We start from the raw sequence: 144179 nt of genomic DNA on the forward strand, positions 1-144179 counted from the left end.
CAGCTCCTTGGCTTTCCATCTGGCAAACTATCTCCATCGCCCAGATAGTTAACATCCGCCTCAAAACCGTATCTTTTGGGCAGCACACCCTTATTTTCTCTTGCAGATACTCTGACCGGCTCCCTTTTTACACCCTCAGAAGTCTCCTGCTGTTTACTGCTGCCTGCTGAACTGCTCATACTGTCTTCCTCCTGCTTCAGTGAGCTTTCTGGCTTTTGCCCCTCCTCACTTTCTAGAGACAGTTGCAGTTTTGTTTCTCTAGGCATGTCATTAGCATGAATCTTAGACCAATTATCATCCTCGCAAAACGCGGCAGACCTACTAAGTTTAATCAAGTCATTACTGTCCACAAACCTCCAGGACTTCATGCCGTTTTGGTACCCCACAAACACAAGCTTTCTGGCTTTGGCACCTCCCTTTCTCCTCTTATCAAGAGGGATGTTCACCCAAGCCTTTGAACCAAATATTCTTAGGTGATCTAGGGATGGCTTTCTCCCATACAGAACCCTGTAGGGTATATCGTTTATAGCCTCTGTCCACGACCGATTGGAAATATAACAGGACACTTTTAAGGCTTCACCCCAGTATGCCTGCTTTAGTCCACTATCTTCTAACAAAGCATGGCAAATACCCTGGAGTACTCCCGCTCTCTGTTCCACAATCCGGTTTTCCCACGGAGAGGAAACATTGGCAACTCTATGCTCTATGCCCTCTTCCCTCAAATAGTTAGCAAACTCTTTGTTCAGGAACTCACCCCCCTGGTCAGTCTGAATTGAGGCAATTTTGGCATTCAACTGTTTTTGCACTCTCCTAGCCCAGTACTTGAAGGTGGCACAGGCATCACTTTTGTGCTTAATAGCATACACCCACGCAAACCTGCTGTGGTCATCGACCAAAATTAACCCAAACCTGTTTTTAGAAACACTGGGTGCATACGGACCCACCAGGTCTGCATGTATTAATTGGAGCGGTCTCTCAGACACTCATTCACTCTGTTTGGTCGATGGAACTGCCCTTGATTTGGCTTCTTTACAAACATTGCAATCTAGAAAGGCATTGCATTTGTCAACCTTCACTCCCTCTAATATCTCCAGAGTTTTATTTATTGTGTGGTAGCTGGCGTGACCCAGCCTTCTATGCAGCCTATGAATGCACCTGCTGTGTGGTTGTCTATTCCACACAGTCTGTGCCTTCCCCACATTTTGCATAAGCTCATACACATTTGCTCTCAGAGTGCCTTTAGCCAGCTGTTTACCCTGTTTAAAAATTGCACAGCCCTGCTTATCAAATATGACGGTAAACCTAGCTCTTGCCAGGACGGAGACACTTAACAAGTTAGTTTCTAACTCTGGCACACATAATACATTCTCAAACCTGTGATTAAGTCCAGGAAAATAGACCGTGCCTTGGCAAAGCACGCTAGCTTGTCTCCCATCAGCTAAGCTCACAGTTTTTTGCTCAGCTGGCCTGCAGTCCTGCAGCTCCTCTTCACAGCAGCAAAACATCTGAGTAGCCCCAGAATCTACAACCCAGGGCAGACTCTGCAGTCCCGGACCAGTTCTTACCAGAGTTACCTGGGGTGTCCTTGAAGACTGCTGCCGGCTCTTTCTCTGCTGCTGCTGAGGACAAAATCTTTTCAAATGTCCGAGTTGATTACACAGATAACAACGCCTCCTCCGCACCTGCAAGGCTTTTTCTTCCTCCCCGGCTTGCCAGCTGGAACCAGCCCCAACAGACCTCGGCTTATCTTCTTCCTTGGGTCGAGTCTGCTCTCTCTTGCTTTCCAGCTGCCTCTGCTCTTCAGCCAGGAGTTTGCCGGTCACATAAGGCAAAGTTAGCTTGTCGGCATCCTGCCCTTCAAATGCTATCACCAGCATGTCATATCTCTCGTCCAGAGAGCTTAATATGATGTACACCTTATCATCGTCAGCCACCGCTTTCCCTCTTGCTTCTAGGTCTTGGAAACAATTAGACATACCGTCGAGGTGGTCCCTCATCGACTCCCCGGCCAGCATACGTTTCCTGTAGAGCCTCCTCCATAGGGATATCAGCGAGCCTGCTGACTTCTGTACATATACAGCCTTGAGAGCTTCCCAAGCCTCCTTTGCTGTCTGGTACCCACGGACATGCACCAGCTGGTCGTCTGCAACACTTAGAATGATTGTGGCTAGAGCTTTTTGATCCTGAATGGCCTCTGCCGGCGTGGGATTAGCTGGAGGAGCTGACACACAGTCCCAAAGCCCCTCTCTCTACAGGAAATGCTCTAACCTCAGCGACCAGGTGTTGTAGTTGGTAGTGGTGAGCTTCTCCACCAGCACAGTAGCCATCCTGCTCAGACTCCTTTCAGCCACTGCTGGTCTCACCTCCTAGGCAGCCTCTGGAGCAAGTCAGCGTCCTTTCTTCACCACCTCTCTCAGGTCTTCTAGGCGCAGCGGAAGCGTGCTGGGCCCATAACCCTGTCGATGCGCTTAGAGACCAAGAGGGTGGTTCTTAGCAACGCAAGAATGAAGGCTGTACACAGTAGCTGTAAAACCACTATATACATTTATTTACAATACCACTCACTCTCCTGACTGACAATATGCTCCGCTGCACTCCAACTCCTTTAACCCACACTCACCACAGTTACTCTGTACATTTATACATGGGACAGCCAATCAGCAACTTGCTGTGTCATGCTGACTCGGCTGGCTGATGCAAGACTTCTGGCAGCCAGCCACCTGCTGTCATGTAGATCATCTAAGCCTCTAGATCTACTTTCTGTTCTGCAGCACATGCTATAAGCTGTCTCTTTACATATAATAGTGACATAGCATACCTTAATTTAATCTCCACCTCTTCCATAAGAATTAAATTCATTTTGTGTTGCATTTCTTTCACCTTTTCTTGAAATTCATATTTCGTTGGTTGCTTTTTAAGATTCTTCTCAGCTTCTCCCGCTTGTGACATTAAGTTTTGAAAATTTTCAGCTATTTCTTTCTTTTTTTTAATGCTGTATCTAATTGCAAGACCCCTGTAAAAAGCTCTGATAGCTTGATCACACATCTTTGAAATCTAATCTAATCTCTAACACTGTCACTGCCTCTCCCTCTTCTTGAAAAATGAAATAGATTATTGCCCACTTGATGCAAGTCTAGTTTTATCCACAATGAGTGATTTAACACTTTCCCAAATGACAAGTGTTAATAGCAGCATAACAACAATCTTATATATTTATAATTGCAGAAGCAGGTATTTTTTGTCTTTGCAGCATTAGAATTCCAATTTCACTAGAAATTACCTGATGAAATATTTATCACTAAATAAGACACAACACAACACTAAATAAGACACAACATTCAGTCATTCAGTTTGCAATGCATTAAAAGTCTCTCAAGGGTTATTTCTTCATATTTTCAAAATGTTGGAGCAATTATAACAAAGTCTCTTCTGTACATCTATCCTAAGACATTTAAGTTGTTTTTCCACAAACTTAAAACTCTTTTCAAATATAGTTTGTTTATTTCTATTTTTTTTAAATAGCCAATGTCAAGAAAACATTTTTTTTACAGATTTTATTTTTAACTTTTTATGGGAATACAGAATAATGAAAGAGATTGGGGGGAATAATACTATAAAAACACAACACAGAGGGCAATTTGCATACACACACACACAAGACATGGTAACTTAGGAAATCACAAGGTGGATTACATAAAATAAACCAGTACAGTCAACAAATGGGACACCCAAAAACCAATGTATTTGGATTTTAGAAGTCTGGAACTACCAGACAGAACTGAAGCATAGCATAAGTATTAATGGCCATGGTCAGATGTGCATTTATAGCCAACATGGCATGGATGCCTGTCAGATTTTAAGTGCACATCCAGAGAGCAACATCTGGGAATAGTCGGCGAGTCACAGGCAACCCATCTTGCCCTGACTTCCAGACTAATTTGACAGTGTACAGAATCCAGTCCAAAAATGGTTGATGACAGGGCATGAATAGACTTTCCATGTCTGATTGTGTCGTGGGTGATGGTGACAGCAACAACCATGCCAGGCCCCCGCTCGAGTTGACAGCAGAGCCAGCATTCAGTTCCTTTGATGGTCCAGGAGCTGATAGCTTGTTGCTGCTGCCTGACCCAGCAGCAGTGGAAGAGGCACAGCTGCAAGCATTATGCCCACCAGACTCACCCCTGTGGGTAGCTCAGCTGAGGGAGCAACTCTGCTGAGACTTAGCGACCCATTGGAGGGACACGTACCTGCAAGGAAGACAGTTGCAGAGTCCTGAGTTCTGTTAGAAGCATCACTGTGCACTAATGGAAACATTGCCAGAGGCCCATATAGCCCCCTGCTTGGGGCTGGGCTCCTCGTGGAAACAAGAAGTTGCCTCCGGGACAACTCATGTCCACAACAGCTCTCACTCTCCTGATCAAACTCCTTGGCTTCCTGACTCTTGACTCCAGATGCCCTTGCTCTCTGACCCCCAACTTGGCTACCTGACTTGGCTTCAGTTAGAACTCCCTGGCTCAACCCCAGATCAGATTTCGACTTTGCTCTTGATTGCACCCAACCTGTGACAGATTGACCCTGCGTTATTATGCCACCACAACTGGTGTTCTGTTCATGGTTTTGTTGGTGCCATTTTTTTAAAAAAAAGATTAGCGATGCGCACATGAACACATATTTGGCAAAATGCAACAGATGCATGCTGTTGCCTTGAACAGCACTAGAAAAGCATTTCAAACAACCACAAAAGCTTTGATTTATTTGGGGGGGGGGGGTTGAAATTATGGAGTTTCCAAGTCATTGACTAGTCCTCACAAAAAGACAATAGTCCCTACGTGGGTGAGCCAATCAGTGTCGATGCTGCTCCACATGGTCCTTAGATCCATTATTTGTACGCTTGAACAAAGGAATTTAGAAAAAAACATGTTGCTGGGCAGGGCCATTTGATCTTTCAATGATGGGACAAGCGCATGGCAAGACAGATGACTGTCAGGATGTGTGACTGAACAACTGCATTTAGAATAAGGGCAGACTAAATCAGCAGCCCCATGGTGCAGAGTGGTAAAGCTGCAGTACTGCAGTCGAGCCCTCTGCTCACAACCTGAGTTCGATCCCGGCAGAAGCTGGGTTCAGGTAGCCAGCTCAAGGTTGACACAGCCTTCCATCCTTCCGAGGTAAGTAAAATGAGTACCCAGCTTGCTGGGGGGGAAGTGTAGATGACTGGGGAAGGCAATGGCAAACCACCCCGCAAAAAGTCTGCCATGCAAATGTTGTAATGCAACATCACCCCAGAGTCAGAAACAACTGGTGCTTGCACAGGGGACTACCTTAGCTTTTAAAATCAGGAGTGCTTCACTGACAGATTTAATGGTGCATCTGACCACAGCCAACATGATGCTTTAAGTTGTACAAAAATTACATAAGACAATCTTATTTACAATAAACTATACAGAGCAGTAGGGGTGAATATTCAAGTGTAAACCAAGCTGAATAAATACCTGAAAAATCCCTTATTGGTATTTTGGGATATTTATTAAGCTGAATTCAGCCACCAATATGGCTCAACCTAAAACTGCTACCCCAGCTGATCCTTCCTTGCCCCCAAGCTTTGCTGGGCAGCCCAGTTTAAACCAGATTGCCCAACAAAGCCTGTAAAGGAGCCAATTCTGTGAGGAGAACTGACCCCATTGCAGGGAGAACTCCATTGATACTTCAGGGAGAACTCTCCTCAAGGCCAGCAGAAAGAAATGGGGGCAAAACCAAAAACACCCAATGGGTGTTTAAATGGGGGGAGCAATGGGGCTGCCTTTGCCACCTTTCCCTAAAGCAGAGAGGCAGCAAAGGCTGGCAAACTGACTTCCTGCCCATATAACAACCCCACCGCCTGTGAGATCTTTAAATGGAAGGAGCCACAGGGCTGCTTTTGCTGCCTCTCTGCAAAGCGGAGAGGCGGCAAAAGTAGCTGTTCTTTCCCATCCCATCCTGGGGGGCACCCAATTCAGTGCCCCCCAGTGGGGCCCAGAGCAAGCACCCCTCTGCCCCCCTAGATCTGGCCCTGAAGATCTGAGATCTTCCTTCCCTCTTTTCTGCTGTCCATGGTTCACAAGGCCAGCAGAATGGAAGGGAGGTCTGCTTTCTGGAGGCCTGCATAATGAAAAAGGGGGCAAAGTTCTATGGGCAGAGTATAGGGAGAAAGAGAGCCTAGGTAACAATTGAAGAGTTCATGCTCTGTCTAGCTCCTGCTAATAGCTAGGCCACAGTATTCTGGATCAATTGACCTCTGTGAGGTGATTTCTAGCTTCGCATATAAACCATAGTCAAAATAAAGCATGGTTCCATTTGATGTCTGAATTGAGGCAGGGATTTGCAAATTCTGCCTTAAATCCTCATTAACTACCCAGGAGCCACTATATCAATAAACAAGGAACAGTAGTGCCAGTCACAACATATGGTGCCAAGCCGCTGTGTGAACTGAACCTAGAACAAAAAGATAGGGCAGATGGCACTAAACTGTCTATTTCCTCATCACAGAAACAGCATTTTACCACAGGAAGTGTGCAATGGAGTTAGAGAGGGGGCCCTATCAGGCCTGCAGCTTCACAAGCTGATTAGAATTTGGAATCATGGGGGGGGGGGTAAAAGCATGGTGGTGTTACAGCTTCTTTCTTGGCATGCTATTATATGATGGATAAGATAGCCTGACAGTTTTATCTGCCTCACTCTTGGAGCCTGACATGCATCTGACAGCTCAATAGGTTAGGTGCCCTCTCTGAAATTAGGCTCATATGTGTCATTAATAACTAAAAACTAAGTATGACATATTTATTATGTGCCTGGGGAAATCATTTGTAGTGTATCAAGGTAACGATACAACGTCATAACGCAAGGACATAAACTAGCCAGCGCGGCCCTGCACGGAGCGACCGGGCTGTCCCCAGGCGGCTCAGCGCAGGGCGCGAACACCCCGCCAATCACCAGCTGTGGCGGGAAGTTCAACAGGCCAGGATTGGACTGGCCTGTCTGGAAGGAGGTTCCGGGAGTTGTATATAAGCGGGACCCGGCCTGCGTGTTCCCTCTCTTGTAACGTGCCTCCATTAAAGCATGTTGCCCTACCAACGTCTCCTGTCTCAGTACGTTACAGTGGCGACGAGGATGGGATTCTAGCCATGTTGGCTACATCGGAGACAGGGCAACCCACAAGCCACGATCGCCGCCGCCATCAGCATGGCTCAACAGGGCGGTACCACCGGCCACATCGAGACATTCAACCCCGCGAATCCCGAGGCCTGGGAATCCTACTCGAAACGGGTTGAGTGCTACCTGAGGGCCAACCGAATCACAGAGGACAGCATGAAGAGGGACGTTCTCCTGAGCGTCTGCGGGGCGGCCACATTTGAGATCGCCAAAGGTCTCTCGGCCCCCGCCCGACTCACGGAGAAGTCCTACGAGGAGGTCGTCCGGCTCCTCATGGGCCACTTCTTGCCCCAACCCTCTCAGGTGGCCCGCCGGTTCCTCTTCCACAGGAGGGACCAAGCCCCCGGAGAAACGGCCGCCGACTACCTGGCAGCCCTACGCCAGATCGCAGGCAACTGCAACTTCCCTTACCTGGAGGAAACCCTGGCCGATCGGTTCACATGGGGCCTTCGCGATGAGAGGCTCCAGCAGAAGCTATTTGCGAAGGAAGAGCTCACCCTCCAGAGTGCCTTCAGCAAAGCCGTGGCATTCGAGAGAACCTCGAGGACCTTCCCCAAGGCAAGGACCGATGCAGTCCACTACGAGGAGCTGGACCCCGACCGTCAAGAGGAGGGAGAAGTGTTCCAGCTGTGCCACCCGGCAGGGGCAATGAACCGCGTGCCACAGCGACCCCGAGCGACTGAACGACCTCCAGCGACGGAGAGACCACCAGCCACCAAGTGCGCCAGCTGCGGCATCCCCCACGACAGAAGGGACTGCCAGTACCGGACCTGGGACTGCCGAAGCTGTGGGAAGACCGGCCACATTGCGAGGGCTTGCCGTGCCAAGTCCAACCACCGGAGGCCGACCACTCACCACAAGTCGGCGGAATTCCACTCCACGGCCTCCACAACCCTACAGGTACTGAACTTGCCCCTCAACGCCCCCAACAAGATCAAAATGGCGGTACTCATTGAAGGAGCCCCATGCCAAATGGAGGTGGACTCAGGCTCCTCCATTTCAATAATAGCGGAGGAGACCCTGAAGAAACTGTGTCCCCGCCAGCGGGTTCCACTGAGGCCGGCGGACTTTATTTTAAGGGACTTTCAGAAGAACCCAGTTCAAATCGTGGGGTGGGCCCGGGTGCAAGTTGAGAGGGGGTCCTTTTGTGGCCCGCTGGACATCCTGGTGGTAAAGCGCCAGCTTACCACCCTGCTAGGACTGGCGTGGTTCAAACCCTTGGGGATCCGCTTGGAGGGGGTGGGGCAAACCCTAACACCGAGGGGGTTCGGGGAGGTATGCAAAGAGTTCCCCGATGTGTTTGACGGGTCCCTGGGGAGCTACAAAGGGCCGGCCATCTCCCTACCGCTCGACCTGACGGTCAGGCCGATCCGGCTCAGGGCTAGGCGGGTCCCGTTCGCCTTGAAACCAAAAATAGAGGCCGAACTAGACTGCCTCACTGCCCAAGGGGTCCTGGAACCGGTGGACTACGCCACCTGGGAGACCCCCATCGTAACCCCGATCAAGCCAAACGGGGAGGTGCGGATTTGTGCCGACTATAAGTGCACAATAAATAAGGCACTGCAAGACAACCCCTACGCCGTGCCGGTGGTGAGCCACGTCTTGGCAGCCCTAGCGGGGTCTAAGATCTTTGGGAAGCTGGATCTGGCACAGGCCTACCAACAGCTCCCGGTAGATGCTAAAACGGTGGAGGCCCAAACTATTGTGATACACAGGGGGGCCTTCCGAGTGCGGAGGCTACAGTTCAGGGTCAGCGTCGCTCCGGGGATTTTCCAAAGCATAATGGACGCTCTCCTTAAAGGGATCCCCGGAGTCCAACCGTTCTTCGATGACGTTTTAATTGCCACCCCGGACCCCGAAGAATTCGGCAACTGCCTAAGAGAAGTGCTCCGCCGGTTCCAGGCAGCGGGGCTCAAGGTCAAGAGGGAGAAATGCTGGCTGGGGGTACCACGGGTGGAGTTCCTGGGATTCGCCATAGGCGCAGCGGGGATCCACCCAACGGAGGAAAAGACCCGAGCCATTGTGCAAGCCCCGGCCCCCACCTGCAAAGCGGAGCTACAAAGCTTCTTGGGGGTGCTCAATTTTTACCATTCATTCCTCCCCCACAAGGCAGCCCTTGCAGAACCCCTACACCGGCTGCTGGACAAACAAGCCCCTTGGGTTTGGGGCAAACAACAAGCCGCCGCGTTCCAGGCAGTCAAGGACATCCTGGTGTCCAATGAGGTGCTCCACCATTTTGTCGAGGGCCTCCCAGTCATCCTGGCTTGCAATGCGTCGCCTTATGGGGTGGGCGCAGTCTTGGGGCACCAACTCCCGGACGGGAGGGAGGTACCGGTGGCGTACTACTCCCATACACTCACACCGGCCGAGCGCAATTAAGCGCAGATAGATAAGGAGGCTCTGGCAATCATGGCGGGGGTCCGCAAGTTCCATGACTATCTGTATGGGCGGAGGTTCACAATAGCCACTGACCACAAGCCACTCTTAGGTCTGCTGGCCCCAGACCGCCAAACCCTCCAAATACTTTCACAGTGCGTGTTGAGGTGGAACCAATTCCTCAACTCTTACATGTACACACTAGTCCACCGGGCCGGCAAGGCTATGGGCCACGCGGACGCACTCAGCCGTTTGCCACTACCCGACACAGAACCAGAACCAGCCCCCGCACACCTGGTCATGTTGGTCGAATCCCTCCCAGAGCAGCCCCTCCATGCTGCGGAGGTTGCTAAGGCTACAGGGAGGAACAAAACACTGGCAAGGGTTCTAGACTGGGTGGTGAGGGGGTGGCCGGAAGGGAACATGGGGGAAGAATTTAGGCCCTACAAAATGAGGAGAGAGGAGCTAGCAGCCCACAAAGGGTGCATCTTATGGGGAAGCAGGGTGGTGGTTCTCCCCCCCGCTATAGAAGCGAGTTCTGGAGTCACTTCACAAGACCCACCCCGGCATAGTCCGGATGAAGGCTTTAGCCAGGAGCTACGTCTGGTGGCCGGGGATGGATGAGGAGATCGAGAACTGGGTGCGGAGGTGCAGCGTGTGTCAGGAGTCGCGCCCCAAGCCACCCAGTGCCCCGGTTACACGATGGGAAACCACTAGGAAGCCTTGGTCCAGGCTCCACCTAGACTTTGCAGGGCCCTTCCAGGGACTGATCTTCCTGATCATGGTGGATGCCTACACCAAATGGCTGGAGGTCATTCCAGTAGCGTCCACTTCATCAGCAGCTGCAATCCAGGCACTGCGCCAGGCCCTTAGCACCCACGGTATTCCAGACACTATTGTCTCGGACAATGGGGCGGCTTTCACCTCTGGAGAATTTCAGGCATTCCTGCAGAGGTACCTGATTAAGCACATAAGGTCTGCCCCATTCCACCCGGCCACCAACGGACAGGCAGAGCGAATGGTCCGAACGACAAAGGAAGCCCTGGGCCGGATAGTGCAGGGCGACTGGGACCACAGACTAGCCGCCTTCCTGTTTGACAACAGGGTAACCCCCAACCCGGTCACAGGGGTAAGCCCGGCAGAGCTCCTCATGGGGCGCAAACTCATTACAAGGCTCGACAGGTTACACCTCGACCGAGCCTCTGACATCAGAGGGTCCCCCGAGATCAGGGACGCAGCCAGGGGTTTCTTCACTGGGGATCCAGTGTTCGCCTGAAACTACGCTCAGGGACCGCAGTGGCTGGCAGGTCAGGTGCTGCATGTAATAGGGTCCCGCCACTATGAGGTATCCACAGAGGGGGGCCAGATCCTTCGGCGGCACATCGACCAACTCCGCCGCCTCACCTTACCGGAAGTGCCCACAGACGTGGAAGAGGCATCACTCAGAGAAGAGCCAGCTAGGGGTCTGCCGGAGACCACAGCGCCAGCACCGACCCTGCCCACTAGCGAACACCCAGGACCAGCAGAGGCCGAGCGACCCACAGAGATCGACCAACAACCCACAGCAGCCTTGCCCCCCGGAGAGACTCCCACCACCGTAGCAGCGCCTGCACCACAAGCAGCCCCTAGACGATCCACCCGAGAGCGCCGACCTCCCGCTTACCTAAGGGACTATGTACAACAGCTAAGGGGGGAGGGGTGTAGTGTATCGAGATAACGATACAACGTCATAACGCAAGGACATAAACTAGCCAGCGCGGCCCTGCGCGGAGTGACCGGGCTGTCCCCAGGCAGCTCAGTGCAGGGCGCGAACACCCCGCCAATCACCAGCTGTGGCGGGAAGTTCAACAGGCCAGGATTGGACTGGCCTGTCTGGAAGGAGGTTCCGGGAGTTGTATATAAGCGGGACCCGGCCCGCGTGTTCCCTCTCTTGTAACGTGCCTCCATTAAAGCATGTTGCCCTACCAACGTCTCCTGTCTCAGTACGTTACATCATTACCTACAATAATTGAGCATAGAAGAAAGCCTACAGGATGTCCTCAGGAAAGCATTTCTGGTTTTCAAGGTAAAAATAAATAAACTATGATGGGTTGACTGGATCTTTTGTGAGGAAGCAACTAATCCCAGGTCAATCCATTTGTAAGTTGACCCAAGAAAAGCAATAGTCACATAACTGGACGCTCTAACAACAAGCTCTCTCAATTACTACTGATAGCGCAGAACAAACAGTTCCTGGTGTTCTAAATATGAAAGTTTAGGGACTAATTTATGAAAGACCTTTCTGTCTTTAATATACTCAGGAGTATTAGTATTAAAAAAACCCCAGAGATACAGCAAGCTACCAATGTTTTGCCCAGTAGCTACATGTGCTAAATGTTTTTCAAACTTTAATCAGCGGGGAGAAAACCTTTTGACCAAAAGATTGAAACAAAGCCTTTCCTGGAATCAGTATAAGGGGGAAACGAGCGTGAAAAAGAGAAACCCTGCCCAGGAAGTCTATCAGAATTCATGTCCATTATCACAAAAGATGGCCAGTTCTCAAAGATCATTCCCTCAAAGGGACAGCAGTCAGTTTACAGAGTGAAAATGGCTTTGAAACAAGAGAAAGACCTACGTTCTCCCCGCCCCCCAAAGAAGTCTAGCAGAAAGCACTTTACTTAGAAGTGAATTTATATCTGAGCCAGATGTACAAAATATAAGCAAAGATAATTTTTCAAAGTCCCTCCCAAAATAAAACACTATATTCAGTAAGCTTGGAACATAGTGACAGAATACAATGAAATTACATTAGACGCCTGACATTTTCCCTATATCACACTACAAGAGTGTTCAATAAGACTTTTCACCAGAAACTTCCTGCTGCTTTGAATAATGAGCTGTTTCCTAATTCTAAGTACTTGCAGTCAGGTAATGACATTTTCCTCAGATGAATATTTACAATCATAATGTGACTTTTATTTAAACTTGTTGAATTGTTAGTTTTCATATTGATACACTATGTTCATGGCTTTATGATTTGATTATTGTACATATTCAACCTTGTGAGCTTCATTGGGCAGGTCTCTGATGCTGCGGTTTAGCAGACAAATAGCGACAGAATGACAAAGAAATTGACTGACTTGCCTTTCTCTTCAGTCAGAGACCAAGTTAGGATTATTGATAATTTATCACCCAAAATATTTGCTTGGGATTAAAACCAGTTGATTAAACAGAGGTAAGTTTAGTAATGGTCAAAAGTGCCCTTGGCTGAAATCAGAAATGCTCTCCAATCACCCCTGGAATTTGTAAATGTTATGGAAATAATGTTCACTTTTTATTTTATTTATTTTATTTGCAAACTTTATATTCCACCTTTCTGCCCTCAGGACAGCCAACAAATTAAAAATATACAAAATAATATTACATCTTAAAATATTAAAACCACCAAAACCACATCATTAAGACAATTAAAAATACACATACAGAAATATTAAAATAGTAATTACAACATTGGGCAGGAATGCAGGATCACTGTTGGTATGCCAAAGTCTTCACCCACTGGCATAAGATGGCAATTAAAGAGGACAAAAGAGTCTCTCAAGAGACAGTTCTAGAATTCTGGTGCCAGAATCAAGAAGGCCTTCTCCCGGATTGCCACTTGTGTAACCTCAGAAGACAGGGATATCTGAGGGAGGCCCTCAGAAGATGACCACAATGGTTGGATAGGTTCATAAGAATGCAGGCAGGTATGTTGGTCCCTAACCATGTAGATTTTTACAGGTCAACACCAGTACCATGTATTGTGCCTGGAAACAGATTGGAATCACGATATATAGGCTAAGACTGGAGTAATATAGTCGCTACATCCCACTCCAGTCAGCAGCCTGTCTGCAGCATTTTGCACCAACTAAAGTTTTCAAACATTTTTCAAGGGCAGTTCCACATAGAGTGAATAGCAGTAATCTAATCTAGACATTACCAGGGCATGTACCAGAATAAGCAGATCTTTTCTGCCCAGAAAAGGCCACTTCTGGGTATCAATCAATGCTGGTTGAAAAGTGTTCCTGGCCACAGCTGTCATTTGAAAAAGAAGAAATTGGATTTATATCCCGCCCTCCACTCCAAAGAGTCTCAGAGCGGCTCACAATCTCCTTTACCTTCCTCCCCCACAACAGACACCCTATGAGGTGGGTGGGGCTGGAGAGGGCTCTCACAGCAGCTGCCCTTTCAAGGACAACCTCTGCCAGAGCTATGGCTGACCCAAGGCCATGCCAGCAGGTGCAAGTGGAGGAGTGGGGAATCAAACCCGGTTCTCCCAGATAAGAGTCCATGCACTTAACCACTACACCAAACTGGTTGGTTGGATCTTCTTTGTTTGTTTATTGTTTGTGAGAGAGGTTTTTCACCTAGGTGGCTGGGTTGTTGTTAGTTGTTTAATCACAGTTAGATGATGTATGCCCTGCCCTTAGAGTATATATGAATTGGGAAAGATCCCTCAGGGCCCTTATGGCCACTGGGAGGACGTTTCAAACATTGGCTCTGCCACCAAGAACGCCCTGAGCCTTGTAGAGCTCAGTCTGGCTTCCCTTGGTCCAGGGACAGAGAGCAGATTTTGTGCTCCTGAACACAGTGCTCTCTGGGGAACATATGGGGAAAGATAGATAGACAGGCCCTCGACCCAATAGTTAACTGATACTCCTTTATATGTCCAGCAATCAGAGCATAAACTTTAGGGAGTGCCTCTGCTCATTATCTACTTCTATCCCACAAAGTTCCATGCACTATATATACTTTATAACACTAAACTGGATCCTGATACTGGTCAAACTGTTCAATCAAATAAATAACTCGGGCCTATTTCTAAACAGGATAGAAAACCAGCATAGTAGTTCCTATTTATAAAAGGGGGACAAAATAAACCTCCCAAACTATCACCCCATACATCTCTTCAGGAGTGGAATTTTAGCAGGAGCTCCTTTGCATATTAGATCACACACCCCTAATGTAGCCAATCCTCCAAGAGCTTACAAAAAAGAGCCTTTTGTAGGGTTGCCTACATCAGGGGTGTGTGGCCTAATATGCACACTCCTGATGTAGCCAATCCTCCAAGAGCTTACAAAAAAGAGCCTTTTGCAGGGTTGCCTACATCAGGGGTGTGTGACCTAATATGCAAAGGAGCTCCTGCTAGAATTCCACCCCTGCATCTCCTTGACATAACTTCTAAACTATATAGGAAATACCTCTTACAAAAGTTAGAAGAATGGATTCTTGACAATAATATAATATACCCTCAGCAAGCAGGATTCAGAAAAGGCCAGGGAACAACTAACCATTGTTGCATGCTATATCAACTGGCCAAATCAGCAATGTCTGGTCCTACCAAAACCTTGTATGCAGTGTTTGTAGATTTAGCAGCAGCATTTGATTCGATTGATAAGAATCGACTCTGGGGTAAATTGATGAGGACAAACATAGATAAGAGATTGTTATTCTTAATCCATGAGCTACATACAGATACATGTACAAGAATCAAAGTGGGCACCTCAACAACTTCCTGAATTCCTATCTGATTGACTGATATAATACATCCTTTTTGCTTCTTCACATTTGTTGTTGTGGAGTTGGGTAGTACAAATAGATCCCTGCCAGATCTATGTAGATTAGAGAGCAAGAGATAAAACAGGACCATGATCAGCCTGTGAACTTCATAGCTGAATGAGGATTTAATCTGAGCCACCCACATTCCACATCAAAACTCTCTACTACATTACACTGACTTTCACCTTTTATTGGAGGTTTTTCACATCAGTCTGAAAACATCTCTAATGAATTAACTATTGTTGTTAATCAAAGAGGTCTGAGCATTAAAAGATGAAGTGACAAGTGAATACTATTGCTTTTGTTCAATTTTGTAATAGAATCATAGAATTGGAAGAGACATCCAGAGTCATCTAGTGCAACCCCCTGCACAATGCTACCTTCCCCCCAAGTGATCCCTGTTCCATGCCCAGAAAATGGCAAAAAACCCTCCAGGATCCCTGGCCAAACTGGCCTGAAGAAAATTGCTTCCTGACCCTGAAGTGGTTATCAGCACCTTCTTGGCCATGTAAGAAGGGGCCATAAGAACTAAGCACTGATGCAACCCTCCCTCCCCTCCTTCTCATGATCTGCTGTCAAATGGCCATCTAACCTCTGTTTGAAAACCTCCAAAGAAGGGAGCCCATCACCTCCTGAGGAAGCCTGTTCCACTAAGGAGTATTGTAGTGCCTATTCACAAAAAAGGCAATAAACTAGATCCACAAAATTACAGACCTATATGCTTACTTGATATTGCAGCAAAGCTTTATAGCAAACATCTGCTATCAAAACTGGAGGACTGGGTGACCAAGGAGCAAATCCTTCATCCCACCCAAGCAGGATTAAGAAAAGGCCTCGGAACTATCGCCCACTGTGAAACTCCCTCCCAGCTGGCCTATTCAGGCATAAATGGGCCCACAACAACACTATTTGTAGCATCTGTGGACCTAGCTGTTGCGTTTGATTCCACTGATAGATCCCCCTTATGGTCTAAGTTCGCTAAATTGAACATTGATAAGCATCTATTATTCCTGCTCTGTGAGCTTCACAGTAACACCTCTGCACAAATTAGGGTGGGCATTTCAGGCTCCCTGACTAACAATTATCCTATATATAAGGGAGTCAATCAGGGATGTGTGGTTCCCCCCTTACTATTAAATGACATCACAGAGAGCCTGTCAGGTCCCCAGTTTACTCCTCCAACTTTAGGACAGCAGAAAGTTTCAATCTTGCTTTATGCAGATGATCTGTCCATAATATCCTAAACCGAAATAGGTCTGAGAAGGCTATTACAATGTCTAGGGACATACTGTAACGATGAAGCCCTTAAGACCAACCATGCAAAAACTAAAGTCATGGTTTTCAGAAAAAAACCCAAAATCTTCTGCTGGCGTATAGCAGGCAATCCAATCAACCAATGTAGCTCCTTTAAATACCTGGGGGTAACCTTTAAGACCCTGAATTAGAATGCCCACCTGGCATCGGTAAAGTCCTCAGCACTGAGGATTGAAAAAGAAGAAGAATTGCAGATTTATACCCTGCCCTTTTCCCTGAATCAGAGACTCAGAGTGGCTTACAACCTCCTATGTCTTCTCCCCCCCGCAACAGACACCCTCTGAGGTGGGTGGGGCTAAGAGGGCTCTCACAGCAGCTGCCCTTTCAAGGACAAGTCTGCGATAGCTATGGCTAACCCAAGGCCATTCCGGCAGGTGCAAGTACAATAAAACTTTCTTCAAATATATTAGAAGTAGGAAACCAGCCAGGGAGGCAGTGGGGCCCTTGGATGACCATGGGGTAAAAGGATTACTGAAGGAGCATAGGGAAATGGCTGAGAAGCTAAATGAATTTTTTGTCTCCGTCTTCACTGTGGAAGATGAGAACTTTTTGCCCGCCCCAGAACCACTAATTTTGGAAGGGGTATTGAAAGACCTGAGTCAGTCTGAGGTGACAAAAGAGGAGGTCCTACAACTGATAGACAAATTAAAAACTAATAAGTCACCGGGTCTGGATGGCATACATCCGAGAGTTCTGAAAGAACTCAAAGTTGAACTTGTGGATCTTCTAACAAAAATCTGTAATCTTTCATTGAAATCTGCCTCCATTCCTGAGGACTGGAAGGTAGCAAATGTCACCCCATCTTTAAAAAAGGTTCCAGAGGAGACCCGGGAAATTACAGGCCAGTCAGTCTGACTTCAATACCGGGAAAGTTGGTAGAAACCATTATCAAGGACAGAATGAGTAGGCACATTGATGAACACGGGTTATTGAGGAAGATTCAGCATGGGTTCTGCAAGGGAAGATCTTGCCTCACTAACCTGTTACATTTCTTTGAGGGGGTGAACAAACATGTGGACAAAGGAGACCCAATAGATGTTGTTTACCTTGACTTCCAGAAAGCTTTTGATAAAGTTCCTCATCAAAGGCTCCTTAGAAAGCTCGAGAGTCATGGAGTAAAAGGACAGGTCCTCTTGTGGATCAAAAACTGGCTGAGTAATAGGAAGCAGAGAGTGAGTATAAATGGGCAGTCTTCGCAGTGGAGGACGGTAAGCAGTGGGGTGCCGCATGGTTCGGTACTGGGTCCCATGCTCTTTAACTTGTTCATAAATGATTTAGAGTTGGGAGTGAGCACTGAAGTGGCCAAGTTTGCGGATGACACTAAATTGTTCAGGGTGGTGAGAACCAGAGAGTATTGTGAGGAACTCCAAAGGGATCTGTTGAGGCTGGGTGAGTGGGCGTCAACGTGGCAGATGCAGCTCAATGTGGCCAAGTGCAAAGTAATGCACATTGGGGCCAAGAATCCCAGCTACAAATACAAGTTGATGGGGTGTGAACTGGCAGAGACTGACCAAGAGAGAGATCTTGGGGTTGTGGTAGATAACTCACTGAAAATGTCAAGACAATGTGCGTTTGCAATAAAAAAGGCCAACGCAATGCTGGGAATTATTAGGAAGGGAATTTTTTTTTATATATGAATATATTTATTGTTTTAGTCATTTACATTGAGCTTATCCTTTTCCTCATACAGAGTATACATCTGAATCTCTATCTCCCTTTACAAAGTATTCTTGCTCGGTCCTTTTAGTTTAAATGTTCTTATATCAGTCCATATTGAGGTCTTCTTGCTTCCAAGTAGTGCCGTCGTTCTTTAGTCTTCTCCTTCTAGGCCTTATTAAGTCCATTTTCTCTTTCACCTTCATATTCTTGTCACTTCCGAGCTTTTCCTGCCCTGACGATAGGGATGAGAATGTTTTAGTACATAGGATTTGATTTCCTATCACATTCATCAATCTACTTTTCTTCCCTAATCCCTCCCTCCCTCCCTTGCGTGCTCAGCTTTCTAGCCAGGGGCACAAGTTAAGAAGCTTCCACCGAATGTCCCGCCGTTGACCTTCTAGTGACCACTTTAAATATGGATACCATTTCTCCTTTATCCTTTTTGTTTTTGACCCCCATTGTTCATCACGATTAAGCATAGCTATAATGTCCGACTGAACATATTCAAATAAATAATTATGCCAGTTTTGCTCCGTCCATTTGGTTTTACCCTTCCAGCCAAAGGCTATTACAGCCTTGCCAGCTAGCACCATTGCTTTGAATAGATCCAGCCCTTCTTTATTGATTCCGTATTTATTTAATATGCTCCCGAACATTAAATCTAGATCTATCGTTGGTCTTATAGCAAAAAAGTTATGGATATGCTCTATTACCTTTTCCCAAAAGGGTTTAACTTCTGAGCATTCCCACCATTAGGAAGGGAATTGAGAACAAATCAGCCAGTATCATAATGCCCCTGTATAAATCGATGGTGTGGTCTCATTTGGAGTACTGTGTGCAGTTCTGGTCGCCGCAACATGGCTTCTCTTATGTTCTTCTTAAGTGGAGGAGTGGGGAATCAAACCTACTCAGTCAGGAACCACTAAATTGAGCAGGTTGTGGCAGCATGCCCTAGTGGCAGGAGAACATAAGAACATAAGAGAAGCCATGTTGGATCAGGCCAACGGCCCATCAAGTCCAACACTCTGTGTCACACAGTGGCAAAAAATTTTATATACACACATACACTGTGGCTAGTGTATGGACCACCACTGATGGACCTGTGCTCCATATTTTTATCTAAACCCTTCTTGAAGGTGGCTATACTTGTGGCCGCCACCACCTCCTGTGGCAGTGAATTCCACACGTTAATCACCCTTTGGGTGAAGAAGTACTTCCTTTTATCCGTTTTAACCTGTCTGCTCAGCAATTTCATCGAATGCCCACGAGTTCTTGTATTGTGAGAAAGGGAGAAAAGTACTTCTTTCTCTACTTTCTCCATCCCATGCATTATCTTGTAAACCTCTATCATGTCACCCCGCAGTCGACGTTTCTCCAAGCTAAAGAGTCCCAAGCGTTTCAACCTTTCTTCATAGGGAAAGTGCTCCAGCCCTTTAATCATTCTAGTTGCCCTTCTCTGGACTTTCTCCAATGCTATAATATCCTTTTTTGAGGTGCAGCGACCAGAACTGCACACAGTACTCCAAATGAGACCGCACCATCGATTTATACAGAGGCATTATGATACTGGCTGATTTGTTTTCAATTCCCTTCCTAATAATTCCCAGCATTGCATTGGCCTTTTTTATTGCAAATGCACACTGTCTTGACATTTTCAGTGAGTTATCTACCACGACCCCAAGATCTCTCTCTTAGTCAGTCTCTGCCAGTTCACACCCCATCAACTTGTATTTGTAGCTGGGATTCTTGGCCCCAATGTGCATTACTTTGCACCTGGCCACATTGAACCGCATCTGCCACGTTGACGCCCACTCACCCAGCCTCAACACATCCCTTTGGAGTGCCTCACAATCCTCTCTGGTTCTCACCACCCTGAACAATTTAGTGTCATCCGCAAACTTGGCCACTTCACCGCTCACTCCCAACTCTAAATCATTTATGAACAAGTTAAAGAGCATGGGACCCAGTACCGAGCCCTGCGGCACCCCAGTGCTTACCGTCCTCCACTGCGAAGACTGAGGAAGAATAGGTCCTTCCAGGAGTTGGCAACTCAAGAGGGAGCTGATGGGACCGGGTCTGAAGGTCGAATCGGGCAGGTTCCGTCACAAAAACAATGAAACAAAACCAGTTGTGGCAGAATTTGTGTTAGCCTGGGTCTTTCAGTAGAAGACAGCTTCATATGTTCATATGTTCACTAGAAACCCCCCTAAAAGGAACACTCCTTGTCTTTTCACAAAAACCTTGCCAAGAAGTATTGGCAAAACAATACTGGACAGTGTAAAAGACAGACAACTTATGCCCATCTGGTCACCTAAAGGATTCAGTGCAAGATGTCATTCAAGAATGAGGTGGTCTTTGATAGAAACCAGATCCTGTCTCCTTATGGATGGTATGAACTCCTTGCTCAGCTATGAACTCTTATCTATACCGAGATAGTATGGTGCCTCTCAAGTGTTTAGGGTAGGAACCTGGTACACGGAGGCCCTACAAAGCATGTGAACTGGGGCAAAGGTACATTTGAAGGGCAAGGCTTTAGTTTTCCAGCTTAGGCACTTATAGGGCAGATAATGTCGTTATTTATGTAGTTATATGCTAGTCCTGGTACCGCCGGTACTCTTAGGTGAGTCAGTATAGTAAGCAACAGTATAACGACACTCTGTGAGCTTAACTATATACAGGTTTATTTACAATATATACATTCTTCCAGCAAAGTGCTCCGCCAAACAACCATATAGAGTAGAAGGAAAAAACTGTACAGCACAGCACTGCTTATATACAATTTACATAGTCTTTGTAGCAATGGGCTATAAGTGCTGAGTCATTTTGCACTGGTCACTAATTTCATTTGGTTGAGCCTTGCTGGAACACTGATGTCATCTGTTTTGACACTGACTGTCAGATCAGCATGCATGCTTGCCTCATGCCTTACTGAGCATTTTTATATGCTGACACTCCCCCTAAGGCATAGGCAGTGAGACCTAGTTTGGATATCAAATTTGTATGCTTCTCCACATTTAGAATTTTGGTAAACATATCTGCCATGTTCATTACCGATGTACTATCTTGTAATATTATTAACTTTCTGTTTACAACATCTTCTAATTTTGATACCGTATATTGATATGTCTACTTCTTGGTTTTATCCCTTATGCATCTGCTAGTTGCAGAGCTGCAGTGTTATCACAGAATAAATGTACTGGCAGTTTACATTGCATTTCCAGGTCAATCAGTAATTGATACAGCCATTCAATTTGTATCACACAGTCATTAATTGCAGCATATTCAGCTTCACATGTACTGGTAGCCACATATGTTTGTTTTAAAGATTTCCATAATATCAATGCACCATTTATATACACGACATACCCGGTTGTGGATCTACCATCCTGCCTTTATTTGCATTTTACCATCTGGTAGTATTGTCATTTTGCAAAGCCACCAGCACCCAATAGCCTTTTTCTCAACTGGCAGACAAGTTAAAGAAAACACATTATTTTCAGTTAACGAGTTGTACTCCCTCTGCATGGCCTGCTGCCAAGCAACTCTTTCCGGTTCTGTGATAGCTTTGTGGCCCCTTAACATAAATATGATTTACTGAGGTATTTTCAAATCCATATCTCTCAGGTGTTACACCTTTCGTACTTCTAGTTGACCTCCTAGGTACTACTGCACTTCGTTCATCCTCAGAGACACTAGGTGAAGGAGAACTTATTTCTTGTTTTATAGTAGAGGTTTGTTCTTCAACTGTTATGGGTAGTGCAACCTGCTCAGACAAATCATTAGTATGGATTCTTTGCCACCCTTGGTGTTCACAAAAATTAGCTGATCTGCTAAAGCTAATGTTTTGGTGATCGTTAGCAAACCGGTAGGCTTTCATGCCTGTTTGATAACCCAGAAACAAAAGTTTTTTAGAACTTTCACTTCCCTTTCTCCTCTGGTTTACTGGAATGTTTACACATGCTTTGGTACCAAACACTCTGAGATTATCTAGATTAGGATTTGGTTATATAACATCTTGTACAGAATGTTATCAATGGGTTTTGCCCAGAGTCTTACATAGCAAGCAGCTTTTAAAGCTTCTGTCCAGAAACTGATAGGCAACCCTGCATCTTTTAGCATAGGATGCATCATTGTCTGCAACACTCCACCTTTGCATTCAGCAACCCCATTCTCCTGAGGTGTTGCTATATTCACCACTCTATGTGCTATTCCTTGGATGTGCATCCACTTTTTAAATGCAGAAGACATAAACTGTCCTCCCATATCTGTTTGAATAGCACACAGATTACCCAGTTGTTTTTGTACCTTCTTGTACCAATATTTTACAGTAGTGAATACATCAAATTTCTGTTTTAATACATACACTCAGAAAAACCTGGAGTAGTCATCAGTTAAAATTAATACATATCTGTTACTGGAATGGCTTTTAGGAAATGGACCTATCAGGTCTGCATGTATTAAAGCTACTGGCCTTGCTATCACTCTATTGCTCTCGCGAGCTACAGGGAACACTTGAGATTTAGTACATTTACATATCTCACAGTCAAGGTATTTACTACAATCTTTTACACCTTTCTTCCCCACAATAGAGAGTGTTTTATTGATAGTATGAAAACTAGCATGCCCCAATCTCTGGTGCATTAAATGTACACAGTTATCATGTGGGTTAGCATTCATTACAGCTTTAGCTGTTTTTCGTGTGTTCTCAAGAACATAAACATTATTTTGTAGTCTTTTAACTCCCAGAACTTGCCCTCCTTTTATTACTTTACAAGTCTTCTCAGCAAACATAACCGTAAATCCAGCCTTATCTAGGACAGGCACACTTAGTAAATTGTTCTCTAATGATGGAACACACAGCACTTCAGAGAAAGTGTGCTGTAATGCTGGAAAATTTACACGCTCCTGACATAGTACCTCAAAGTTACGTCCATTAGCCAAACTGACATGCTGAAGATCAGAAGGCTTTTTATCTTGGAGCAAATGTTTATCTTTGCAGAAATTCTGCCATGCCCCCGAGTCTAAAATCCACACTCCTGGAGTAGCAGTAGTTTTAGTCACCACCAGCAAAGCCATGGAGCAATCTTTGGAACCTGTAAACTCCGCCTGTTCTTCCACTCTGGACAAGCATGTTTAAGATGTGTTGTCGAGGCACAACAAAAACATTTCCACACCTTTAGGGCAACCTCCAACACCTCTCCAAGCCGATTCCTGGTGTTGCCAAGCAAACTGCTTCTGCTTGCTTTCTCCCTCAGTCTGGATCTCTACCAAGCTGGAGTGTAACTTGACTCCTGCAGCCGTTTCTCCTCCTCAAGAAGTCAACTGGTCACTTATGCTTGCTTCAGCTGTCTCAAGCGACATAACAAGAATGTTAAATTCAGCCGACAGCGATCTAAGAATTATGTAGACTTTATCTTCGTCTGGCACTGTCTTCCCCCTCTGCTGTAGTTGTTGGCAACATTCCGCCAGGGCATTTAAGTGTGCCCTTACAGACTCCCCCAGCTTCAGTACTCTCCTGTATAGTCGATGAGTAATAGCAATCAGGGAGCCGGCACTTTGCACATAAACTGCTTTTAAACTGTCCCAGGCAGTTTTGGCCGTGTTCTTACCCAACAAATGGATCAGCTGGTCATCTCCCACACACAGGACGATGTTAGCCAGTGCCTTCTCATCCTTTACCATGTCCTCCTCATCGTGCTGGGCTGGAGGTGCCTCGACCATTGACCACAGACCCTCTCGCTTGAGGAAATGCTCCATGAGAAGAACCCACACACTATAAGTGGAAGTGAGCTTCTCAACAAGCTGAGCTGTTGAAATATGAGCCATGCTGACATCCTCTCAGCACTGATGTTCAAAGCCTTTCCGAGGTTGTCCTCGCTCCCGTTCTCAGACAATAGCAGACATCCACTCTGGTTTGATCCACCACAGCAGACTGGCCTCACCTAAAGCCTCCAGAGCTTAACAGACGGGACAGACTGGGACCAACGTGGTGGGCTGGGCCCATAACCCTGTCGCTATTTAATAATAATAAATAATAATAATAAATTTTATTTCTACCCTGCCCTCCCCGCAAAGCGGCTCAGGGCGGCTAACAGTAAGTAATATATTAACATAAATAGTAAAACATTAGATTAGCAATTAAAATTACACATATAAAAACCCGTTAATTCAGTTAAAATACTTAATTTTACATTACATTATATATATATCTGGCAGTAATAGCTGTTCTGGCGCTGAATCTGCCAGTTTAAATGGTGCTAGAGATGGCGGTTCTTCGTTCATTGCAACTCAGCAGTCCGTATCATTATAGGCTTGTCTAAAAAGGGCAGTCTTGCAGGCCCTGCGGAACTGGTCGAGGTTCCGCAGGGCCCGCACCTCCTCCGGGAGCTGGTTCCACAGTGCAGGTGCCGCAACTGAAAAGGCTCGTACTCTGGTGTTTTGGAGTTTGGCCTCTCTCGGCCCAGGGATGGTCATTTTGTTTTTTACTTGCTGACCTCAGTGCCCTCTGGGGTTCATACGGGGAGAGACGGTCCCTTAGGTAGGCAGGTCCTCGGCCATATAGGGCTTTAAAGGTAATAACCAACACTTTGTACTGGACTCGGTAGATAACTGGCAGCCAGTGCAGTCCGCGCAGCCCCGGCTGTATGTGCTCCCATTTCGGGAGCCCCAGTAACAGCCTGGCCGCCGCATTCTGCACTAGCTGCAGCTTCCGAGTCCGGCACAGAGGTAGCCCCAAGTAGAGGGCATTACAGTAGTCCAATCTTGAGGTGACCGTTGCATGGATCACTGTTGCGAGGTCGCGGCGTTCCAGGAAGGGGGCCAACTGCCTTGCCCGCTTCAGATGAAAGAATGCTGACTTGGCAGTGGCTGCTATCTGGGCCTCCATTGATAATGAAGGCTCCAGTAAAACACCCAAACTCTTTACCTGGCGCACTGGTTCCAATGGTGCGCCGTCGAAGGTTGGGAGAGCTATTTCCCCTCCCTGGGCGCCGTGACCCACGCAAAGGACCTCTGTCTTCGCTGGGTTCAACTTCAACCCACTCAATCTAAGCCACGCCGCTACAGCCTGCAAGGCCCGATCCAGGTTCCCTGGGGCGGAGCCAGGCCGGCCGTCCATTAGTAGATAGAGCTGGGTGTCATCTGCATATTGATGGCAACCCAGCCCAAACCTCCGGACAATCTGGGCAAGGGGGCGCATATAAATGTTAAACAGCATTGGGGAGAGAATTTATGTAGTTATACGCTAGTCCTGGTACCGCCGGTCCTCTTAGGTGAGTCAATATAGTAAGCAACAGTATAACGACACTCTGTGAGCTTAACTATATACAGGTTTATTTACAATATATACATTCTTCCAGCAAAGTGCTCCGCCAAACAACCATATAGTGTAGAAGGAAAAAACTGTACAGCACAGCACTGCTTATATACAGTTTACATAGTCTTTGTACCAATGGGATATAAGTGCTGAGTCATTTTGCACTGGTCACACAGTCTCTGCACTCATTACCATATTCTGGTTAGAACTAGTTTCACTTGGTTGAGCCTTGCTGGAACAGTACTGATGTCATCTGTTTTGACACTGACTGTCAGATCAGCATGCTCCCATGCTAGTCACTTGCCTCATGCCTTACTGAGCATTTTTATATTCTGACAGATCAGGCAAACCGGAAACCGCACTGTAATGATTAGTAGCAACTAGAGTAAACCACTGCATAATTACACTTTTGCAAACATTTGCTTAACAAATTTCCTGTTGTATTCAGTAACACACATATAATTTTGTTACAAACCAAAAGTCTTTTCAAATCAAAGTACAGTCATTTTTCATAAGTATTGTAGTTGGTTCTATAGTCCACTGTCATAATCCTCCTTATGTTGAGAGACGTAGACAATACCACTATGAAAGGCACTTTTTTGTTTAGGTGGCAGACAGAAATCTGGCAGGTGTGGCGGCTACACAGGTCCCAGGTTTAGTCTGTGTTTCGTTCACCTTCCACTGGCTGCTTTCTTTATAATCCAGACCTTAAACATAAATAAAGTCACCATTTAACATATAAATCATAATAGAAATTTTACACTTTTTACTTATAATGTAAATTGGGGTGAGCAGTGAAGGCACTGAAGGCTTTACATTATAAGTAAAAAGTGTAAAATTTTTATTATGGGCTTTAGCATATGTGCCATTCCCTGCATCTTTAGTGTTCTTATTTGCAGTTACTAGCATCATACTAGGCTTTTAATTTTTAAAATTAAAAAAAAATTATTTTAAAGCCTTCCTTATTAGGTTTGCAAGACTTTTAATCAACACATTTTTCCTCCCCTTGTCAGGTGCAAACCATCTCCAGATAGAAGAGCTTCATCTTGAAAGCATAAGCCATGGTTAAAAAAAACTAAAAACCCAAACCTTTCCTGATGACACCACTAGATAGCCAGTCATTTCTTTGCAGTATTTGTCTTTCCCTTCCTAATCTATGGTCTTTGACAGTAAGAACAGACAAAAACTCAACCTGTGCTCCCATTACTGCTTAATGCTTAATTTTAATATCTGCTGAACAAACAAACCCTTCTCGTGAACATAGGAGGAACATTAACATGTGCCTGAATTTAGGTGGGCTCCACATGTCATTGGATAATTCACTACTGGATTTTTCTGCAAGGACAGTAATACAGTATTCAATGTTCCTCTCAAATCCAGGGACCCTGAGACATGTTATTTGACCAATGTCTGGGACTTTCTATGTCCTGTGATCACCCCTGAACCTTGGAAATGATTACAGTGATTAACCTGGATAGAAACTAGTTTTAGACAATAGAGCATGATGCCTTCCATCCCCAAGCTGAACAGTAGAAGATGGGATACTTATTCAAGTACCTACAGGCTGCCCAACTGCTTCAGAACTCCTTAGCTGTTGACAGTTCTCATGGCATTCAGCAAGTTTGGCACCAAGCCTAGCTGAAGAAAACCACTCACTGCTGGACAGCTCCCAGGTCTTGTTCATTCACCCTATGCTGTTGCAGTTATGAGAGCAGATGCCTGCAGCACTAACATGCCTGTGCCTTTTCACTTTCCTTGCTAGTATAAATCTGTCTCTTCTGAAGTAAATGTAGGGGCAGTGGCACTCACAGGAGAGAATCAGCAAGAAGGAGCTAATATTTACTGGAGAATGTGTTTGAGGCAAGGTTTGATACTCTATTATTGTTACAATGATTAATACTCTACCAATATCCAGGTTAAGTTACTGAAACAATTTGCCTTGCAAGAGTTTTTGCAACTTGCAGTTAGTTCAAAATGTGCCAGACAAGATATTGACTAGAGAATCCCAGATTTGAACCTATTTGGCTGGAATGCTTTCCATGGGTTTCTATGTGCAATCCTAAGCATTAGCATTGAAGCTGAAATGGGTTTGGACCATGGCTGAAAGACCTCTTTCCTTAATACAAACATGTCCATTCCCTTCTGAGGACCAGCTGTTGGTGTTACTACTTACTGAGGTTAGGCAGATGGTGGCTGTGGAGAAGTGCCCAGTTTAAAAATTCCCTCCACAGAAATATTCAGATGACATCAACTTTACTAGAGTGAAAATAGCCAGGTCAAAAAGCTTGGTTAGGTCTGAAGCAGGGCTATCAGCATATGTCACATATCAACAAGATTTAAGAAAATGTGATCCTTGAAGAAAGAATGTAACCAAGTAAGTAAGGACAATTTAAGACAGGACCATACAGAAGTAGTGGAGATACATTTGGGAATGAAAAATTCTGGTCTTTCCTACTACAAAATATTGAGGTACTAAGCAATTTGCCATATTGACAGATGGAAGAAAAACATCTCTGTGTCAGTTTGCTAATTGTGTAAGTCTGTCAACAACTTCATCTGGATTAATCTCTTCAGTTTTTCAGTCCTCTGTAGCCAATGTGGCAAGACCACTCCATCTGTCCTCTTCTAAACAATTTTGTAAATATATTTTTATTCCTTTCAGGACACCAAAGAACTTATCAGATAAACAAGTGAGCTGAAAAATGCAACAGTATCTAAATCAATACCAGGGAACAAAGAGCAATTTTCCGGTGGTTTGATTGTTGATGAGGAGGAGGAAAAGGAGATTGACTTTATACCCACCCTTCACTATCCAAAGGAGTCTCAGAGCAGTTACAATCTTCTTTCCCTTCTCCTCCCCACAATGACACCCTGTGATCAGTGTTCCCTCTAAGCTGAGTTAGTGAGTGCTTGCTCACAGCTTTTTAGCCTCTGGCTCACTCATTTTTGGCTTAACGCAAAAAAAAAAATGGCCCCAGAGCAAACTAATTTCTGCAGCAGCTCACAACTTTAATACCAGTAGCTCATAAAGTAGAATTTTTACTCACTCCAAAGCTTACAGGGAGTATTGCCTGTGAGGTAGATGGAGCTGAGAGAGCTCTGATAGAAACTGCTCTTGAGAGGCACAGCTCTGTGAAAACTTGTAACTGACTCAAGGTCACATCAGCAGGTGCATGTGGAGGAATGAGGAATCAAAGCCAGTTCTTCCAGATAAAAGTCCATGCACTTAACCACTACACCCAGCTGGCTCAACAATTTCAAAACTATTTTGTTCTTTTCAAAAACAATCTGAAAGACAGCACATATATTGATTTTTGGTGGCAAACAATTGCGCATATCTGAGCATAGTACATTTTCAGTGGAACAAGATAATTGGGGAATGGCACTATGCAGTGGCAGGGAGCACAACTGCTGCAACCTCCAGGTCTAGAAACAGGTGACAAAGAAAGGATAGGCAATATGCACAAGAGGGACTTCCAGAAAAGTTTGAAACATAAAATTTGAAAACTTAGATTATTATATAAAGAGGTTTGAACAAGTTTCCTCATTTCTGATTACTGATGAAGTTCAAGCCACATAAAGCCAGAAAGTAAATTTTTCCACTTCCTTTCAAATTTTTCATGCAGGCTTCATCTGTAAGAATTCATTTTCTAGCACAGAGCATATTTCAGACCTGGCTTCTACAGTAATGACAGACAGAAAAACTTAGATTGACACCTGCAGTTGCTTATGAAGTGTCTTGGCAAAACCCAGTCTGAAATTCAGATGGAATAAGGTAAAGTCAACCTGAAACCTCACCAGAAGCTTAGTGTTTTCATCATGTGATGGAAACAAAAGGTTTAATACTGATCAACATACACAAAACTTAAATGTCAAATTCCAAGCTTCAGGATGTCTTGCATCTGGAGGGGCCCCTGCTGTTCTCTTCAATGGTGCTCCTATTGGCCAAAGGTGTTTTGAGAATCAAAGACTGTTGCCTACAGCTTTACCCTCAGTGAAAGGTTTGTCTGACTATTCTCTCTATAGAAATCCAAGAGATATCTGAGCACATACTTGCTGATGATGGCTGAAAAAATCTTTGTTCTTGCTGCTCCAAAACTGTGCTAAAATATGCAGATAAAACTTTGTGAACTCTCATAATGATGATAAAGAATATGGCATGGATTTTATTTTATTAAATGATCTAACTATAGAGGACATTTTCTTTTCATTTATTATTTTATTATTTCAACCAGTTCCTTTTGTATCATTTCAACAAACTCCCAAAGCTTAAACATTTTCTCAATCAAAAATGGTCCCAAGGACCCTTGGAAAGTGATATACAGTCTGAAGATGGAACTGTCTTTTTTAAAACAACAACAATAAAATACAATCCAGCATAGGCAGTGACTGAGCTTCTGTGCCACTATAAGCACATGAACTGGGAAGCCAATTTGGTATGGGGGCACATGAGGTAGGTGGGGCTCAGTGAAGGCATAGTTGGTCTGTTGTTTGAAAACAGACAGAGGAATCAGGGGATCTTGGAAAGGAATGATGGAGGAATCAGGCAGGAAGGAGAAAGAGGAAACAGAGAAAATAATGGAAATAGGGCTGCAATCTGGAGATGTTCACGTAGCTTTGATTCATCCCATGCAGTGAAAAATGGCAGCTGAGACATTTTCCTTTTTCCTATTGTATCCCTGGTTTTATCCTCTGTCCTGTCCCCTCATAGGGATATGGCATACAGGTCTGTGTGAAAGAGAGGAGGAAAGAAAGGGGGGCAGGGAGAATAGAGCTTCAGATGCATTATTTGGCACTTCATTGGGGAATGTAGAATTATAGAGGAACAATCTCTGGATTGCAGACTGTCTGACAACTCCTGTGACTGACAGTGCAAACCTAGTCAGAGTTATTCCAAAAGGCTGACATAACTGCCGCCCTGAGCCTGCCTTGGCGGGGAGGGCGGGATATAAATAAAAATTATTATTATTAATTATTATTATAACTGTGAAGGACTAAAATATAAATCATGCTACCACTCAGAAGGATCACCTTCTGCACAAACACCAATTTCATTGAACATATGAAGCTGCTTTATACTGTATCAGACCCTCGGTCCATCAAAGTCAGTATTGTCTACTCAGACTGGCAGCAGCTCTCCAGGGTCTCAAGCTGAGGTTTTTCACACCAATTTGCCTGAACCCTTTTCAGTTGGAGATGCCGGGGATTGAACCTGGGACCTTCTGCTTCCCAAGCAGATGCTTTACCACTGAGCCACCATCCCTCCCCATTGTTAGATATTCCTTTATCTTGCCTGGAGACTAAAAAAGTATGGGTTGGGCTGTGAGTTGAAATGATTAAAACTTTAACATTGAATTTGTCAATGTTTTGAAATAACTGTATTGGGCACACAATTTCCAATATTGTTGCTCATTTGTTTCTGGCAAGCAATAACTTGACTCATCTATTAAAACTGGCATACAATTTGTCTGACTGGCTTCTTGCATCATTTTGTCTCTGCACTACCTGCTACTACCGACTAACCAGAAACAGTTATGATTCAGCAGATGCATAACAACATAATGGCTTCACATCTACCCTACATGGAAGATGCCATCTACAATTTCTTACCTAAAATCAGAGCTCTACTATCTTCATACTCCTTTTGTTCAAGAGATCTTTCTCCAAACACTGAACAGAGTTTACTGGTACATTACGTCCAGAGTATTTGAGTCTCAGAGGCAACCTACCCATTGCATCAGGGCTGTCAAACACCTGGCCCGCGAGCAACATCCAGCCTGCCCAGAGTTTTAATCAGGCCCATGGGGCTCTTTTCTCCTGCTCCTCCGCCTCCTGTCCTCACTCTTTGAAGCCCCAATGCGGTGGATGGCATTTCCAGCTCCTTCTGCCTTGTGTTTGCTGGCTTCTGGGCTTGCAAAGCTGAAAGGAAAACACTGAATGTATTTCACTTTGAGATCTCTGCACCCACTGATCTTAACAGAAAATCCATTTTGTGTTTTCCTTGCAACTTTGTGCAGCAATATTTCAATGGACTGGAGCTAAGGCTGTGTTTTGCAGCTTTTTGCAGCATTTATGACCACTTGAAGCACCTTAAAAATAAAGGGTTGCTCCTTTGAGCAAGCTTGTCTCTGAGGAATGAACTGGTGCTTAGTGAGTCCTCTAACCTGGGAGCCCACATCTGAAGGGGGATATTATAGTGGAGAGTGCCATTGCCAATCTGAGTAGACTTGTGAGGGGGGAGATAAGTTTGCAATAGCTAATCATTTCATGCTTTCCCAGGTTCAGAGCATTTTATATTTTTAGTTTATATTTTTAATTTCTGCTGTGATCTTTGTGCTTTTTCTTCATGTTTTATTTTAAAAATTGCATTGCCAAATCCCAGTATTCCCCCATTTTTCCATTTTAAACAAAATATCAGAAGAGTTTTAAGCATGTTTTAAGTTTAAAATAATATATTTAATTGTGTTTAGCTGTATCTTTTATAAAGTTTATATTTCTACTACCTGGTAATACATTTTATGACATGCATGGCTCGGTCCCACAAAGTCCCATATGTGTCAAACCTGGCCCTTGTAACAAATGAGTTTGACACCCCTGCATTACATGGTAGTTCATACAATAGCATCCTGACTATAAAGAAGCAAAGTAGCTCCTGGAGAGGAGAATTTAGAATACAGATGTATTGGGGAGGAACAGGTACCTTAACGTTTTCCCTGTTCACATTGATATTTCTCTTCAAATCATGGGTCAAAGGATACCTTCCCCCACCAGTTCCACTACTCCTACTCCACTCAAATACCAATTCCTCACTAGCAGTTGTTCTGCTTCCAGGCTTCTGCTTTCCCTGACTCAAGCAATTGATTCCCCACTAGTTGCTGCATGGGCACATTTTGACCTGTGGCTCCCTCTAATTTCCCCCATGGCTTCCTGGTCTTGTTTTTTAGATATCTGGAAGACATGAGGGGAATTTAAGAGAGCCACAGGTCAAAATGCACCCCCACAGCAACTAGTGGGCAACTGATTGCTTGAGCCAGGAAAAGCAGAAGCCCAGGGGTGAAGCAACTGCTAATAAGGAATTGGTCAAGATCTTCTTTCTCTCTGGTTGCTTTGCTTTTTACAAATGAATTATATGGGATTTCACATCAGATTGCATCTGATTTGTTCACTTAATCTCTCAGCCAATGACAGAGATTGTATTGGGCAAGGCTATTTGAAAATAGTGTGTGAGGGTGAATTGTAAGTGAATGGCCTTCTTTCTCAAAGTAAAATTCTCTTTACCAACTCCACTGGAGTTTAACCCAAAACACTAAGGTATTTCCTTTTTGCTAGCATCGGTCCAGGTGATTTCTATTTTTCTGCTGCTCCTTCTCCCCTCATACCCTTATAAGTGCAGCTATTCACAAAGAAGGACTGTTTAGAAGCAGTATGGTCCAAATGATAGGAAGTTGGATTTGGACCTCAGCTCAGGGCCACTTCCAATGCTAAGTTTATACCCCAGCAAACAGAGAACTACACAGCCTCTGCTGCATGGGGGAATCTCCCCTACCAAAGAGACAAAAGACTCCCAGCACAGATCATCTACTGAGAAGGGAAGTGGATAAATTGATATAGCACTATGGGAGCTCAATACAGTTCCCCCTACTTCCATGGCGCCTTTAAGATCAGACTCAAATAGATAATCTGTAAGCAGAAAGCAGTTTTGTGCACTCTTGTCCTATGGGGCTATAGAGGTATGTGACTCAGAGCAAATTGCTTTTTCAGCCTCAGATCCCCATTTACAACATGAAACAAAGGTTAGCTATAATAGGAATAATGAGCATTAGGCTTTACAGTCAGCAAAATGCTATGAAGGTCAGCAGTAGCAGCAAATTGGTGAACATTGTCAAGGTCATGGAACAAGTCAAGGGCTTGCTGTAGCAGACTATTAAAGAGGTAGGCTTCTGCTTCTGCTCCCTCTTTTTCCCAGTATGAATTGCAGGTTAAGCTTTGTTTTTATGTGCAGTTAAATTTGTTGTTTAATTATTCTACTCTTTTTAACTAGTGGCTAATTATTTAAATTGTTTTCATATTTATTAATAATCTGATATTTATTATTTATTTCTAAACAAATAATACTTCCTTCATTATTGATTTCCTGCCTGTCATACACAAATCACTTTTTCTCTACTTGATATCTCAATTTTTTTATCACACTTTCCCCCTAAAGGGTTCATTTCCTCCATTTTATCCCCAGAACAACCCTGTGAATCTGAACATGGTGACTACCCAAGAATCAAGCACCAAGCTTTATATTTGAACAGGGATTTGAACCTCTAGTGGCACTTCACCATTCTAGTCATTGCACCAAAATCACTACTGCTAAGTGACAGCACAATGCAGAAAGGACATGTCACACAGCAACAATGCACTCCCATGTGTGTTTACTTGGAAGTATGCCCTATAGAATTCTGTGGTGCTTACATCTCAGTAGGTGTGCATGGGATTGCTGTCTCAGATTGTTATTATTATGGGGATTTGGATGGTGGAGTATAAAAATAAAACTCAGAATACAAATTTGTAAACTGGCTGATTGCACTGAGTTAAAAACCAGCCAGCAGGTGGCATTTAAAATTAACCTTCCAATTGATACTCATTCAGAAGCCTGTGCTAACTAGAAAAGACAAGGCAGCTTCCAAAATACTCTTCCCAAATTACATGCAATCTACCATCTGGATGGCTCTGTATTAGTATTCTAGGGCAGGGGTGGCCAAAGGTAGCTCTCCAGATGTTTTTTGCCTACAACTCCCATCAGCCCCAGCCATTGCCCATGCTGGCTGGGGCTGATAGGAGTTGTAGGCAAAAAACATCTGGAGAACTATCGTTGGCCACCCCTGTTCTAGGGTGTTAGCAAGTCAGAATTACTCCTGCACATTGTCTTGCTTCTGTTTTGTTTGCCAGACGCTGTCTTCTCAGCATTATATATGTAAAACTGCAGTACTGCAGTCTGAGCTTCCTGCTCATGACCTGAATTCAATCCCAGCAGAAGCTGGGTTCAGGTAGTTGGCTCCAGGTTGACTCAGCCTTCCATCCTTTCGAGGTTGGTAAAATGAGTACCCAGATTGCTGGTGGGAAAGTGTAGATGACTGGGGAAGGCAATGGGAAACCACCCCGTAAAAAGTCTGCCATAAAAATGTTGTGAAAGCAACGTCACCCCAGAGTCAGAAATGACTGGTGCTTGCATAGAGGACTACCTTTTACCTTTTAATCTCTTGGTATCCTGATTCAGATATTTGTCAGAAGAATCTGCTTTCCTAATTCTCTTCTTTATCTTGAGAATGCAAAAAATTAGTCTGTTCTATGTTTCTAAAAGAGAAAAAGACTTTTCAATTTCTTACCCTTATAGGGTTGCCCCTTTTTTAAAGTGAGAGCCTCCAAGCCTCTAATAGTTGCTTAATATGCCAAAAATTCACATGTAGTCAAAATAATAAGAGCATGCACTATAATTCTCCATACCAGAAAGCCAATTTAAAAGAGCATAAACATAAAAAGTAAGCAAATGCACCACTTAAGAGAAGAGTCAGGAGGCCAACAGTATAGAGTGAGAGAGAAAGCAGTCTAACCTCTGAAGATCTGAGCAAGGGTCCTAATTTGGTTTGTCAGCTTTGGGTTGGGAATTCCCTGGAGATTTGGGGATAGAGCCTGGGAAGGACAGTGGTGGGTCACTAGGGTATAGAATCCACCCTTCAAAGCAGCCATTTTCTCCAAGGAAACTAATAACTTTTTTATGGAGAAGAGCTTAAATTGTGGAGGTCTCCAGTCTTCACCTGGATGTTGGTAACCATAGCCCTAATACCATAGTAGCAGTTCAAAAATCTTGGCCAATAAACAATCTAAAAAGTAAAAGAACAAGGACAGGGACATGAAATGTGTCATTAAGTGTTCCACAGCTACACAAACATGAGAGTGTGTACGGAGGGGAGGTACTTTTGAATTTCCTGTATTGTGCATGGGGTTGGACTAGATGACCCTGGAGGTTCCACCCAACTCTATGATTCTATGATCTAATATTAGATATTGGGTCGGCCTTTTCCCTGATACAGTCTATATGCACTACTTAAACTGATAAAATCAGAAGTAGACCAACAGTTCCTCTTTTCTTATGGTAGTAGCCAGAAGCTCTGACTTGGATGACTAGCTCAATCTTGTGAGATCTTCGAAGCCAAGCAGGGTCAGCCATGGTCAGTATTTAGACAGGAGGCCACTAAGGAAGTCCAGGGTTGCTAGGCAGAGGCAGGAAATGGCAAACCACCTCTGAATGACTCTTACCTTGAAAACCCTGCCAGGTTGCCATAAATCAGTGACTTGACAGCGCTGTCTTCTACTACCACCAATAGCCAGAAATTGCTTACAGATTTCATTCATACACCAAGAAGAAGAGGTACTAATGGAAGAATACAGAATAACAAGGAGATTTGTTGGCATTAGCTTTCAAGGTTTGCGTAGGAATGCAAACACACAATCAGAACAAGATGGCGGTGAGCAAGGAGCAAGATGTTGAAGCTCCTGGTGTAACATCATTTTAATGCCTATATTATCAGAATACACTCCCTCCAGCTACCTATGCTGAATAATTAGCTGTTGGGGAAGGCAAGGACGATTTTAGAGCTTTGCTCAGACCTTCACTCGAAAGAGAAATTGAGGAGAAGTGCTTACCAGCTGAGCTGGGACGGCGCTGAGAACGGTGAGGGACGGCGCCGTGTGTGGGCCAAGTTGGAAGTCCGGGCCGGCCGGGGTCGTGGGCTGGATGCTGAGACGGTCGGGGCCGGGGTGCGGCGGACGAAACCAGGCGAGAGTGGAGTTGGGCGTGGAGTGTGAAGTGGGCGAAGCTGGGGCGAGAGCAGAGCCCAGAGGAGCTGAGTAAAAACGGAGCTGGGCGAGGGCGTGGAGTGCGCGAAGCTGGGGCCGAGAAGCCGGAGGATGCCAGCGGGAAGCTGGAGGTAGCAGTGGAGGCATTTGGCGAGCTGCGGGAGAGGCAACGGGGCGAAGTACCGAGGTAGCTTGGCTACCGGCAGGACGATGGCCCTATCTTCCCCTCTCCCCCCCACCCCTGGTCATTGTGATCGGGGGCTGTGGACGAAGAATAGGGGGGGCCAGAACAGGCCGGGAAGATCTACTCTGGAGGAGTGCCTGGTGGGGGCTATGATATCAGCAGGCTACTGTATGATGTCTGGGTCCCTGAGAGCAACGGCCGCGCGACTGGAGGGACACGGGGGGGCTGGTACCTCCCTGGATCCTCTGAGTTGTGTGGCGGGTTGCTCTAGGTTTGCCAGGCAGTATGATGGCATGCTGTACCCCTGAGTTGGACTATGCCCTGGAATAAGAATACGCGCACTGCATGGTTAACGCCCAAGAGTAGAAGTTTGCACTCTGTGTAGAGAGTAGAACATTTGCACTCTACAGACACTGACGCACTTTAATATCAAGAACGTTTGCACTTTATGGTCATCGTCACTTTAAAAATAACAGCACTTTTATTTAGTCTAAGCTCCTTTAACCCTTTAACTCTACAGGACCTTAACTGCCAATACTATTAGAACTGGATGATTATTTATTGGTTATTTAAATTGATTGCTTACTGATTAGCTATTTGGAGAACATATATTTGTGGCAAATTAATTAGAGGAGAGATATTGATTGGGGAAGGTTTTTATACTTAAGGAGCCAATGGATTTAATAAATTAATTTTTGTTAGCTAATGAATTAGGGGTTGATCTGGGGAGGGATTTAAATTAAATATTAGAAATATTGGCAGGTAATTTATCGATAGGTCGGCTGGAGACGGGAGGGCTGAAGAGGGAATAGGTTTAGCTATTCTGCCGGTTGGAAGGGCTGGTGGACACTAGTAGGAGATGACTGGCCTGGGGATTCCGGTACTCCTGGGGAGGGGAAGGTATGGTGGTGGAAACAGGCAGAATTATAAGGGAAGGAGGCTGAGACATGATAGTGCTCGACCACCTTCCAGACTGTGTCCCATCCCGACAGTGACAGGTAGTGGGGCCAGGCGAAATTACTCACCTCCGTCACTGGTGTTATGTAATGCTAGGTCCATTAATAATAAGACCTCCACCCTTCGGGAATTCCTGCTTGAGCAGGACATGGACCTGGCATGCGTGACCGAGACCTGGGTGCGTGACGGGGAGACCGTAGCTCTCTCCCAGATGGCCCCCCCAGGATACTCAGTCTTTCACCAGTCACGGACTAGCGGGCGGTGGGGAGGGGTGGCACTATTCATACGAGAGGCTTACTCCTTCCGGGCTCTCCTGCCCTCGGAGATCAAGGGCATGGAATGTGCCGGTCGGGCGTGGGACGTTAGGGAGGGGTTGGCGATATGGCTGGTGTACCGACCGCCTAACGCACTGGCTAGCCATCCCTGATGGAGGCCGCAACAGGCTGGGCATTGGAGCACCCAAGGCTTCTGATCCTGGGTGACTTCAATGTTCATGCTGATGACGCAACCTCCAATCAGGCGATGGACCTGGTGTCATCCATGGCGACACTAGGACTTTCCCAAATTGTTACAATGCCCACTCACCAGGTGGGGCACATGTTAGACTTGGTCTTCATGGCAGGAGTTTCAGTGAATGATTTTACTGCTATAGCAGTGCCATGGTCGGATCACTATGCCCTCAAGGCTCGTGTGGATGTCCCACCCCAAGCCTGTTTAGGCAGCGAGCGCATTTTAGCTCGCCCGTGGAGCCTGATGGACCCAGAACGGTTCCTGACAGGGCTGCAGGATCCCTGGCCTCCTGGCGATTCCTTAGATGACCTGGTGGAGTCCTGGAATGATAGGCTCTCCAGAGCCATCGATGAGATCGCACCTAGGCGTCCTCTGTGCCCTCGCTTAAAGCCAACACCTTGGTATAACCAAGAGTTGTGGCAATTAAAACAGGGACTCAGACAACTAGAGATGCAATGGCGGCGTTCTCGAGAAAAAGCGACTAAAACATCTTATAGAGAGTTTATGAAGTCCTATGAGATGGCAGTCAAAGCCGCAAAGAAAACATACTTTGTGGCTAAGATTGCGTCTGCAATTTCACGCCCGGCACAACTGTTCAATACAATTCGGACCCTTACAACGCTGCCACAAGGTAGACCAAATTCTAATGAATCGGAGATTGGCCGTGAGGCTTTTGCGAATTTTTTTGCGGATAAAATCACGTCGCTCCGCCGTGACTTCCTTGCCATATTAGAGACAGTTTGCGAACCCGAGGCTCCGTGCCTGTCTTCAGATTGCATTCTGGAGGGTTTCGGTGCTCTCAGCCTGGAGGAAGTTGACAGGATCCTCTTATCTGCACGCCCAACAACTTGTAATCTGGACTCCTGCCCCTCCTGGCTTATTAAAACCTGCCAGAGGGAGCTTAGATATCCTGTACGGGATATCATAAATAGATCCCTAATGGAAGGGCATTTTTCATCATCACTTAAAGAGGCGTTGGTCCATCCCCTCTTGAAAAAAACAACGTTCGACCCGGCCGAATTGGCGCATTACTGGCCGGTTTCGAATTTGACCTTTTTGGACAAACTTATTGAGAGGGCAGCAGTGTTGCAGCTACAGAGTTTCCTGGAGGATGCTTCCGTTCTTGATCCCCATCAGTCTGGCTTTCGCCCGGGCCATGGGACGGAGACAGTGCTGGTTGCCCTGGTGGATGACCTTCAACAGCATCTGGATCGAGGCGGCTCGGCGGTACTGATGTTGTTGGACCTATCGGCAGCGTTTGATACGGTTGACCATCAGTTGCTGGCTTGCCACCTCGCCGATGCAGGGATTCAGGGGTTGGCCCTACAATGGCTTTCCTCTTTCCTTGATGGTTGGGGACAAAGGGTGGCAATTGGGGGTGAACTGTCCCGGAGACACACGCTTGATTGTGGAGTGCCTCAAGGGGCGGTGCTCTCCCCGATGTTGTTTAACATCTATATGCACCCCCTTGCCCAGATCGCCTGAAGGAATGAGTTGGGGTGTCACCAGTACGTTGATGACACCCAGCTCTATCTACTTATGGATGGCCGGCCTGCCTGTGCCCCAGAAAATTTGGAACGGGCGTTACAGGCGGTGGCTGGGTAGCTCAGGCTGAGTGGATTGAAGCTGAATCCGGCAAAGACAGAGGTCCTTTGCTTGGGTCGTCGTGGCCCAGGAGGGGAAATCCCCCTGCCAGTTTTTGACAGGGCGCCACTGACAGCGGCGCACAAGGTCAAGAGTTTGGGGGCACTATTGGAGCCTTCCCTAACAATGGAGGCTCAAATAGCAGCCACTGCCAAGTCTGCATTTTTTCATCTTAGGTGGGCGAGGCAGTTGATCCCTTTCCTGGAGCACGACGATCTAGCAATGGTGATTCATACCACGGTCACCTCGAGGTTAGACTACTGTAATGCCCTCTACATGGGGCTGCCCTTGTGCCAAACCTGGAAGTTGAAGTTAGTGCAGAATGCCGCTGCCCAGCTGTTATTAGGGCTCCCAAGATGAGAGCACGTTCGGCCGGGGCTTCGGGATCTGCACTGGCTGCCAATAATATACCGAGTTCGGTACAAGATGCTGGTTATTACTTTTAAAGCCCTATATGGCCTAGGACCTGTCTACCTTAGGGACCGTCTCTCCCCACATGTTCCCCAGAGAGTACTGAGATAGGGTTCTCAAAACCTGCTTCTAATCCCCGGGCCAAAGGAGGCTCGTCTGAAATCCACCAGGGACAGGGCCTTTTCGGTAATGGCGCCTTGCTGGTGGAACCAGCTGCCGGAAGAGGTGAGGGCCCTGCAGGACCTTGGGCAGTTCCGCAGGGCCTGCAAGACAGCCCTCTTCCGGCTGGCCTATAACTAACTGACATTGGAAACTTTATGGAAGGTTGTAGTGTATCATTTTGGCAGATCGCTTGTTCTATATGTTTTATTATTTTACTGTTTTAAATTGTCTAAATTGATGTATTTTTAAAGCCATTGTTGTAAATTGATGTATTTTAAAGCTAAACTTTATGTTAGATTTTATCTGTTGTGAGCTGCTTTGGTGGGAAGGGAGGGATATAAATTGAAATAAACTGAAACTGAGTTCAGTTGCTGTTATCTGGCTGCACAGGACATTTACCTGCTCTCCACTCTCTGATGACTTATCCTATTGTACTGATCTCATTCCATCTCTTCTAGCTAAGCCAAAGTACATTAATTTCTTTCTCTGTATAGTCTCCACCTTTTTGCCAGCTCACAGTCTTTTCCTTGCCCATCTTTCATATGCATAGCAGAGCAAGAATCTCTCCTGTACTTTCAATGCAACATATTAGCATGGATAATGTACAATAATAGTCTACTGTATGCAAGCATCTGTTCTTTGTATTTGCCACCTTCAACATGTATATGACAGCTGTGAATTATATTTTCTAAATTACAGGAAAGTAAAATCCACATTCTAAAATTGTTCAAGTTCAAAAAGCAAAAAGGGACATGAATCTTTAGAACAGGTGGAATAAAAATATTTAAATATATAAATAGACAAAACTTTGCTTCAACTTTTAAAAAAGTCACAGAATTTTTGCTTTATCAAACCTTTCATGACTATGTTGCCACTGACTGTTATCTTTTTCATCAGATCTTGTGTTAATAAGGTAAGGTAAGGTAAGGTAAGGTAAGGTAAGTTTTATTCTTATATCCCACCCTCCCCCGCCAAAGGCAGTAAGAATTTACTGGAATTTAAGTTCAGTAACAAATGTACAAATACAGCATCTTCAGTTGGACAAGGGCCCTCTATAGGTTTTGGACTTTGGCATGTGCTCACCCATGCTAACCTATGATAGTGTCTTTAGGTCTACCCACGATCCTTCCCCTCAAGTATATGAGCCATCTGGAGCTACTATTTACCCTGCATCTAAAATGGGGGGAGGCATTGTTTCTCTAACTTACTACATTGTGTCAGCAAAGGGTTCATTGAAGTTTCAAAATGATCAAACTTGTCTTTGTTCAAAACTAAGTTTCATTTATTGATTACAACAATGTTACTCTCTACATGGATTCATTGAAACTGATAACATACAGTGGAAACCATTGGCATTTATGAATACACTTCAAAGGCTTGGGCTTTAAACTATTTCTCATAATAAAACTACAGTTGGCCCTGAAAGTAACTCCTTCACACGCCTGCTTATCTGTTACCGGTGATGGCTCCACTCTCCCCCCTGGTGATGTCCTTGCTTCGTTTGGGAGGCGCCAGAGAGGCAAGCTTGGCGCTCTGCACTTCAAAGGCTTTACTGGCCTTTGGAGTTTTAGCGCCTTCCATTCCCACCCCTCCTTCTCTTACAGGGCGCAGGCATTAGTGGCATAGTATTTTATTCAGCAATGGGGTTAGCAAGCATGAAATAAACATGATCAGAAAGCATCAATAACTTCAATGAAACATTGCCTGACACATTGTATAGGAAATTCTACTACTTTCTTTGTTATTGGCTAATACAGTGTTGGATGCTATCTTTTTTTTTGTTGCCTCGAGACTTTTTTGCATAGAATCCTTTTCTGAATCTTTTGCTAACATCTGACATATTGCCCCATGTTGCTGGACATTTCTGCCATTTATGGGAATATCAGGATTTAATATGCTCCCACACAGCTCTATGACCAACATTTATCCTCAGAATAATGCAGGGTCTGTCAGTTTCACACTAAGCTATCAGAACCATTCAGCAAGTCCCAATAAAAAATGATGCATTTCCTTGTGAGATAAATACTTTACATTTCACACTAGCAACTTGGCTGACTCACAAAGTTTGATAATGATCATGATCTTAACATCTCCAAACTCTTCATGAGTTCAGATTTATGGTTTTCCAGCCTATCCTTTAGAAAGAAAAGGTCAGTTAGAAAGCAGAAGGCTAGAATGCTAATCCAAATCTCAGCTGGTGAATGACAGGAAAGTCTGATTTGGAACTATCCCATTTCAATAGTGAATATAAGTCAGAATCCAGGATGTAAATGAAATAGATTTTCATTCAGCATGCCCTTGTCATTCCACATGCAAACCTCTGATATTGAGAGATTGATGGGTTAAATGCTAGAATCCAAAGTGTTAATACAGCACTCTCAGAATTAAACTTCCTGAAATAAATTATTTTCTTTCATTTGGATCAGTTTTGAAAGAAAGGTGGTTTTATTTTGACAGAACACAGGAACCAGGTTGGTATGATAGGGAAGGACTAGCAGGCAACTCTTCTGACACCTAGTGCCATGTCTGAGAGACTGAGCTCTGAACTAGACCTCCCAGTTCAAATTTCACCTTTGCCGTGATTCACTAATTTGCCGTGATGTTTCACCTTTGCCGTGATTCACCTTTGCCGTGATGTTGTAGGCATATTATTATCTTTGATTTTCTTATTTGCATTACTGCTATTTCAACCAATGTCTTGAACAGAAATCACAACTAAAATACTAATGGGTCCAATAACCTCCAAGAGCTATTGCAATAGTCAGATATTTACAGCGCAAACCAGAGGGGTGTGGGGCTGAAAACGCTGTGGAAGCGGACTTACCGCTATGCCAGCAGTATGGAGACCTACGCCAGTGGATCCTCCTCTGTGCCAGTGGAAATGGGGTGTGCGCCACTCTCCAGCCACCGCAGTGTGCCACCGCCACAGGCTGATGGCGGAGTGCCACCACGCTGCACTTGAGGGGCAGCAGAGGAGCAGGGTGGCATTTTGACATAGGAGGGGGCAAACCCAGGGGTGGGGCCACTGCTGATCAGCTCCCAGAGAGCTTTCAGTGTGGGAATGCCCCCCTCCGCCTGCTGGCGTACCCCATAGGCACTAGTGGAAGCAGAAAGCACACACCAGTAGTGCCGGCGTGGCAGCGTGGAAACCCGTTTGGGAGCCGTGTTATCGCCCCACCAATCCCCTCCTGCTCTGGGCCGGGCACACACACCCCGCACCCAATCAGTGCCCCCCTCGCTACAAAGGTTTTGACTCCTGCCATGCCCAACTCCCCAGGGAGGGCAGGGCGCACAGCACTCTGCTCCGGAGGGCCATGCTGTGCAGACTTAGCACAAGGAGGAATGTACTTGGTGGAGGGAACAGCACAGAGAAGGATGTTAGTTGAGCTAGTTGAGGTGAGCTAAGTTTGGGCTGCCTGCTTAACCACTTGTGCTTCCCAGTCCTAACAGGTCTTGCTTTCAGAGCCCCCCGTATGGATGGGCAAGTCCAGCTAGGAGTCCTCACGGCCCCCAGCCCCCAAGACCATCCAGCGTGGTTGCAGCTTCAGGCAGGGTGCCGGCCACCGCACATGTCGGGGTGTGCCCTGGCCGTCCATCCCACTGGCGGCCCCCACCCCATGTCTCCAGCATCCCCATGCCAGGGTGAAGGGGGTGCAACACGTGTTCCGGCTTTCCACAGCCCAGCCAGCAATTTGCCATTTAGGGCAGGTCCAACCGCCTGCACCGGCCCCCACCATGGCTGCTGTGATTGTGGGTTCGCATGCGATTCAGCTGGCCCACGATGCAGGACAGCTGGAATTGTGTGAGATGGCTCCACTGGAGGCAGCCTGGACACTCACCCTGCTCCGCAGGGTCACCCAGGGATAGAGTCCTATCCCTGCAGCCGGCGAGGCTCCCCCCTGTCTTTTTGTCTTTCAGGTGTGTGCACTGCACACCAGCCTCTGTGGCCGCCGAAGCACAGCCAGCCACCCCATCAGCCCCACAGCTGTTGGTGCGTCCTCCTGCAACAGCATTTTGGACTGCGGAAGCCAGGACCCTCCACATGGAAGCTTGCTCTCCCTGCTTGCAGATCAATAAACTTAGCCCGGCACGCCCATCCCATCTTCTGTGTCTTTCACTTTTCCCACCTCACCCCGGTTCCTGTATCCCCCGCGCATCCCAAGGGCATGGCTCTGTGGCTGGGGGGACTCTCAGGGCACCCACTTAGTGCGATTTTGTGGGAAATGCAGTGGGCGATAGCTGTGAAGGGCGGGGGCTGATAGGCAGCGAGGCAGACACTTGTCTGGGGCTGCAACTTGTGTCCACGCTGCCTGGGTCTGATGGAGCTAATAGGGGTGCTGCGTTTGGGGTGGGTGCCCACAGAAAAGGGGGGGTGGCCCAGTGAGATGACTTGGACGACCAAAAATAATGATGGCTAGATGGCAGGCTCAATAAAGAGGGAAGCTGGTCATGTGAGCACTCCTGCCACAGGGCGGCCTCGAACCCACAGGCCCAGCATTATGAGGTGGGGAAGTAGCTCACTAAGCCAAGCCGCCTCCATTGTGTTCTGAGGCGGCTTACAGCTGCTACATGCCGGGGGCAGGGTTGGTCCTGACTGAGAGTGTCAGTATGATCGGCTCTTCTCGGCCCCCTTCGCAGCGGGCTCGGTTGCGTCACACAGAGGCTACAAGCAGGGGGTGGCGCTTCTGGATATGCAAATGAGATAAACCTGTGGACTTGAAGGTGCGCCTGCTCAGCCCAGGGAGCATGTGGGGAGGTGTGAGTGGCAGCTATCATCCCCATTGGCTGCTGTTTGCCAAGGGACGGCTTCAGCTGCGAGTTGAGTCTGTGGCCACTCACACCTCACAGAATGCCTGCCATGGTGCCCTGCCTGATAGTCCCATGGCCACGGCATGCGGGAACCCTGCCGAGGCATGCCTGGCATTGCACAGGGTTTCCCGGGTCCCCTCCCTATGTTTTTCTACCTTGTCATTGTTTTTTGTGTCTCCCCCCAGGACTTCAGCTCTGCCTGCCATTTCATCGTCTTCCCCAAGACTTTTCCAACAAGTGCATGAATTTTTGAAGGGATCTTGAGAGTGGTCCCAACAATTCTGGTTTAGTAATAGAATAAAGTGCCCAAAATTCATCAGCATGCATAGGAGTGCGTGTTGTCCCCCCCTGGTGGCCCTGGGCATGTGAGAGGCCGCACTCACGGCATGCTCTCATCCCTGGGTGCCCTGCCTGCGTGCCAAGTGAGCTCACACACGGTCCCGATGCAAGTGCCCCCCAAAGACCTCCTGGGCAGCGGCCCGTGCTTCTGCCTCCTCATTCTCTCACATCAGTGACCCGGGGTCTGGGAGGGGAAGGTCCTGGGGGGCCGGCAGGCATTGACAGGTGACAACATTGTGTAGCATGACGCACACAGCGGCCAGCTTAGCCACAGGCAGGGGCTGCATGCTGTGTCAGCCACCTGTGTGGTGCAGGCAGTGGAACCTCATCTTCAGCTGCTCGAAGGCACGCTCGATGACCATGCGAGTGGCCCTGTGCACCTGGTTGTATGCTGCCTGGTCCTCAGGCGCATCCTCCTGGTACAGTGTCAGCAGGTAGTGCAGCAACTGGTACCCTTGGTCACCTGTGGAGGACAGGAAGGTGAGGACAGGGGATGGGAGGGGCGCCCCACACCGCCGCCTGGTGGCCTTACCTAGCAACCACCCCTGGCTATCCGGCCAGGCTTCCAGGAGACAATTGAGGCCTGAAGATATGAAGATGTGGGCGTCATGTACACTCCTTGCTGGTTGCAAGATGCCTGCACATTGAGGCTGTAGAACTGGTGCCTTTTTTGGTACACCATGGGATCCTCCCACAGGGCCACCAGGGCGACATGCATGCAGTCCACAGCTCCCACGACATTTGGGAACCCCGCAACCACCTCAAAACCAGCTCTGGCAGTCTACAGCTTCTCCTCGCCTGTTGGGAACCGCACATGCTGCTGGAGGCGCTAAAGCATGGCATCTAGGAAAGAGTGGAGGCAGCGACTGGCTAACAACTGGGAGACCTCCAGAACCTTGGGCACTATGCCCTGGAAGGAGCCAGTCACCAGGAAGCGCAGGGAGATGAGGATCCGCTGCAAGACAGGGATGGGGCGTCCTGAGCTGCTCACACAGGTCCTGGATGGCGGCACGGTCCAGGCGGAAGCGGTCTAGACAGGTGGCATCCTCGAGACACTATCAGCCAGCTGAGGTCAGCAGCCCTCACTTTCCACTGCCCGTGGGAGTAATGGCGGCAGACAGAGCAGCATCGACCGAGAGTCACCGCCAACTGAACTGGACTGAGGCAGAGAAGGCACTCCTCTTTGGCTTGGTGGCTGAGAACACCGCGGTGGTGTTTGCAGGCACAAGAACCGGAAGGATGAACTCCCGTCGGCGAGGTTTCTGGCATATGGTGGCGGAGCAAGTGTTTGCTGTGAGCCAGGTCCCCCGCACACAGCAGTCCACCCTGTAGCGTTGGAACGACTCATTCGGCCCTGCCAAGAAGCGGGTCCAGCATCTCATCGCTGAGGGCTCAACCTATGAGGAGGCGGTGGCCCAGGCCCTGACCGGCTCTGAGACAATCATGGGACCCCTCATTTTCCCAGTGGCTGTAGCTGGCCAAGGCATTGAGTTGATTCATGGTATGTTGGCACTTTCCCCCCCTCCGTCCTCACCACCGTGGGACTGCCAGAATCTGATGGCAACACCCTTTCCCCCTCCTCCAGGTAACTCCCAGGAATAGTTGCGGGCTGGCACAAGCTCCACTGTGGACTCTGAGGCAAGAGGATGCTCTAGCGAGACAGCCGAGTACTGAAGCTGGCCACCCAGCACCTGCGTGATGGAAGGTCAGCAGGTCCAGCGCCCCCCGCTGCCCCCAGAATATCCGGACAGCCGAATCAGAGGGAGGATACATCGAGTGAGGAGGTCATGGATGCCACAGTGGGTAACCTCTGTCTGTCCACAGATGATGAGCGACCTGAGTCCCCTCAAGGTGCGGCAATGAGCGCGGGGTGTGGGGCGTCCGCGAGTGGCCGCTCGTGCCAGCATCTGACCCATCCCATTCCACAGGTAGCCACACCATGACACTGACGGCCAACATTTTGGAGAACCTACAAAGGGCATCCCCACCCAGATGGTTGGCCCTAGCTGCCTCCCTCATGCTGCAGACCCTGGATTTGCCCACATCCCCTCCCCATGCCCTGGGGGCCGGGAATCTGGGGGGGGGGGTCAGCCACAGCAGACTTGTGTGTGAGGCAGCCCCCCTCGGACCCAGCCCCTAACCAGGGCGAGCCACTGGAGGCTTCAGAAGGTAGCAGTGATGCAGAAGGCTGTGCAGGTGGCAAGAACCTGGGACCCAGGGCTTGGGGACCATGGCCAGATCCCCACCACCCTGTCCTCCATGTGGGCAGCCATAAAGTGGGACCAACTGGAGGGGCACCAGGAATGGCGGGAGGCCACAGCCATGGGCCAACGCTGGATGGCAGGGATGGAGGGGACCGTGTCCATGGCCATTGGCCACCAGTCCAGTCTCCTGGCCATGGCGAGGCAGTCACAGGAGTGGGGCATGAGGGTAGAGCGGCTGCTCCCCAATATCGACCATACTCTGATTGGTGGCGAAAGGGCTGTTCCTGCCGCTCCCAAGGTGGCCCCCCCGCTGGCAAGGCAGGTGAAGAGACGCTGCATGTGGTCTCCATTTGGGACGACGTCCAGGATGCCGCACCCGCCCCTGATGGGACCGGCCACCCCAAAGCTCCACCCCTTGGCTAGCCTCCTCTACTCACCGCGGCTTGAGGCGGTTTCCTGTGAGGGGGCCGAGCGGCAGTCCCTCTGCAGCCTAGCACTTTAATAAATCTTATCCCTGCACATTGTGTTGAGTCCTTATTCCAGGGGGATCTGTGGGTGGGTGGAAATGAGTCCTATACACGGCCACTTCTAAACCATCTCGTGCCCCTCATGGGTGTCTGATTCTCTGCGGGCGACACGAGCGCAAGCCACCATGGGCACTGTCGCCGGCACCTTTGGTACATGGGTGCCTGCAGCGGGTGGCCTACTGTGTCCTGGCAGGGGGCCCCCACACCATCTGGGACGCCATTTGGCCATGCAGCCCACGGAAGGGCTATTGACAGTGGCTCAGCTTCACCCCTTTGGCGGGTAGGCTGCTCCATGGAGGTAGTGTTAAGTGCTGACCGGATGCGTCCCCAAGGATTATACAGCCACACCATGGGGCTGGGTATGTGCATGAGGGGGGGTGGGGCATGTGGGCAGCCTATCACCGGGGAGCGCTCTCTCCGCCGGTGAGTGTCACATGGGCTGGCTCCCTGGCAACCACCAGCCAATCCCTGCCATCCCTGTGGAAGCGCCCCCTCCTGTCCCCGCCCTCGCACCACTCAGGTAGGCCACACTCCAGCGTATTTTACACATCTACTGGCAGCGGCCGAAGCTTGACCGCGCTACGCTCCAGTGCCCCAAACCCCTTTGGAAGCCAACGAGTGGCGCCGTAGATCCACCCACGCCCAAGCAGCCAGCCGCCACGTATGTCTGGATTGGGCTGTTAGTGACCTGCAAAGTCATTCATTGTTCTTTGTAACTTAGCAATTGTGAAACATTGGCCTCTGTAAAAACAAAATTGTTTCCAATCAAAGGAAATATAAATTCATTTATAACATCTGAAAACCAAGGGCATTCAAAGGGAATATGATCAATAGTATCAATTTTCTCTAATCCACAGTCATATAATCTATCAAAGGGTATACCAAAGTACTTGCCTGTCATAACTAATGAAGGTTTGATTCTCAGTTCGGTTGTGAAAACAACCAATACATGTGAAGCTCTTTAGATTCTCCAAAAGCACTGTGTCTTAGATGCAAAGATGCTCTGTTATTTATTTGTTTGTTGTGACTTGGAACCTCAGGACAGATCTTTCTACCTGCTTTACTCCCCCAAATATATATTTTCTATGGGTTAAGTGGGGGAAGCAATAATGGTGTGTGCAATGGGAAGGGAGGGGATGCCCTTGTACTCATGAAACACAATATACAGTGCATTCCTAAGAATCCTGGGAGTAAAACCCATTGAATGCACCTAAGTAGGATCCTGACAAGGCCTACTTTGGATCTCTTAGGCTCCAACACTTTATTTTTATCCCAATTTGTCCCAGTTTTCATTACAAATCAGCTTCAGAATTGGCTTTATAAAAATAATAAAAAACAAAGGAAATAAAACTTCTCTGTACAAATGCTCCTTACATACCCATAGCTGACCTAGGTTCAGGAAAGAAAGAGAGGTGCCAAATTATTCCGTCTTTTCATGAATGGTCTTATCATCAGCAATCAGAAGCTTGGAGAAAGAGCAGAAGGTCTTAGCAGGATTTGGGTACAAGTATGATGATGTGTTGCCTGCCTGACTCATATGCTTACCCTGATGGTTATTAATAACAGTTTGAAGCCTTGAGCTACAGCATTGCACAAGAAAAGTGAAACTAGATCCACATCCGTCTGCTCTTGAAAACTGTATCATGAGTACTGCTATAGCACTACCCACTGTTGCAGAAGAGCATGTGGAAGATTGTTAGAAGCCATTTTCCTGCCGCTTACAATTCAACCCACAGAGAATAGGTTAATCTTTAATACTTCTTTTTTTTCCTCCCGGAAAAAATATTAAATCCATCAAACCCCTTTATTACATTCAGATTAACATGAGGATTAAATCTGTGCATGCAGATGCAAAAATTCTACAAAATGCCATTTCATTTTATGGATGATAGGTCTCCCTATTAAACTGAAATATTATGCCACTTAAAGCATTAATCTGCACATTAGTGGAAAAGAATAATTCTTGTTCTGTTCCTCACTTCATCTGCCACTGAAATTATCTCTGGAAGGAGGACACCATTGAACTCTTACAGTTGGCATACTAAAAATTCCTGTGTTCTTCTTTAGATGTCACTGGTCAAACAGTGAGCACAATGTCATTCCTATGTTCTACAGAAGTTGAAAGATAAATAATTTTGTATAAAATGTCTTCATTAAGCTATGAATCCTCCTCTCTCCTTCCATAGCTGGGGGGATCATCACTCCAGACAATTTCAGTAGCTGGCTGCATCACTGTATTCTGTTTTGACTTTTCAATAAAATATTGATAGGTTACTCAGGACCATCCAATTTGTGGGTCATGCACTTTGTAGCTTTTTAATGTACTTAAATTTTATCTCTGTTGTATAGTTGTCACTCACCTATAAAACAGGTTGCCCACTCATTCCTATGTGATTTCTGACAGAATAGCCATTGATATTTGGTACAGTTAAGGACATATTACACATGTGTATTTAATGTATGGCACATTTGTATTTGTATGTGTGTGTGTTTGAATTTCTATGAATTACTCTAAGGGCCAGTTTTGTTTTTAAAAGCAAGATTTTTTTAAAGCCTAATAAATAGGTAGGTAGACAATTCAAGATCAAGGCTTTCTACTATAATTCTAACTAAAAGGTGTACAGCATTTTTTAAATTTGCCCTTGAAGTAGCCATAAAGTGTTTACTCCTCCACTAACTTTGTAGAAAAACTTTGTGTGTTTCAAATATGTGCTTAGATCCATTCCATCATTTCTGTATATCATTTGATTACACTAGAGGGTTGAGTTTTGCCCATAACAAAGATGTGGCAGACAGGTGTACAATTAAAGTGTGCTAACAGACAGTTGTGTGGAGGAAGAATGAAAGGGAAAGTCCAAAATAACTGCTTTAGGCTTCCGTCATAGTAATCACTACCACTTGTGTGCTGAGTGGATGTGAACTTTCTTTTCCATTGATTTCAGTCTTCAGGAGGGGTTCTGTAAAAAGCAGCAATTTTTCTGGCAATGCTTTCAGCTTCATGCTGTTATAGATGATAGCCCATTGCTTGAGCATCTTGGTTTCCTTCTTTTAGTAAGCCTTATAGAATGTTGTTGCTAAAACAGACACTTTAAACAAAAAGACATCTTTTGTGAACACAGAAACTTCCTAGATGGTAAAGTAAACATCTTCATCCCATCTCTTACAGTCCACTGTATCAGCAGCAGAAAAGCAGTAGGAATTATGCACAGCCAACAGGTTCCATGTGGTGACCATTATACTGAGGAAGTGGCATGAGCTGTTCAGGGCAAGGTTGGCCCTGGGGCACATGATGCCCCAGGTAGACTCACCACCTACTGCCCCCCCCTCCACGGTGCCACCCTGAGGCAGCATGGCCCACCAATTGTATAGCAGACAAAGAGGAGAAGCAACAGGGAGGAGGCAGGACAGGTGAGTGGAGGACAAGAAGGGACAGGGAGGAGGCAGGATGGGTGGGAGGATGAAGAAAATCAGTAGGGAAGTGGCAGGATGGGTGAGTGAGGGAATAGATGTGATAGGGAGGAGGCAGGGCAGGTGTAATGTACTCAGTGACGAGATGTGTAGAAGGCAACATACTTTATTCCAAGGTACATCACAGAACTGAACACGCGGGCCGGGACCCGCTTTATATACATTTATCCCGGAACAGCCCCCTAGCTGGCCAGCCCAATCCTGGCCAGTCAAAGTTCCCGCCGCTGATCTTGATAGGCGGAGTCTTTCCCGCGCTGAGCTGGGTGACCAAAGGGACTTCCCCTGGTCGCCCTTTACTGTGGGGCCGCTTGGTGCTTTGTTTAAGCACAAGACACTACACTCCTCCCCCCCTAGTCTAAGATACATAGTCCTGCAGGTAGGCTGGCGCCTTGCGTTCCCAGGTCGATCGCCGCAGGGTTGCTTGCGGTGCGGAAGCGGGCTCCGGGCAGGGGGGGGGCCCTCTTGGGGATTCTCCCTCTGTGGCTGACGGGCCGGCTCTGGTTGCAGTTCAGGATCGGCCGGCCGCGGGGAATCGTACGTCGGCAGGTTCGGTGCTGGCTGGGCTGCTTCTGGGGTTTCCATTGCTGGTTCTCCCTCGCTCGTCACTCCCTCCGCCTCGTGTGGTTCCTCCGGCAAGGTGTGGTGGCGCAGCTGATCGATGTGCCTCCTCAGAACCTGGCCCCCCTCGGTCGCTACCTCGTATAATCGGGACCCCGTCACCCTTAGTACCCGGCCAGCTACCCATTCTGGACCGCTTGCGAAGTTCTTTGCATAGACGGAATCGCCCGGGAAGAACCCCCACACCGCTTCCCTGACTTCTGGGGAACCGCGGATGTCAGTGGCTCGGTCCGGGTGCAGCCTGTCTAGCCTGGTAGTCAATTTCCTCCCCATGAGCAACTCCGCTGGACTTGACCCTGTTGTTGGATTGGGGGTGATCCTGTTATGGAACAGGAAGGCTGCGAGGCGGTGGTCCCAGTCCCCTTGAACGATGCGACCCAGGGCCTTTTTGGTGGTTCTCACCATGCGTTCGGCCTGGCCGTTGGTGGTTGGATGGAAAGGGGCGGCCCTAATATGTTTTATTAAGTATCTCCCGATGAACTCCCAGAACTCCCGGGAGGTGAATGCGGTGCCGTTGTCCATGACCAGGGTATCGGGGATCTCGTGCGTGCAAAAGACCCTCCGCAAGGCTCTGACTGCTGCTGCCGTGGAGGTAGACGCTACCGGGATCACCTCTAGCCATTTTGTATAGGCATCGACCAATATGAAGAATATTTGTCCCTGGTACGGCCCGGCGAAATCTAAGTGGAGATGGGACCACGGCCACCGGTTAGACTCCCACCGGTGGACTGGTGCGGAGGGCAGATCGGGCCTGGACTCTTGGCAGGGTTGGCACCTTCTCACCCACCCCTCTATCTCCTCATCCATACCTGGCCACCACATGTAGCTTCGTGCCAGGGCTTTCATTCTCACAATCCCCGGGTGGGTTTCGTGTTTGCGCAGGGGGGGGGGACCACCACCCTGCTTCCCCACAGTATGCACCCCTTGTGGGTGGATAGTTTATCCCTACGGGATGCGAATGGCCTGAACTCACTGTCCACCTTGCCCATGGGCCACCCCCTTCCCACCCAGTCCAAAACTCGTGCGAGGATACGGTCCCTGCCTGTTGCCCAAGCCACCTCAGCGGCGTGTAGGGGCCGCTCGGGCAGGGACTTCATGAGCATCACCAAGTGGGCCGGGTCTGGGTCCGTCGCGGGAAGCGGCAGGTGGCTGAGGGCGTCTGTGTGCCCCATGGCTTTGCCCGGGTGGTGTACTAGGGTGTAAGAGTTCAGGAATTGGTTCCACCTTAGGACTCGCTGTGACAAAATTTGGGGGGTCTGCCGGTCAGGGGCGAGGAGGCCTAGGAGCGGCTTGTGGTCTGTGGCAATGGTGAAACACCTACCATATAGGTAGTCGTTGAATTTGTGCACCCCCGCCACGATCGCCAACGCCTCCTTGTCGATCTGCGCGTAGTTACGCTCCGCTGGGGTCAGTGTCCGTGAATAGTACGCCACCGGAACTTCCCTCCCGTCCAGGAGTTGGTGACCCAGAACTGCATCCACTCCGTACGGGGAAGCATCACAAGCCAGAATCAGTGGCAGGCCCTCGTCGAAGTGGTGAAGCACGGCGTTCGAAACAAGGAGGTCCTTCACCGCTTGGAATGAAGCGGCTTGGCGCTTGCCCCAAACCCACGGGGCTTGTTTGTCCAGCAGCCGGTGGAGCGGTTCCGCTATGGCAGCTTTGTGGGGCAAGAACGAATGATAAAAGTTCAACAACCCCAAAAAACTCTGTAGCTCCGCCTTGCACATGGGGGCTGGGGCCTGGACAATAGCCCTGGTCTTGTCCTCAGTCGGGTGGATCCCCGCCATGTCCACGGCGAACCCCAGGAACTCCACCCGTGGAACTCCTAGCAAGCATTTTTCTTTTTTGACTTTCAGCCCCGCCGCTTGGAAGCAGCGGAGTACCTCTCTAGGGCGGCAGCTGAACTCTCCTGCGTCAGGGGCGGCGATTAGAACATCATCAAAAAATGGCTTTACTCCAGGGATCCCTTTAAGAAGAGAGTCCATTATACTCTGGAAAATCCCCAGAGCTACGCTAAACCCAAATGGTAGCCTCCGAACCCTGAAAGCTCTCCGGTGCGTTACAATGGTCTGAGCCTCGGCGGTCTTGGCGTCGACCGGCAATTGCTGGTACGCTTGTGCCAGGTCCAACTTCCCAAAAATTTTGGACCCTGATAATGCCGCCAGTACATGGCTGACCACTGGGACAGGGTAGGGGTTGTCCTGGAGCGCTTTGTTGATCGTGCACTTATAGTCAGCACAGATCCTCACATCCCCATTGGGCTTTACCGGTGTTACTATGGGGGTTTCCCAGGCCGCGTAGGACACTGGTTCAAGGACTCCTTGGGCTGTGAGCCGGTCCAGCTCCGCCTCGATTTTTAGTTTCAAGGCGAACGGGACCCTCCTCGCCTTGAGCCGGATCGGTCTGACCATGGGGTCGAGCGGCAGGGTGATGGGCAGCCCTTTGTAACTCCCCAGGGACCCATCGAATACTGCTGGAAACTCTCGGCAGACGTCCTCAAAACTGCTCGCCTGTACCTGCTCCACCCCCACTAACTGGATCCCGAGTGGTTTGAACCAGGCCAGCCCCAATAGGGTGGTGAGCTGGCACTTTACCACCAGAATATCTAGTGGCCCCCTGAAGTTTCCTCTCTCTACCCGTACTCGAGCCCAGCCCACAATGTGTACAGGGTTTTTCTGGAAGTCCCTCAGAACAAAGTCAGCCGGCCTCAGTTGGAGGCGGCGGCGGGGGGCACAGTTTCTTTAGGGTTTCCTCCGAAATTATGGAAATGGAGGAACCTGAGTCCACTTCCATGAGGCATGGGTTGCCCTCGATGAGGACCCTCAATTTGACCTTGTCGGGGGCGGAGAGGGGCAAGTTCAATACCTGTAGGCTAGTCGACGCGGTCGTGTGGGCCTCGGTGGAGTTGTGATGCGCTGTCGGTCTCCGGCGGCTGCTCTTGGCCCGGCAAGCCCGCGCGATGTGGCCCATTTTTCCACAGCTTCGGCAGTCCATGTTGCGGTATGGACAGTACCTCCTCTCGTGGGGGTCGCCGCAGCTGGCGCATTTGATGGTGGAGGGTCGTTCCGTTGCTCACTGTCTCGCGGGGGCCCTTGGGTCCATTCCTTGTGGCCGCCGGAGCTGGAAAGCCTCTTCATCCTCTGGGCCACCGAGCGCCATCTCTTCCTGGTGGACGGTCTCTCCACGTGGGTGGCTGTATGCTTTTGTGGCTCTCTTGAAGGCCGTCGCCTCGTTGAAGGCTTGTTGGAGGGTGAGCTCTTCCTTGGTGAAGAGCTTCTGCTGCAGCCTTTCGTCTCGGAGGCCCCAGACGAATCGTCTCTCAGGGCCTCCTCCTGCTTATCGAAACTGCAGTTCCCTGCGATCTGCCGGAGAGAGGCCAGGTAGACTGCTGCCGTTTCCCCGGGCTTCTTATCCCTCTTATGGAAGAGGAATCGGCGGGCTACATGGACGGTTGGGGCGAGAAATGCCCTGTGAGGAGTCGGACGACCTCCCCGTATGTCCTCTCGGTGAGCTTCGCAGGGGCAGAGAGACCGCGTGCAATCTCGAAGGTTGCTTCCCCACAGATGCTCAACAGGACGTCCCTCATGCGGTTGTCATCCGTGATCATGTTGGCCCACAGGTAGCACTCGACCCGTTCGGTGTAGGTCTCCCATCGTTCGGGGTGGACAGGATTGAACTCAGCAAGATGGCCCGTCATTAAGCTAGAGTTCGCCATTGTGGCAGTGGGCGTCTCAGTTTCTTGCGGTCCTGCGCCTTCCTCATCTCCAGCCCGGTCAGGTTCCACTCGGGGAAGCCTTCCTAGCTAGATCCCATCCTCGTCGCCAGTGTAATGTACTCAGTGACGAGACATGTAGAAGGCAACATACTTTATTCCAAGGTACATCACAGAACTGAACACGCTGGCCGGGACCCGCTTTATATACATTTATCCCGGAACAGCCCCCTAGCTGGCCAGCCCAATCCTGGCCAGTCAAAGTTCCCGCCGCTGATCTTGATAGGCGGAGTCTTTCCCGCGCTGAGCTGGGTGACCAAAGGGACTTTCCCTGGTCGCCCTTTACTGCGGGGCCGCGTGGTGCTTTGTTTAAGCACAAGACACTACAGCAGGCGAGCAGAGGACGAGAAGGGACGGGGAGGAAGGAGGGCAGGTGGGAGGATAAAGAAAATCAGCAGGGAAGAGGCAGGATGGGTGAGCAGAGGATGAGACAGGACGGGGAAGAGGCAGGTCAGGCGAGAAGATGAAGAAAATTGGCGTGGAGCAGGCAGGATGGGCGGAGGAAGAGAAGTGACAGGGAGGGGGCAGGGCAGATGAGCAGAGGAAGAGAAGTGATGGGAAGGGGCGGATGGGAGGACAAAGATAATTAGTGGGGAAGAGGCAGGACGGGTGAGCGGGGGAAGAAAAGTGATGGAGAGGAGGCAGGACAGGCGGGAGGATGAAGAGAAGCCAAAGGGAGTAGGCAGGGTGGGCAAGCTACAGAGGAGGGGAAGGGGTGGGCAGGCAGAGGAAGAGGCAAACTAGCCATTTGTCTAGGGCCTGGGGAGGGGGGAATGGCTGAATTTGGCACCCCCACCCTGCCGGCACACTAGGCAAATTTGCCTAGTGGGCAGGCCAGCCCTGCTTCAGGGATTTCACAATCCATTGCAATATAAACTAGTATCAGCAGGCTCTGGTAAATACCTTCCCAAGTAGAATGGCAAGGAGCTGGCATAGAGTGCAGACATAGCAAGAAATAAAGCGAGACAGGTACCTTGAAGATAGCCTATGCCACCCTAAATGTTTCTGACACCCATTTCAAACATTTCCACTTATTTATGCAAACAACTGCTTCTGGTATATGATAGGAAGGGGGCTTTATTGTATGGAAATTGAGGTCTGATTCTGAAGTCATGGAAAGATCCTCTTTCTCTTTAGACTAATTAGAGTAAATATTTAACTGGCCCAGACTCAAGTTTTGTTTCGGCTACTATGAAAGAAACTACTATGTTTGGCTACTTTGTTTGGCTACTATGAAACACTTATGGATAATTAGTCAGAAATACATCACATGCATATTTATGGAATAAGTGGGTTTTTCATGCTGATACAGTCCAAGAAATCACCATTTGTTTAGATTTTCAATGAAGGTTTTTCTGCATTGTCTTACTCCTGATTTTCAATCCACAAATACTGGAATTTGGACACTGTTCTTCTGCACACTGCCCTTCCTCTGCATTTTTACAGTGGTGGAGTCAATTTATTCTCTTATGTATGTGGCCTAAATATTTGGGATTTTCAAGGAAGGGTGCTGTCATCATCAGTGGTGTCATTAATAGTGTCACAGCTCACAGCACCTCCACTTTAATTTTTTGAACATGGTTATATTGATATATCGGTATCATGGCTGTATTTTCAAAAGGCAGTAAAATATTGATATATAGATATACTGCTGTAATTATAGATAAATACAAAAAACAAACTCTGTGATATACTAGCTAACAACGTTCAGTAAAACTTTTTAAGAGTCATATAAATCTTTTGTACACATTACAAAGAAGTACAACTCTACAATATTACAAGAAAGGTCCATCCAATGAGCACCCGGATATAGGCTTATTTCAACAAAAAACTTCCTCAGGAGTATTCCTATTTGCTTCAGAGTTATCAGCCTCTTGTACCAATTCAGTGTTAATGCTTTCTGCAACATCTTCATTTTCTTCATCTTGGGCTAAAACCAATAAAATGAATTTTAACAGGGATAAATGTAAAGTTCTGCATTTAGGTAGGAAAAATCCAATGCATGGTTATAGGATGGGGAGACTTGTCTTAGCAGTAGTATGTGTGAAAAGAATCTAAGGGTCTTAGTGGATCATACACTGAACATGAGTCAACAGTGTAATGCAGTGGCTAAAAAGGCAAATGCAATTTTGGGCTGTATCAACAGAAGTATAGCGTCCAGATCATGTGATGTGATGGTATCACTTTACTCTGCTCTGGTAAGACCTCACCTGGAGTATTGTGCTCAGTTTTGGACACCACATTTTAAGAAAGATATAGACAAGTTGGAACGAGTCCAGAGGAGGGCGACGAAGATGGTGAGGGGTCTGGAGACCAAGTCCTAAGAGGAAAGGTTGAAGGAGCTGGGGATGTTTAGCCTGGAAAGGAGGCGGCTGAGAGGAGATATGATCACCATCTTCAAGTACTCAAAGGGCTGTCATATAGAGGATAGTGTGGAATTTTTTCTGTGGCCCCAGAAGGTAGGACCAGAACCAATGGGTTGAAATTAAATCAAAAGAGTTTCCAGCTCAACATTAGAAGAACTTCCTGACCATTAGCCCACCATTAGGTGGTGGGCTTTCCTTCCTTGGAGGTTTTTAAACAGTGCTAGATGGCCATCTGACAGCAATGAAGATCCTGTGAATTTAGGGGGAGGTGTTTGTGAGTTTCCTGCATTGTGCAGGGGGTTGGACTAGATGACCCTAGAGGTCTCTTCCAACTCTATGATTCTATGATTCAGAATCTCTAATCCTCTCTGTATCACTTAAGTGTTTATATTTATATTAGGAGCAACCTAAGGACTTGCTTAACCTCATATGTCACCACATGGGGATTCATTCAAAAAAAAACATTCACAGCATGGAGTGTGGCAGCTTTGCCATATGGATAATCTGTGAACATCTATGGAATAGCTTAGTTAATTAGAGGTGAACTAGATCTTTGCTAGAACTGTACATCTTACCTATTTGCACATTTCCTTCCTCCTAAATTGGGAGGGCAAAGAAAGAATGTAGGGAAGTGAGACAATATATGCAATATTTGAAATTGTTTAAAACAACAATATAGGGTTTTTTGGGGGGGGGGTTGAAATTGGGGATGGAAATATTGGTCATTGTTCTTAAAGATGCATTTTCAGCTGTTTCAGTGTTGGTTTTTAGGAAAATTGAGGCTGGTTTTAGAAATTGCCGAGTATCAAATTACATGTTCCCCACTCACACTGCTATTGTGTGATTGTCAGCACATTCAGTCAGTGCCAATACAATCTGGTGTCAGCTCTTGTTTACAGAAAGGAGGGAGAGAAGAAATGAAGGCAGTTGTAGTAATGTTGATGTCCAGCACATCAAGGCAGCAGAAATGTTGTATTCAATAGAATAGCTTATGAATGGACATTAAAAAGATCTGATTAACAGGCAACCTATTGTATTAGGAAGTTGTAAGTACTTGGGAGTGGGGGTCAGCATTTTAAAAATTTCTGCTACTAGTGTATTAATCTGCCCTGGACTTGAAATTGTCTTTTGATGCACTGTTCTTTGTGTCTTCAGTGAGGGAGGCTAGGTTGGCTAAAGTGTGAAGCAAGGTTTATTCAGCATTGTCATGCAATCTGTAAAGCTCCCTCCCACGGGGAGCTTACCATGTCTATGCTTCTGGTCTTGTTTTTTATGTTATTTTTTAAAATTTGTTTTTCTTTTTTATTATACTAAAATTGTTATTCTTTCATTGGATTGGATTGCTAGCTGCCTCGAGGACTGATTTTCCTCTGCAGAAAGATGGGATTTCATTGTTCTCAAATTAAATGGAAAAAAATTATTCCTTGAATCACAAGTCTTCACAGCAAAGAAATTGAAATAAACAACTATTTGCTACTTCCCTGTAAATGTTTCTTTTTCATTCCATAAAGAGAAAGCTGCACATTTTACTTTAAAACATTAAACATTCAGTTTTTCTACTTATTCCAAAACCAGACTGGTTATCAATCTGACATCTCAAGAGGTTAGATCATTCTTTCAGTGCATTTCTGTACTTCTTGTCAGTATTTTACTTCATGTCATTAGGCTAGTACAATTTACAGGCACAGCTTTCTTTATGAATTATAGATATGAGGTAACATCCAGCTTGTGACTTATGTGATGTGCTGCATACACTGACTTTATGGTGTATTTAGAAGAAAGTCCTCTTCTGTTCAGCATCCATATGCCTCTCAAGGGAATTCAGCCTTGACATTGGGGGTGAAGTGCACATCACATGCATTTTGGTTAAAAAGAAAGTATAAATAATAAGTGTAATGATTTACAGCAGGTAGCCAGTGGGAAATAGCTGTTTGACTAGTTATTCTGAATGCTCATGCTTCTATTGAATAAAATACTCAAACTCCCATTGATTTCAAAGGAATATAACTGCTCCCTAAATTCAATCTTTTGTACAAGGAAACATAATAAATTCAATAGCAGTTAAAACTGATAGTCCATTTAGCTTAAAATTCTGATCTCAAGAATAACCAATCAAATTATATAAAAGTATTCATAAGCTGGGCAAGAAATCTATTGCCTGTTGTTTGTCCCAGACTCTTCTTTTCAAGAGTCACATTTCCAGCTTTGAGGAAACAAGCCTAATTTATTCTTTATGAATCAATTTTATCTCTTTAAAAAGCCATTGATGTTAGTGACCATAACAACCTCTTTTGGCAAGTGTGAATAAGGGGTGTGCAAAAACAAAATTTGGAAAAAAATCAGATCCAGAAATATACGGGGCCAAAATATTTGGAATACCATATATTTCCAAATACCAGTACTTGGAATACCCGTATATACGGCTATTTCCGAATATACGGCCCAGTTATACCCTAAGGGCCATTGAAATCAATGGCAAAATAGGGTATATTGGAAGCCACCTGGAGGGGAGGGGGTTTGAGGGAGAGCCCCCATATTTGCAGGGGACCTGCAGGGGACTCTTCTCTACAAACCCCCCAAGTCCTAAAATGATAGGGCCAGGGGGTCCCATTCCAGAGGCACCCAAAGAGGGTGCCCCTATCCCACCATTATACCCTAAGGGCCATTGAAATCAATGGCAACATAGGGCATAATTAGAGGCTACTGGGGGGCAGGGGGTTTGAAGGAGAGCTCCCAAAGCTGCAGGGAACTCGCAGGTGACTCTCCCCTACAAAACCCCCAAGTCCCAAAAAGATTGGGCCAGGGGGTCTTTGTCTTTGGGCTCCCCAAAAGACCCATTGCCACCAATGCTGGGGAAAGCCCAATTAGCCACTTCCTCCACTATAATTGCTGTGGGGAAAGTGGCTCTGGTCAGAGGGGGGTTTGAGGGAGAGGCCCCAAAACTGCAGGGCAGATTTAAGGGATTCCCCTGCATGCAACCCCCCTGGCCCAAAAAGACTACACCCATCTGTGGGCACCCCAAAAGGAACACTGTTCCCAATGGTAAGAAAAAACCCATTAGAGCCAGTTCCCCCACTGTAATTGTCATGGGAAAAGTGGTTCTGGGGAGCAGGGGTTTTTGAGGAGAGCCCCCAAACTGCTGTGCAGCTTCAGGGCACTGTCCCACACAAAACCCACAAGGCAAAAAATAAAAAAAATTCCTGGGGCACCCAAAGCCAAACCTAACTTCACATCAGAGATTCTCTATAGGACCCAAAAGCACTACATCCCTCTATCTACGCTATGAACCCTGCTGGCCTGGACCAATATAAACCCAGTTCCAATGTCACTGCCACACAAAACACAATCTGCTCAAGGTCTGCTCTGCAGACCTGGCTGCAGTAAAACCAGATGCTAGGTCTCCAGCCCTGCCCCAAACAACATGGGGAGAGCTGGCCAAGCACAACAAGCATGCTGGTTCTGGGTCTTTCACCCAGATGCCAGCTTTTCTGCCACAGAACACACAATCTACAGATGCCAGCTCTCCAGCCCTGCCCCAAACAACACGAGGAGAGCTGGCCAAGCACAACAAGCATGCTGGTTCTGGGTCTCTCACCCAGATGCCAGCTTCCCTGCCACAGAATGTGCAATCTACAGATGCCAGCTCTTCAGCCGTGCCCCAAACAATGCGGGGAGAGCTGGCCAAGCACAACAAGCATGCTGGTTCTGGGTCTTTCACCTAGATGCCAGCTTCCCTGCCACAGAACACACAGTCTACAGATGCCAGCTCTCCAGCCCTGCCCCAAACAACACAACTCTCAAGCAAGAGAAGTGGTGGACCACACATAGCTCCATATCGTTCTGTATCTGACACAAAGCAAGAAGCATTTAGACTTACCTTGAGTGATGGATGGTTGGCTGGTCTAAGCTCTTTTGCATTACCCAGGGTGCACCATGAGGAGGCAAGACACCCCAAATGAGGAAGATCACTGGGAGGGCCTCAGATTGTGTGAGAGGAAGGGAACCATTCCTTTTCTCTCAGTTCAGCAGCAACACACCAGCTATCACTGTCCCATTAGAGGGACCTCAGCATTGGTATGGATGCTGGCTGCCTGTCATCATCACTGGCACCTCCCTATTTCTTTCTCCTGCCCCTGAAAAAAAAAAAAACTGGGTTATCCTTGCTGGGCCTGTGGGTGCTGTCGGTTACAGTTGGGGGCTGCAATGGCCCTTTCAGTATTATTAGGCATGTGTGGATGAAGACTGGGGAAATTTGGATTGCTTTGCAGATTTTAAATCAGCATTTACTTTTGGGTTGGGGATGGATGAGGGATGGGGGCATGCACTGCCAATCAATTTGTGAGTGAGTTTTTAGGCTGTCTTTGGACTCTAGTCTATGTTTAGTGGGAGAGCGTTTTACAACTACCTTCCAAGCACGGGCCAAGAGGATACAGGCACAAGTAGGTGCTCACTTCATTCACTCTCAAAGTCTACATTCGGGGAGCCAAACAGAGGCAAGTTGACCTTCAGGAAGACCAACTGCTCAACTGTCCAGGGTTGCAGGCGATTGCGATGTGGGCAGACAATGTCACCCATATACGAAAAGATGCGCTCGCTCTGCACGCTCATCGGTGAGCATGAGAGGAACGCCTTGGCCACAGAGGAGAGAACCGGCCAGACCCCCTCCTTCGTGACCCAGTAGTCCAAAGGAGACATTTCCTGCGACTCATTGGGCTCCGAAAGATAGTCCCTCACCATCACAGTGTCGATGCGCGTAGAGAGACCAAGAGGGTGATGCTTAGCGACGCAAGAATGAAGGCTGTACACAGTAGCTGTAAAACCACTATATACATTTATTTACACCAACTCACTCTCCTGACTGACAATATGCTCCGCTGCAACTCCAACTCCATAAACCCACAATCACCACTGTTGCTCTGTACATTTATACATGGGACAGCCAATCAGCAACTTGCTGTGTCATGCTGACTCTGCTGACTGATGTAAGACTTCTGGCAGCCAGCCACCTGCTGTCAGGTGGATCATCTAAGCCTCTAGATCTACTTTCAGTTCTGCAGCACGTGCTATAAGCTGCCTCTTTACACATAATAGTGACACCCCTCCTCAGGTTATAACTAGTGCTGACATCCATCCATTACAACATTGCTTATACATATTGATTATTTTTTCATCAATATATTGATTACATAGCTTTCCAAATATACAATTGGTCACAGTGCAGTATTTCCATTCCTTGAACACACACACATTTTTCCCCGCTTGTCAATTAACTTGCAAGCACATTGTTATCAGTTGGCACTCTGCCCAGACTGACCATATCTCCTCAGTTGGCTCTCTGCCCAGACTGAGCACTTGCCTTATCTTTTTGCTGGCTTGTTTCCCAGACTTGTTAGTAACACACAGTACCGTATAATTTCAATACAAGCGCACATATCTTTCAATTCACATTTGCTTACAGACTTGTTACAGATTTCAGGTTTTTCTTGCATATAGCATAACATTTGCAGTTTTTAGAATTGTTACATTTCTTCAGTTTAGTTTTACAATAGTTTAAGTACAGCTTATCATACATCTTCAAACAGTAAGTTTGTTTAACGTTACAGCATTGTCTCTTACATTCCAGCACTTATGCATTGTACATTGCACCCTTTTAATTCAGTTATTGCTTACAGCCTTGCCTTCCAGTCTTTGCTCAGGTGTCTCCTTGCTCTCCAAGAGATATCTCATTCAACAGCTCCAGCACACTGGGATATGATTTAGGATGGTCATCGTATACATAAGTATATCCTCCTTCTTCCCTAGTAAAAGAAGTATCCACGTGTACCTCTGGTGCACTTACACAGCCTCTTGGCTTTCCATTTGGCAAACTATTTCCTTTGCCCAGATAATTCACATCAGTGTCAAAACCATATCCTTTTGGCGGGACACCCTTGTTTTCCCTTGCAGAGACTCTGACCGGCTCCCTTTTTACAGCCTCAGATGTCTCCTGCTGTTTACTGCTGCCTGCTAAACTGCCCATACTGTCGTCTTCCTGCTTCAGTGAGCTTTCTGGCTTTTGCCCCTCCTCACTTTCTAGAGACAGTTGCAGTTTATTTTCCCCAGGCATTTCATTGGCATGAATCTTTGACCAGTTTTCATCCTCGCAAAATGAGGCAGACCTACTCAGCCTTATCAAATCATTATTGTCCACAAACCTCCAGGACTTCATGCCATTTTGGTACCCTATAAACACAAGCTTTCTGGCTTTGGGACCTCCCTTTCTCCTCTTATCCAGAGGGATGTTCACCCAAGCCTTTGAGCCAAATATTCTGAGGTGATCCAGGGATGGCTTTCTCCCATACAGGACCCTGTAGGGTATATCGTCTATAGCCTCTGTCCACAAATGGTTGGAAATATAACAGGACACCTTTAAGGCTTCACCCCAGTATGCCTGCCTGAGACCACTATCTTGCAACAAAGCATGGCAAATACCTTGGAGTACTCCAGCTCTCCGTTCCACAATCCCGTTTTCCCACGGAGAGGAAACATTGGCCACCTTGTGCCCTATGCCTTCTTGCCTCAAATAGTTGGCAAACTCTTTATTCAGGAACTCACCCCCCTGGTCAGTCTGAATTGAGGCAATCTTAGCATTCAACTGTTTCTGCACTCTCCTGGCCCAGTATTTGAAGGTGGCACAGACATCACTTTTGTGTTTAATAGCATATACCCACGCAAACCTGCTGTGGTCATCGACCAAAATTAAGCCAAACCTATTTTTAGAAACACTGGGTGCATACGGCCCCACCAGGTCGGCATGTATTAACTGGAGTGGTCTCTCCGACACACGTACACTCTTTCTGGTTGATGGAACTGCCCTTGATTTGGCTTCCTTACATACATTGCAATCTAAAAAAGCATTGCATTTGTCAACCTTCACTCCCTCTAATATTTCTAGAGTTTTGTTTATTGTATTGTAGCTGGCATGGCCCAGCCTTCTATGCAGCCTGTGGATGCACCTGTTGTGTGGCTGTCTATTGCACACAGTATGAGCTTTTCCCACATTTTGCATGAGCTCATACACATTGGCTCTTAGAGTGCCTTTAGCCAGCTGTTTACCTTGTTTCAAAATTGCACATCCCTGCTTATCAAATACTATGGTAAACCCAGCTTTTGCCAGAACAGAGACACTTAACAGGTTAGTTTCTAGCTTGGGCACACATAATACATTTTCAAACCTGTGTTTAAGTCCCGGAAAATAGACCGTGCCTTGGCAAAGCACACTAGCTTGTCTCCCATCAGCTAAGCTGACAGTCTTCTGCTCAGCTGGCTTGCAGTCTTGCAGCTCTTCTTCACAGCAGCAGAATATCTGAGTAGCCCCAGAATCCACAACCCAAGGCAGACTCTGCAGTCCCGGACCAGTTCTTACTAGAGTCACCTGGGGAGTCCTTGAAGACTGCTGCCGGCTCTTCCTCTGCTGCTGCTGAGGACAAAATCTTTTCAAGTGTCCGAGCTGATTACACAGATAGCAGCGCCTCCTCCGCACCTGTAAGGCTTTTTCCTCCTCGGCTTGCCAGCGGGAACCAGCCCCGACAGACCTCGGCTTCTCTTCTTCCTTGGCTCGAGTCTGCTCTCTCTTGCTTTCCAGCTGCCTTTGTTCTTCAGCCAGGAGTTTGCCGGTCACATAAGGCAAAGTTAGCTTGTCAGCATCCTGCCCTTCAAATGCTAACACCAGCATGTCATATCTCTCGTCCAGAGAGCTTAATAAGATGTACACCTTATCTTCATCAGCCACGGCCTTCCCTCTTGCTTCAAGGTCTTGGAAACAATTAGACATACCATCGAGGTGGTCCCTCATCGACTCCCCGGCCAGCATAAGTTTCCTGTAGAGCCTCCTCCATAGGGATATCAGCATGCCGGCTGACTTTTGCACATACACAGCCTTGAGAGCTTCCCAAGCCTCCTTTGCTTTCCGGTGCCCACGGACATGCACCAGCTGGTCGTCTGCAACACTTAGGATGATGGTGGCTAGAGCTTTTCGATCCTGAACGGCCTCTGCTGCTGTGGGATTAGCTGGAGGAGCTGACACACAGTCCCAAAGCCCCTCTCTCTTCAGGAAATGCTCTAACCTCAGCGACCAGGTGTTGTAGTTGGTAGTGGTGAGCTTCTCCACCAGCAAAGTAGCTCCTGCTGTAGCCATCCTGCTCAGACTCCTTTCAGCCACTGCTGGTCTCACCTCCTAGGCAGCCTCTGGAGCACGTCAGCGTCCTTCCTTTACCACCTCTCTCTCAGGTCTTCCACTCCTAGGTTCTAGGCGCAGCGGAAGCGTGCTGGGCCCATAACCCTGTCTATGCGCGTAGAGAGACCAAGAGGGTGATGCTTAGCGACGCAAGAATGAAGGCTGTACACAGTAGCTGTAAAACCACTATATACATTTATTTACACCAACTCACTCTCCTGACTGACAATATGCTCCGCTGCAACTCCAACTCCATAAACCCACAATCACCACAGTTGCTCTGTACATTTATACATGGGACAGCCAATCAGCAACTTGCTGTGTCATGCTGACTCTGCTGGCTGATGTAAGACTTCTGGCAGCCAGCCACCTGCTGTCTGGTAGATCATCTAAGCCTCTAGATCTACTTTCAGTTCTGCAGCACGAGCTATAAGCTGTCTCTTTACACATAATAGTGACACACCGCACCTGTCTCCGCTCTCAGGGGCCTACCACTCCCAGAGGGGCCAATGAGCCGCCTGATGAGTGTCATCTTGGCACTCTTCTTGGTGTGAGTCTAGTGGGAAACACTGCCTAGCCAGGGAGGTTGGGGATGAACAGCAGTGGAAGTGGCAGATGAGCTGCTTCCACCCCCTCCTCCTCAGCTACTAGCACTGGGCCCGCCCTGACTCTGCAGCGCTCGACCTTCTGGGAGAGCTTGTCTTGCCAGCAATCGAGCTCATTGGCCTGCTTGGCGATCGTGCCCTTAAGGCGCGGGTCTAACATGGTTGCCATCATGTAGACCTTTTCCTGGGTGAAAGTCTGAAAGCAGGCCTCAAGCCCTTCCTGCAGCCTAACAGCCAGGGGGTGCACCACTGGAAGAATGTCTTCATGGCCTTGAGCTGGCACTAGAAATGAGGCCAGGTCCTCAAGGGCCATGTGGACCATGGGGATGACCAGTGCGATGCTTGCTGTGTCAGACGAGAGCATTTCTGTGTGGATCTTGAAGTGCCCAAGAACCTCCACAATCTGAGAAATGACCACCCAATCATCTTGGGTGAGACGGTTCTCTTCCCAAAAGACCCTTGTCTCAGAGACAAAGGCATCCAGGGCTACTCTCTGCTCCACCATGCGCTCCAGCATTGCACGGGTGGAGTTCCAGCATGTGCTGAGGTCACCGATCAGGCAGTGCCCTGGCACACCTGTCAGTATCTGTTTCTCACACAGCAGATACGAGTCCGAGTCTGCTTGAGAAGTAACCTGTGATGTGCCGACACTTCTGGAGCAGAAGTCGGTACTCATGGGTCGTGGCTAGATACCGACGATCCTGGCTTTTTGTCTGGCCCAATGTGTCCTTAACCATGAGGTGGAGGAGGTGGGCCACGCAAGGAAGGCATTTTAGGCCCTAATGCTGGACAGCCATTTTGAAGTTGGAGCCATCGTCAGTCACCACGAAGCCCATGGCAACGTCCCTGCTACATACCCAGCCCTCTAACTGCTGTGAGAGGATGGCTCCAAGAGTGTCCATCGTGTGCGGCATGTCGAGTGCTTCGGTGTGCAGCAAGGCCCAGTGATAGCCGGCCTGGTGGCCCTGACCCCTGCCTGCTGCTACTGCCACCCCCACCCTGCAGCTCAACATCAACAATGTTGCTGATGGCTGGGGGATTAGCCCAGCCATCAGCTGCACAACAGCCCTGAAAAGCATGCATTTGCAATACATTTTGCAAATGCATGTTTTGGATTGGCTGCTGGGGCTCTGCTCCCCCTCCCTCCCTGATCCCAGGGAGGCTATGGGAGAGGTGGGAAAAGGCTTCCAAGGGCGGAAAAGGAGGCAAGCAGCTTTCCTGAGGCTGCAGAAGCTCCTTTCCTACCTTTTCTATGGACTTCCGTATAATGGCTTCCAATTGGATTTGGAAGTATACGGCGTCGTATACTTCCGAATCAGGGGAGATTCGGAGGTTTATTCTGTTCAGCCGAACCAAATGCACAATCCTAGAGTGAATTCCATAGTTTAATGATTTTCTGTGTAAGACAATGCTTCCAGGTATTTGTCTTAACCTTTTTCTCAATACCCACTGAATCTCATTTTTAATAAAGAAAGATCTCAAGTGCAGCATAGATCCAGCCATTAGGCAACCCACTTATCAACCAATGGAACCCTTCCCCAGCATAGATCCAGTCATTTGGCAATCCAACCAATGGAACCCTTCTCCAGATTGCTTGCTGGAGGTAGACCTAGAATAATAAGTTCTGAGGTCCCACATGGGTGTAAGCTTCTGTGTCCCTTGCCATTTGGGAGCTGAGCTGGGCAGGAATGTTGTATGACTTCATCCCCAAGGCTCTTTAAGGCTCCATCTTAAGGAGGCAGGCATGTAGGCACAACTCCTCCCCCCACACCCCGTAGATCTAGCCCAGTGTCTTAAACTACCCTCAAGACATAAAGCATCACAATAAGCACACAACAAAAGGATAGTTCCAACTTGGCTGCCTACCTGAGACACAACTGCCTTCACTCCAGCTGACCAGGTACAGAAAGGGACAATTGTGGAATAGCTTCTAAGAATGGTTTATTGTTCCAACCTTGATTTGGCTAAGCACAGAATAGTGCAGGTTGGCATGAATCACTTTCTTATCAGATATATCAAGCAAGTTAAGAAATTGGTACATATACCCTAGTACAACTTATTTCAAATTTTATTCTATTAAGAAAATTCCCTGCCCTGAGAGACAGGCCATCTTTCTGTCCCATTTGCCTTGGATAAGTGACAGTTCTCTAGAAGGAACCATTTCTCATTGGCTGTATTCTAAGAAGCAAGAAGCAGTAACTCCAGACCCAGTGCTTGATTGATCAAGGATTCCAAACCAAAGTGCTACCTTCAAAAGCTTCTTACTGAAAAAATACAGGTTTTTCCTGTGACAGTGAAGATGTTGCCTGTCAAATGTGTACCTAGATGTGTGTGCATGAATGCTGCTTTTTATCCAAGTAAGTTCCTGCTCAGAAGAATTACACCAAACTACAAAGAGATCAATAATTTTGTTATAAATTATTTTCTTGTATAAATTGGGTTTATTTAAAAATATTTCCTCTATGTTTACCCAAAAAATTAGCCATTTGGGTTCAGTATTGAGCTTGCAGAACTATGACTAGAGTAGTTCTGCAAGCTCAATACATTGTGTCCAAATTCTTGATTAATGTTACTGTAATTCAGTTATGACAATCCCCATCTTCAAAAAGAACAGTCCAGAGTATGATATATTAAACCATCATTTGCAAGACTGTTTGAAAGGGGTGTTCAAGTTGTGTAGAGCATGTCACTGAAATTTCTATACTGCTTTTAAGAATCTTTCAGTAGTGGATAGATGATGAAGAATGTGACAGTTATGCCCTGGAGCAAGGAAGATAAAGTGGAAGGGAAGGATCTAGTAACTACAGTTAAGTCAAATGTATTAATTGACATGTTAATTTCTGAAATTAACAAAGCCATCCTAAGTAGGATTACACTTTTCTAAACCCATGGACTTAAAATGGTATACTTAAAATGGACTTAAAAGGATTACACTTTTCTAAACCCATGGACTTAAAATGGTATACAGGATGGCACTGTAAAACATCATAACAAGACTTCTAGAGATGAAGAATAAACTGGCAAGAGACCATTCATGACCTGGACATAATGACTGAGAAATTCCTGCTCCATCTGCTTCCCTGCTATGCTACCATTTGTGATGGTACATGAAAGCAAGCCTAATGGGTAGAAACATCCACTGATGTACCAAAGTTCTGTTTTCTCATCTTACCCATACAATATTCCAGTATTAAAAATATCAGAAGAAAAAGCAAAACTATTTGGCAGAAAAAGATAAGCAGAGAAGATTTTATAGAAATTCTAAAGCTCTAGTGCAGAGCGAGAGAAAAAGAAATATCTGCCTTTAATCCTGAAGATCTGAAAAGAGCGCTAGAAATCTTTCTTTCTTCTGCCAGCTGTGATTAAAAAGCAGACAGATTTATGAAAAATACAAGATGATCATATGATCAATGACAGTGCAAAGTGGACACAACACTATTAAAACCCATCATAGCATGACTTGGTTTAGATTTCAGAGTACAGAACACAGACCATCACTGTATGCTGCCTCTAAAAAATACCAGTAATTGTATGAGGTTAGAAAATACAAAGAAAAAGAATGCCTTCTGTTTTTATATTTCCTGTTGGGCAAGCATCGACCCGATTCCAAAAACAAATTCTGTAGTTAATCATATATACTAGTTCTAGAAAAAAAACCTTTCAGTGCTGGGAAGAAAGAGTTCACCAGAGCTTCACAGGTTGCCACTGGAGTCCTCTCCCACTCCTCCATGACAATGTCATGTAGCTGCTGGATGTTAGAGACCTTGCACACCTCCACCTTCCTTTTCAGGATGCCTCACAGATGTCTGGAGACATGCTTGGCCAGTCCATCACCTTTACCCTCAGCTTCTTTAGCAAGGCAGTGGTCGTTTTGGAGGTGTGTTTGGGGTCATTATCATGTTGGAATACTGCCCTCCAGCCCAGTCTCCAAAGGGAGGGGATTATGCTCTGCTTCAGTATGTCACAGTACATGTTGGCATTCAAGGTGACATCATCATGGAGGAGTGGAAGAGGACTCTAGTGGCAACCTGTGAAGCTCTGGTGAACTCTATGCCCAAGAGGGTTAAGGCAATGCTGGGAAATAATGGTGGCCACACAAAATATTGACACTTTGGCCCCATTTGGACATTATCACTTGGGGGGGGGGGTACTCACTTTTGTTGCCAGCAGTTTAGACATTAATGGCTATGTGTTGCGTAATTTTGAGGGGACAGCACATTTGCACTGTTAAACAAGCTGTAGACTTACTACTTTATATTGTAGCCAAGTGTCATTTCTTCAGTGTTGCCACATGAAAAGATATACTTAAATATTTACAAAATGTGAGGGGGTGTACTCACTTCTGTGACATACTGTATGTCCTAATTTGTTTATTATATTTCTGTTGCCAAATTCAGTTATTGTGAATTTTCATTTATACCAGAGCAGAGCAGACGGAGCTCTGGATAGACACATTATAGCTATAAAAAGAAGTAAACTAATTAAAATAATTTCTCCCCTCACCCAGAGTTCGTTGCTGTTTTCATTTCCAGAGAAGAATATAAACCTAATCAAATTATTTGGTGCTTAAATTTATTTAAAACAAATTCTCTCCTCAGGGCCTCTTCCTGGCACATTTTGGATTTCACAAATCCACAGTGGTTTCTCTCATTGTGACATTTTCTAAAATATCTTCAGGAGTTTTACTTTAAGTTGAAGGTTTGAACACCCCGCCCCCAGTAATCAGAAGACTGTAAATGTCTTAATACGTGAGTCAGTCTAAGCTGATGGTTCTCTTGAAAGGATATCAGAGACCTCAATCATTTGTTTTGTCAGCATGCCTCCATCTCACTTGTACTGTATAAATGTGAACTTCAAAAAAAGCAAGGAAAATATTGTGACCTGGTAGCATATGTTGGTTTTTATCCCTGAGTTGCTTTGTTGTGAAGAAACACCTGTGGCACTCAAAAACAACTACACACCATTTTCAGGAAAGAAAAATGGGGAAGGGGAGGGCTGCTTTTCAAACCCACATCCCAAGACTTAGGTTGCAGTCCCAATAACACTTTCCTGGGATTGAGCCCGACAGAATAAAAGGGGACTTGGGTCCAAGCAGTTAGAAGCTCAGGATGAAATGCCAGCTAAGTGAGGATGAGCCATGGTTACTCTGTTCATTATACATATGTTTAGAGAAATTATCTTTATTAATAATACTGCTCTGCTTCCAGAAATGAGCTCTGGAGTGTGTGCAAATTAGGGTTACCAACTCTGGGTAGGGAAATTCTTGTAGATATGGGATGAAGCCCAGGAAGGGCAAACTTTGGGGAGGAGAGGGAGTTTAACGGGGATGTGATGTCATAGTGTCTAGCCTCTGAAACTGCCATTTTACCAGGGGAATTGTTCTCTGTGATCTGGAGATCATAGAATCATAGAGTTGGAAGGGATCTCCATGGTCATCTAGTCCAACCCCCTGCATAATGCAGGAAAGTCACTATTACCGCCCCCCCCCCCCCTAAATTCACAGGATCCGAATTGCTGTCAGATGGCCACCCAGACTCTGTTTAAAAACCTCCAAAGAAGGAGAGCCCACCACCTCCGGAGGAAGCCTGTTCCACTGAGGAACCGCTCTGACTGTCAAGAAGTTCTTTTTAATGTTGAGCTGGAAACTCTATTGATTTAATTTCAACCCTCTGGTTCTGGTCCTACCTTCTGGGGCCACAGAAAACAATTCTGCACCATCCTCCATATGACAGCAATTCGGATGTACTTGAAGTACTTGAAGATGGTGATCATATCACCTCTCAGCCATCTCCTCTGCAGGCTAAACATGCCCAGCTCCTTCAACCTTTCCTCATAGGACTTGGTCTCCAGATCCCTCACCATCCTTTTTGCCCTCCTCTGGACCTGTTCCAGCTTGTCTATATCTTTCTTAAAATATGGTGCCCAAAACTGGACACAATACTCCAGGTGAGGTCTTACCGGAGCAGAGTAAAGCAATACAATCACTTCACGTGATCTGGACACTATACTTCTGTTGATACAGTCCAATATTGCATTTGCTTTTTTAGCCACCACATCACACTGTTGACTCATGTTCAGCATATGGTCCACTAAGACCCCTAGATCCTTTTTGCACATACTACTGCTAAGACAAGTATCTCCCATCCTATAACCATGCATGGATTTTTCCTATCTAATGCATAACTTTACACTTATCCCTGCTAAAATTCATTTTCTTGGTTTCAGCCCAGTTTTCCAGCCTGTCAAAATCATACTGTATCCTGTTTCTGTCTTCTACTGTATTTGCAACCCCTCCCAATTTAGTATCATCTGCAAATTTAATAAGCATTCCCTCTATTCCTTCATCCAAATCATTTATAGAGATGTTGAACAAAACAGGCCCCAGGACAGATCCTTGAGGCACTCCACTTGTCACTCCTCTCCAAGAGGATGAGGAACCATTCACAAGCACTCTTTGGGTGCAATCTGTCAACCAGTTACAGATCCACTTAATGGTTACAGGATCCAAGCCACATTTTACCAACTTGTCAACAAGGATAGAATGTGGAACCTTATCAAAAGCCTTACAGAAATCAAGATAAACGATGTCTACAGCATTCCCCTGATCCAGCAAGGTAATCACTTTCTCAGAAAAAGAGATCAGGTTAGTCTGACATGACTTGTTCTTGAGAAACCCATGCTGGCTCTTAGTAATCACAGCCATCCTTTCTAAATGTTCTAGGACTGATTGTCTGATTATTTGTTCTAAATGTTTACCAGGTATAGATGTCAAGCTGATGGGTTGGTAGTTACCCGGATGCTCCTTTTTCCCCTTCTTGAAGATGGGGACATTTGCCCACCTCCCATCTTCTGGCACCTCACCTGTTCTCCAAGAGTTCTTAAAAATAATGGACAGAAGCTCAGAAATTACATCTGCAAGCTCTTTTAGTACTCTTGGATGCAGTTCACTGAGGGAGTCATTTAAAGAAACTAGGTGTTTATGTACTACCCCTATCCTGATTCTAGGTTGCAACTTCATACCCTTATTGTATGTTCTGGTTTTTGCCATGTTGAACACTGGTTCCCTCAGAAGAGAAGACTGAGGAAAAGTAGGAATTGAACAATTCTGCCCTCTCTTCATCACCTGTTACAATTTCACTTTCCTGCCCTTGCAATGGGCCTATCATGTCCTTAGTCTTTTTCTTACTCTAAACATAAGAAAAGAACCCTTTTTTGTTGTTTTTAGCATCTTTGGCTAGGCTAAGCTCATATTGAGCTTTAGCTTTTCTAACTCTTTCTTTATAAGCACTGGTGATTTGTTTATATTCATTGTTGGTTATAAGGACATCCTTCCATTTGTTGAATGAGTCTTTTTTATTTCTCAAGTCTTTAGAGAGCTGTTTATGGAGCCACCACAGCTTCTTTAGGCTTCTCCCATTTTTTTATCTCTTAGGAATCATCTTTTATTGTGCTTTCAATATTTTGCTTTTAATAAACTCCAATCCCTCTTGAACCCCCTTCTCCTTAAGTATTTGTGACCATGGGATTTTACCCAGCATAGTTCTAAGTTTGTCAAAGTTTGCCTTTCTGAAGTCCAACCTCTTCATCTGGCTACATACAGCTTTTCCCTTCCCTAAGACTGTAAATTCCAAAATCACTACCTCCCAGGGTGCCCACTATTTCCACCTCATCAACCAATTCTTCTTTGTTGGTGAGAATCAAGTCCAGAATAGCAGATTCCACTTTCTGGAAAAGGAAGTTGTCAGCAAGATAAGTCAGGAATTTATTTGACCTTTCATTTTTAGCAAAGTTGGACTTCCAACAGATGTCCAGGTAATTAAAATCTCCCATGATCACTGTCCCTTCTCTTGGAAAACTTTGCAATCTGTTGTAGGAGTATCTCATCCAAATCCTCTGCCTGGCTTGGTGGTCTATAGCAGACCCCTACCATAATATTACTGTTATTTCTTACTTCTTTTATTTTTACACAGAGACTCTCAACTGAGCTGCCATGCTCAGATTCACATATTTCCTCACAAGTATATACCTCCTTCACATATAATGCTACACCTCCACCCTTTCTTTTGTCTATCCCTTATAAATAATTGTACCCCTGAATCCTAATATTCAAGTTGTGAGTGTCATCCCGTGTTTCAGTAAGGCCTATTATGTCATAGTCTCCTTCCTATATTAGGACTTCCAGTTCCTCCTGTTTGTTTTCCATACTCTGAGCATTGGTGTAGAGACATTGGAATCCATGTTTTATGCATCCTGAGGGTTTTGTTTCCATACATACCTGCAAGTTATTGTTACCTAGCATATGTGCCACTCTCTGCAAAACTTTAGTGTTTTTATCTCCAGGCACTGACATCCTATGAGGCTTTGAATAGTCTCACTCCCCCATACAATTTAGTTTAAAGTCCCCCTTATTAGGTTAGCAAGGCTGTTACCAAATACCCCTTTTCTTACCATTGTAAGGTGCAAACCATCTCCCAATAGAAGACCACCATCTTGAAAGTGTAAGCCATGGTCCAGATATCCAAATATTTCCTGATGACACCATCAACGTAGCCAGTATTATCAGTCATAATTCCAGGAGAACTCTAGGCCCCACCAGGAGGCTGGCAATCATAGTGTAAATCACCAAGTGCATCTGATGTCACAGAAATTTCAAAAAGTAAATAACATTCCAAACTGGTTAGGGGCAATTTTGAAATGACCCTTATGAGTTTGAGATAAAATAAAGTCTTATCTGACCAAAAACCTTATTTTTTCTTACATTTTTAATCCTGTTTTTCCTCCACTGAGCTCAGAGTAGCATGCAATGACCTCCTCCTTCATTCTTCCCTCATAATAGCTCTATGAACAGTTTACGGTGAGCTTCATGGCACAGTAGGGATTTGAACCCAGGGCTCTCATATTCTAATGTAACTTTTTAACCACTTCATCAAACTAGCTAATGAACTCATGACACATTATCTTTTAAAATTTCTTTTCACCTCACTATGTTCCCAAAGTTTCCACTAGATCCCTGCTGCTTTGTCTCAAATGCTATTTCATTGATAGAAGATGGGAGTTACTAAGTGATATTCTATCTAGCCTCTTACTCCCAGGACTAGAAATATGGCACTCATCATGCCCTCTTCCTCACAATGTACTTCCAGGAGTACAACATGTGTAGTCTACTGGTAAGGGGAAAAGTGGGTTCAAATGTGCTATGAATTTAAACTGATGATCTTAGGCTGTTTACCATCTTGCCTGTTGTAAACATAAAATTAGGAAAGGGGAGCCATGCACACCATTCTGAACCTCTTGTAGGAGGGAGGGAGGGAGAGAGAGAGAGAGAGAGAGAGAGAGAGAGAGAGAGAGAGAGAGAGAGAGAGAGAGAGATTGTTTCCTGTAAGTGTGAAGTATGCATTAACTTTGTTTCTGCCTTCTGGAGAATACCAAGAGATGGAAATAAACCTAATTTTTCACTTGTAGATCTAGCCAAAAGAGGCCCTAGTCCTAGCTTTACGTCAAATATTTATTGTTTTATGAAATCAATAAAAGAATTTCCAGATCCTTCAAAATGTGGCTCTGAAGGCATAATGGTAGTAGTAATCCTATGCACACACACACCCCCTGTTAACACAAGGATAGGACTGGGCTACACAGGAGCAGCCAAAGGAAGACTTTGGGGCAATCACTTGCTGCTTGCACAGCTATTGTGGATGATACAATCTGGCCTCTAGGAGCTTTCCATCACTCTTCCCAGCACAGGCATCTGTATCATACAGAGCACTGCCTATTGAATCTCTTAACCAAGCTAAGCTAAAGCATTTAAAAACTTTAATATCCAACAGGTGCATCTGTGAAAGGTTCTTTTCTCTGATGCATTGAATGCATTCTATGTGGAGATACTGGCAATGTAGAATGTCACATTCTAGAAGAATAAGGCAATACTGAGGCTTTGGTAACAGCCAGGCAAGCTGGATCTTCTCAGAGTCTGGAAGCTAAGCAGCATCAGCATTTGGATGGGATATCACCAAGAAAGGCTGGCATTGCTATGCAGAGGAAGGCAATGACAAACTACCTCTACTCATCTGTTGTCTTGAGCTCAGTGGCACACTTTACCTTTAAGAGATTTGCAAAAGAATTTTAAAAAAAACGGTGCAAGAGGAGAAACACAGTGCAAGAGGAGTAGCACAAACGTATTTTTTGGCAAATGAATTTTTTCTATTAAGTATTGCTTTGTAATGTATAGCTAATTTGATCCTCATATAGAGAGCCAGTATGGTGTGATGGTTAAAGTGTCAAATTAGGATCTGGGATACTCAGATTTAAATCTCCACTCTGCTATTAAAACTTGTTGGGTGACCTTGAGTCAGTCACATGTTCTCAGATTAACCCACTTCACAGGGGTTTTGAGAGGGTTAAAGGGAAGAGAGGAGAATGATGTAAGCTGCTTTATTCACCACTGGGGAGAAAGATGGTTTGTAAATGAAGTGATTGTATATTTTACTTCATAAATGATTGCATATTTTACTTTGCATTAGATCCCTTGATGAAGCATAAAGCAGAATGTGTAGGGGTCTAGGAGATCTAATGATACTGCTCAACCTTGCACCTTGTTACTCTTTTCTCCTACTGACTGGTGTGGCCTTATCTTCTTCTGTTAAAAATGAAATTAATTAAATACATAATAAGAACATAAGAGAAGCCATGTTAGATCAGGCCAATGGCCCATCCAGTCCAACATTCTGTGTCACACAGCGGCCATATATATATATATATACACACACACACACACACACACACACACACAGTGGCTAATAGCCACTGATGGACCTCTGCTCCATATTTTTATCTAACCCCTTCTTGAAGGTGGCTATGCTTGTGGACGCCACCACCTCCTGTGGCAGTGAATTCCACATGTTAATCACCCTTTGGGTGAAGAAGTACTTCCTTTTATCCGTTTTAACCTGTCTGCTCAGCAATTTCATCGAATGCCCACGAGTTCTTGTATTGTGAGAAAGGGAGAAAAGTACTTCTTTCTCTACTTTCTCCATCCCATGCATTATCTTGTAAACTTCTATCATGTCACCCCTCAGTCGATGTTTCTCCAAGCTAAAGAGCCCTAAGCGTTTCAACCTTTCTTCATAGGGAAGGTGTTCCAGCCCTTTAATCATTTTAGTTGCCCTTTTCTGAACTTTCTCCAATGCTATAATATCCTTTTTGAGGTGCGGCGACCAGAACTGCACACAGTACTCCAAATGAGACCGCACCATCGATTTATACAGAGGCATTATGATACTGGCTGATTTGTTTTCAATTCCCTTCCTAATAATTCCCAGCATGGCGTTGGCCTTTTTTATTGCAAACGCACACTGTCTTGACATTTTCAGTGAATTATCTACCATGACCCCAAGATCTCTCTCTTGGTCTGTCTCTGCCAGTTCACACCCCATCAACTTGTATTTGTAGCTGGGATTCTTGGCCCCAATGTGCATTACTTTGCACTTGGCCACATTGAACCGCATCTGCCACGTTGACGCCCACTCACCCAGCCTCAACAGATCCCTTTGGAGTTCCTCACAATCCTCTCTGGTTCTCACCACCCTGAACAATTTAGTGTCATCCGCAAATTTGGCCACTTCACTGCTCACTCCCAACTCTAAATCATTTATGAACAAGTTAAAGAGGATGGGACCCAGTACCGAGCCTTGCGGCACCCCACTGCTTACCGTCCTCCACTGCGAAGACTGCCCATACATACATACATACAAAGTGGAAGCTGCAGACTTCCTTTCTGAAGAGGTATTATGTTGGCAAATCTTTAAAAACATAGATATTTTGCTGTATTTTATTTATATTTCTGAAGTAATTTGCTAATGTAAACAAGAAGAAAAGCTGAGGAAACATTTTAAGAGATTTCTGTATTAGTACTAAAGCAATCCTTCTGAGACTGTAAGACTGTGCAAATAATTTCAAATGCAGTGCAAACTCTTTGAAGATGCTGAACAATGCGCTTTTAGAATCTTACCCGCATATTCTCACAGCCTCCACTGTAGAGTCTTTCCTATATACTCCCCCCTCTCTTCCGCCATACTGTTTGCACCCCTCCACTTTATCCTCACAACAATAACCATGTGAGGTATGTTAGGCTGAGGAATCATGACTGGTGCAAGGCTACCTAGCAAGTTTCTGTGGCAGAGGAGGGATTTGAACCTGGGTCTCCCAGATCCTAGCTTTACATCTTAACCACTATACCATACTAGTGGTATTGAAAAAATGAAAAGTGCTATGGTTTTTCTATTAGTTGATAAGCATATTGTTGTGCAACTGTTATTTTACTAAAATGCCACAGGTTTTTTCTTCTAGAACCACTGAAGCCATAGGGATGCATGAGGAGAACCACACAAGTGCATACATTCAGCCAAATGGATCTTTGAAGTTTGCTGACTCTGGTGGAGAAGCAAGTAGTCTTTCAGTTTATCATACCTACAGCTTCTTTGGACCATAGCAACAAGGCAAAAGAGAAAAACTATTAGACACAACAGTATCCTGTATAAAGGATATGTCAAATTTACTGAAGTCACCAAGCTGCCAAATTAGATTGCAAGTGAATGGACTCAGTTTGGTTCACACATAATGTTTATTTTCACAATTGTTCACTTGTGAAATCGTGATTTAGCCCATAATCCATGAATTGCAGTTTGGCTAAACAAATCTTGGTTTCAGTGCTTCTCACTGTTTTCCCCACTCCTGCTAGAGGCCCTGAGGAGGTTTATGGGGGAGACACTGCAGGATCATTCAGTGGGGCTTTAACGCACAGAAATGGTTCCACAGTCTTTATGGACTGTGCACCAGTTAGCAAGTGATGTGAGAGAAGAGCAGGTGGGACGACAGGACATTGGGTGTCTTGAGGCATCATATGTCCTGTAAAAAAAAAAGGAATGAATCCTGGTAGGTCTGCTTCAGATCCCTTCCCATCCTTTCCTATGCCATGTAGTTAAATGTAATCAAAAGGGGACCATAGTGGGACTTTTTCACACTCCATATCCTTGAGCAAGGGTATTTGGGAATGAAGCTTCTCAGTCATTTTTTTTTACTCACTTCTTCTATCTCTCTCCAAAAGTCACAATAATGTGTTTTTATCATTACCTCATATAATTTCCATACCAAGTATTACTAGCCAAAGATAATTAAGTAAATCTCCTCTCCCTCAGATCAGCAGGTTTCTTTGTCCTATGTGTAATTAATAAGCCGAGACTGGACACTGCTACAAGGTCTGTACTTAATGTCCTTCCCCTCCACTCTCCTTCAGTCTGTTGCTATTTGGAGACAGCAATGATTACAACTAGCTCAAATTATTGCTGCTTATCATTAAGTACACCAATAAATGGCAAGGAGAAAAAGAATATTCTCTATTTATTTTTTGAAAGGGCTGAAAGATTGGCCCCTTTCCAGCCGGGCCCGCTTCGCCGGCTAGAGGCTGGGGGCCGCTGTTGCCCTCCCAGAAGGAGGGAGGGATGTCCCCCATCATCTCCGGCATCCAGGAGTTTCTGCTGGGCATGGCGTCGAGGTTATAAAGGCCCAGGCCCCGCCCTGCTCCACGCACTTCTTTTGCAGCTCTCGGGAGAGAGCTTCTCATCGGCGGTTCTTCGCACAGGGGCCTTGGCGCAGCGGTGCGAGCGAGGAGCAGCGACACAGAGACACTTGTGAGCTGCACCCAGCTCTTTTGCACGAGCGGTGGGTGATATTTTTTCAGGCTGGTGCTCCAGCTGGGACCCGTGGGGCGTTTTGCTAGGCTAACAGGGGGGTTGTCGGGTGCAGACATCAGGTGGTGTGCCAGTTACCCCCCCTCCCCTCCGCGTGGGCAGGAGTTTACAGTGGCCTGGCAGTTGGGGGGTGCGGGTTTGAAGGCAGGAGAGGGGTTGGGGTGCATGGACACCCAGGGCGGAGGCCTTTTCTCCCTGCTCTCTCTAGGGGACAGGTGAGTACTCACCCCTCTCTCTTGTTGATTAACGGGGTGGTGGGGCTTAGTTGCACCCCCTCCCCCCCTCCTCCCCCTCCAGCACACATATAATAGCTCTTTTTTTTCTACATTGGGGTTAAGCTGCAGGATTGCAGTCTTAAACCCCATTACGCACTGAGTCAATCCCGAGGGAAGCCGGGTTCCAGTAGCCAGGCCTAGGTTCTTCTTCTACCAACTTCAGGGTGTTGGTTGCTTGTGTGTGGTGAACCAGTTTTCTTGAGGGGTGGTTGAGTAGGGGGTGTTTAATAAGGGTAGGATGGCTCCCAAGAAGGGCCAGGGCCCCTCCAAGGGAAAACAACCAACTAAAAAAAGGGGGCAGCAAGCTAGACCGCCTGGTGACTTGGGTGAGGAGGCTCAGCTACGGCAAGCCATCATTGGTCAGCTTGATGCCTTGGAGCAGCAGAGGGGTGCAGTAGGGGCTCCCACATGGGAGAGGCGCCGTAGGGTGACAGGCCGTTCGGCCAGGTTGACTTTTGAAAAGGAGGTGCTGGCTCACCTTTCTGTGTTACAGGGCGTGGTCGTCGGTTTGGATGCGCAGCAAGAATCGGAGCCAGAAGGCGAGGTGGATGTGAGAGAGGCTCCTGGCGGGGAGCCTGTGGACTCTGGCGCTGTAGGTGTGGTGGTCGCTGTTACCCCTTCGGGGGTAGCGGGTAAGTCCCCATTGCAGCATCAGCTTCCGACTTGGCCATGGAGCCTCCCCCAGGCGTCGGTTACCCACAATGCACCGTGTTTGGAGGTGTCATCGCCTGGGCAGTTGGCTCCTGCAGGGCAATTCTGTCAGGTGGGACCTTCTTGGGCTTGGGGTGCACCTTGTACCCCTCTTCAAAGCCAGTACGGGGTGGGGTTGGCCTCACAGCCTCCTATGCAGTCAGGGGCTATGCCGGCGTCGCAGGGTGCTTCCACTTCCCAGGCAACACTAGGGGTGCTGCCGTGGGGCGGGCAGCAGCAGTTGCTGCAACAAGGGGCATGGCCGGTGCATCCTTGGGGTATGTGGCATTATCCACCGAATCCTTATGGGTCCATACCGTTCCAAGTCTTGCCATATGGCGATACCGCATTGCTGTTGGGTGGTTAATTGGCAGTGGCCACTCGGGAAAAAATACTGAGGGGTGAATATGTGGATGTTTTTAGTCTCCTATTCAGAGAACTATTAGCCACAGTGTATGTGTGTATATAACATTTTTTGCCACTGTGTGACACAGAGTGTTGGACTTGATGGGCCGTTGGCCTGATCCAACATGGCTTCTCTTATGTTCTTATGTTCTTAACTAGAGAAGAAAGAAAAAGAAGAGCTAGACGATAAGGAAAAAGAGAAGCTGAAACGTAGAAAGGTGGACAGGATTTGGGCCAATTGGCTTCCAGGTTTCCTCATCTATGTGGGAGTGATAGCAAGGGCTCAACCTTTACGGGTAGCTGCCCTTTTCCAATATTGCGACATAGTGCACCATGCATATACGGATTTCGCCGGGGCTGCATGGTTGCAGTATGACAAGGCCTTCAGAATGAGGGCTGCAGTCAATCCCGGTCTGCTCTGGGATCAAATTAATCAGCAGCTCTGGCTGCAGTTGATGTCCCCAGCGAAGCCCAATACAGGTGATAGGGCAGATAGCAGGCATTTGGTGCACAGACAGCAGAATACGGTTGGTGCCCGCGGTATGGCGGGCCAGTCAGTTCAACCTTGGCTGTTATGCTGGGAATTTACCTTCAAGGGCGTGTGTGCTAGAAAAGCCTGCAAATTTAAACATGAGTGCTTATGTGGAGGGTTGCATGCTTTCACAGCATGCAGCAGGTCAAAAACCAAGGGGAATGCCAAGCGTCCCGGGGGTGGAAGCAATCCGCAGCCGCCTGGAAAAGGGACACAGCCCCATACATCTGAGGGTACTTAGGCGATGGTTGAATAACTATCCCTTGGTTGCCCACAGGGCATATTTATGGGAAGGATTTAGTCTTGGCTTTAGGATTCCGTATCAGGGACCTAGAGTCCCTTGTATGGCCCCTAACCTTCGTTCAGTGGTTGGGATGGAACACGTCAGGGCTAAAATAGCCAAAGAATGTGCGGAGGGGAGGGTACTTGGCCCCTTTGATGCTCCGCCAGTGTCGAATTTAAGGGTGTCCCCTTTAGGGGTGGTGCCAAAAAAGGTGCCGGGGGAGTACCGTTTGATACACCACTTGTCATATCCCAAGGGCAGCTCAGTGAACAATGCTATTCCGGATGTTCTCTGTTCGGTCAGGTATACTTCCTTTGACCAAGTGGTCAAAGTGGTACGGGGTTGTGGTGTAGGGGCTGAGATGGCAAAATGCGACATCAAGTCAGCATTTCACCTGTTGCCAGTACACCCAGAAGATTTTGACCTCCTGGGCTTTTCGTTTGAGGGAAAATATTACATGGATAGGTCTCTACCTATGGGATGCTCAGTATCTTGTGCCACTTTTGAGCGTTTTAGTTCCTTTGCGGAATGGGCGCTGCGGATTAAGTCTGGGCTGAACAACACGGTGCATTACCTGGATGACTACCTTTTCGTGGGCCCGGCTGGGTCCAGGCAATGAGCCAGGTTGCTACAGTCATTTGTGGACCTGGCAGGGGAACTGGGGGTCCCGTTGGCCCATGAGAAAACAGAGGGGCCCAGCTCGGTGATTACCTTTTTAGGCATCGAGCTGGACACGATTCGGCAAGCTTCACGGCTGGGTCTGAGGGATCGTTTAGCCTCTCTTAAGAAGCAGCGCAAGGTGTCGCTCTTAGAGCTGCAGCAGATAGTGGGGCACCTCAACTTTGCATGCAAGGTTGTCATGCCCGGTAGGGCCTTCTTGAGGTGGCTGTGTGACGCCATGGGGTCCCTGCGACTTCCTCATCATAGGATTCGGATGACCATGGGTATGCTAAGGGTCCTGGAGGTTTGGGGAAAAAATTTGGAATCCTTTAATGGGATTTCATTCTGGCGGGAGGAATTGAAGATAGAAGCAGAGCTTCAAATTTCCTCTGACACAGCGGGGGCCACTGGTTTTGGAGTATACTTCCAGAGACACTGATGCGCTGAGCAGTGGCCCACTGCGTGGTTGGCCAGTGGACTCTGTCGAGACCTCACCTTTTTGGAGTTCTTCCCCATTGCAGGGGTGGTTTGGCTTTGGGGGGAGCAGCTGGCCAACCATACAGTTCATTTTTGGTGTGATAACATGGCTGTTGTACATGTTATCAACTCCCTGTCATCTAAGTCTCCGGCTGTCATGAATCTGGTGCAGGCATTCACGTTGTGATGCCTTCATTTGAACATTCTGTTTCTGGCAAGGCATGTTCCAGGAGTGTGCAATGGGGTGGCGGACACTTTATCTCGTCAACAGATCAAGCGTTTTCGCCAGCTGGCTCTGGAAGCGGATCTGCAGCCAGCGCGCATGCCACTGGACCTTTGGCAGCTTGGGAAGCTGAAGCCGGTAGGGCAATTCGATTAGCTCTTGCACCGAGCACTAGGAAAGCTTATGATAGGGTGGTGGTGCAATTCCGGGTCTTTAGGAACCTGGCTGGGCTTCCGGATAGCTGGCCGGTCCCGGTGGCTCATATACTGCAATTCTGCATTCATCAGAAGGGCAGAGGATTGGGGCTCAAGTCAATTAAGGGACAATTGGCTACACTTTCATTTATAAGGAAATCGCAGGGCCTTGCTGAGGGCACTGGCGACTTTAGAGTGAGGAAGATGCTGGAAGGTTGGGCAAGGGAATGTGGGCCGCGGGTGGATGCCTGGCAGCCCATATCTCCTTCAGTGTTGAAGAAGCTTTATAGGGTTTGGCCTGACGTATGTTCATCTTCCTTTGAGGCCGCGCTTTTTCATGCGGCCTCTTTGATTGCCTTTTTCGGTGCACTGCGAATCAGTGAGCTGGTTGTGCAGTCGAAGAAGGATACCTCTGAACGGGCGCTTCAGGCCAAGGATGTCAAATTCACGGGGGGGGGGGCAAGCTTGGGTGACAGTCAGGCAGTCCAAGATGGACCAGCATCAGAGAGGCACAGTAATGACTATTGGGCAGTGCGCCTCATCGGAGCTGTGTCCAGTTACTGCATTGGAGCGGTATATTTCGCTCAGGGGAGAGGGCGATGGCCCCTTGTTTTGCCATAGTGGAGGTCCCCCCCTAACTAAATACCAATTTTGGGCAGTGACCGGTAAGGCATTGGCGAAGTTGGGGTGGGGTGGGGGTTAAATTCACCACACATTTGTTTCGAATTGGTGCCGCATCTACCACGGCTGCTATGGGTTACACCCCTCTGGCCATACAGCGGTTAGGCCGTTGGCGATCGGCTGCCTATTGGTCATATGTTTGCCTGTTGGCCTTTCAGTGAGTCATGGGGGGGTGGGTAGTTAGCAGCTATGTTGCCTGTTGGCATGTCTTTCCTGGGTTCTTGACTTCTTTTCTGTTTTTCAGGTGCTGTGGCTCGCAGGGAGAGGCATCGAATCCTCATCTGCAGGCACAGTATGATATTTTGGGCTGCCCACCAGGGGGAGATTGCCAGTTAGTACCCAGCTGGGTCTCAGTGAGTGGGCAACTGTGGAGTGGCTGGGTTGCCGCGGCCTGCGTTGGCCAGAGATCATGCCACTGTTGTTTTGTGAGAGGAGTGCGCCTCCTCCACACATTCTGGTCATCCACCTTGGAGGTAATGACCTTGGGTTTATGAAAGGGAGGGCCCTTTCGTTACAGGCGCGGGATGATATGCGGGCCATTAAACAGAGATGGCCAGGAGTTATGTTGGTGTGGTCAGCAATTCTCCCACGCTGAGTCTGGCAGTATGCTTTGTCCCCTGCTGGGATTGAGCGCGCCAGGCGCAAGGCCAATAGGGCCTTGCAGAAAGTCATGGAAGGGGGCTTAGGGATGTTTCTCCCCCATCCGGCCATATGAGTCGAAGATGCCGCCTTGTATAGGTCGCATGGGATGCATTTATCCGAATTGGGTAACCGGGCCTTTTTGGAAGAAATTAGGCTGAGGTTGCTGTCGGCTCTGGGCCGTCTGATGGGTGCTAATGCCTAAGCAGAGGCTTGGCATTGGCTGTGGCAGGATGAGGTATGGGCTACAGTGTTTGTTCAGGGGATCACCTATGGCCCTACACCAGCAGGTGCAGGTGGTCTGTATGAACTGCAGATGGGCTGTACGGCTCAATGCGGGGAGTGCAGATCACGGCAAAGCCTCACCGGGTAGATCTTTCCAGAGGGATTGATGCTGACCTAGGTGGAGGTGGCGTTTGGGCCTGGCCACTCAGCACCAGCCAGAATATTGGGCCTGTGCTGGGGGCAGGGTGGCTTGCCCTCTAAGGACAAGGCAGGGTCCTGTGATTGACCCCAGGGCTTGTCCTGTTAGGCCTACACCCCTTGCCGTTCTAGTTGTTAAGCTATCTTTAATAAAGTGGCCTGGTTTATCCAACATTTTGTGTCAGCCTCTTTATTCCGACTGGGAGGGGCAATGGAAGTCTGTTGAGAGCACACAAGAAAATTGGCCAACTGCAAATTTGATTCATGAACTGGAAAGAAGCATAACATGTTTAAATTAATTTACAAACTGTTTTTGAAAAGTTCAAAAGGTTCACCCTTGGAGCCAAATAAGAGGATCAATTCACTTCTGGGTAAACATATTTGGGATCAGACTACCATTCTACTAATGGGCTCAGAATGGTATAACTCTACTTAGGTTTTCTCTGTAACTTTTGTCCACTCAGACTGTCTGTATAAAGGCCTGACCTGGATAGCCCGGGCAAGCCCAATGTCATCAGATCTCAGAAGCTAAGCAGAGTCAACTGTGGTTAGTACTTGGACGAGAGACTGTCCTTAAAATAGCCAGTCAGTAGACAGGGGCAGGCTTATTTAGCCTCCTCCCTGAATATCTTCCAGGCCCCCAGTAGGGGTCAGTCACCAGAGGTCAGCATGACTTCCAGGTGCACACACACACACACACACACACACACACACTACAAAAAACCTGTCTGGATAGCAATTACAAAATGTGAATGCTGAAGGCAGGGTGACAGGGAAGGAATGGGCAAGAAAAAAAAGAGAGGGGATGAATGACAGAGAGAGAAAGGGTGATGGAGAGGGGATGAAGTAAAAATGGGGGGGATGTGATGTCCCCTCCCCTTCAATTCCTTGTAAGTCCCTGCCTGTATATTCTAATTCTTAGTCCAGTCAAATCTATATCCAGAGATCAAAACAGTGAATGCACAAGACAGATATTTCTACAAACATGGGGAAAACCCCAGGTTTTCTGGAAAATCTAAAATCTTTTTTTTTAAAACCACCACTGAGGATTAAAAATACCAAAACAATGCAAACTAGGTTTGTAGCTTTAAGAAATAAATGCCCTCCATAGCCATTGCTAGACAACCACAACAGTTTGGCCAGCATTCTAGTCGTGGTTTCTGTCAGTAAAATAGGGGGGGCTTCCCTTGGCTGTTTTTGAGAAAGACTCATCAAGTTCCACGCCCAGTAGCAACTTGATATGACGTGCGTTTCATTATTTACTCAGGCCCACCTCTTTGCTAATGTTCAACAATAGCCACCCTACAAAAGTCAGTATAGTACAGTGGTTAAAGTTTCAGACTAGAATTTAGAAGACCCAGGTTTGAATCTCCTCTCTACTGTGGAAGCTCACTGGGTAGCTTTAAGCCAGTCACACATGCTTAGCATAATCAGCTCACAGGGCTGATCTGAGGATAAAATATACCACAGGAAAATTGTGTTAGTTGCTTTTGAGCCCCATTGTGGAGTCAGGCAGGATATACATAGACATGAAGTAAATGCATAATAAATATAGCTGAAGATGGGGGGACAGATAAAAGGTAGGATAGCTGGTGGGTGGAACAGAGAGAAGGAAGCAAATTAAGAAGTTGAGGATCTGGGAGTTGCCAGATGGAAGAAAAGAGGAAATAATGAAGGGAAGGCAATACAAGAAAAAATGAGGTGCCCCTTGCAAGTCCTTGCAGGATTCCCACTATACAACTGGGCTTGTGTAAATAAGCCATTGTTTTCACAGGTAGAGGCTGCCAGTTGTAGCAAAGGTGGAAAAGACAGGTAGGCAGATAAAAGTAGATTGGCCTGTGGGTGGGAAGGGCAGAAGGAGGCAGGAAAAGGCTATGGGGACTTTCAGGGAAGGGAAAGAGAAAATAGTGGGGGAGGGGGAAATGAAATGCCCCTGAAAGTTTTTGTGGGTTTCTGCTTGTATTACGTATTTCATCGTTTCTTTCCTCTGTCAATCATCCTAAACATACCCAGTATGGTCCAGTTCTTGCCTAGATAAACCTGTCTGGGCTGAACCACTTCACACTGCAGGTAGGAAAATGATTGTGGATGAATGTTTCCAATACCAAAAAACCAAACTAAAATAGAAAACTAGATATCATGGGGAAAAGTAGCCCTTTTCTATGACATTTAGCTTTCTGAGAGAATACGGATTAGCACTGTATTGTGCAAACTCCCATTTGCAGTCAGAAATGGTAAGAACATAAGAGAAGCCATGTTGGATCAGGCCAACGGCCCATCCAGTCCAACACTTTGCGTCACACAGTGGCAAAAATTTTTATATATACACACACACTGTAGCTAATAGCCACTGATGGACCTGTGCTCCATATTTTTATCTAAACCCCTCTTGAAGGTGGCTATACTTGTGGCCGCCACCACCTCCTGTGGCAGTGAATTCCACATGTTAATCACCCTTTGGATGAAGAAGTACTTCCTTTTATCCGTTTTAACCTGCCTGCTCAGCAATTTCATCGAATGCCCACGAGTTCTTCTATTGTGAGAAAGGGAGAAAAGGACTTCTTTCTCTACTTTCTCCATCCCATGCATAATCTTGTAAACCTCTATCACGTCACCCTGCAGTCGACGTTTCTCCAAGCTAAAGAGCCCCAAGCGTTTTAACCTTTCTTCATAGGGAAAGTGTTCCAAACCTTTAATCATTCTAGTTGCCCTTTTCTGCACTTTTTCCAATGCTATAATATCCTTTTTGAGGTGCAGTGACCAGAATTGTGCACAATATTCCAAATGAGACTACACCATCGATTTATACAGGGGCATTATGATACTGGCTGATTTGTTTTCAATTCCCTTCCTAATAATTCCCAGCATGGCGTTGGCCTTTTTTATTGCAATCACACATTGTCTTGACATTTTCAGTGAGTTATCTACCACAACCCCAAGATCTCTCTCTTGGTCAGTCTCTGCCAGTTCACAACCCATCAACTTGTGTTTGTAGCTGGGATTCTTGGCCCCAATGTGCATTACTTTGCACTTGGCCACATTGAGCCTCATCTGCCACGTTGACGCCCACTCACCCAGCCTCAACAGATCCCTTTGGAGTGCCTCACAATCCTCTCTGGTTCTCACCACCCTGAACAATTTAGTATCATCTGCAAATTTGGCCACTTCACTGCTTACTCCCAACTCCAGATCTTTAATGAACAAGTTAAAGAGCATGGGACCCAGTACTGAGCCCTGCGGCACCCCACTGCTTACCGTCCTCCACTGTGAAGACTGCCCATTTATACTCACTCTCTGTTTCCAGAAACCAGTCAAAAGAATAAAAGCGAATGTGAGTAAACTTCAAGGAGGAGCTACTCTGACAAAGAAAGGAACATCATGGAAATATTCTCCTTTTCCAGGCTGGATTCTATAGCTCAGTTATTATGTTTCTCAGTTCTCATTCTAGCTAAAATATCTACCCTTGTTATAGTAAATGCCAGAGCAAGACGTCTGACATGAGCAAAAAGCAACCACAAAATCCTCCAGAGTAAGACTGAGTAATATTTCAACTGCCAGCAATTCTTGTAACAGTATCCAGTTAGCATGTTGGTGAAATTGATTCCTAATAATTCTAATATATACCCTCTGAGAAAGAAAATTCTGAAGATGTGACAGTCTGAAAAGGTCAACAGCAGGAATAAGATAGACAAAATTGTCCTCCTCTTATGTTTTTAGAATAATTTCTACATCATTATGAGTTTATCATGGAGATGCCACAAGTATTGTGGCTAATATGTTGTATAGATAAACATACTGTACTAATTCATGAACCAGGCTTTGGATCACTTCACCTTACTGTCATTTGACGCCAGCAGCTGCTCAATTGCTTTGAAGCTGGACAGTACCTATGGAGGTAGAATTCCATTTCCCTATGGATTGTGTTTCTTTTTCATCTGAACAGCCGGTGAAAATTCTTCCCCAAGGCCATGGCTGACTGGCTGTGCTCATTTGAGGGGAAAACCCTAACTCTGAAAACAGTAAACAGTTATGTTCATAGGATACCCAAGAAGAGGACAAATGGCTTGTGGATATTCTTAGCGGGTGGGGGAGGGGTTCCAGAACAACATAGAAGAAGAAGACTGCAGATTTATACCCCGCCCTTCTCTCTGATTCATAGACTCAGAGCGGTTTACCTGGAAATGTGAGCTTTGTTGGAGACCTGTTGGTGCCTGGTCATCCAAGTCTTGCACAGCATGAAGTCTGACCATCAGCTGCACAAGAGGCAGGGGGAGGGGAGGATCCTGAGCACTAGGTCATCCTGGACTTACCACCTGCCATGATCGCAAGTTTGGTAGAGCAGAAGAACACAGTGCAGGATGTCATTTCCTCCATTACCGTCCTGCACAGGGAAGAAGAGCTCAGCATCAGCTCCCATGCTGGCTGACCATCTCCCAAATAGTGTGTGTCCTGAAGACCTTCCAGGACACCACAGATGTAATCTGTGCCTATAGAACCAGCCTAGGTCAAGTTATCCCCCTGATTTGAGGGCTGGCCTCCGCACTACAGCCAGGCCTCAATGTCTGTTCTCCCACAGGTTACAACTTTGACTGAGAGGTTACAGATGGGCATCACCCCCAGAGTCCATCCTAGAACTCTGAAGTCTCTTGTCATGTCTGACTTTATTTCACTGTTATCACTAATCCCCATAAAAGGAAAGCTTTGATTTCCATGATCTGGTGGGGCTGGGATGCCTGTAAAGTTGTCATGGTGTAACTTACAGGAGCCCCTGTTAAAACTCTGGAGAAGTCTGCCTTTCTGTCTTTCAGAACCTGTCTTTGGAGACTTGGGGGGACTGTGTGCAAAGGGGGGATGTTTGCCTTGCTTCCAATGTCTGGCTGGTGGAGGGGGGTGGGTCTGTCCAGTTGAAGTTTCCCTATGAGTTTGGTGTCACTGGCTTGTTCCTGAGCCATTCCATAGACTCCTGTAACTCCAGCTGTCTTTTCTAGAGAGAGAATTGGGAGAACTTTTTTGGAAAGGTCTATAACTGAAATGTGCCCTCAACTTGGAGAGACTGTACAGCTGGGTGAAGTTTTCTGTGCATTTGGTGGGTGTAGCTTGCAGGGGGTGTTGGAACTCAGTCCTAAAATGGCTGACTGACTCCATCTTAGTAATAGTAAACGTTGTTTCTGCAATGTCATGCTGAGCCATGCTGCATCATGGTCCAGCTGTTACCTGTTACTGAGGTAAGATGGAATGACCTCACCTGTAATTAGGCTTTGTGCTGACTCACAGAGCTGATGCAACCTCTGGTGATCTTGCATGATTGATGTGTGTATTTAGGGAAGCTCAGTGAGCTTGCTCTGTCTGCCTGTAAGGATTGTGGGTACTGTGAGACTCACTGTCTGGGTGGCAGTGAACACTGCTGGTGTTGGATCCTATGCTACTGTGCTTGGATTATGCTGTGTATACTTACTGGTGTATACTGTTATCTCCTGAAGTGTGTACTGATTACTGTGTATGACCTTGGCCTGGCAACGACTCTGAATATTGGATACTATCCTGGTAAATATATTCTACCATTGAATACAGTTATCTCTCTTGTCTCTTAATTCCTGTGTTTGCCCATCCCTCTCCTTCAGCTCTTCTGCTGCGTGCAAATTCTCTAACAGTGGTTCTGGGCCCAGTGCTTCCAGTGTTTCCAGAGGTGGTGTTGTTCTGAAGACAGAGGAGGCAACACAGTGTTTTGGAAGAGACGGAGGCAGACTGCCAAGTTGCCCAGGTGTCCAGTGATAAGTAGCAGAGATGGAAGCTGCAAATGTTGTTTCCTTCTCTGGGCTCAGCGTTACTAAGCGGAACAGGACTAACTATGCCACGTGGTCCCAGAAGGTCAGTCTGTTATTAAAGCACCAAGAGCTGTGGGAGGTGGTGGCTGATCCTGTAAGTGACCTGGAGGAAGAGGAAGATACTGAGGACAGAAAAGCTATAGACCTTTTGCGTAAAAAGGATGTTAAGGCTTTGTCTTTAATAGGTCTTTCTCTAGATGACTCCCAGCTGGTGCATATAGCAGGACTGGAGACAGCTAATGGCTGTTGGAATGCTCTGAAGCAAATTTACGTCTGAGGAACGGTCGGCTCTCAGATACGTCTGGTGAGAAAGCTCCTGCATACCAGGTTGGCAGCTGGTGCAGATATGTTATCTCATATTGAGGCTATGCATAGAATGCTCCTAGAACTAAGAGAGCATAACCAAATGTTTTCTGAATCACAGGAGGTGTGCATACTTTTAAGTTCCCTAGATGCATCATATGACGCTGTGATAACGAGCCTGGAGGGTTTGCCTGAGACAGGGTTGACCATGAACGTCATAACGGGACGGCTTCTTGATGAATTTAGCAAAAGACAGTCCAATTCCTCTCTACGTGCGGAGAGAAAGCCTGTCTGTAAGCCGGAGAGGGGCAGTGGATTTACTGTTAAGGAGGATCCTGACTGTCAAACTGGTAATGTAATGGCTGTGAGGAAAAAATGTTTCCGGTGTGGGTCAACTAAACATTTGTTTAGGAACTGTCAAGGCCAGAAAGGAAAAGAGAGACGGTCTGAAAAGAGTTCAACTACTGATAAAAGTGGCAGTGTGCATCTTGTTGCAACTGGTAAGTCAACTAACCACACTCAATCATTCTTAATTGACAGTGGTGCATCGGAGAACCTCTGTAGAGAGAGGAGTTTGTTTACTTCTTACACACCTGTTGATAACCAGTCTGTTATTTTGGCAGATGGCGTTAGAGCAACTGTTTTTGGCAGAGGGAAAGTGTTCCTACCAATCCTAAGGAAAGAGCTTCATATGGGTTTTGTTCCTTCGCTTAAGATGAATTTGCTGTCTTTGTCTGCTCTGTGCAGGGAAGGTTTCAAACTGCAATTTGACACCTCGTGCTGTAAGCTGAGGACCAGTGACAGTGTGTGTGTAAAAGCTATGCTGAAGGAAAATTTATACTTCTTGCATACCAAGGTACAAGCATGTAATAACGTCTGTGTAAATAAACCAGTGCATGATAATTGCTGTCATCTTTTACACAGGAAATTAGGGCACACTGGTTTTCCTTCTCTAAAGAAGACTGTGGAACAGGCAGAAGGCATTAGTCTTAAACCATGCAAGGAATTTCTTGACTGTGAAATCTGCAAACTTGTAAAGTCCACAAACGCTCCTGTTCGTGTTCCGAGTAAATTTACTTGTAAAAAACCTCTTGACCTAGTGTTCTTAGATCTGATAGGGCCCTTTAAGGAGTCGGTAGGCGGGGCCAAGTATGTATTAAGCATAGAAGATCACTACTCAAGGTATGGTTTTGTTTACCTGTTGAAAGCTAAAACAAAAACCTTTCAAAATGTGCAGAATTGGCTAAGGTTTGTTAAGAGAAAAACTGGAAATGTGCCTGCATGCATAATTTCTGACAGAGGCTCAGAATTTGTTAATAAACGTTTTCAAAGTTTATTTGCAGAGCTTGGAATTGAGCACCGATTGACTGCTCCATACAGACCAACCCACAATGCTTTTTGTGAAAGAAGGGGCCGTACATTGCAAGACATGTGCCAGTGTATGTTACGTGATGCAGATATGCCCTGGAGATTTTGGGCAGAGGCTATGTGCTGTGCCAACTACAACCTGAACAGAGTTTGGTGTTCATCTACTGGCAAAATACCAGCAAGCCTATGGCATGACAAGGTAACTAACTTGGCAAATTTGCATGTATTTGGTGTTACAGCTTTTGTTCATATTCCTCAACAGCTCAGACGTAAAGGCCAACTGAAGGCTAGACGTATGAGGTTTCTCGGGTATGAGAGAAACAGGAGCTGTTATCGTTTTGGCACGCTTGACAGCCGTGAGGTGGTGATTAGTGCTTCAGCCACGTTTCTGGAGCGATCAGAAGGCTGGAATCGTTGCACCCAATCGCCAGCGTTCTGTTCTGAGGGTGACCAAGGAGTCCGGTTACAAGTCAGCTCGATGCCTAGCAACCCAGAGGAGGGAGAGGCGGCTGAGTTAACCCCAAAAGAGGAGATGCCTGATGAGGAGGAGACGGATATGAAGCCTACCAGTGAGGAATTATCCGGGAGGAATGTGCCAACTGATGAGCCTGCATTGAGGAGATCTACACATGAAAGAAGAGCTCCTGAGAGATTTAATCCTGTGATGTCTGCTATACATGAGCCTGAGAAATATACTGACATTTTCTCTTTGTCCAAGGAAGAGCAGTGTAACTGGAGGGCTGCTATGGACGATGAACTTTCTTCCCTGAAACATTTAAATGTTTATGTTGAGACTGATACTGTACCTGCTGGCGTAAAACCCATAGGCACTAGATGGGTATACAAGGTGAAAACAGACCAGTCTGGGGGGAAAAAGTATAAGGCGAGGCTTGTAGCACAAGGCTGCAGACAGACTAATGAGACTTATGATGAAGTGTTTGCTCCAACGTTAAAGAGCAGTTCACTTCTGACTGCCTTGACAGTGGCAGCTAGAGAAAAACTCCATTTTACACATTTGGATGTCTGTGTGGCATACCTAAATGCTAATTTGGAGCACCAAATTTATTTAAAGAGACCAGAAGGTACTGGAAAGGGATACTGGTTGCTTAATAAGAGCTTGTATGGTCTAAAGCAAAGTGGTCATCAATGGTCTAAATGCCTAGTGGGTACACTTAAACAGCTAGGGTTTACCCAGAGCATTGCTGATCCATGTGTGTTCACCAAGGGAAGTGGTGAAACAAGATGTATTGTTCTTGCTTTTGTGGATGACTTGGGGATTCTAACCAAGACAAAGAAACAAACAGATGATATTGTTTCAGCCTTAAATAAGAAGTTTAAACTGAGAAATCTTGGTACTGTACAAACCTATGTGGGTGTAGATATTGCAAAAACTACACAAGGCTTTAAACTGTCACAAAAACCTAAAATCATAGATTTGTTGAACAAGTACAAGATGACTGATTGCAAAACTGTTTCAACCCCTATGGTGACTGGCTTTGTAAATGATGTTACTGATAGCCCACCATGTAATGTTGAAATGTACAGGTCGTTAATTGGTAGTCTGAGCTATATCAGTAATTGGACACGGCCAGACATATCAGTAGCCTGTAATCTGTTGGCTAGAGCTCCCAGAACCCTAAGTAGAATCACTGGATTGCTGCTAAGAGAGTGTTGAGATATTTAAACAACACTGCTGACTGGTGTCTTTATATCGAACCTGGGGGGGAGCTAGCACTGAAAGTGTATACAAATGCAAGTTTTGCAAGTGATTATGAAACCAGAAAGTCAACAACAGGTCTTTCCATTTATTTGGGAGAGGTATTAGTATTCTGGAAGACACAAAAGCAGCATGTGGTTGCATTGTCCACCGCCGAAGCAGAGTTCTGCACGCTTTCTACCGCATGTACTGAAGTAGAATGGTTTAGACAGCTACTAAAGGACCTGCAAATAGAGGCAGAGAAACCTGTTGAAATTCTGGAAGACAATCAAGCTGTGATTGAGATTGCAAAAGCAGAAGGAGTAAAGAGAAGGAATAGATACACTGACATACGGTACTAGAATGTCAGATCATGTATCATGGAAGGGTTGATAAACATAAGGTATTGATACTGGCCACGATACAGCAGATATGTTTACTAAACCCCAGACTATGGAAAAGCATAATGAGCACTGTAAAAGGCTCGGATTGAGAAATGAACAGAACTATTAAGAGGAGAATGTTGGAACTCAGTCCTAAAATGGCTGACTGACTCCATCTTAGTAATAGTAAATGTTGTTTCTGCAATGTCATGCTGAGTCATGCTGCATCATGGTCCAGCTGTTACCTGTTGCTGAGGTAAGATGGAATGACCTCACCTGTAATTAGGCTTTGTGCTGACTCACAGAGCTGATGCAACCTCTGGTGATCTTGCATGATTGATGTGTGTATTTAGGGAAGCTCAGTGAGCTTGCTCTGTCTGCCTGTAAGGATTGTGGGTACTGTGAGACTCACTGTCTGGGTGGCAGTGAACACTGCTGGTGTTGGATCCTATGCTACTGTGCTTGGATTGTGCTGTGTATACTTACTGGTGTATACTGTTATCTCCTGAAGTGTGTACTGATTACTGCGTATGACCTTGGCCTGGCAACGACTCTGAATATTGGATACTATCCTGGTAAATATTCTACCATTGAATACAGTTATCTCTCTTGTCTCTTAATTCCTGTGTTTGCCCGTCCCTCTCCTTCAGCTCTTCTGCTGCGTGCAAATTCTTTAACAGGGGGTCCATTCCATACACTTTTGAACCTGTGCCTGGCACTTTTCCGAAAGCACTTTCCTGGTTTGCCCTTAGTCCTGTTGGGTTTGCAGTGTCACAGTGGCACTGGTTCTGCTGGGCTTGCAAAAGTGCCCTCCCCATCGCCTTCAGTTTTCACTGCAGAGGTTCTTTGGGACTTTGTTCTGTTCTGCTGGGCTTCTATTGCCCTTGTTTTTTTTAATGCTGTTTCCCCCTTAATTGGGAACAATGGAGGATGGGGCACTTTCTTTGGGGAGCCATAACTTGGACCCATAAATCCAATCCTCACCAAACTTGAAGGGCAGGTAGAGGAGGGTCAGCTGGAGATCTCCTTTGAGTTTGGTATCTCTAACATACCAGGGGTCTGCCACAACATAAAGCTCATGCATCAAATGGGTTTACTACCAAAAAGTTCATGACACTCTTTGGTACACACTATGAACTATGAACCGAACTGCATTTTCCCAATTCATGCCCATCCCTAATCAGCACACACTTGTCCAGGATGTACTTGTGGTTCTTCACTTCTGTAAAGTTTGTTTCAGGCCTGTTTTCTTTCAGCTAGTTAGGTTATTAATTAAATCTGTAATCTTACTCTGTAAACCCTTAGAGTTCTGTTTAGGATGACACTGTTAATTTTGGTAAGGGTTAGACTAATTCACAGAAAAATTCTAGAGTTACATCTTTTGTAGTCCATTGAAGTCAGTGGATTTAGAAGGGTGTAACTCAGTTTAAGATTGTGTCACTAATTATCTAGGAAATGATTAACTACATTTATGAAATGTGAGCTTGGCTAAATACACATACAACATTTCTATAGTTAAAACACAATACTAACATTTTAAAAGAAGATGCAACAAATGGTTCATCAGTTGAAAGTTAAATATTTATAAATTACATGATGGACATATAATCTTAACAGGTCATTGCAGCCTACCAGATAAAACTAGGATTAAGAGATACATGTATAAATCTTTGTCTAATACTTGGTGGTAATTGGCTTCCAACTTCAAGTAAAAATTATGAACCATACTGATTAAATAGCCTTATTTAATGAACAAAGAACTAAAGCTGCAATCTACTATCTTTGAGGTTCATGACAAAATCTTCATTGATTATAATGGATCTGGGTTGCATCCAAAGAACCTTAAGGATGATTTGTAATTATATGCATTAGAAATGCTTGGATCATATTTCTGCCAGATTCCCAAAGCAACAAACAGTCAAAAAATCCAATAACTAAACAGTCAAATCAATTCCAAAACAGCCCAAACAACACTGATACAGTTAAAGCCATTTGGAATGTTTACTGGTTTTTAAGGTTTTAACTGTTTTAAATGTTTAATTGCTTATATATTTATATTGTTTAATTGTATGTTTGACTAATTTCTGGAAGCCGCCCTGAGCCACTTGTGGGAAGGGTGGGATACAAATCAATTAATAAATAAATAAATAATAAATTTGAAGGTGAGTATGAATGAGGCAGTGTACCTGCATTGGAAGCAAAGATAGAGATTTTCCTGTACTTACTCTGGTAGGGTTGCCAAGTCCAATTCAAGAAATATCTGGGGACTTTGGGGGTGGAGCCAGGAGACTTTGGGGGTGGAGCCAGGAGACATTAGGGGTGGAGCCAAGATCAAGGCTGTGACAAGCATAATTGAACTCCAAAGGGAGTTCTGGCCATCACATTTAAAGGGACGGCACACTTCCAGAGGAAATAATGAAGGATAGGGGCACCTTTTGGGGGGGCTCATAGAATTGGACCCCCTGGTCCAATCTTTTTGAAACTTGGGGGGTATTTTGGGGAGAGGCACTAAATGCTATACTGAAAATTTGGTGTCTCTACCCCAAAATACAGCCCCCCCTCCAGAGCCCCAGATACCCGCAGATCAATTCTCCATGATTTTCTATGGAATATATCTCCATAGGGAATAATAGAGTTCCCAGCAGACATTTCCCACCCCTCCCCCCACTTTCTGATGACCCTGAAGCGGGGGGAGGGTCTCCAAACTGGGGGATCCCCTGCCTCCACCTGGGGATTGGCAACCCTGTACTCTGGACAAGTATCTCATGCTGTATTTCTCTTTTAAAGCCATTTTAAAATTTGTATGCCGCCCAGAGTCTGTATTTGGAGTGGGCAGCATACAAATTTAAAGTAAATAAATAAAATACTAACAAATAGTAATAACACTGTTGGTGCATTTACACTACACTAAATAATGTGTTTTACATCCGGATTTTTACTGTGTAAGAATAGCAAAAAATCTGGATGTAAAACACATTATCTTGCATAGTGTGAATGCACCATGTGTGTGTCCATACCAATATACAGGGTTCAAAATGTTTAGAAAATGTACATGTTGCCTCTCCAGTGACCTGCTTGCAATGAAGAAGAGGAGAAGGAAGAGGAGATTGAATTTATAATCTGCTCTTCAATCTGAGTCTCAGAGTAGTTTACAATCTCATTTCCCTTCCTCTTCCCACAACAGTCACCGTGTGAGGTAGATGGGTGTAAGCCAAAATGCCCTCAAAATGAGGTTAGGGGAATTGACAGGTGGGCACTTGACTTTAAAAGGGATAAGAGTCTATGTATACAGGCTCCACGTCCAGAAACTATTGCTCAAATATGCCAGGGACACTAATTAAGTAAAAACAATTAAAATTTATTCTAGAAAATATAGATCTCACACACAAGATAAAATACTCATAAAATCATACATACAGTCCTAAGAAAATCAGAGAGACATAGAGAAACACATGGGTAGATGAACAGGCTGATAATTACCGATCGTAGTCTTCAAGGAAGGCTCCAATGGCGATGAGTGAGGATGAGGGAATGGGGACCTGAAACTTGGCCTTAGAATCGGGGATGGATCTAGACAGCGGAATTGGGATACTGCTAGAAGCACAACTGTAAGTAGCTAGTCCACAGGTTATAAGGACTACCTTGAGCCCTTAGGAAATGGGAGGTATGAGGGAGGAGGAAAGTGGTCAGCTGGTGCATGACCTCAAAAAAATGGGAGGCTCTGCAGTGACCATAAGGGCTGGACTTCTGCAGTAGCCAATAGCAAGTTAATTGGTGGCACCTAATTGGGTGCCCATAACTGACCAATGAACAAGCTTGGGTCCTGGTTACCTGGTTGGACTTTCAGGTTGCAATGGACCCAGGTGGGGATGCTCCAAGATGACAGTTGGAGAGAAGAATGGGGGAAATTACTGGGGTGGAGGTACATGGGAGTGGTTTGAACTAAACAGAGGTGGTGACAATAGATGGTCAAATTGCTATCTAAGGTAATACCCAGTCTATACAAAGACACTTGGCTCAGGGTGGAGATGGTCTTTCTCTTCTTCAGCCTTCTATTGGCACCAGTCTTTTTTCTAGGGTTTCACTGGACAAAGACAGTGGTGGTTGGACAGTTGTCCACGCCTGGGATGAGTTGATTGCTGCATGTAAAGGTGACATCTGGCGAGTACGTGAGCCGTTCGCTTAGCTGGAATGGAGTCTGGCATGGTAGGAAGATAGCTGCGTGTGGTGTTAGCCTCCCACAGTGGATTCCATGGTCAGTGTTGCAAACCGTTCGCCTGGATAGCTCCTGGCGGCGCAACTTCCTCTGCTTCACAGCTGAGATGGACATCGTACGGAACGACGGGAAGCCATCTATTCTCCTGGTTGGCACTCTTTTACCGGTTTCGAGTGCTTTAGTAGCGTTATGGCTGCTGGTACAAGTCCCTTCTGCACCTGGTTAGGCATATCCACGGTCTCTGGCCAGATGTGTGTGAGCTACTTCTCCAGGTGCTCTGGCAACCAAGCTGGTGACTACGATGTTCTATAAGGGGTTTTTCCTCACATGGGGCTGAGAGAGCTCTGAGAGAACAGCTGTGCAAGAACTGTGGCTGACCCAAGGTCACTCAGCAACTTCATGTGATGAAGAGGGTAATCAAACTTGGTTCTCCTAGATTAGAGTCCACACACTTAACCACACCAAACTGACTCTCATTTTCCTATCCCGCCACTCTCCTGAATGTGGAGTCTTCCTCCAAAGCAAGAAAACTTCTTCCACAGGAATATATTCATTCACTGGAGAAAGTTTCTTCCAGCAGAAAACTCTTGGACAGGCCAGATTAACAATTAGGCCAAGTAGGCACTGGCCTATAGGCCCTCACGCCTTTAGGGGCCCTGGGCTGGCACCCCCCCCCCCCGTTTCCCCCTTGCTTCCAGCCCTCTCAGCTTCCACATGCAGCCAGCAACTGAGCCTCTCTTTGCCCAATTTGCCTGGTGCTGCTGGCATCGTCATCAAGTTTGCCTCTCTCTCCCTCTCCCTTGCAGCTTTGTCAAAGGGGCTTTGGAAATGTGGCTGCAGTGGGGCCATAGGTGGCAGGGTGGGTGCTCCAACTATGAGAAAATTTGCAAAGGGCCTCCCCGAGATTTTGCCTGTCTAGGGGCCTCCACAGGGCTTAATCCGGCACTGTTTGGATACTTAGTTGGGTCATGCGGTAGAATATACCCTATTATCTCGTTTGATTTTTTTTTCAACAATCTGATTTTTCTTATCAATCTTATATTTGCAGGAGGGCAGAGAGAGAGAGAGAGAGAGAACGGCCTACAGTCACTTAGTGAGCTTATGGCAGAGTAAAACCAGACTTCCTTGTTTTTTACTCAGCCTCAGAGGTGGCTCAGAAGTGAACTGACTTTGTCCAATGTATCTATTCCCATGAATGCTTTGTTTCTTTCTTGTTAGGGATACTTATTTTCTGACTATGCCCAACCCTAGCTGTTCCACAAGTTTACCCCCTGGCCCCCCAGTTACTGCTGTGCATGCAAAGGGTAGCTACATGGCCACAACTATGCAATACCAAATTTAACATTATTTTCAAATAAAAAAGAAAACCTGAGTCTACAGCCTGTGAAGGAAAGTCACATTAGTATTACAGCCCACACAATGAGGCACAAACTCCTCCAGTACTTGTGTGAGAGAGGAATACGATACTAGACTGAAATCATGCAAATATATGCATAGTGATGCAGAAAGCCTGTTTTGCATGATTACCACTTAATATATGCATTTTGCAGACTTTGCGTCTTCCAGATTCCAGGGTAGGGGTAGACTACAGAAATTCAAGAACTGCCTGGAGATGGATTTTTCTCCCACACTCCATATCTGCAATCTTATTTTGTTTGTTTGTTTTCCACAAATCATTTGCATCTGTTAAAGTAGTGAGAATATAAGAAACCTGCAAAATAAAAAGAAAGAACTTAGAAGTCAATACAATATGAATAATATGGTTTTCTGTCCATGGCCATTCTGACAGTATTTCACAAACAGGATTGGGAGTGTATTACAGGACACACAAGGCACATTGAAATATTAAAGTAGGAGTTCATGATTATCAGACTCTAAGAATGGACTGAAGACAGGCCTTAGCTGCAGTGCACCAAAGAACTGACGGCCTTTTAGGCATTTCCCTGAGTATTTACTTACTGGAAGAGTAAATGCACACTCACTTCTACCTCCATGGAAATAACATCATGTGTCATATTGGCTATCCACAGACATTTCCAGGCATGAGACTGCTCAACAGTATCTCCATCCTTTTTTGAGAGGGAAGGATTGTCTGACATGGGTTATCATAGAGCAAGGAATGATCACTCCTATGTATATGAAAACCCTCCTTGCAAGACTCTGAGCCTTTTGTTTGTTTTACAGCCTGGTTACTCTCCTCTTTGGTAAAACTATCCAGAGTCAGCAGGAAAAAAATCATCAGAGAAGTACGATATTCTGCAACATCTAACCCTTGTTGGTGCCAGGGCTGGCCTAGACTGTCTCGCACCCTAAGCAAGGTTAACTTCTGGTCCCCCCCCTTCACTGATAACATTATCGAGTCACATGGGGGCACCCAATTCTGTACCCCACAGAAGGCCCGCACCCTAGGCAATTGCTTAGTTTGCCTAGTGGCAGGTCCTTCTGGCTTTACTGCTTGACCCTTTCTTTCCTGCTCATCCTTCACAAGGACCCATGGTACTCAGCCCTTCATACTCCATGGATCTACCATGGTATAGCTTACTGACACTCCAACAGTGGTGCCACATTTAGTCTGGAATGGTATTGCAACTAGAACTGAGATTAATTTTCAGAGATGAACAATATCAGAGCAAAAGAGAGTTTCCCCCCAACCTTTTATGTTTATTTGCTGCCCCTGTTGCAATGTTGTTGTTCTTCTAATGTTGTTACTGTACACAGCGCTAGCCAATCAGGAGCTGAGTAGCCAGGGAGACACTGCCACAGCCCTGTGCAGCCAATCACATTTGGCTACAAGGTGACATAACTGAAGGCAAACAAAGCCCTCATATTGCCCACACTATGGATAGAGTAGATAAAAGGGGAATATGATGGGAACCAGGGCTGATGTTTCCTGTCTTGCCATACTGGGCTGGTGGGCAATTCAACCACTACAGCATGGAAAAGCAAGGAATGTCAGTACTGCTATATCAGCAACAGACTGCTATATTCCATCTTCCCCAATCAGAATTTCTTTTTTTGTGCCTCCCCAGTCCACAAAGGGTGATGGTAAAGCATGAAAATGACTATGAAAACCAGTCCAGAATATATTTCTCACCTCAACGGCCTGAAGTTTTTCTGGTATTTTGAAAAAGAGAGGCCAACATTGTTGAGTGTACTCTACCTGTCAGCTGCCACAGTTCTGCTAATGAAGCCACAGTTAAAGAATGTTGGTGCCGAGATTCATCTTCTATACAACAGTGCACTCATCAGTTTATTTATAGTGAAACTCTCCAGCAGCTGCATTGGTAAGATCACATCCAAACGAATACACAACCTCCTTTAATGAATAGATGCTCATCCTCCTTCCCACTGATATGAACACCAGTGTAGAAGCATGACACAGGCCAGAGGTATTCTGTGAGCTGGTTTACTGCACTGAGATTAGTAAATTGGTACACATGCGCAATTATATTTTACTTTCCAAACAGAGATCATAATCTGCAGTTGTTCTTTCAAGGTCTTGGTCAGGGTGCATTTATTTTCTCAACTGTTTTCAAAGTAAGTGAATTAGTGGAAGGAGAAAAAGAAGAAAAGAAGCCTGCCAGTAAGAAAAGAGGGGAGAAAATCAATCACACCCTCTCAAGATGCACGTGGCTTTGTACATTTTGTTAGGTAATTGAGATGAAGGATTGCTGCCTTTTACATAAAGCTATTGAAGCAATTTGTGAGACATTCAAAGAGATTTTATATTTTGTGATAAAATATCAAGCTTTTCATGGATGAAACAAGTAGGTCACAGAGCCTTTTTAGGCCTTAAAAAGTCTTAGATTATCACTCTGATACAATTCTTTGTGTAGTGAAGTTAGGACTAATGTAGCTCTAATTGGATACTTGCAATAGCACAAACAGCTGTTCACAAGTGGGATCCTTATTAAAAGCCCCACGGTCTAACCTAAACATCTGGTCAGTGTAGCCAAATGCAAGCAGACCTGGATGTTAGATCAGAATGAGGAATCATGCACATCACATCCATTTTCACCAACCGTTCATGAATGGCTTGAACATTTCATCAGGTTACTCTTCATAATATTTAAATAGTATAGTGCAATCAGATGTATTTCCCTCATGTACATTATCACATAAGCTGTTGATTCCTCTTCCTCAAAAACAACACGCACACACACACACACCCCCAAGCCCCGTATATCCATGGATTGATTCTCCATTGTACCCTATGGGAACCAGTCTCCATAGGGAATAATGGAGTGCCCAGCAGACATTTCCCTCCCTCCTCCTGCACATCTCAGAGAGGCCTGAGAGGAACAGAACGGAGCAGAGCAGCTCTGATAAGCTGAGACAGCTGGAGAAGTTGCTAAGAATTTCTGCGTTTTGAAAGACTTCATTCTGAGGCTTGGGTGACTGCTGAAAAGGCTGAGTTGTGATAGCTGGGGAACTGCTGTACGTTTGGGTGAGTGGGCTAAAGGTGAAAGTGATTGATTGATTGATTGAGAGTAATTGTTGATGATTGCTTAGGAGTGGTCTGCTCCACCCTCTTTGCATTTTAAGCTGCGCCTTGCCAAAGGCTGAGCACATCTCAGAGAGGCCTGAGAGGAACAGAACAGAGCAGAGCAGCTCTTGAGACAGCTGGAGAAGTTGCTAAGAATTTCTGCGTTTTGAAAGACTTCATTCTGAGGCTTGGGTGACTGCTGAAAAGGCTGAGTTGTGATAGCTGGGGAACTGCTGTACGTTTGGGTGAGTGGGCTAAAGGTGAAAGTGATTGATTGATTGAGAGTAATTGTTGATGATTGCTTAGGAGTGGTCTGCTCCACCCTCTTTGCATTTTAAGCTGCGCCTTGCCAAAGGCGCGAGCCTTTGGTGCGAGCCGAAGGGCGAGAGCTAAAGGGCTCTTGGCCTGTGGCTCTTTGCCTGGGGGCTTCCTAAGGACCAGGAACCCAGATCCCTGATTTCCTTGTTCTCCCAATAAGGTAAGTTGACCTTCCAGAAGGGGAGCCACGTAAACAACAGCATTTAAAGAGGACTGTATATTTAATATATATATCATGAAGGTAGAATGCCAGCAGGGGGGTGGGGGCTTTCCAGTGTTTTGCACTGAGTGTCACATGTATGACTATCTGCCCACAGGACAGAAGTCTTGGGTGTGTGCTCGATGCAAGGAGCTCCTGGTCCTCAGGGAACGAGTTCGTACCCTTGAGGCCGAGGTGACTGCCCTGGAGAAGCAGAGACGGTCAGTTAGGCAATTGGGGAAGACTCTTGGGGGCATATTAGATGAGCCCCACTCTGAATGTGGCAGCCCCGTTGCTGCCAGAGAGCGTGAGGGTCTAGAGGGAACAGGGCACCTTGCTGAGGATAAGGGGAATGCGCCCTCAGAAGGGACCTCTTCTTCGGTTGGTGAGCGGGTATCCTTTCGCGCCAAGGAACCATCCCTGGGCAGGGGGAGAGGGGGGGTCTTGGTAGTTGGTGATTCGATCCTTAGGCAAGTAGACAGCTGGGTGGCGAAACCGCGTATTGACCGTATGGTGACTTGCCTGCCTGGTGCGAAGGTAGCGGACATTACGCGTGTAGTAGATAGGCTGATAGACAGTGCTGGGGAGGAGCCTGTGGTCATGGTGCATGTTGGCACCAACGATGTGGGGAAATGCAGTCGTGAGGTCCTGGAGGAGAAATTTAGGCTGCTAGGTGGGAGACTTAAGGCCAGGACCTCCAAGGTGGCCTTCTCGGAAGTGCTACCTGTTCCATGTGCAGGGCAGGAGAGACAGGCGCAAATTAGAAGTCTCAATGTGTGGATGAGACGATGGTGTAAGGAGGAAGGGTTTAAGTTTGTTAGGCACTGGGATGCTTTCTGGAACAAGCCGGAGCTGTACAAAAGAGACGGTCTCCACTTGTCTCCGGATGGAACCAGGCTGCTGGCGCTTAAAATCAAAAAGGTGGCAGAGCAGTTTTTAAACTAAATCTTGGGGGAAAGCCGACAGGAGATGGAATGTCTCTGGTTCGGGAGGACTCGTCTCAAAGAGATGAAGGGTTGGCTTCTATTTTTCTACCGAGTAACGGATCAGAGTTGTCCACTGTGATGGTGACAAACAGTATGGACTGTCTGCTAGAGTCTCGAGGCGGCAGGAGAGAGGTGGCGGGCCTAGCTTGCTTGGGAAATTATAAATGTTTGTATGCAAATGCTAGAAGTGTCCGAAGTAAAATTGGTGAATTGGAATGTTTAGTGTTGGAGAAAACATAGACATTGTGGGAATTTCAGAAACTTGGTGGAATGAGGAGAATCAGTGGGACACGGTGATTCCTGGATATAAGTTATATCGGAAGGATAGGGAGGGAAGGGTTGGAGGTGGGGTGGCTCTGTATGTCAGAGAGGATATACGGTCCAGTAAGACTGAGGTCAGAGAATTAGATTCACTTTTAGAAATGCTTTGGGTTGAAATAGAGGGCCCAAAAGGAAATTTAACTATGGGAGTTTGTTATCGCCCACCAAATCAAAAGAGAGAGGACGATTATAATATGATGGAGGGATTAAAGATAGCGGCTAAACGTAAAAACTGTGTTGTAATAGGTGATTTTAACTACCCGCAGATTGATTGGATCAATATGTGTTCTGGTCGAGAGAAAGAGATTGAGTTTCTTGATGCTCTCAATGACTATGCTATGGAGCAGATGGTCTCAGAACCTACCAGGGGTGGGGCGATCCTGGATCTGGTCCTAAGTAATGCCCAAGACTTGGTGAGAGACGTAAAAGTGATTGCGCCGCTTGGGAACAGTGACCATAATGTTATTGATTTCACCATTTGTATAAATAGGGAGTTGCCCCAAAAGACCGCCACAACCACATTTAACTTTAAAGGGGGTAAATTCTCTGAGATGAGGAGGCATGTGAGGAGGAAACTGAAAGGAAAGGTAAATACGGTCAAAACCCTTGGGAAAGCTTGGAGACTATTTAAAACTATAATCCTAGAAGCTCAGATAAAATACATACCACAAGTTAGGAAAGGCACAAACAGGTATAAGAAGAGGCCAGCATGGTTAACAAACAAAGTAATGGAAGCTGTAAAAGGTAAGAAGGACTCCTTTAGGCGGTGGAAAACCAGTCCAAGTGAGATTAATAAAAGGGAACACAGGCAGTGGCAAATCAAATGCAAGACTGTGATCAGGCAGGCAAAAAGGGACTATGAGGAGCATATTGCAAAAAACATAAAGACCAACAATAAAAATTTCTTCAAATATATTAGAAGTAGGAAACCAGCCAGGGAAGCAGTGGGGCCCTTGGATGACCATGGGGTAAAAGGATTACTGAAGGAGGATGGGGAAATGGCTGAGAAGCTGAATGCATTTTTTGCCTCCGTCTTCACCGTGGAAGATGAGAAGTGTTTGCCCGCCCCAGAACCACTAATATTGGAAGGGGTGTTGAAAGACCTGAGTCAGATTGAGGTGACAAAAGAGGAGGTCCTACAACTAATAGACAAATTAAAAACTAATAAGTCACCGGGTCCGGATGGCATACATCCGAGAGTTCTGAAAGAACTCAAAGTTGAACTTGTGGATCTTCTCACAAAAATCTGTAATCTTTCATTGAAATCTGCCTCCGTTCCTGAGGACTGGAAGGTAGCAAATGTCACCCCCATCTTTAAAAAGGGTTCCAGAGGAGATCCGGGAAATTACAGGCCAGTCAGTCTGACTTCAATACCGGGAAAGTTGGTAGAAACCATTATCAAGGACAGAATGAGTAGGCACATTGATGAACACGGGTTATTGAGAAAGACTCAGCATGGGTTCTGCAAGGGAAGATCTTGCCTCACTAACCTGTTACATTTCTTTGAGGGGGTGAACAAACATGTGGACAAAGGAGACCCGATAGATGTTGTTTACCTTGACTTCCAGAAAGCTTTTGATAAAGTTCCTCATCAAAGGCTCCTTAGAAAGCTTGAGAGTCATGGAGTAAAAGGACAGGTCCTCTTGTGGATCAAAAACTGGCTGAGTAATAGGAAGCAGAGAGTGAGTATAAATGGGCAGTCTTCGCAGTGGAGGACGGTAAGCAGTGGGGTGCCGCAGGGCTCGGTACTGGGTCCCATGCTCTTTAACTTGTTCATAAATGATTTAGAGTTGGGAGTGAGCAGTGAAGTGGCCAAATTTGCGGATGACACTAAATTGTTCAGGGTGTTGAGAACCAGAGAGGATTGTGAGGAACTCCAAAGGGATCTGTTGAGGCTGGGTGAGTGGGCGTCAACGTGGCAGATGCGGTTTAATGTGGCCAAGTGCAAAGTAATGCACATTGGGGCCAAGAATCCCAGCTACAAATACAAGTTGATGGGGTGTGAACTGGCAGAGACAGACCAAGAGAGAGATCTTGGGGTCATGGTAGATAATTCACTGAAAATGTCAAGACAGTGTGCGTTTGCAATAAAAAAGGCCAACGCCATGCTGGGAATTATTAGGAAGGGAATTGAAAACAAATCAGCCAGTATCATAATGCCTCTGTATAAATCGATGGTGCGGTCTCATTTGGAGTACTGTGTGCAGTTCTGGTCGCCACACCTCAAAAAGGATATTATAGCATTGGAGAAAGTTCAGAAAAGGGCAACTAAAATGATTAAAGGGCTGGAACACCTTCCCTATGAAGAAAGGTTGAAACGCTTAGGGCTCTTTAGCTTGGAGAAACGTCGACTGAGGGGTGACATGATAGAAGTTTACAAGATAATGCATGGGATGGAGAAAGTAGAGAAAGAAGTACTTTTCTCCCTTTCTCACAATACAAGAACTCGTGGGCATTCGATGAAATTGCTGAGCAGACAGGTTAAAACGGATAAAAGGAAGTACTTCTTCACCCAAAGGGTGATTAACATGTGGAATTCACTGCCACAGGAGGTGGTGGCGTCCACAAGCATAGCCACCTTCAAGAAGGGGTTAGATAAAAATATGGTGCAGAGGTCCATCAGTGGCTATTAGCCACAGTGTGTGTGTGTGTGTGTGTGTGTGTGTGTGTGTGTATATATATATATATATATATATATATATATATATATATATATATATTTGGCCGCTGTGTGACACAGAATGTTGGACTGGATGGGCCATTGGCCTGATCTAACATGGCTTCTCTTATGTTCTTATGTTCTTATGCTTTCTGATGACCCTGAAGCAAGGGGTGGGCCTCCAAACTGGGTGATCCCCTGCCCCCAACTGGAGATTTGCAACCCTAGGTTTAGAAATGTTCCAAATTTTCCTTCAAATACTTTACATAAGCTTTCTAACTGTGACTTGTGTGTGTGGGAAGGCACCAGTCCAGAATGAAGCTGCACAGCTTTTGCAACACCGGGGAAAATAATGAAGCTACTTTGTCCTTCACTGGTGGTTGCCTGACTTGTCTATTGTTCTTGCCTAGTCCTGATCCTGAGTAGAGAGAGTCAAGTGTTTATCAGGCATTGAGAACTGGACCAAAATACTTAGCAATCTTGCACATGGGAAGTGTGGCTCATGTTTCAAGGAAGGCATTGTGTTTCCAAGGCAACTGTGTTGACATACTTGACGTACATCATGTATCAACTTGCCCTATGATGCTGAGCATCCACCTACAGCACTACTGGTCAGCTGCTTAACATGGTGAGTAATATCCCTGATTATTTATGAAACTCTGTAAAGCTCTAGGTGCTAAATAAATTAAAAATATGTTATCATGCTGATGAAAAAAGGAGATCCCATAATGCAATTTAGGATTTTGGAATAGGATTCCACTATATTCATGCAATTCTATACTCCAGTCCGATAATAATAAATCATCATTGGCAGATTTCTTGGAATGTCAGATGCATATGAAACCACTATGAAATAAGGCTTGGGCTGTTTTGCTTTCCCTTCCCCCAACTCAAGTTTATGTACTATACATAATCTGCTAGGAAACCCTATCTTTGCATGCAGATCACATTTCATAGATCAAGGTAATTGCTTTTAACATTGTATTTATTACTCCTTGGAATAACCTTAGTGACAAAGAAAATCAGTCTTTAAAGTGTCAGACACAACAGTTCACTAGGGAGTAAGTGGTAGACGAAAGAAGCATGCAGTTTACCATTTACATTTTGCAGTATCTACATGTGCATGTCAAGGTTATGAGCTGAATACCTACATTTGGTACCATTCCAATTAATTTGCTCTGACCCATTGTCATGCATTCATTTTCATTTGATACAGAGTAGCAAAGAAGTATCTATGATATATTATATTTCTTAGCTACTCTGGATCAAATTGTGCCACATTATATAGTGGCTTACTAAATAGATTACAAAAAAGTAAATCCTTTTTTTAAAAATTCTGCATTCAGCAGACTGCGAGATTTTGAAATTATGCTAAAACATCTGTACATAAAAACAACCCAAGCCCAGCTGTCCACTTTGCTACGCAGCATAATTGTAAATTTATCTCTAATGGATAAGTGGCTTGTTCTATCTGATATTCTAACAGCTTTTACAGACAGCTAGCATATTGCAATTATTCCCATTAGAGTCTGAGAGGAAACTGGGCCAGATATGGAAAAGAAAACTTATGATCAATGTGCCATTGATGAATCTTAACATACCTAACACTGGACTAGACAACATCCAATGAGAGACATTGTTCAACAGTTCCATCAGTTTACAGTTTGCTAACCATACAGCAATGAAAGATCCAAGGTTGCTCTGACAGCTATAGCCAAACCAAGCCTTAAAAATACTGGACAAATAACCATCCCTAACTCATTTCTCTTCACGGCAATTCATAGATTAACATTATTATTCCTATTTGTACAGCAAAGGAGACAAGCAGTGCAATCCTAAACAGAGTAATATCCTTGTAAGCCCACTGACTTCAAAGGAGTTAGAAAGGGATAACTCTGGTATACATTATTATTCTATTGTTTTTATTTCTGTGTTGTTAAAAATAAAAAAAACATTTTCTGTATTAAAGTAATCCTAAACCAAGCTTTTGATTCATAAAATTAGATTCTCACTTTTTTCCAGGAGTAGTTATTTGTCCGCAAGTCTCATAATAAATAGACTTGGGGGGAGGGGTCAAGAATACCATATTTACTCAAAGAATGTAAGAAGACCCCTAAAACGCTATACACAACAAAGTTTTTTTTTTTATTTAAGATAACCCCCATTCCCCCCTCCTTTTTTGATGGCATACCTTGAAAAGAACCTAGTTTGTGTTTGAGTAAATACAGTAATACAACAACATGATGAACAATCCAGAGGCCTATTTGACAGTATGTATTCAAGAAGCTAAAGACGGTCTTGGGACCACAGCCCAAATACTCCCTTCCTGTTTCATACAACCTTTTTGCTTAGAAAGTAACCATACACAGGGATTCCATTGGTGTACTGCCTATCCTGCTGCCTAACAGTTTTCCTGACTTACCTGGCAGATGTAGTCTCAAGTGTGGTTTTGAGGACTTCCTAGGCTGATTGTCCTGAGGGACCAACATTCATGCCATGGCTGCCTTGTTGGGAGTAGCTCAGAATATCAAGGCCTCTAAGGTTGCCAGCTTTGGGTTGGGAAATTCCCAAAGATTTGGAAGTGGACAGGGCTTTTTTTTGAGCAGGAATGCACAGGAATGCAGTTCCAGCTGGCTTGGTGTCAGGGAGTGTGGCCTAATATGCAAATGAGTTCCTTCTGGGCTTTTTCTACAAAAAAAGCCCTGGAAATGAAGCATGTGGAGGGCAGGTTTGGGGAGGGAAATCAGCAGGGTATAATGCCATACAGTCCACCCTCTAAAACCGGTTAGAGCTTCTGTCAATGTAGAGGGACTGTGGAGGAAAACTCAGAATGAATCTGATAATGCACAGGTTAAAGTGCATTTTAGAGCTTATTCTGTGTCAGGAATGATGGCAAAGAAGCGAAACTTTTCTGCGACAATTGCATCTACACATTTGAGTCAGCACAGCTGTTTCAGGTAGTCGGAGATCTATTGGAATCTGGCTTGGTCTGCGGGAGAAGATGTACTACTCAGTGGCCCTCTGTGATCATTTTGCAGATAAAATCTCTCACATCCTTGACTCTACACTAACAGCAACAGGGCCACATGATGTCCTGGAGCTTACTTTTCCAGCTGTTAGAGATACTTTCAGTTTATCCAGTCTAAGCATGTAAACAGGATCCTTGAAAGTCTGAGGTTTACCCCCTGCTGGTATGACCCTTGCCTTTCCTGGCTGCTTAAACTTGTTGGAGGGTGCAACTGGATCTAAGAGGTAGTTAGTAATCATCAGCCATTCTCAAATGTACCATTCTTGATCAAGTTGATCAAGCAGGTGGTGGCTGGACAATTCCGTGATTTCCCAGATGACTTATTTGGATCCTTTCCAAGCTGGAGTCATATCTGAATATGGGACTGAAACAAACTAGTAATCCTGGTGGATGACCTGTGCTAGGAGATGAGTGGGGGACTGCAACCCTGATGGTTCTTCTGAACCTCTCAGGAGCTTTCAATACAGTATCCTTCTGAATATCCTTTTGAAACAGGATTGGGGAGCTACTGTTTTATGGTCACTAGAAGGTAGGTTTCAGAAGATGGTGCTGGTCATCTCCTTGGCCTTTGACCAATGGAATCTTGCAGGATTCCATCCTGTCCTGCATGTTCTTTAATGTCTACATAGAACCACTAGGTAAGGTCATCTGGAGATTTGGGCTGGGCTGTCATCAATATGTGAATGACACTAAGCTCCATTTCACACTTCCAGCTGATCCTAGGGAAGCTGCAGAAACCCTGAAGAAGAACGTGGAGTTTTCAGTGGATGTAGGATATTAACCTGAAGCTTAATCCTGACAAGACAGAAGTGATACTGGTAAACAGAAAAAAATTACCTGGGAATTGATGTGTCTCCTTGTTCTGGATGGGGCTGCACTCTCCCTGAAGGAATAGGTCCATCATTTGCTGTGCTACTGGACCGTGCCCTACTGCAGTGCAGCAGTGCCTTTTACTAGCTTTGACTGGTTAGCTAGCTGCAGTCTTTCCTGAGAGTATCTGGCGACTGTGGTGCATGTCCTGGTTATATCTAGATTAGATTACTGCAACAAATTTTACACAAAGCTGCTATTGAAAAGTGTTCAGAAATTTCAACTGATACAGAATGCTACAACCAGGATGCTGACTGGAGTAGGTCATAGGGACCATTTCACTCTAGTCTTTGATTATCTTCACTGGTTTCTAATTTATTTCCAGGCCCAATATGAGGTGCAAAGGTTGACCCTTAAAGCCTTATATGGTCTAGGTCTGGCATATTTTAAGGGCTGCATGCCCCTATATGAACCTAATTGACCACTATGTTCATTTTTGAGCCTCTGCTTCAGATGCCCCTGCCTTCTGAGATTAGATGGACAGCAACCTGAATGAGGACCTTTTCAGTCATGGTGCCATAGAACTCCCTCCCCAGAGATATTGTCTGTCCTTTTCTATCACATGTTCACATATGATATCATACAACTATTTCTATTTTACTCTCATTCAGCACAAGAAGTTTAAGATGCCATTTGTATCCACATTCATTTAGGTACTGAAAATGTTAAAATGCTTATTAGATGACTCAGTCTTGGAACTTCAGTGTTTGTGCATTTCAGTGCCTTGCTTAAATCTTAAAATAGTTCTGCTTTCTTGATCAGCATGGCTTATCTCATGTATCGCAGAAATAGTGGAATGAGCAAAAAGCATTGTTGAAAGTTTAACTGTTATTGTTACTGTATTTTGAAATTTCCTACACACACACTGTGGGGGGAATATCTGATCAAAAGTATTTATTTTAACTTAACATCCTGCGTAAAATCAAAATGTTAAGCAAGAAGCTCGCAAAGTCAGATCTGAAGACTCTGTACTGTTTTACAGTTTTAAGATGTTTTCATTCCCCACCCCCAAGCTTAAAAGCCTTGATTTTACATGAAAGACCCTCTTGGAATATTTTACTACCTTATGCAACCTTGCCTCCACTCCATGTTTTTGAACTCATTTCATCTGTTGCAAGAGCAGGGGACTTGACTTCCATGCTACCTGAGATGCCCTGCAGGCCGTCTTGGAGCCTGCTGGTGGTAAGACAGGTGGACACATATTTCCTAGAGAGGCTTCTATCTGTCACTAAGGATTTAAGCTCTTGACCCAAATCAAAAGGCATCATGCCAGCTAGGGATGCTTTACTGTGTGCTGGTTTGGCTCACATCCTGCTCACAGGCAGCAATCATGAGAGCTAAATATTCAAAAGACTATTTTATCTGAGCCAAATAGTTCAAATGTGTACAACTGTGCAGGAAAGATGTGCAGGATGGATTCAACTATGCAGGATAGATGTGTGATTACAATGCTTTCTCACAGCTGCATTTCACAGTACCACATCTAATGCAAGTGCTGCTTCTAGTTTAAGAGAATATTGTTAAAGGATATGTGTGTCATTTTGACATTCTGTGTCCAAATTTATCCCTTTGGTGTTCCTGTGTGAGCTAGTGTAACCATTAACATAACCATCAATTTGCTGATGTGCCTCATAGGAGTTCTAGTTCATTCCTCTCACCTTGTATCTGTTTTATCATTATCTTTTTTTAAAAAAAAAATTAAAAAAATTACTACAGCAAATGTATCTCACTGCTCATTGCAACATATTGATTTTGGTATATGTCACCTGCCTTGACAAACTAAAGAAAAGGAAGATTAATTATGTGATGGGTTTTGTTTTAAGCCACTTTGAAAACCAATTTTAGACCATAAAGCAGAACATAAAGATCATATAATAAAAAAACATATAAATAAACACATTTTAGTCTTTGGAGTAAAGAGACGGAAAAGGAAAAGTAACTGTATTCATAAGAAATTAGGAAAATGGCTTCAGGTTGTTTTAACCCAGGATCAATTTCAGAAGGATATGTGTGGCATACCTGAAACAGCTGGGGACTGCTAATGCTGGCCACAGAAAACTGAACTAATGTGCATCAGATTTCTGATTAAGCACTGCAGCTGCTAGCAGTGACACAGCAGTGCTAAAAGCCATCTCATTTTCAAATTAGGTTTAAATTATTAGTACTTTGAAATAAAATGCTTTGAGTCTTCTAGTATGGAAATCTTGATTTAATTTCAGTGAAGTAAAAAAATGTAGGGATGTTTCATCTCATCATACGGTGTTGTAAGAAATCAAGTTGTTAGACCCTTAATAGAGGCAAGATACTTGAGAGTTTAGGTTTCTCAAATTCAGCAGCTGAAAAAAATGAAGTTGATCTCTTTGTATTTTTTATTCTGTCTAGGTTAACTGGAACTAACATGGTTGAGTAGTTTCATAAGGACAGGAAAGAGGCTTGAGCAATTTAAATTAATTTTTCCAAGATCATACTTTTATTTCTAAAATTTGTTGACATTTTCCACTTTATTTAGTTTTCTCAACTGTCTATGATAAATAATGGCAGGTTTACTTTAATCTAGGTTGCCAAAAGCAAATGGTCCTTTAAAAAATGTGGAGTATAAATGAAAGCAGGAATGAGTCCACTCATTATATTCTGCTCTGGGGGAAAAAACCATTATGTTCCACCCAAACTCTATAATGGATTACAATAGCTGGAATTCCTCTCCAATATGCCTCTTTCCACATACTTAGAAGTCTCTAGTATACTGAGCTGTTGGTGATTTTCACTAAGCTTCAGCTTTGTCTAATTTCCCAAATTTATTCTGCGGTAGTGGTGACATCAGAATCCCTTTAAGCACAGTGTTTCCCAGCCTATGGATCAGGAACCAAAAGTGGGTCACAAACCTTCTGCAAGTGCGTTTCAAGCCAGCCCTCACAGATGGCCACCCCTGCCCTTTCCATTGTTTTCTTTTGTTATCTTGGAAACTTAGATCTTGACCCTGGAAACAGTATCTTCCATGTCATACATTAGTTTGTATTCTTTTTTTTTACAGCATATACATGATCAAATAAAATGTCCTGATGGTCTCTAGAGTAAGTGAGTATCATAGATGGGATTAGAGGGAGTAACAGGAGACAGCAGTCAAAGGCTGCAATGTAACTTCCATATGAAAGGCTGTGTATGTAGTAATGCAATTTTGCCCCCCCAGTCGAAAGAAGAGACAGACACAAGGTATTGGGTCTAAACCGGGCCGCTTTATTAAACTCAAATTAACCTGTAAACTCGGCAGGGATAAGTCCTAACCAGACAAGCCCCTGGGGTCACCCACGGACCCCGCCTTGTCCAAAGGGCGAGCAACCCTGCCCCCAGCACAAACCCGCCGTATTCGGGTTGTAACTGAGCGGCCAGGCCCCGAGCCCTTCTCCACCTGGGCTAGCATCGATCCCCCATGGAAAGATCTGCCCAGGTGAGGCTCACCGTGATCTGCATTCCCTGCACTGAGCCGTGTAGCCCATCTGCGGTTCATACAGACCACACGCACCAATGGTGCTAGGCCATAGGTGCTCCCCTGCAAACGCTGTGGCCAACACACCCCCAGCCACCGCCAATGCCAAGCCTCTGCTTAGGCATTAGCGCCCCAACGGGCGGCCCAGAGCCGACCGCAAACCCTGCCGAATTTCATCTAAAAAGGCCCGGTTGCCCAATTCAGAAAGATGAACCCCATCCGACCGATACAGGTCAGCATCTTCGACCCGTATGGCCGGATGAGGAAGGAAAATTCCCAAACCATCTTCCATGGCTTTTTGTAAAGCCCTATTAGCCTTGCGCCTAGCGCGCTCAATCCCCCCAGGCGAAAGGGCGTACCTCCACACCCTGCGTGGCAGAATCGCTGACCACACCAGGATCACCCCGGGCCATCTCCGTTTAATTTCACGGAGATCGGCCAATGCCTGCTGCGAGAGGGCCTTCCCTCGCAGCATCCCCAGGTCGTTCCCACCTGGGTGGACAACCAATATGTGTGGAGGCGGAGCAGCCCTTTCCCTGAACAATAAGGGCATAATTCCAGGCCACCGCAGGCCCCGACGACCCAGCCATTCAATGACTGCCCACGCACTGAGGCCCAGCTGGGCGCCAATTGAAGACCGCCGAGCCTGATGGGCGGCCCAGAACACCATGCTGTGCCCGCAGATGAGAATACGCCGCCTCTCACCATGAGCCACAGCACCTGTAAGACAAAAAAGTGTCGGGCCAGTGATCTTAGCAAAGCAATACCATCTACGCCCAAGCCTCAACCCCTTATGTCGCTAATGGGCGCACATACGCTTTAAAGGCTGCCGACCGCCATCGCCCAATGTGCTGTATAGACGCTGGGGTGTAACCCATTGAAGCAGCAGTGGAGGCAGCTCCTATGCGAAACGAATGTGTCCCGAATTTGACACCCTTCAGGCCTATTGCAGCCAGAGCCCTACTCGTCACCGCCCAAAACTGAAATTTGGTGAGAGGGGAACCATCATCATGCCGGAAAAAGGGGCCCTCCCCAGTGCCCCTGAACTGAATATAATACCTGACAGCCCGCACCGGGCACAACTCGTGGACCTCACACTGTCCAAGCGTGATGATGGACCCCTTCCGCCATTGGTCAGTCTTGGACTGCTGGAGAGTCAAAATGACCTGCCCTTGATCAATTTTGGCATCACCGGCATGAAGTGCCCTCATCGAAACGTCAGTCTTAGACTGCACAACTAATTCACTGATCCGTAGGGCACCAAAAAATGCCACCAATGAGGCAGCATGAAACAAAGCGGCCTCGAAAGGGGAGGAACAAATGGCCGGCCAGCTGCCGAACAGCCCCTTCAAAATGGAAGGGGAGATGGGCTGCCAGTCATCCACGCGCGGGCCACGCTCCCTGGCCCAACCCTCCAGCATTTTCCTAATCCTAAAATCAGCTGTACTATCCTCAAACCCATGGGCTTTGCTAATAAAGGCCAACGCCGCCAGTTGGCCTCTAATAGTCTTTAGCCCCAGACCTCTCTGTTTCTGAAATACGCTGAATTGCATAATATGAGCCGTGGGAATCGGCCAGCAATCCTCCAGCGCAGCAGCCCTCCTAAACTCCTGAAATTGAGAAGCCGCTCTATCATAAGCCCTTCTAGTACTAGGCGCTAAAGCCAACTGAATGGCCCTACTGGCTTCAGCTTCCCAAGCCGCCATAGCTCCAAGGGCATCTGCTCCGGCCGCAAGTCCGCTTCTGGGGCGAGCTGCCGAAAACGCTCCATCTGTTGGCAAGATAGAGCGCCCGCCACCCCATTGCAGACCCCGGGTACATGCCTTGCCGTGAACAAAATGTTCAACTGTAGGCAACGAAGCGTAAACGCTCTAACCAGGTTCATGACTAGCAGAGACTTAGAGGTCAAGGAGTTGATAACATGTACCACTGCCATGTTATCACACCAAAAGAGCACAGAATGGTTGGCCAGTTGCTCGCCCCAGAGCCAAACTGCAACTAGGATAGGAAAAAATTCCCAAAAGGTCAGGTCCCTATTGAGCCCACTGTCCAACCATTCCGTAGGCCATTGCTCTGCACACCAGTGCCCCCTAAAGTATACACCAAACCCAGAAGATCCGGAGGCGTCCGAGGAGATCTGAAGTTCCGCTTCGATCTTCAGCTCCTCTCTCCAAAAAGAAACACCATTGAATGCCCCCCAAAACATCTCCCAAACCTCCAGGTCTGCCCGCATTCCTGCGGTCACCCGGACACGATGATGGGGGGAACGCAACTGCCACATAGCGTCACAAAGACGCCGCAAAAAAGCCCTGCCTGGTGCCACCACTTTGCATGCAAAGTTAAGGTGACCCACCACCTGTTGCAACTCCAGCAACGAAACCTTGCGCCGGCCTTTTAGCATGGCCAAACGGGCCCTGAGGTCCATTACTTTCGCCTCTGGCAGCCGAGAAGCCTGCTTATGGGTGTCCAGCTCGATACCCAGAAAGGTAAGTACCGAGCTGGGTCCCTCCGTCTTCTCATGCGCCAATGGGACCCCCAACTCATTGGCCAGCTCCTGAAAGGAACGCAATAACCTAGCGCACTGTCCAGTGCCCGGAGGACCAACCAGAAGGTAGTCATCCAGGTAATGCGCTGTGTCGCTGCACCCAGTTCTGTCCCGCAGCACCCACTCAATGAAGGAACTAAAGCGTTCGAATGCGGCGCAGGATACCGAGCAACCCATGGGGAGGGCGCGGTCCATATAGAACTTGCCCTCGAAGCAAAAACCAAGGAGCTCGAAATCCTGGGGGTGCACTGGCAAGAGACGAAATGCTGACTTAATGTCACATTTAGCCATCTCAGCCCCAATGCCACAACCCCGCACCACTTTGACCGCTTGGTCAAATGAAGTGTACCGCACCGAGCACAGTTCCTCAGGGATGGCGTCGTTGACCGACGCCCCTTTGGGGTAGGACAGGTGATGGATGAGACGATACTCTCCAGGTGCCTTTTTAGGCACCACCCCCAAGGGAGATACCCGCAATGTCGGGACCGGCGGCGAATCAAAGGGGCCAAGGACCCTGCCTTCCTGGCACTCCTTGGCGATCTTTGCCCGAACTATGTGCTCGAGACCAGCAACTGACTTAAGGTCGGAAGCCAAAAAAGGGGCCCTGGTCCCCCTGTAGGGGATCCTGAACCCCAAGGAAAACCCATCCCGCAAGTATTGCCCATCTGTCTTGCGTGGGTACTTTCTCAATAAATTATTGAGAACCCTCAGACGGATGGGGCTGGGCCCCTTTTCCAGGAGGCTGCTGACTGTTGCCGCCACCCCCAGGGCGCTTGACCCAGGCCTTTGGCTTAGATCTACTGCAGGCAGAAAGGGCATGAGGCCCGCTGCACAGCGGGCACTCGTGCTTGAATTTACAGAGCTTTCTGGGACACACTCCCTTGGAAGCGAACTCCCAACATAGCAGCCGGGATTGAACTGGCTGGCCCGCCGACGGGCGGGCACCTGCAGTGAGCTGCTGCTGTTGCTTTTGGACTAAATGTCCGCTGTCGGACCTATCCCCAGCATTAGGCTTCGCCGGGGACATCAGCTGCAGCCAAAGCTGCTGGCTGACTTGGTCCCAAGGCAACCCTGGACTGACGGCCGCCCTCATACGGAAAGCTTCATCGTATTACAGCCATACTGCCCCGACGAAGTCCGTATATGCTCTGTAAATAATGTCAATGTATTGGAAAAGGGCGGCCGCTCGGGCCGGCTTTGCCCTGGCAATAACACCAGCGTAGATTAAAAAACCAGGCAACCAATTTGCCCAGGTCCTATCTACCTTTCGGCGTTTCAGCTTCTCCTTATCCTTCTCATCGAGCTCATCTTTGCTTTTCTTCTCGAGCTCTCTATAGAGAAGGCCGAACACATCCACGTACTCCCCGCGCAAGATCTTTTCCCGGGTAATTCCCGTTAAATGATCTCCCAGGGGCAAGGAGGTGTCACCATATGGGAACGCGTGGAGTGGTATGTTCATATAAGGGTTAGGTAGATAAAACCACCCGCCTCCAAACCCAGTAGGGTACATTCCATGCAGCTGGGCAAATTGCTGCCCACCCCAAGGCAGAACCCCTTGGGGAGGCGGCACTGAGGGAGCTGCAGGAGTCGCCGTGACAGCCTGCAGACCCGCTGCCTGTAAGCCAGCATTACCTAACCCAGGCCCTTGAGTAACTGAACTCTGAAAGCCCCAAGGCCAGGGCAGCCCAGCCCCCCACTGGACAGCAGGTGTGCCAGGCTGTCCAATGCCCCAATTCCCCCCCCCCCAAATTTGGGGAGAGAGCAGGAGTCTGAATAGGTCCCCAGGGCCACCCTGGGTTCTGCTGTCCACCCGACTTACCCCCAGCATCAGCAGGAGTTCCACCACCTTCCGGAGTCTGCGGTAGACCGCCCCCATAGACGCCGCCACTCGGCTGTTCACCTGATGGTCCCTCGCCAGGGTCCTCCTCATCATCCGGTTCCGGCTGCGGATCAGGCACCGACCCTCCGTCCTGCAAGGCAGACAGTCGCGCAAGCATCTCTGCTTCAAACGTAAGGCACGTCGACCGCCCCGAAGTGCGGCGACACCCCTGCCATATGGGAGCCCCCGCAGCAAGACGTTGCTGCTCTAAAGCCTCAACCTGACTGATAATGGCCAAACGGATCTGCTCCCCCTGACCATGCTCCTCAACTGACCCCCTGACCATGCTCGCACATGGGGTGTACGCGCTGGCTGTTTACCCTTGGCCTTACCCTGGCCCTTTTCCGGTGCCATAATGCTAACCTTGACTATTTTACCACAAGCCACCCAACCACAGGTATGGTGAGGAAAGCAAATAAGGAAGGCTATTCCACCCACAGTTTCCCAGCAAGACCACGGGCAAATATACCCCCTTTGTGACCTTTGAGCAAGGCCACCAACTATACCAGTAAGGGTCACTACGGCACCGCAGCCCACTGAGCCAATGCTCTCTCACAGGCCACCTGCTCAAATATCCCCTGTGAATTATGGGGGCCAGGAATGGCCACCGCACACGCCGATGGGTGCCCTTTTATTCAAGCCCCGGGCTGCCCTATGTAAAATGGCCGTTAAAAACAGCCCTCTAAAATGGCCACTGCGTGCGCAGTGCCCAAAATGGTGTTGTGCCTTCCTTGCCGCCCAAACAGACCCCTTAGAAGATGGCCGCCGCATGCGCTAAATGTAAAGCACAGGGCTTCCCCTTGCCGCCAAAGGACGACAGCCCTTTAAAATGGCCGCTGCGCGCGCTTTAAGCCGAGCCAGGGGCCTTTCCGTCACCAAGGAGCTAACCGGGGACAAATAACCTCAAAAAAATGACCGCCGCACGCGCTTTTTCAGCGCCCGAGGCTGCCCTAACCCTGGAGGACGACCGCCCTGTCAACCGGCCGCTGCGTGCGCGGTGGGCTGAGCCTGGCCGCTGCTGGCCCCGCACAGGCCCCCTGAGCACCCAAAGAGATGCCCCCCCAAACAGCCGCCGCTTGCGCCACAGCACCCTACACCTGACAAACCACGCTGCGATCAATAACCGGCCGCTCGCGCCGCCACCAACGCCCGCGCCGCTCCGTCGACGCTCCCCGGCTGCCGCGACCGCCTCGACGCATGGAGGCCTGCAGAACACCGCTCCCGCACAAGGCTCCCACTCAGAGAGCCTTGAAGACAGCCGCACAGGGTCCGGGCGGGGCCAGGGCTTATATAGCCCTGACGCCACGCCCAGACGTAACCCCCAGATGTGCGAGGCTGTCAGGCGCTGCTCCCTTCTTCCGCGGGGGCAAATACAGCCCCCAGCCTGAACGCCGGTGATGCCGGCTTGGCTGGGAAGGGCCGCGCCTTCTTGGAATTCCTAGTGGGGACAGCTGCACCTTTGTGTGTTTGTTGGCTTCTCATAAACAATTGGTTATCCACTGTAGAAAATGTAATGCTAAACTAAATGCGTACCACAGTAGGGTTGCCAGCCTCAAGGTGGGGCCTGGAGATCTCGTGCTTTTACAACTGATCTCCAGCTGGTAGAGATCAGCACCCTAGAGAAAACGACTGCTTTGAAGGGTGAACTTGATGGCATTGTACCACTCTGAGGCCCCTCCCCTCCCCAAAACCTGCCTTCTCCTGGATCCACCCCCAAAGTCTCCAAATATTTTCCAACACCAACCTGGCAAGCCTATGCCAAAGTCATAGCTTTTCCTATGGCACCAAAAAGACCTTGGGCCAGGTCCGTATTGGTCACCATACAGCTGCTTAACATAACTGCCAGTTAACTGCTTAACATAATTGCTTAACTTACTGCTGCTAAAAATAATTGCTGGTTCCATCAATTACAATACTCATTCAGTTAGGAGTCCCCAGTGTTGTACTTATGGGTGTACATCACTTTTCTTGGCACCAGAAGGGGTTCTTGCTCAGCAAGGCTTTTCATTGGCCATTGAAGATCCAATCAACTGTGTTGATTAAAATAACATTGTTTCAAAGGCAGCTGCAACCAAAGTGTTTGTTTTATTCTCTCTCACACCCCTTCCACAGTGTGGCTTTTAATTATCCCTCTTCTCCCTTGTGCTTTGGGTCTCCTCTAGATATGTGGTTCCACCTCCTGCAGCAGCTATTTTGTGGTTAGCTGTGCCTCCTGCAGTAGCCATTTTGTGATTGTGCCCATCACCCTATGTAAAAATTTCAAAAGTCCTCACATACTAGAAAAGGACACTGCAGCTGATAACAGACAGCCAGTTTGGGGCGGCTTGCAGCTGCCCAGGAGAAGAGTGTCCCGGGGCTTCCGGACAGTGCTGGAGGAAGGGGCAGGTCTTGGGCAACCAGGGAGCGTCTGGAACGCTCATGCACCCCACTTGTGGCTTCCCGGGCACTCGTAAGGTGCTCTCTGGCCTTCCAGGTGGCTGGCCACCGCCTCAGAGCCACCCTAGCGAAAAGGGACCACTTTCCAAGTGGTTCCTTTTTGAGGCGGTTGGAGCATCTCTCAGGACGGGGTAAGTGTGGGTCAGGGGCGGGCGGCAGATGTTGCTGTATGGCCAGTTTCCTGGGGTCAACTTCAGAGGCATCTCTGAGTCAACCCAAAGTGCCGGTCTGTAATCAGCCTGCATCAAGCATTTAAAGTGTGAGCTGGGACATGCCATAAAGCAGCAGGTCATTTTCAGAAATGCTTCTCCACAACCAGATTCTAGTTCAGATTCTGAGGTAGAACTCCTGAAGCTCATCTAGTAGATACTTTGTAAAGCATAGGAATGTACAAAACAGTAAGTACTAGAACAGAAGTACAGTTTACAATTTTTTTTAAAAAAATCCTAACCATTCCCCCCCCCCTTTGCTGTATCATCTAACAGATTTATATTTTCAGAATGAAAAAACTGACTTTCCCTGAGATATGCATGTGCTGTGCAGGAGCACTGTATACCTAAGTTCTGAACCTGAAATTCTTTTTCTTCAGCAGCACACGTTTTATGCATGATTATTTCATATGGGATTCACAACTGGAATCCTGTTTGTTTTTTCCATTTCTTCACACTACATCAGGAAGTTTCCACCTTTCATTAGAAACTTCACTTTTTATGTCATTACCTATTAGTCTTATTACTTTTAAGATCAATTCTGCCTATTTTTATATTATACGGTAACTTGAATAAGAAAAAAGAAATTCTAAAATACTTCTCAGTGGACTTCTGAGGACTGCATAACACTGAATTGTTTGGGGGGGGGGGGGTTAGTTCAAGTAACAAGAGGTTCTCTGTACATCTTAATGATCAACTGAACTTATACAATTACTTCAGCTTTTCTCTCCCTCAAGGATATTTACAAAGCACTTTAAAAAAGCAGTTCTCAAATACTGTTATTTAGCTGACACATCAAATCACTCCAAAGTCACATAATACCCTATTTGCACTTGTCTGAAGAGCTGTAATTGTTCTCAAGCTGTGAAGTGAATTAACCTGGACTCTCTCTGTGTGTGCGTGCGCATATGCGTATGTGTGGAACTATACCTTAAATTGTTTCTTTAGTGCTCCTTATCTAATTAGCCCTTTCTTGCTTACTTTGGTCCTTCTCTTTATTTCTTGTCTGTTCCTTCAAGCCACCTTGCCTCCTACCGTTCCTATTTATCAGTCTATTGCCTTGCCTGTTGGTTTTTACAACCTTCCTTAGCTACCTCAGTTCTATGATTCCTGCTCCTTAGCTTTTTTCATTCTACCCTACCATTGGGACTTTTTCACTCTAGCCTACCCCTGGCACACACTACCCAGGAAAACTATCACCCAGTTGCATGGTGACAATTGCCAGGACTGGCCCAGATGAACAGTGGGAACCCTGCAAAAAGCACCCATTTTCTCATGGCTCAGCTTTCCCACACTATTTCCCTTTCCCCTCCACCAGACAATTCCCACATCCTCAGCTTCCCCACATTATTTCCTTTTCCCCTCTACCTGACAATCCCCAGATCCTCAACCTTTTCTATTTCCTTCTCTCCTCACCATCCAACTTCTATCTGCCCCTCTGTGTTCAGCTATTTTATATACTGACGTTATTTATAGCCCACCTTTCTCCACAATGTGGTCTCAAAGCACTTTCGTTTATTTTCCTGTCCTCTGTTTTATCCTCACAACAACCCAGTGAGTAGAGGTGGACTGGGAGTGACTCTGCTCCTCCCTCCCAAAGGGGAGATGGAAGGAAGAAAGAAGAGGCATCCTGCCTAACTGATTTACCTCAGACTTTTTACCCCTGATTTCACCTGACCTTTAAAAAGCCTCTTGGATGCCATTTCAGTAGTTTAACTTAAAGGGCTGAACTTGGTAAGGAAGAAGATATGAGTAGAGACATTGATAAAATGAAATATGTAAGATAATAGAACTTCTATCAAGTTCAGAAAAAATATATTCTAGGATTGCTCAGGTCCCAATAAATTTCAGTGCATAGAGAAAAGGGCATTTACAGAGGGGGTTTTTTTTAATGACATTTAGGAAATATGGTCTTGTCATTTTTAAATGAACTATTAAATGTGTATCCTATTTTCAGGGTGGTTGAAATTGACTAATATTCCTACTGAAATTGTGTTTTGCTGCTAATAGCTAATAAGAGTCATAGTAAGATGGAACATAATACACATGCCTAATGAATCTAATTTAGTGAAAGACTCAACTTTTTTATTGTCAATACCAGCATGTGCATAGGACTGTTAAATAGTTAGAACTGGGGTTTCGTAGTGCCTATATATCATAAAAGAAGCCCCGTGGTGCAGAGTGGTAAGCTGCACTACTGCAGTCCAAGCTCTGCTCATGACCTGAGTTTGATCCCAGCGGAAGTTGGGTTCAGTTAGCTGGCTCAAGGCTGACTCAGTCTTCCATACCCAGCTTGCTGGGGAGGAAAGTGTAGATGACTGGGCAAGGCAGTGGCAAACCACCCTGTAAAAAAAGTCTGCCATGAAAACATCACCCCAGAGTCAGAAACAACTGGTTTCTTTTACCTTCATAAGTCATAAAAGGCTCTAATTTGTCCAGCAAGTCCAATATTAGCATCAAGATTCATTAACCATTTATACTTTTCAACACAGTAGACAACTCCAAGTATTCCTTTGAATTTCTTAGGGTGGTAATTCTCAGACTACTTGAAGTGGGCCCTACACTTTTAATGGTTTAAATGGTTTTAGATGTATTTAAATAGTTTATGAATATGTGTGTTTGATGTGTTGGTATGTTTGTGGAAGAGCACCTCATTTCGTTGCTCTCTTTTTGTTGAGAACAATGACAATAAATTTATCTATCTATCTATCTACAGCTAAATTAACTGTACTTTTCAGGACCCATTTCTAAATTGACTATAGTTTATGAGGCACATTCACAGACAACTCCATACTACTCTCCCTCCTCCAGCATAAAACCCCATAGCAATCTTTTTTAAATGGAGGTCTCAGCTTAGCAAATCCATAAAATTTTGTTATACTCATGACTTTTCATTCCACTCAATGGACCAGCACAAACGGGAGACCACAGTGATAATCAGATCCTTTAAATTTGTTTCAGAGAAAGATCATTTGGCAAACTGTATATGGTGCTGAGATAAGGGACTAAAATGAGCACGATTTTGAAACCTATTAAAAATTCTCTTTTAAATGATGATTTTAACTTTGCCTTGGGGTACACCAGCAACTTTAGTGTGGGCTGAATTTGGTTTACCTTATATCAGAGTCTATTTGCATATTGCCCTGTTTACATTCTGGAGCAAGAAAAGGCATTTTCCTATTAGCCCACTTTTAAGATGCTGTCTGCAAATCTAGCTAAATTAACATCCTTCATTGCTACTCTTTATTGTATGACACCCAAGGTATTCTTTTGGCTGGTTCCCATATAGTTTATTTTCATTGGTTTAAAATGTTTCACCTAATCCGGGTCCCCCAACATGGGAAACATGAAAACATTTGAACACTTAAAAATATCTCAAATTATAAAATAATTCAATAAAAACTCATAAACATGCACCAGAACAAGGGAGGACAGCCAATAACCATTACTGGGGGTTATGCTAAATGGAAAAAAAAAAAAGAGTTTTCATCCACTAGTGGAATATACCAGTAGAGGCAGATAGACAAATTTCCCTGGGAGGAAGTTCCAAAGTCTTGGTGACATGATAGAGAAGGCCCTTTCTTGGGTTGCCACACATTTAGCCTCAGATGATGGGGGCAACCAAAGCAGGGTCCCTGAAGATGACTGAAGTGAAGGAGTAGGTTCATATGGAATATGGTTGTTCTTTTAGCATATTTTGGTCCCAGGCCATACATGACTCTAAAGGTCAATATCAGCACCTTGAACTGAGCTGAGAACAAAATTGGAAGCCAGTTTAGATGGAGCAAGACTGGAGTGATATGGTTTCTAAAACTTACTCCAGACAACATTCTGGCCACTACATTTTGTATCAACTGTAGCTTCTGGACAGTCACAAAGGTTCTCTATGTAGAGTGCATTGTAGTAATCTAATCTAGGTGAGTAGATGTTACCAAAACATGCGTCACAATGGCATGTCCCCCTCAGACATGCTGGCCTTACCTTTTAAATTAATGTTAAGATGTAATGTTCTATCCATCCTGTTTCCTAAACTCAGATCATCAATTACTATTTGTTTGCCTCTGATTTTTCTTTTAGGCTGCCTATACTGCTCTTACATGTTAAATTCTTACTGCTTTATTGTTATGTATGAGTGATTTTTATATTATCTGTATTTGAAAACCACTTTTATTACAAAAGGGTTTCCTGATGATGGAGCAAGTGGCAGCCCCTTTAACAGGCCAACATTATATATTTGGTGGTGTTTTGTTAGAGTATGAATCAGATGAACATGGATGAATCAGATGAACACGGAGAAGAACCAGGCAATTTCCAGTATAATACATGGCCTGGGACCTGTCTACCTTTGGGACCACCTTTCCCCATACGTACCCCAGAGAGCACTACGTTCAGGGTCTCAAAATCTCCTTAAGATCCCTGGACCGAAAGAAGCTCATCTGTCCAGCACTAGAGCCAGAGGGTTCTCAGTAATAGCCCCCACTTTGTGGAACGCACTCCTCGAAAACATCAGGGCCCTGCGGGACCTGCCATGGTTCCGCAGGCCTGTAGGACCGAATTATTCAAACTCATCTTCAATGGTTAGGGGGAGGTGGCTATTACCTTATGTAGCAGGAAGACCCCTGCCCAATTTGTTAAAGCTGGTTCAATGACAGAGGAGGCCTGAGGCGTAATCAGGAAAACAGCTTTCGTTTATTAATATGCATACGTACGGGTACAGACTCCCATGGCTTCTGCCACAAAGGTGAGAGTCTGAACAACCAATACAGGAATCACACAAGCTTTTATATCATTCAAGGCTACATCTCAGCAAACATCACATGGTTACAATACATAGATCGCTTGCACAACTGATCTGTGATCTTAATACTAAGTTACAGAATAAAACCCCCCAAAATAGCTATTTCCTTCATTACACGGAATATTGATGCAACACATCTATGCAGTTAACCAGTTGCTTCTTATGCGGTTAGCACTTCTGGCCAGAAGCCTATTTCCTTTTTGGTTCACAATGCTGTTGCAAGTCGTCCTTCGCCTGCCATTTTCATTTCCTCTTTTATTAACTGTGATACACACAAAAGCATTCGTAAACACATAGAAGCATCTCTGCCTGCTATAATAATTCTGCCTTCCTTTAGCCCCCTAGCCCCTTATATTGATATAGATATAGCTTCTTAGCGACCCCTACTCTCTATCCCTGCCCTGCTGCCACACTTACAGCACTGACAATCTCACTGAATTAATATAATGGAAATTAGAAACTGCCATCTTGGACTTTTAATATGTATGGAAATGTTTTATTATATATTTTATTTTTAATATGATATGTTTGTTAATTGCTAATGTTTTTAAACTGTTGTGAGCCTGTCAGGGGAGGGTGGGATATAAATCTGATAAATAAATAATCCTAAACAGTTTTACATCCTTCTAAACCCATTGACTTCATCGGGTTAAGAAGGGTGTAAAGCTGTTTAGGATTGCATTGCTATTCTCAGATAGGATTGCTGCAATGCAAACTTTGAACCTGAAAATTTTTTTTGTTCAATTCACAGCTCACTGGGATGCCCCAGAGAAAATAGGATTACTTTGAAAATTACTATGCTACTGTCTTGAACAAATAGCTCAAGACAGAAATATACATATTGAGCCATGTGTTGTTAGAAGAAAACACAGAACAAGTTGACAGTAAAACTGAAAATATTATTTGAAAATCCAGTATAAAATCACATATTAATTAGATTTACTGCATTAGCTCATTACTATTTGGGGAAGCAAATGACTGTTCCTGGAAAAACTGTATGATTTGTAAAGCTCCCAGAAAGTATGGTTGCAAAAAATTAGATTATCTAGATGTTTCTGCCCTTTCCTCATAATACTTGCTATTATACACAATAGCAATAACAAAGCTATGTATAATGGTAGTGAGCGCAACTCACTAAATATTCTGCTGTGTTTATTTGTGACACAATTTTCAGTAGTGGATGATATTAAAGAAGCAAGAGATTACTGACATAGTACAGTGGTGCAGTGGCTGTCTAATGTAAGCCTGCACAATTTGTGAAACAATAAACTGAATGTAACGCATCACCCGTTTTGCTTCTGACATACACACCAACATGCACAACATGGTTTTCTTATAATGCACACAGCAAAACATGGATTCCTATGCAGCCCTTCAGGCCACCATATAATTGTTACTGTGCTAGTGATAATCCAGTGTTTGGAATGTGATATCATTCTAATAGGATATGCACAGAAATTTTACTCACATTTGGCTTGAGTTCATTAACAAAATTGTTTGGGTTCTTTAATTTCCATTGGTTTCCACCAGAAACACATTTCTATCTGCCACTTTCTCCTCCCCACATTGAGGCGGGATTCTCAGGGACAGGGCACTGTACCCTTACCTCACAGGAGCCAAAAAAAGCAAAAAGCATCCTTATTGTAGGCCCTTACAGATAGCATTCCAACGCTTTGGGAAATCCTGGAGATTTAGGAGTGGACTCTAGTGAGGGCTGAATTTGGGGAGGGAAGGAATTCCACAGAGATGTGATGCCATACAGTCCACTCCATGAAGCTGCCTGTGAGACTCCTCTCCCATGCCTCAATCATCTTGACGTCAACCAGGCTGAGTCTTTTCAGGCCTCAAAAACAGGAGGGCTTGGTCTCTCTCCTCCGAGGATGTTCCTTCCTTCCATTTGGAAGTCTACATTCCCAGTCTCATTTAGATGCCTGCTTTTGAAAAAACCTGGTCTGCCTCCCTCTGTCCCCAGGAATCAAGCACATCCTTCTCTCATACTGGCTGTCTGACCTGACTGACCAAGCCTAAGCTAGCCACCAGATATGCCTCCTCCTGCTTCATCTACCTCTTCTTCCCTTCTGGACCCTTCCCCCATCCTCATGACCAGTGGCTAGAATTTGGCCCTGCCTGCAGCTTGTCCTGGCTAGGGTTGCCAAGTCTGTGTTGGAAAATACCTGGAGACTTTGGGGGTGGATCCAGGAGAGGGTGGGATTTGGGGAGGGGGGTACCTCAGCAGGGTACAATGCCATAGAGTCCACACTTTAAGCAGCTGTTTTCTCCAGGGGAGCTGATTTCTGTCAGGTGGAGATCATATAAAAGCGGAAGATCTCCAGCCACCTGGAGGCTGGCAATCCTAGCCTGGCCACTGGCTACTTGCCTGTGTTGTGGCTGCAGAAGGGTCAGGGGAGAGATTGCTTGGCTCCCCTGGGGCCATATCTGCCTCCCTGGTAACCCTGGGTTAAGCTGAGGCCTGCCCTAGGCTGCCACAAGCCTCCCTCTCCTCCCCAGCTGCCACAGTTGCTGCCGTCAGCATTGGCAATGAGGCAGAAGGCATTGGGTTTTGCTGAGTTGTCATGGAAAGCCAGAGCTGTTATAGCAGCACCTAATATTCATCTTGGGCCTCAGGCTGCCGCAGAAAATAGAAATGGGGGACATTTAAATGCTTCCCCGACAAACACACGCCTCATTTTTAGATCTAAGGAGAGAAAAAGATAGTCTGCTGTGCAAGCACTAGTCGTTTCTGGCTCTGGGGTGACATTGCTTTCACAATGTTTTTACAGCAGACTTTTTACAGGGTGGCTTGCCATTGCCTCCCCCAGTCATTAACACTTTCCCCCCAGCAACCTGGGTATTCATTTTACCAACCTCAGAAGGATGGAAGGCTGAGTCTGCCTCGAGCCGGCTACCTCTACCCAGCTTCCACCAGGATCGAACTCAGGTCGTGAGCAGAGCTTAGGACTGCAGTACTGCAGATTTACCACTCTGTGCCACGTGGCTCTTATAGATCTAAGGAAAATAGGCCAAAAAAGCAAGGGGAAGAAGTAGCATAGATCAGATGCTATCTCACAAGCAAAATGCATGGTAAACAGGGTTGCCAAGCTCCCAGGCAGTATGGGGGATCTCCCACTATGGGGGTCCCCAAGCCGCCGGCCCACAGTTGGCTAGCAGGGAGATCCCCTCCCAATGTCAATAGCATGATGATGTCACTTTTAAGTGACATCACACTGGCAACGTCACACACTGGCCACTCTAGGAGCTTCCAGGAAAACTCTATGGTTTCCCCAGACACTCTAGCAATTTGGTAGGAAAACTTTATGGTACCATAGGGTGCACTAGGGCTCTTTTTCTAGCAGGAGCTCCTCTGTATATTAATTAGGTCATAGATAGATAGATAGATAAATTTATTGTCATTGTTCTCAACAAAAAGAGAGCAACGAAATGAGGTGCTCTTCCACAAACATACCAACACATCAAACACACATATTCATAAACCATTTAAAATACATCTAAAACCATTTAAACCATTAAAACTATTTAAACCATTTAAATACATCTAAAACAGATAAACATTCATAAAACCATTAAAACCATTTAAACCATTTAAATATATCTAAAACAGATAAATATTCATAAAACCATTAAAACCATTTAAACCATTTAAATACATCTAAAACAGATAATCCTTCATAACCCTGCATTTAACCTAACCACAGCACTTGGATAGAAACTGTCCTTAAATCTGTTTGTCCTAGCCTTCAACACTCTATATCGTCTACCTGACGGTAAGATCTCAAATAGCAAATGGCCCAGATGTGAAGGGTCCCTTAGGATCATTTGTATCTTCCTTTTACATCCCATATTATACAGATCCACCAATGAGGGGAGAGAACATCCACAAATCTTTTGTGCTCTTCTCGTCACTCTTTGGAGCACCCTTCTCTCTGCTTCCGTGCAGCTCCCAAACCACACGCAGAGGCAATAAGATAAAATGCTCTCAATGGAACTACGATAAAAGGCAACCAGCAGACTCCCTGACAGTTGTAGTGATCTTAAGAGTCTTAAGTAGTATAGTCGTTGCTGGGCCTTTTTCTCTAGAGCTAAAGTATTTGCCCCCCATGTTAGATCCTGTTTCATGGTAATTCCCAGAAACTTCCATTCTGTCACCTGTTCTACCATAACACCATCAATAAACAACGGCTGGATGTCCAAACTACTCTTCCTGTAATCCACTATAATTTCCTTCGTCTTATTTATATTAAAAATAAGATTATTTACTTTACACCAAAGGGACAGCTGTTGAACTTCCCTCCTATACGCAGACTCATCATCCTCAGAGATGAGCCCTACCAACGTTGTATCATCTGCATACTTAATGATTTTGTTACTCAGACTGCTAGAAACACAATCAGACGTGTAAATAGTGAAAAGAAGTGGACTCAAGACACATCCCTGAGGGGTGCCAGTATTTAAGATCTTCACGGAGGAAATATATCCGTCCATTTTAACCCTTTGTGAACGACCTGACAAAAAATTCAAAATCCACTCACATATAGAGTCCGACAGCTTCAAATCTTTAAGCTTAATCAACAATCTATGGGGTGATATTGTATTAAAAGCAGAACTAAAATCTACAAACAACATTCTAACATACGTCCCCTTTTTATCCAAATGCGATAAAGCAGTATAAAGAACAGTATTAACAGCATCCTCAGTAGATCTATTTTTCCTGTAAGCAAACTGATATTCATCAAAAATAACAGGAAGGCAGGAAATAATATATTTTCGAACTAATTGTTCAAAACACTTCATTATCACAGAAGTCAAGGCCACTGGCCTATAGTCATTTAAAACCTTTGCTGGTGTCCTCTTTGGTATTGGGACAATAAGGGAAGCCTTCAAACAAGTGGGAACAATTCATGCCCCCCTGATGTAGCCAATCCTCCTGGAGCTTACAGCAGGCCCTCTACTAATAGCCCTCTAAGATAGGCTTGGCTAAATCAGGGGGTGTGGCCTAATATGCAGAGGAGATCCTGCTAGAAAAAGAGCACTGGGGTGCACTACAGGTGCTCCAGAAGCTGCAGGGGACTTGGCAACCCTAATGGTAAAGCACTTTTTGTGAGAAAGTTAATCTTAAAAGCAACCATCGTGATTGTGCGCATATGTGTAAAGTGCAGTCAAGTCACAACCAACTTATGGCAACTCTGGCAAAAGGCTTTCAAGACAAGTTAGAAGCAGAGGCAGCTTTTGCCTTCCTCTGCAGAGTCTTCCTTGGTGGTCTCTTTCCTAAACACCAACCCCGTTTGCTTCCAAGATCTGATTAGATTGGGCTGTACCATACCACCTTCCCTCCCATAACATCTTGATTAGCTGAAATAATTTCAAATTCTAGCAGCCACAAGAGATAGTGTTGCAGAAAATAAAAAGGGATTTTCTTAAGCCAAATGTCTAACATATCAACAGAACAATTTAGCTTCTTTCCTATGTTAATCATAAGGGCAAAAATGCATCTCCTGAGCCCCAACACATCTGTAAGCAAATATTCAATTCATGGTGTTGATCGTGTTGTAGTTTTTGCCACAAATGTTAAGCAAAGGAAAAAAAATCTGTAATTCAGGAAACTAGAAGATAAAGTTAATTTTGTCACAAGACTCTCCTAAAAGAAAGAGTTCAGCTTCTACTCCAGACTCACCTCCAGTGCTACTCAAGCACCAGGACAACAGAATTAATATAATTTAATACCCACCTTTCTCTTTGTCTCCCTCTCACTCGTCACTGCCACTGAATTTATCCCCCAGGATAAATTCTACCCACATTTCTGCAAATACCATCCTCACTATAGCAACCATAGGAATATCAACTCTGGATTGGGAAATACCTGGAGATTTTGCAGGTGGAGCCTGGGGATGGTGGGGTTTGGGAGTGGAACTCATTGGCATATAATGCCATAGAATGCATATTCCAAAACAGCCATTGTCTTCAAGGGAGCTAATTTCTGTCCTCTAGGGATGAGTTGTAGCAGCAGGAAATCTCCAGGCAGTGTCTGGAGCTTGGCAACCCTTACTATCCTGCTCCAGTTTCCTTCTTTCTTCTATCTTACCACCAGAGCCCCACATCTCCCCTCTTTCCAAGCAGCTCTGTTACCCAGCAGCTTTTCCTCACCCCCATACTCTGCTGCAGCAGCCTTAAGCATAGCCCCTTGGATTCAGTTCCAGGTGTTTTCCAGCCTCGCCTCCACTGCCACCTGTGAGCCTACCTTGCTCACTCTTAGCAGCTCCTTTCTCTTGGTCCTTGCCAGGACTCAACACACTCAAACAACCCCCCTTGGTTGCCCCCTCTCTCTCTTAAAAAAAAGAAAAAGAAAACCAGAAGAGGATGGGGCACTTCTGTAAAATAAGGGAATAATCACACTAGGGTTGAGATTGTCATTATTGCATGTATGAGTCTGTCACTATTTAATTGATGCCTTCACTTTTCTTCTGTGATCTATCCACTTTAAATAAAATTTACTATTACCAATAAAACTTACCATTGCTTATTAGAGGTGTGTTTCTTTCAAAGTCCTTTGGCAAAGGGGCATGTCAGGGCAAGCTGGTATACACAGGCCTAAGAGATCCCTAGACTGTAGGAGCATACATTTGTGGGAAGGCCTATGAGAGCCAGCCTCAGGTTTTTGGTAATGAAACAGCTTCCTGATCACCTGCCCACCACAGTCCCCATCTTCAGTTGCGGCCACAGTGCTTCTGCTTGCCCCAAGTAAAAGGCCAGGAGTTCCTTTGTCAGGATGGGACTTCCTAGTCCTGGAGGAGGCCATGCTGTGTCTGCTGGTGGGCAGGGCCAGCCCTAGACTGTCTGGTACCCTAGGCATGGCTAATTTCTGGCACACACACCCCGTGCCAATAACATTACCAGGTCACCTGGGAGGCATTCAATTTGGTGCCCCCAGAAGGCCAGTGCCCTAGGCAATCACCTAGTTTGCCTAGTGGCAAAGCCAGATCTGCTGGCAGGGTTAAATCCAAGCTGGACATCAGCTCTGGACACTGCCATTTCCTCCAGGGGTACTGATCTGTTTTGTCTGGAGCTCAGCTGTAATTCTGGAAGTAATCTAATCCCAACCTGGATGTTGGTAACCCTACTCACAGAGAATACCAGCCCAGCACCCCCAGAGTTTCCAGGTATGTGGCAGACTTTCTAAAGGGGGAGGAGGATCAGACTCCCCCCCCCAAAAAAACCCCCTCCTTCTCCCCAGCTTGCCTTCTGCATGCTGCTATCAACTGCAGACAGCTGTCTGCTGCTACATTCAGATTTATGCCCAATAGCTAGAAACGGCTTTTTTTTAGCAGGAACGCATAGGAACACAGTTCCAGCTAGTTTCATGTCAGGGTGTGTGGCCTAATATGCAAATTATTCTTGCTAGGCTTTTTCTACACCCCCCCCCCTGTGTGGAACAATGGTGACATCAGGGGATGTGGCCTAATATGCAAATAAGTTCCTGCTGGGCTTTTTTTGCAAAAAAAAAAAAACCTGGCTAGAAGTTCCAGCAAGGAGCACTCCTGAATATACAGGCCAAACCAGTGAATCAGCCACATCACTGGGAAATGTCTGTGAACAGCAAGGCCAATGAAGAACAACACTCTTTGGTCCATATAAAAGCCAGGATAAGTTTTATGACCAAATCACCCCAGCAGCTGCTTGGAACTGTACAATGAAGAACATCAATGTACCACAGGAGTCCAGCTTGTTGCCAGCTGCTCAGCAAAGTCTATTCAATATATCACCATCAAAACAAGCTCTGCCTGATTGTACTGCCAGCCCCTGCAGGGTTTGGCTTGTTCCAAGTCACCACGGCTGCACAAAGAGGTGATGGCCCAGCATGCCTTGCCTAGGGTGACAAAATACTTCCAACAGGCCCTGATCAGAGTCAATTTAAAAGGGTGAGGGAGAACCATATGATCTGGCCGTAAGCTCAAGAGCGGGGGAGGTCAAAATGGCTAGAAGAGCATTTGTTGAATTTTAAAAGTTCATATCATATCTTATTTTGGTTTTATGGGCTGTCATTTTTATTTTTTATTAAGATGAAGGATCTCAAAAGCTGAAAGTAGCCTGAGCCTCTCTGGACCCTAGAACGGTCTGGCATTGACTGGAATTAAGTCTTCTGATTGGTTGCCAGATATATATCTTATGTATCACTGTTTTCCCTTCCTGCCTCTTACTACCCCTCACCATGCCAGTGAAATGGAAATATATATATATATATATATATATATATATATATATATATATATATATATATATATATATATATAAGGTTTTAAAAGTTGAATTAAATTACTGAAACACCAAAGAAACCATGGTATTTTTGAAAATCTAGCCAAGAATAGGTACAAATAGATCAATTATAAAAAACAATCTCTAAATTTGCTGGATAGTTTCAGTTACACAGTAGATTCCATTTCAGACACTGGCAATCAAATTGCTTGGCAGATGGCACAACATCTCCAGAGAACTGTGTTTGAGGGCATCCAGATGATTATTAGCCATTATCCTAGCAAACCAGTTGATGTGAAAAAGGCTGTTTTCCCAGTGTCCTTTTTCATCTTACGCTAACACTGCATTCACATCTACTTTTTTATCACAACAGTACAAATAATCTACAAATAACTCAGATCAGCAGAGAGCCACTTCAGAATGAGCATAGGTACCTTCAGCTCATAGGTGCTAAAGATGATGACAACATTTGAAGATTTTCCAGAAAATACTCTTAATTAACACGCTTTGCCAGGCTGCCTTGCACACAGTTGAAGTCTGCTAAAAAGTCTAGATTTCTTCTGTTCTTCAGAAGTTATCGTTGGTAGCATTCCTGGAGTATCTTTGATTCTGGACTCACTAATAAAAGTATGTTTTTATAATCATGAATGTGAATTAGAAGTATTATTGCAGCCCTCAAAAATTCTCTGGGTGAATGGAAAAGAACATTTTCCCCTCTTACTACTCTGATTGTTTAAACAAAAATGAACATAATATTGTGAAGATTGACTTACAGGGGATAACAGGCAACTGGAAGAGAAAAAGAGCCTACAATAAATATTCTGGATGAAAATGTAGTGAATAGTATGAGACCTTACGGCACTTCCATGAATGGATTGCAAATTCTGGATATGCCTGACATAATTCTATACTTTTTTCACATTCTTTTTGGAACTAATGAGACTTTCCATCAGTGTCACTACAGGAATTACTCAAGCGTGACAAATATTGGGCCAGCAAGGATTTTGAAGCAATTATGCTTCTTCATGCCAAAGCAACGTCACAACTGCCCAAGGCCCATGAAAATGAAATCCAGCAACTTTGTGCCCTTTTCGTTAATAAGGCTTGACTCAAAGGAAGGAAGTTCTGGCTCCCTCTCTCCAAGCAAACAGCAATGCAAGTAGAAAACAGTTTATAGTCACATTAATCTATGTTGTGTTGTACACTCTGTATTTGTCATTTTTTTAACATCCACAAATGTAGCACTAGCAGCAAACTGCAGCATTTTTACTTTGCCTTATATAAATGCACTTACTCCCTTTTACAACATTAAATTCCAACTGCTCCCCCCCCATAAAGTGGGCCAATATAATGAACTGCACTCACTGCTATGAGACGTTATCAACCTTAAAGGTTTGCTAAGTGGTGAATACATTGTAATTTCATTTCAGTGAGGTTACATAGAGCCATCCATTAGTTGGAAAAATCCAAGGCAATATAATTGAATGAAAACTTCTGAATGCTTCCTTCTAATTTTTATAAGATAGTGGTTTCCAGCATGAGAACTTTTAAGATAGAGACTTAACTGAAGGCAACACTCTTAGTTTACTTGCCAAATAATGAGGATGAGAAAGCAAATTATCTCTAGCTAGCAATCTGTCAGGAGAAACAGAAGGGAAGAGGCAAGAGAGCTGGCATTAAGCCAACTTGCAACATCACAATAACCCAGAATTTACATCATTGCATCAGGGTGCTGTAGAGTGGGGCCATAAAGTTAGCCGTAGAGTGCCCTGACCTGGATAGTCCAGGCAAGTCTGATCTCATCAGATATCAGAATGGCATGTACTTGGATGGGAGATCTCCACACAATACCAGAGCTGCAACACAGAGACAAGCAAGCAAGCCACCTCTCTGAAGCATCCAAGCCCCTGTAGGGGTCACCAGAAGTCAACCATGATTTTCAAGCATGCATGCATCCGTGCACACACACACACAAATACCAAAAATAAATAACAGAGTTTTGGCAGTGAACCCTAGAGTGCCAGCATGAATGCAAAAATGACATCACATGTTGGCATCATCAAGAAACTGAAAAACACCTAAGTGTTTGTGTATTCAATGTCTTAATATGTATTTAAGTTTGCCAGGATTTGCACCAGCATTATAGCTAAGATAACAGGCACTTAACCAATTAAGGTGAAAGGTAATTTGTCACACCTGTGAAGTCAGCGCACAGTGACAGATAGATCATTTAGATCCAGCCTTGACAGGTTAGCATCTAATATCAAGGCTAGATGACAGCTCTAGATTAGATTGCATCAGCGATTGGTTAACTAATTGACTAGCCAGGATATAATCAGGCTAGGTGCCCACCAAAACTCAGAGCTTCTATTTCTTCAAGTCAAGACATCAGGAAGAAGGTATCATCACCACAAGGTCAAGAAGGATGGGACTCTGAGACATCTCCTGGTGTTGTGGGCTTGACTGCATGAGTATCAGTGAGTATAGCTTAGGTAATTAGCTGAAATTGACTACACAGTTTGGTGTAGGGGAAGCAGGCAAATTGCCTCAGGATTTTCTTTGGTGTTCCTCTGCGCACAGTGTATTTATTTTATTTGGTTTTTATATCACATTTTATGTTTCCTCATTCCCTTATCTTGTAAATTAAGTATATTTTTCCATAAGTTTTGCCTTTTACTTGGTAGACCTGAGACCTGATAACACACTGACCAAAGAACTTACATGGTATTATTTTAAGTTTTCCCAAGTTATTTTATTTTATTTTTTCCCTTGCTTTTAGCGGGCCTCTAGGGCATGGCATATACTCCCTGGACCTGGATGTTGGTTATGACATGTCAGCAGCTGGGTGATTAGTAACAACAACAGCTTTGGTTCTTGATAGACATGATGCTGTATTCTCCCCTCCCATTGCTTCCTCACTGCCTTGTCAAGCAGCAGTGAGTGTGATAAGGGTCTTTAAATGACCCTTCAAGAGCTAATTTCCATTTCCACCATCAAGGACTATATGGAAGGGGCTTCACTTAGGCCTTGATCTGTGTATGTTTTGATTGCAGTCTCCTAGTGTATTCTCCATTTTTTCTTCTGCTCGGTTACTCAGGTCATCTGAAGCTATGTGGATGGTAGCCCAGGAAAGGGCCTTCTTAGTCATAGTATACCAAAACTTGGTACTCCCTCCCCTGGGAGATTTGTCAGTTTCCCTCTATCTTTTGCCAGCAGTTGAAGACTTTATTGTTTTGTCTATCCCCAATAGCAGTCACTGGCCCTCTTCCAGTGTTGTTCTTTTATGTGTTTTAATTGAATTATTTTATCATTTAACTATTTTTAATTACTCAAATGTTTTAATGTTTTTATGTCCATTGCCTTGTGGACTCTGATAGGGTGGAGTAGTGGCATAAAATACATAATAAGTGTTCTGACTCAACTGGAAGCAATAAAGAAACCTATTATTGAAGCTACCAGAGTCTCCTATCTACTGGATATGGAGGGTGATGTGATAGGTAAGCTTGCCCTTGTCCTTCACACCTCAGAGGATACTAAATGGGGAAATGGAATCCAGCCCTATCCACTCTTTGGTGGGGATGGCTGTGATACTACAAGTAGAACCCACTAGTTTTATAGCCTAGGAGTGGTCCCTCAGGCATGGACCCAGCTATCAGAAGCACTAATGACCATAGTTAGTGTTGGTGTGGAAAGAAGCTGTGTGAGCCGATACCCATGATGGTCACCACTAGCCAGGCCCAAGCCAGGTGGCCATTATAGCACTGCTAATACCTATGAGGTTCAGCTCAGACTGGATTACTCCTGGCTACTAGTGGCTCTGCAGAGCACTGGACCACTAAGATCTTTAAAAAGGTAAAAGGTAAAGGTAGTTCCCTGTGCAAGCACCAGTAGTTTCTGACTCTGGGATGATGTTGCATTCCAACATTTTCATGGCAGACTTTTTACGGGGTGGTTTGCCATTGCCTTCCCCGGTCATCTATACTTCCCCCCCCAGCAAGCTGGGTACTCATTTTACCGACCTAGGAAGGATGGAAGGCTGAATCAACCTGAGCCGGCTACCTGAAACAGGCTTCCACCGGGATCAAACTCAGGTCATGAGCAGAGAGTTCAGACTGTAGTACTGCAGCTTTACCACGCTGTGCCATAGGTCTCATATAACTAAGATCTTTACAGCTCATTAAATTGGCCAATCAGTAAGGTTGCCAACGGAGACCTGCTGAGATTACAACTGCTCTCCAGGCAACAGATCAGTTGCTCTGGAGAAAATGGCTACTTTGGAAGATGGACTCTATGGCATTATACCCCATTGATGAAGTCTCTCCACTTCACAAACCTTGCCCTCTTTAAGCTCCACCCCAAAAACCTCCAGGTATTTCCCAACTCAGAGCTGGAAAACATACTAATCAGCCTCACGCCTGAAACACACTGGAGTGAATCCAATCATCCTCCAAACTGTCTCCCTCAATCCAAAGGAGCCTTCCTTCAACTAGGCTTGCCAAACTCTGGGTTGATCCTGGAGATCTCCAGGAATTTCAACTGATTTCCAGACTACAGAGATCACTTGGAGAAAAATGGCTGCTTTTAAGGGTGAATTATATGGCATTATATCCTGCTGAGGTTCCTCCCCTCCCCATTCTCTCCCTCCCAAAGCTCTACCCTACCTCCAAACCAATTGGCTCTTCAAACAACAAGAGGCCACTTAAATTGGAGAAAGTAGAAGTCTTGAAATTTTATTCAGTGAAATGGTCAAATTCATCCCAATATTAACACATAGGGTTGCCAGGTCTCTGTTGGAAAATACCTGGAGTCTTTGGGGAGGAGCGAGTGGGGTTTGGGGAGGGGTCTCAGCACGGTACAGTGCTACAGAATTTAGCCTTCAAAGCAGCCATTTTCTCCAGGGGAAGAATATCTACAGTGCAAATCACCAGTAAACAATAAAAATTTCACACAGTTTGTGTGTATATGCATTCTTGTTTAGTGCAATATAAGACAAAATAAAAGAACACAAGGAGTTATTCTCTCCCCCTACCAGTCACTACAACATTTCATTAAGGCGACAGCCCTTGTACAGTGAGCAGCTGTGTAGTGTTGAGTGGAGTCCTTTGTTGTTCCACTTAGAATTTAGTAATGGAGAGAATAAGGAACCGAATATAAAGGAGTCCTCACAGTTTCGCTTGTCCAGTTCTTCCTCAGCCTCTTCTCCCGACATTTCACGGAGCCACAGTGACTTTGTTTGAAACACAGATCAATGCATGCTCTAACTTTCTGCTGCCGAGGGTTGGTTTCTTTCTTTTTTCTTTAAAAAAACTGATCTTATTTCATTAAGTTAGATCTTACATGTATCCATACTCACTGCCTTTGTCATTGCATTGCCTCTTTGATATTTGGCCCCTGCTCCCCCTGCCTTGATTTTCTGCACTGTTGCACAGAAAGCAAGAGCTCATTTCCCATTCACATCCTCATTCATTCATGAACTTTGTGCAAATAATATCCTTGAGTGACTTCTCACCCAGTGGTTGACCCTTCTCTTTCCAGCAGCATATCACCAGCAATGTAAAATACACAAACAATGATTGCTTTTAAATCCAGTTTAATTTACTGTTTTTTCCTCTCATGATAAAATCAGCTATTTAAGGAATAAGGTTTTTCTGTCAGAGCAGTGCAGAATTGTGTGGCAATGCTACTTGTAATGATCACCTTGACAGATGATGCACAATTATTTTATAACTGTGCCATATGTATAATTCTGACATTTAAGCACATTATATTGTCTAATGATTCATGGATTTTTATTCTTTACCTTGAAAAGCATATCTGTGAATCTGGGATTGTAAAATATTTTTGAATAACAGCTCTACAGATTGTACCAGACCCCACTCTGTCAAATTTGTGACAAAATATATATTCATGACTCTACCTTATGCTGAATCAGACCAATGGTTTATCAACAGTATTGTCCACTCTGATTGACAGCAGCTCTCCATGATCTTTCACATCACCTACTTGGTCTTTTCAGCTGGAGATACTGAAAAAGACTGAACCTGGGACCTAAGAAGAGCCCTGCTGGATCAGACAGATCAGAAAAAAACAGTAAATTAAACTGGCTTTAAAAGCAATTATTGTTAGTGTCCATCTAGTCCAGCATTCTGTCTCACACAGTAGCCAGTCAGTTCCTCTAGATGGCCAACAACAGGGCATAGAGGCTGAAGCCTTCCCCTGATGTTGCCTCATGGCTCTGGGATTCAGGGCTTCCCCTTAGTCATCATGGTTGGTACTGATTGATAGATTTACCTTCCTCCTGCATGTAAAACAGATGCTCCGTCAGTAAGCCATGGCCTCCCCTCAGGAGAGTGGGAGGAAGGAGTAAACTATTACAAAATAAAGCCAGTTGGCCCAGAAATCCCAGAATCTAACCTCAGAGTTATTGTGAGGAGAAGAGAACTATGTAAGTTGTTTTGGGTCCCTGCTGGGGAGAAAAGTGGTGTATAAATGAGGTAAATAATAGGCTTGCCAACATCCAGGAGGAGCCTGAAGTGCTTCTTGAACAATCTCCAGAGTACAGAGATCACTTCCCCTGGAGAATATAGCTGTTTTGGAGGGTAGACTTTATGGCATTATACCCTGCTAAAGTCCCTCCTGTTACCAAACACCAACATCCCCAAGCTGCATCCCCCAAATATCCAAGAATTTCCCAACTTGGAGCTGGCAACTCTAAAGAGAAAAGAAGAACATAACAATAAAGTCCACTCAAAATTAGCCTCCTGGCTTATTAAATCTTGCCAGAGGGAGCTTAGATATCCTATACGGGATATCATAAACAGATCCCTGATGGAAGGGCATTTTCCAACGCCGCTCAAAGAGGCAGTGGTCCGCCCCATCTTGAAAAAACAAACCTTAGACCCGGCCCAATTGGCGCATTACCGGCCGGTCTCAAACTTGCCCTTTTTGGGCAAGCTTATCGAGAGGGCAGTGGCGATGCAGTTACAGACTTTCCTGGAGGACGCTTCCATCCTCGACCCACTCCAGTCCGGCTTCCACCCGGGTCATGGGACTGAGACGGTGTTGGTCGCCCTGGTGGATGACCTTCAACGGCATCTGGATCGGGGCGGCTCGGCGGTGCTGATGTTGTTGGACCTGTCGGCTGCGTTCGACACGGTCAACCATCAGTTACTGACCTACCACCTCGCCGACGCGGGGATTCAGGGGTTAGCTTTACAGTGGCTTTCCTCCTTCCTCGACGATCTGGGACAAAGGGTCGCGATTGGGGGTGAGCTATCCCAGAGGCGCACGCTTGATTGCGGAGTGCCTCAGGGGGCGGTTCTCTCCCCGATGTTATTTAACATCTATATGCGTCCCCTTGCCCAGATTGCCCGAAGGTATGGGCTGGGCTGTCACCAGTATGCTGATGACACCCAGCTCTATCTACTCATGGACGGCCAGCCGGTCTCAGCCCCAGAAAATCTAGACCGGGCACTACAGGAAGTGGCTGGATGGCTCAGACTGACCGGGCTGAGGCTAAATCCGGCGAAGACAGAGGTCCTTTGCTTGAGTCGTCGGGGTCCGGGGAGGGAAATCCCCCTACCAGCTTTTGAGGGTGCGTCGCTGATAGCGACGGA

This window comes from Heteronotia binoei, chromosome 3 (assembly GCF_032191835.1).
Source record: "Heteronotia binoei isolate CCM8104 ecotype False Entrance Well chromosome 3, APGP_CSIRO_Hbin_v1, whole genome shotgun sequence".
In the NCBI taxonomy this organism is placed as follows: domain Eukaryota; kingdom Metazoa; phylum Chordata; class Lepidosauria; order Squamata; family Gekkonidae; genus Heteronotia; species Heteronotia binoei.